General features: G+C 42.2%; 1 long non-coding RNA gene across 1 annotated transcript; it reads right to left on the reverse strand.

Annotated features, from left to right (window-relative positions):
• Positions 1-16308: 16308 nt before the first annotated feature.
• Positions 16309-89583, reverse strand: LOC123484418. Its single transcript, XR_006658520.1, has 3 exons — positions 89500-89583; positions 89093-89184; positions 16309-16365 (listed from the first exon to the last, which is right to left on the reverse strand). It is a non-coding gene; the product is annotated as an uncharacterized LOC123484418 (long non-coding RNA).
• Positions 89584-144179: the final 54596 nt, after the last annotated feature.

A 144179-nucleotide genomic window follows, 5' to 3' on the forward strand; every position in this document is an offset into this window, starting at 1 on the left:
TTTGTCCAGTGTGTGTGTGTTTCCAGTCTGTGTGTGTCCAGTGTGTTTGTGTGTGTGTGTTCATTGTGTGCGCTTGCATGTGTGTCCAGTGTGTATGTGTGTAAAGACACACACACAGACACACTGGACACACACACACACTCAGGACACACTGCACACACACACTGGACCCACACACACACACACACACACACACACACACACACACACACACACACACACACACACACACACACACACACACACACACACACACACACACACACACACACACACACACACACACCACACACACACACACACACACACACACACACACATACACACACACACACACACAGTCTTTATATAACTTAGTCCAAGTGGTGGTCAGAATGTTTGTCTTAACTAGCCTGATAACTCCAACATGTCTGATATGAACATTGACATAAACCCTCTACATACTTGAGTTTCTCCAGTCTGCAGTGTGGATCCTCCAGTCCAGCAGAGAGCAGTCTGACTCCTGAGTCTCCTGGGTGATTGTAGCTCAGGTCCAGCTCTCTCAGGTGTGAGGGGTTTGACTTCAGAGCTGAGACCAGAGAAGCACAGCCTTCCTCTGTGACTAGACAGCCTGACAGCCTGCAAAGAGTCAAATCATATTAAAACCACACTGCTATTCTTTAGTGGTGAAAATAGTGGCAGTATATTTTTTTCAACATTTGCATATATATCAGTGTCCTGAAACCTGCCATATCTTTTCATATATTAATGTAGCATTATTAGAAATGACAAATTATCAAAGTATTGCTTGTAGATAGAAAAATGCATATTACAAATATTTGAGTAGACTGACCAGAGCAGTTTAAAAAGCAGTATCAGTCAAAAGACAGACAGTGAGGTATCAGGTTTAGATTGTATTGAGTATACAGTCCACACCATATCTAGTTTGACAGTGAAGATAACATTGTAAATGTGGCTCTATACTCCAGCATTTTGGATTTGAGATCAAATGTTTCATATGAGGTGACAGTATATAATGTCACCTTTTATTTGAAGTTATTTTTATACAAGTCTCTTTCCCCTTTTAGAAATGAAAGCACTTTATGTATCTAGTCCCCCCATTTGAAGAAGTCATAAGTATTTTGACCAATTCTTATAGTCTATTAAAGTAGTCAAAAGTTTAGTATTTGGTCCCAAACTCGTTGGTTGCATTTGCAGTTTGTTTTGGTTGTGTTTTAGGTTATGTTTTGTCCAATAGTAACTGAATGGTGGATGATGACTGGAGTAATTTTCTGTCTAAGTGAGTAGATAACATGTTTCTAAACACTACTGAATGAATCCTAATGATGCCATGATTAAGAAAGATCATGAATGAATCATGAATAATAATGAATGAAAAAGTTACAGAGGCTACAACAAAACATGCTAACCTCTCACCATTACCAATAACAGAGGGGGTATGATCCTTGTTCCTCTGTAACTTTCTCATTCATCATCATTCACGATTCATTCATGATTATTCATAATCATAGTAGCATCCACATGAATGTAGAAGTGTTCAGAAACATCTTCTATTCTTACTGACAATACAAGTGAAGTGACTCCAAAATGACAGGACATTATTCACCATTCAGTTTCTATTGGGAAAAACATCATCCAAAAACACAACCAAGACAAACTGCAAATGCATTCAACAAGTGTGTAGAATCACAAGCTTGATGTAATCACTGCAGGTAAGGAATATGGGACCAAATACTAAACTTATGACTACTTTAATACAATATAAGTGAATATGTCCAAATTATTACGACTTTTTCAAATGGGAGAACTAGACACATAAAGTGCTTTCCTATCTAAACTGTAAAACAGCTATGTATGAAAATACCCTCTAATAAAAGTTGACATTCTGTACTGTCACCTAATATTAAACATTCTATCTCAAATCCAAAATGCTGGAGCATAGCACCAAATGTAAAACTGTAAACTTCACTGTCCAAACACATATGGTGTGGACTATGTGTGCCTGGTAAACACATGTGGATCTGGTGAACAGTTATCACTTGTTGACCAACTACAGGAATACTGACCTCAGCATCTCCAGTTTACAGTGGGGATTCCCCAGTCCAGCAGAGAGCAGCTTCACTCCTGAATCCTTCAGGTCATTGTTACTCAGATCCAGCTCTCTCAGGTGTGAGGGGTTTGACTTCAGAGCTGAGACCAGAGAAGCACAGCCTTCCTCTGTGACTAGACAGCCTGACAGCCTGCAAAGAGTCAAATCATATTAAAACCACACTGCTATTCTTTGGTGGTAAAATATATTTTTTAAACATTTTCAGATACATCAGAGTCCTGAAACCTGCCATATCTATTCATATATGTACAGTGGGGAAAAAAAGTATTTAGTCAGCCACCAATTGTGCAAGTTCTCCCACTTAAAAAGATGAGAGAGGCCTGTAATTTTCATCATAGGTACACGTCAACTATGACAGACAAAATGAGAAAAAAAAATCCTGAAAATCATATTGTAGGATTTTTTATGAATTTATTTGCAAATTATGGTGGAAAATAAGTATTTGGTCAATAACAAAAGTTTCTCAATACTTTGTTCTATACCCTTTGTTGGAAATGACACAGGTCAAACGTTTTCTGTAAGTCTTCACAAGGTTTTCACACACTGTTGCTGGTATTTTGGCCCATTCCTCCATGCAGATCTCCTCTAGAGCAGTGATGTTTTGGGGCTGTCGCTGGGCAACACAGACTTTCAACTCCCTCCAAAGATTTTCTATGGGGTTGAGATCTGGAGACTGGCTAGGCCACTCCAGGACCTTGAAATGCTTCTTACGAAGCCACTCCTTCGTTGCCCGGGCGGTGTGTTTGGGATCATTGTCATGCTGAAAGACCCAGCCACGTTTCATCTTCAATGCCCTTGCTGATGGAAGGAGGTTTTCACTCAAAATCTCACGATACATGGCCCCATTCATTCTTTCCTTTACACGGATCAGTCGTCCTGGTCCCTTTGCAGAAAAAACAGCCCCAAAGCATGATGTTTCCACCCCCATGCTTCACAGTAGGTATGGTGTTCTTTGGATGCAACTCAGAATTCTTTGTCCTCCAAACACGACGAGTTGAGTTTTTACCAAAACGTTCTATTTTGGTTTCATCTGACAATATGACATTCTCCCAATCCTCTTCTGGATCATCCAAATGCACTCTAGCAAACTTCAGACGGGCCTGGACATGTACTGGCTTAAGCAGGGGGACACGTCTGGCACTGCAGGATTTGAGTCCCTGGTGGCGTAGTGTGTTACTGATGGTAGGCTTTGTTACTTTGGTCCCAGCTCTCTGCAGGTCATTCACTAGGTCCCCCGTGTGGTTCTGGGATTTTTGCTCACCGTTCTTGTGATCATTTTGACCCCACGGGGTGAGATCTTGCGTGGAGCCCCAGATCGAGGGAGATTATCAGTGGTCTTGTATGTCTTCCATTTCCTAATAATTGCTCCCACAGTTGATTTCTTCAAACCAAGCTGCTTACCTATTGCAGATTCAGTCTTCCCAGCCTGGTGCAGGTCTACAATTTTGTTTCTGGTGTCCTTTGACAGCTCTTTGGTCTTGGCCATAGTGGAGTTTGGAGTGTGACTGTTTGAGGTTGTGGACAGGTGTCTTTTATACTGATAACAAGTTCAAACAGGTGCCATTAATACAGGTAACGAGTGGAGGACAGAGGAGCCTCTTAAAGAAGAAGTTACAGGTCTGTGAGAGCCAGAAATCTTGCTTGTTTGTAGGTGACCAAATACTTATTTTCCACCATAATTTGCAAATCAATTAATTAAAAATCCTACAATGTGATTTTCTGGATTTTTTTTTCTCAATTTGTCTGTCATAGTTGACGTGTACCTATGATGAAAATTACAGGCCTCTCTCATCTTTTTAAGTGGGAGAACTTGCACAATTGGTGGCTGACTAAATACTTTTTTTCCCCACTGTATATATACAGTACCAGTCAAAAGTTTGAACACACCTACTCATTCAAGTTTTTGTTTTGTTGTTTTAAAACTATTTTTTACATTGTAGAATAACAGTGAAGACATCAAAACTATGAAATAACACATATGGAATCATGTAGTAACCAAAAAAGTGTTAAACAAATCAAAATATATTTGAGATTTGAGATTCTTCAAATAGCCACCCTTTGCCTTGATAACAGCTTTGCACACTCTTGGCATTCTCTCAACCAGCTTCATGAGGTAGTCACCTGGAATGCATTTCAATTAACAGGTGTGCCTTCTTAAAAGTTAATTTGTTGAATTTATTTCCTTCTTAATGCGTTTGAGCCAATCAGTTGTGTTATGACAAGGTAGGGGGGTATACAGAAGATAGCCCTATTTGGTAAAAGACCAAGTCCATATTATGTCAAGAACAGCTCAAATAAGCAAAGAGAAACGACAGTCCATCATTACTTTAAGACATGATGGTCATTCAATAAGGAACATTTCAATAACTTTTCAAGTTTCTTCAAGTGCAGTCGCAAAAAATATCAAGCACTATGATGAAACTGGCTCTCATGAGGGCCGCCACAGGAATGGAAGGCCCAGAGTTACCTCTGCTGCAGAGGATAAGTTCATTAGAGTTACCAGCCTCAGAAATTGCAGCCCAAATAAATTCTTCACAGAGTTCAAGTAACAGACACATCTCTACATCAACTGTTCAGAGGGGACTGTGTGAATCAGGCCTTCATGGTCGAATTGCTGCAAAGAAACCACTACTAAAGGACACCAATAATAAGAAGAGACGTGCTTGGGCCAAGAAACATGAGCAATGGACATTAGACCTGTGGACATTTGTCCTTTGGCCTGGAGTCCAAATTTGAGATTGTTGGTTCCAACCGCCGTGTCTTTGTGAGAAGTGGTGTGGGTGAACGGATGATCTCCGCATGTGTAGTTCCCACCGTAAAGCACGGAGGAGGAGGTGTTATGGTGTGGGGGTGCTTTGCTGGTGACACTGTCTGTGATTTATTTAGAATTTAACCAGCATGGCTACCACAGCATTCTGCAGCGATACGCCATCCCATCTGGTTTGGGCTTAGTGGGACTACCATTTGTTTTTCAACAGGACAATGACCCAACACACTTCCAGACTGTGTAAGGAGAGGGATTGAGTGCTGCATCAGATGACCTGGCCTCCATAATCACCCGACCTCAACCCAATTGAGATGGTTTGGGATGAGTTGGACCGCAGAGTGAAGGAAAAGCAGCCAACAAGTGCTCAGCATATGTGGGAACTCCTTCAAGACTGTTGGAAAAGCATTCCAGGTGAAGCTGGTTGAGAGAATATCAAGAGTGTGCAAAGCTGTCATCAAGGTAAAGGGTGGCTATTTGAAGAATTTCAAATATATTTTCATTTGTTTAACACTTTTTTGGTTACTACATGATTTCATATGTGTTATTTCATAGTTTTAATGTCTTCACTATTATTTTACAATGTAAAAATTGTAAAAATAAAGAAAAACCCTTGAATGAGTAGATGTGTCCAAACTTTTGACAGATACTGTATATATAAATGAATTAATGTATCATTATTAACAGTAGATAACATGTTTCTAAACACTACTAAATTAATCCTTGTGTGTGTGTGTGTGTGTGTGTCTCCAGTGTGTGTGTGTCTGTCCAGAATGTGTGTGTGTGTCCAGTGTGTGTGTCCAGTGTGTGTGTGTGTCCAGTGTGTGTGTGTGTGTGTGTGTGTGTGTATGTATCCTGTGTGTGTGTGTTCATTGAGTGATACAGGAATACTGACCTCAGAGTCTCCAGTTTACAGTGGGGATTCCCCAGTCCAGCAGAGAGCAGCTTCACTCCTGAATCCTTCAGGTCATTGTAGCTCAGGTCCAGCTCTCTCAGGTGTGAGGGGTTTGACTTCAGAGCTGAGACCAGAGAAGCACAGCCTTCCTCTGTGACTAGACAGCCTGACAGCCTGACAAAGAGTCAAATCATATTAAAACCACACTGCTATTCGTTGGTGTTGAGTCATTTTCTTTCTAAGTGAGTAGATAACATGATTCTAAACACTACTAAAGTAATCCTGATGATGCCAAGATTGAGAAGGATCATGAATGAATCATGAATAATAATGAGTGAGAAAGTTACAGAGGCTACAACAACATATGCTAACCTCTCACCATTACCTTCAAATAAAATGTGACATTCTGTACTGTTGCCTGATATGAAACATTCTATCTCAAATCCAAAATGCTGGAGCATAGCGCCAAATGTAAAACTGTAAGCTTCACTGTCCAAACACATATGGTGTGGACTATGTGGATCTGGTGAACAGTTATCACTTGTTGACCAACTACAGAAATACTGACCTCAGAGTCTCCAGTTTACAGTGGGGATTCTCCAGGACAGCAGAGAGCAGCTTCAATCCTGAATCCTTCATGACATTGTTATTCAGATCCAGCTCTCTCAGGTGTGAGGGGTTTGACCTCAGAGCTGAGACCAGAGAAGCACAGCCTTCCTCTGTGAGTCCACAGAATGAGAGCCTGCAAAGACATCATCATGATTTCACAAACACACTGTTAATTTAACACCAGTAGTGTAGAAGGACAATGGCAGATGCATTTGGTTTATTCTCTTAAACAACATATATATTAATCTTCTGTCTCCTAGAATTGCATGGTCATATTGTTATACTAATGTGAACACCAATGCACTGATTCAGTAAGTTTTTCAATTTAATATTATACATTATATACATATTATAATACATATATTTCTCTAAACTGAATATTTCTTCCTGATGATTAGTACTTAAATGTCATTTTATGTACTCACAGAGAAGCTCTGGAGGCTTTGACCACTGGCAGCAGCCTCAGAAGACCTTCCTCTGATCTGGAGTATTTCTTCGGGTCAAACACATCCAGCTCCTTTTCTGAAGTCAGCAACACAAAGACCAGAGCTGACCACTGTGCAGGTGACAGTTTGACTTCTGAGAGACTTCCTGATCTCAGGTAGCTTTGGATCTCCTCCACTAGAGAATGGTCATTCAGTTCATTCAGACAGTGGAACAGATTGATGCACCTCTCTGGAGAGGGATTCTCCCTGATCTTCTCCTTGATGTACTTGACTGTTTCTTCATGGCTCTGTGAGCTGCTTCTTGTCTTTGTCAGTAGACCTCGTAAGTGCTTCTGATTGGACTCCAGTGAGAGGCCCAGTAGGAAGCGGAGGAACAGGTCCAGGTTTCCTGTCTCACTTTGTAAGGCTTTATCCACAGCACTCTTGTAGACAGTAACTTCAGTAACTTGCGGTTCGGCCATTAGATTCTCATTGTTGTTGATGAATGAGAGGAACACATATACAGCAGCCAGAAACTCCTGAATGCTCAGATGCACAAAGCAGTACACCTTGTCCTGGTACAGCCCACATTCCTCTTTAAAGAGCTGTGTGCACAATCCTGAGTACACTGAGGCTTCATTGACATCAATGCCAGCCTCTTTCAGGTCTTCTTCATAGAAAATCAGATTACCATTCATAAGCTGTTGAAAAGCCAGTTTTCCCAGTGACAGAATGATCTCTTCATTCCAGTGTGGACCTGTCTCTTCTTTCCCAAGATACTTTTCATTCTTCTGTTTGGTATGAAACACCACAAGGTGTGAGTACATCTCAGTCAGAGTCTTGGGCATCTCTTCTCTCTTGTCTGTACTCAACATGTGTTCAAGGACTGTTGCAGAAATCCAACAGAAGACTGGAATGTGGCACATGATGTGGAGGCTCCTTGATGTCTTTATGTGTGAGATGATTCTGCTGGCCAGGTCCTCATCACTGAATCTCTTCCTGAAGTACTCCTCCTTCTGTGGGTCATTGAACCCTCGTACCTCTGCCACCTGGTCAACACACACTGAAGGGATCTTATTGGCTGCTGCAGGTCGGGTAGTTATCCAGAGGAGAGCAGAGGGAAGCAGATTTCCCTTGATGAGATTTGTCAGCAGAACATCCACTGAGGTTGACTCTGTGACGTCACAACAGATCTTGTTCTTCTGGAAGTCTAGGGGCAGTCGGCACTCATCCAGACCATCAAAGATGAACAGAACTTTGTACTTGTTGTAGTTGGAGATTCTTGATTCTTTGGTTTCCATTGAGAAGTGATTGAGAAGTTCAATGAAAGTGTGTTTTTCCTTTTTCATCAAATTCAGCTCCCGAAAAAGGGAATGAAAATACAAATTGGACATCCTGATTTGCTTTTCCTTCAGCCCAGTCCAGAATGAACTTCTGCACAGAGACTGTTTTTCCAATGCCAGCGACTCCCTTTGTCAGCACAGTTCTGATACGTTTGTCTTGTCCAGTTAAGGGTTTGAAGATGTCGTTACATTTGATTGCAGTCTCTGGTCTTGCTTGTTTCCTGGTTGTTGTCTCAATCTGTCTCAGCTCATGTTCATTATTGACCTCTCCTGTTCCACCCTCTGTGATGTAGAGCTCTGTGTAGATCTTATTGAGAAGTGTTGGGTTTCCTTGTTTAGCGATCCCCTCAAATACACATTGAAACTTCTTCTTTAGATTAGATTTGAGTTCACGTTGGCAAATCACAGCAAGCTCATCTGAATGAAGAAATATATATTAAGGATATAAGGATATTAATATTACGTCTGTTTTAATGCCTACAGTATTCTAGGACTGTTATAAAATTTTAAATTATAATCATTTCTTCGTTTAACTGTCTGTATAAATAAAATAATTTTCTTCTCTCTCTCTCTCTCTCTCTCTCTCTCTCTCTCTCTCTCTCTCTCTCTCTCTCTCTCTCTCTCTCTCTCTCTCTACACAAAAACAACACAACACAACACATCCCTGCTGCTACTTGATGAGGTCACTAGGTGTTGTGTTAAGGCTGCTACAATATCATTGAGTTACACAGCTACTTTAGCTGTACTTTAGCTACAGCTTTTAAATGTTCTAAAACAGCATTCAACATGAGGCAGACAGCTCTTACTTTTATCCAGTGTGTCAGCAAGCTCCTTCTGGTTCATTTTCCTCAGGACGTGCAGTGTGATCTTCAGAGCCCCCTCTCTGGCACTGCTCTCCTGCTTCTCATCTGGTTGATGACTCTGTGAAGACTGACCACTGAGAATCTCTGACTCTGATATCTCCTGTTGGTTTCTGTGGACAAAAGATGAGATTACATCTCCTCATCCAGGGAGTACACACACACACACACACACACACACACACACACACACACACACACACACACACACAGGGAGGGAATGTTGTGTTTGTTTAATATTGTTTTAGGACTATGAAAATTGAAAAAAGTATTAGCCTATGGATTATGAAAACAACAAAAAGAAATGGGAAAATGGGAGAGGAGAAATGACTAGAGACAGTGTTGTTTAACTCACTGACCATGACCCATGAGTTCTTCTTACCTTTGTTCACTAGAAAAGTATCCCTCTCTAAAGGATATGGGATGATGCATAGACCGGTCACTCTTCATGGACACACAGCTGGGTACAGGGGAGGCTGGTCTCTCCTGCTTGATTGGACTTCAACACAACAGAGACAAACATTACATCTCTCATCTACTCTGAGCTCAGATGTGGAAACAGAGGAAGAGTTTCATTCCAAAATGCTATATATCCATTTTCAGAAATGTTTGTAAATGATCTTCTATTTGTTTAAAGAAATTATCAAATAAATGGTTGTGTTTTCTCACTATCTAATCATAGCAGGGGGTTGTTCAATGACAGACATGTGTTTGTTTAAAATCGATCACTTAATGGCTTCATTTCAGAGAGACAAATGTTTTTTTTTGCAAATTGCTATATATCTGCCTTACTCTCAGAGAAATAAGTAGTACTGCTAGATTTTACACAGTTAAATGTAATAAATAACTAAATTTTTAATAAAGAACTGTACAAATGATACACTTGTGACATCAATATTTAAATATTGTAAAATAATAATTCAATACAGTAATATGAGATCTGTATGTAAAACATTTACATTTGATATTTTAGTCATTTAGCAGATGTTTTTTATCCAGGGTCCGGTTTTCCAAAAGCATCTTAAGGCCAAGTTCATCATTAGAACCTTCGTAGGAGCATTGTTAAATCTCTGAGCTGTTTCCCAAAACCATCGTTATTAACGTTGCACTTGAAAACGCTCATATTCTAACACCTGCCTCAGACCACTTGTAGAACAGCCAAGTGCGTCGTTAGATGCTTTTTTGCCCTCTCGCGTCACTTTATACACAGAAGATCTCCGCTAAACATAGAATCACATGGTTTATCCGTCTCTCTGTGACCGCAGATAAATTCAGAACAAAGTTGACTACAAATACAAAGTTGCCAATGTCTTTGTAATTGATTCACACAAGGGAAGTACACAAATTATGCTTCAAATGAAAACCGAGATGACTGCATTACAATATAAACAGTAGGCTATAGGCCTATTTCAATCATATTGGAATATATTCAATGTTCAATATATTTAGTTTTATTTTGCTACTTGTAGACTACGGTCTGTAATTTGTCTCAATATATTTCATGATGTGTAGCCTAACATGTGCCCAATGATGTGCCGAATCTGTGATTTAGTGCATTTGTATTGTGTAAGCATTAGAATAAACTACCTCAATATTTGCAGCCGTAGGTAATAATATCTTTCTAGAAGCTGATCCGTGGTCAGTATTGTGAAATAATTATAATGTTAAGGAAAGATTTTAATGGACAAAACTGATCCGAGAGCTGCGCTCCCCTTCTTTCGATCCTATCAGTATCGATACATGCTCCCGAGTGGCGCAGTGGTCTAAGGCACTGCATCGCAGTGCTAGCTGTGCCACTAGAGATCCTGGTTCGAATCCAGGCTCTGTCGTAGCCGGCCGCGACTGGGAGACCCATGGGGCGGCGCACAATTGGCCCAGCGTTGTCCAGGGTAGGGGAGGGAATGGCCGGCAGGGATGTAGCTCAGTTGATAGAGCATGGCGTTTGCAACGCCAGGGTTGTGGGTTCGTTTCCCACGGGGGGCCAGTATAAAAATAAAAATAAAAATGTATGCACTCACTAACTGTAAGTCGCTCTGGATAAGAGCGTCTGCTAAATGACTAAAATGTAAATGTAATGCTCCACCGGACGTGATACCTTGTCGTGCTGCTGATCCAGTTTCTACTGGTCTGCCTGCGGATAAGGAACTCTGACCTGTTCACCGGACGTGCGACCTTGTCCCGAACCTGCTGTTTCGACCCTCTCTCTCTCTCCCTCTCCTTCTCTCTCTCTACAACACCTGCTGTCTTGACCTCTGAATGCTTGGCTATGAACAGCCAACTGACATTTACTCCTGAGGTGCTGACGTGTTGCACCCTCTATAACCACAGTGATTATTATTTGACTCTGCTGGTCATCTATGAACATTTTAAAATCTTGAAAAATGATCTGAACTGAATGGCCATATCCTCTAATAATCTCCCCCCAGCACAGCCAGAAGAGGACTGGCAACCCCTCAGAGCCTGGTTCCTCTCTAGGTTTCTTCCTAGGTTCCTGCCTTTCTAGGGAGTTTTTCCTAGCCACCGTGCTTCTACATCTGCATTGCTTGCTCTTTGGGGTTTTAGACTGGGTTTCTATATAAGCACTTTGTGACAACTGCTGATGTAAAAAAATATATAATTGTGGTACACATATGAAGCAGACCAGGCCAGGGTTTAGGGTTTGAGAAGTCAAAGAAGTAAAAATGACTTCCTTAGTTGTTAGTAAAACATTTTTTGCTCAGCATTGTTGGTTAAGGGCTCGTAAGTAAGCATTTCACAGTAAGGTACCTGTTGTATTAGGAGCATGTGACAAATCTAATTTGGATTGATTGATTTGTTCATTTTATAAATGTTCTGTCTTTAGTAGTTGAACACATTATTACTTCAACCTCGTGAAAGTGACAAACTGACACGTTTTCATGTTAGTCAAAAACAACTTTATATGGAAGGAGTGCCTTTGATTTGACGGCCTGCACATGCGCAGTTCGGCATGAGACGACCGTTCGGCATGAGACGACTGCTCGACCTGATGACATGTTTTTACGCATGACCTTCAAATTAAATTAAATGAAATTGTATGTCACATGCGCCGAATACAACAGTGGTACACTTTACCGTGAAATGCTTACTTACGAGCCCTTTCCCAACAATTTAGTTAAAAAGGAACAAAAATTAGCTAAATAAAAAAAGGAAATAGTAACATAATAAAATAATAATAATGAGGCTATAAGGAGTACTGAGTCAATGTGCAGGGTACCAGGTAGTTGAGGTAATAACTAGACTACATACAAGGAGTACCAGTACTGAGTCAATGTGCAGGGGTACCAGGTAGTTGAGGTAATAACTAGACTATATACAAGGAGTACCAGTACTGAGTCAATGTGCAGGGTACCAGGTAGTTGAGGTAATAACTAGACTATATACAAGGAGTACCAGTACTGAGTCAATGTGCAGGGTACCAGGTAGTTGAGGTAATAACTAGACTATATACAAGGAGTACCAGTACTGAGTCAATGTGCAGGGGTACCAGGTAGTTGAGGTAATATGTACATGTAGGTAGGGTTAAAAGTGACTAGGCAATCAGGATAGAGATTACATCTCCTCATCCAGGGAGTGCACACACACTCACACACACACACACACACACACACACACACACACACACACACACACACACACACACACACACACACACACACACACACACACACACACAGGGAGGGAATGTTGTGTTTGTTTAATATTGTTTCAGGACTATGAAAATGGAAAAAAGGATTAGCCTATGGATTATGAAAACAACAAAAATAAATGGTAAAATGACTAGAGACAGTGTTGTTTAACTCACTGACCATGACCCATGAGTTCTTCTTACCTTAGTTCACTAGAAAAGTCTACCTCTCTGAAGAATATAGGATGAACCATAGACCGGTCACTCTTCATGGACACACAGCTGGGTACAGGGGAGGCTGGTCTCTCCTGCTTGATTGGACTTCAACACAACAGAGACAAACATTACATCTCTCATCTACTATGAGCTCAGATGGGGAAACAAGAGTTTCATTCCAAAACGCTATATATCCATTTTCAGAAATGTTGGTCAATTAGCTTTTATTGCTTAAATAAATTATTAAACCACTACAAGGCTTTATAAAGGTGTCTAAAGTGTGTAATTTCCACTTTAAAATGTCAGACTTGATTTTCCCTGATGAAAAATGTATGAACCCCTACAGAAAATATCCCTTAATTATAATCCACCTAAAAATACACATTTGCTGTTGCTGCAGGATTATGTTCCTGCTGTGAGAAACTGGATAAAATTAAGATATGGCATCTGTAAATGCATTCATCTTAATGTAGCTAGGTGAGACAACCACGTATCACAGTCAAATATACAGGATACGAACATTACATTCCAGCTAAACAATGGTTTTAAATCACATCTCAAATCTACAATAGTTACATTGAAGGTACCTATTAGTAATCATTTCTGATGAAAAATCACAAATGTGATTTTCTTTTCTCCTATATAGCATTTTCTAATATAAATTCTTAAACAATACTTTCAGCTCACCTCTTAGTTTTGGTGTCATGTTCACCAAAGAGACTCATTTTAGAGGCAGGGCCCCCCTCCTCTCTCTCCCCAGAGAGACTCATTTTAGAGGCAGGGCTCTCCTCCTCTCTCGATCCAGAGAGACTCATTTTAGAGGCAGGGTCCCCCTCCTCTCTCTCCCCAGAGAGACTCATTTTAGAGGCAGGGATCCCCTCCTCTCTCTCTCCAGAGAGACTCATTTTAGAGGCAGGGCCCTCCTCCTCTCTCGATCCAGAGAGACCCATTTGAGCACTGACCCCTAAACATGAGATCAAGCATGTTGGTTGTGGTGAACACAGTGACAACTAATTATTGAATGTCAATTGTTCTCTTTTATTCATTATCTCTTAGAAATAAAACATTAACTAACAGACGCATCCAAACAGTCAGGTTATTTAATGCAATTACTTTTTCTAGCCCAATGCCTACTCAAAACCCACCAACAAGGCCTGAAAACTAGGCCAAAACGTAGCCCCTGATAGGCCTACATCTTATTTCAGACAGCCTCCAGTAGCCTGGGCAACATGTAGGCAAGATGTAAGCTGAATGATTTAGCAGCTTGCTTAGTTCAAATTGACAGATTAATTTATTTAACATGAATAGCAAGGCGATTTTGAGGTAGGAAGTGCTTCTGTTGCCCAGTAGTCTGCTGGAATAGGCTACTGAGAATGGGGTCGTAATTTCAATCAATGAATCAAATATTAATAATATGGATATGAACTGAATAGGCCCATGCTTGTCAACAACAGCCAGGTTATTTTTGATAACTTCCAATTGAATTAACTAAACACGGCCATTTATTAATTGCATAATAACAAGGCTACAACAATAAACTGAAGTTATAGGCTTAGATTATTATTCAGAAATACTTAGAAATACTCACTTTATTTTTTTGTTCTCTCCATATCGTGTTTTCTGCTATGTCGTCTTAAAATGGATCCTGTACAAAAGAACACATTTACTTTCTGTTTCAGCTCAACTGTCTCCCCACCCTGATAATAAAGTGTTTTATTGGTATCTTCCACTAGATGGCAGTAAACACCTGCTGTAACTAGACTACGACTATGTGTTCGGTTTCATACATGCAGTTTCCCAGAGGAGGAGTGCTGATCTAGGATCAGGTCCCCCCTGTCCATTTAATCTGTTTCATTATGATTTTTTTGTCTCATGTCTCTTTATATTAATATACCCTGGGTACTATGTAGCTGTGTTGAAATGACCTTGTTTTATAACCTTCTTTGTTGCTCAGTGGTACTTCAATTGGCCGGACCATGCCCAATTCTTTCACACAGTAATGCTCCAGCATCCACTCAGAGCTTATGCATCTAATGCATTCCTCAAATACTGCAGAGTTGTTAAGCAAGTCCCATCTTCATCCACGTTTATTTGCTTATTTGTAAGATGAAACCTGAGGGAAACCTGTCATAAATGCATCAAAAATGGTTCTGAGGTCCTCAACAATGCTATTCTGTACCGTAACTGGGATGCAGTGTTCTTTCCTGATTTTCAAAATAAAAAGACAGATATTGATTTTGAGACCTTCAATTAGCTGCTCAGTGTTGATCTCTGTGGCTTGAACATATTCAGCCTCTGGCAGACTCTCTACATCACTCATGTCATCTTCAATGGGATCAGTCCCAGTCTCAAATTCATCATGAGGGCAATTCTCATCTAAGTTGGCGCTTAAAAGCTCTGTGGTTTTGGTAGATGTGTGACCGATAGGCGCTGAAACATCTATTTGTTTTCCCACACCCATTATGTCCACAGGTAATTAGAAAATGTGGTTCATGCTGGTGATAGAGGCCGATGTGTGTGAGTCGTCTGGACACAGAGAAAGTTTGCTCGTTGCAAAGTGGACAATTTAATAGAGTTGGCATTCTTCAGAAAGATTGTGAACCTTGGAATGATGGGATGGAATCATGGAGATCATTGGTACTCAGCCACTTGCAGACATCATCAAGGGACCAGTCTTCCACAGCCACACTCAAATAAAAGTTGACACATAGCGCAAAAGTGAAATGTATTAGTGATGAGGCTAAAACAAAACCTATCCCACTCTTTCCAGACAACCACCTTTCCTCCTAATTTGTATTTATGGTTGTTCCATAAAGAAGCAGAGCTTGTCAGGAATGGTGAAGATGTCTGTCTCTTATAATATGGGATTCTGCAGTCCCACATTTAAGTGTTGACTCAGATAATATGATGCTCCAAATGGGGCATTAAGTTCTTCTTCCATGTCAACCCAAATTGGCCTATTAGAGTTCTCAATAAAGAGCCTATTTGGGCAGTTATAAAGGCTTCTTGCTATAATTACATGTTAGGGAGCTTTAATCCTCCCTTCTAAGTCTTTACCTGTAATCTAGCTTGGTTCATCCTGGCCCTTTTAATAGTCCAAATGAATCATTTTGTCTATGGTGTTAAAGGTGTAGGCAGGTATGGACAGTGGAAACATGCTGATGACGTAATTCCGTTTAGGAGCTTTAACCATCTTCATAACATGTGGCCTACCCCACAATGAGATCTGTAGCTTGTCCCAGTTCTTCAACTGGAGTTGAATTTTGTTCAAACACTGTATTGATTGATTGATTGATTCACTGTAAATACATTCATTCACTATTCAGTTAGTATTGGATTGACAAAGGAGTAACACAGAACACACTATAATCACACTTCAAATACATCCAAATACTTTATAGAGGCTAACCTGTTAGTAGATCCATAGTGAGTTTTAAACATTGTCTTGCTTTGGTCTGAAATACAGAGGACAGAACAATCCGCCCCAATACACCAACCTGAACGACATCAATTAGACACAAACACAACATAAACAACATGAGTATTCAATATCAAATGCATCTAACTAATCTGATCTGTTTTATGTATTCTTCTTTTTGTCAAGTCGAACATAATCTACATTGGGTCATCTGTGTGTGTGTGTGTCTGTCTTACCTGTTCGTGGTGGTTGATACATTTCTCTATCAGAGCTCACAGCTCCCAAACTCTCCACCACTTAACTGGACAGGGGCAGGATAAGCCAGGTACTAACGGGAGAAGGATGGAGGGAGATGGTGAGAAAGTATATCATGGGTTTAAATGACTACAATTTCTCAATATTGAGTCTAGCTAGCTAAAGTTAGCTAACGTTACAGTAACTTTAACTAGCTAGCTACTGTAGCTAACGTTAGCTAAAACGTACCAACATTTATACAACAATTACCAGCTAACATTACAGGCTATGTAGCTTGGCTAGCTGATGAAAAACCAAGAGTACATTACATCATGTATTGTTTTTTAGTTATTTGATAGTAGTTTGATGAATTGTTATCTTAGCTAGCGAATAGCTAAGGTATCACTCACCTTTCACGTCAATCCGTTGCAAGTCATCTCTTATTGGTCGCGTCTCTCCAACCATCCGCGCGCTTCCCGCTTCCAGTTGTCTTTTGACCAACGGTCTCAATTTGAATTCTGCGCTCGAGCGCCCTTTACTCATGAGGGCGCTGCTGGTTCCAAACCGAACCCCTCTTTTGAAAAGGCTTCTTCAAAGAACCCCTGAAGTCTACAACGGTTCAACAACGAGCTGATGGAAGAGTATAGGCTTGGAAATTAATCTTAAAGTATATTTTTTACCTTATATTATCCTAAAGGATCCTACAGGAAGCTTTTCTTTTAAGAGTGTAGTTCACTTTTACTCATTTATCTGCAAAACCATGCCTTCCGAGTTTTGAAAATGCAGACAAAATTGGCTTGAACTTGTCGTGTAATAACAATTTTGAAAAATACTAAATACTAAAAAGATATTCTCCCAAGGTCAATACTTCGAAAAATAAAACTCTTATTCTATAACATTTATTGTTTTAACATTCACACTGCTAGTTTTACACATTATATTTATATATATATATATATACATGTAACAGGTCAAAGAATTACAGATTTTTGCAACCGTATTTTATTTTGTGAGTTGATTTCACCAAAATATTGTATTGTTCAGCATTTCGTGTAGTCTACAGATATTGGGAGAGTTAGTTGTGTAAGTGCGCCCTCTAGAGTGTTGGTTTGGTTATATGCGGAGGGGTGTCATGCTTTTCTCAGTCTGCATTGTACTCGGCTGGGAGAGGTATGTGTTCACTTCGGCGTGATATAAACTTGATATACCTGTTAAAACTAAAACGTTTCAGTGCACATAGTAACTTGTATGTATATTATATGATGAGTGTACGTACATTTAATCAAGCTGTGTCGTGAATTTAGCTATTTTTGAGAGTTTGAGAAATTGCTAACTTAGCTAACCTCGTGTTTTGTTTAGCTGTAAGTTAGCAATCGTCTATCCTCTTGTGATGAAGCCCATGTTGTTCTTTTTATGTTAGGCGGATTCTGGTCGAGGGTAGAGTTTTGAACATTTTCTCTCCTTGATGTTGAACAGGTATGTATTCCCTATATCAGGTTAAAAATATGTGTTCATTTAAAATGTTTTCATGTATTGATTAGTGTTTAATGGCACTGAAAAGCTCAAATGTGAAGGATTACATGTTGCTTCGTGCATATTACTGTATGTATTACCTATTTGAAAGATGGTTTATGTCATGTTGCACAGTATTAATGTAAAGGCTAAAAGCTCAGAGTTTTGGCAGAGATAACATGCAAAATGACACATACATAAGATATACACCAGATGCAATGTTTATTTTCCAATTATGTTGTATTTTATTCCTTGTATTTTTGAATGTGATTATACTGAGTCTGCATTGTACTCGGCTGGGAGAGGCGGATTCTGGTCGAGGGTAGAGTTTTGAACATTTTCTCTCCTTGATGTTGAACAGATTGAGAGAGTTGTACACAATAAAGTGCCTTCAAGTACGCCAGTGTCTTGTCTTCAGTGCACCGGAACACAACGCAGTAGTCGGCAACAAGACAGACCGCGCCGGCTACATTGGTGCCGTGACCCGGATATCTTCGCTTCAGATCATCGCCAGGGTGATCGCCGGTGGTTGCTGTGACGAGTAGGAACCTCTTCGGAACGTTGACAAGTATAAGGCCAAACATTAATGTGTAAATTGTAGCTCTTAATTGCTTACCTCAGCTACTTATATCATTTTACATTTTTTTTCTCCATATTCACATGTTCTGTTGATTCACATATCATTACCATAGTCTATTACAACTTTCTATTTTAAAAAAAAATAAAAAAAAATGACTGATGGTAAGGATGCGCAGACACCATTTAGTGTTGGAGATGCTGCAGGGGTAAGCCTGGGGAGGGGCAGGTTTATGAGTATGGTGGAGAGCACGCCGGTTAGGGGTGCTGGTATACTAGGCAGACCTGTACTCTCGTCCACACGCTTACGCACTGATGAATATTCCCCCGCACCACACATGCGTAGCTTAGGAGATGCTCCAGACATTGCAAGCAGCGTTAGTTCAGTGGGCTGTCCTGCATTTTCATACACTCACACCCAAACAGATGAACATTCTCCACGTCAGCCAGTGTCTAGTTCACATGTGAGTTCTGCAGACCTAGGGAGTCTCATCACACAGTTAGCTCATGAAATAGGAGAGAACATTGCTAGCCAATTACAGAGATCTGTTGGTAGTGCAGATAACCAAACCACTCCTACGCCTAGCCTGAACTTAGGATATGGACAGTCTGATTTGAACATGACAGGAGTAAAGTTAGTCATGAAGACAGATGTCAAAGAGCCGCCGTACTTCAGGGGTGATGGAACAGACAAACACACAGTGCATGAGTGGGAAGAGATTATGAGCGTTTACCTGAATAAGAGGGGTGTACACCCGCAAGAGCACTCCCAGGAGATAATGTCAAGACTAATGGGAAAGGCTAGAGACATTGTTAAAGTTACCCTGCGCAGTATGCCATCGCTGCAGCCAGCTGAGAACTCCAAGCTCGTCTTTGATATTCTGAAACAACATTTCAGTGAGTTAACCTACTCCTCTATGCCTTTAGCTGATTTCTATAACACACTTCCTCTGGCCGGAGAAAGTCCCATGGACTATTGGATACGCTTGAACAAGGCTGTGGATGTCGCAGATGAGTGTCTGAGAAGGCAGGGGCGAAACATTGAGGACCCCTCTCACGAAGTCACAATGATGCTGGTGAAACACTGTCCCGACCCCGCTCTTGCAAGTGTTCTAAAGTGCAAAACAGCTGAAAAGTGGACAGCAAATGAGGTTCAGGAACACCTTGTTGAACATCAGAGAGAGGCTAGAATAATGTGTCAAGCCAAATCTTATCGGCCAAAGAACATTGGTGCACATGCTCAGGCATTAACTACAGAGACAGTCGCTGCTGAAAACCCAACAGACCTTACTGGTTACCCAAAGGCAATGGGGCTTCCATCCTCTCCTCAGACAGAGAGCATCTGCATGCAGTCTCTCATTGGCTTGCTGAACCGTGTGCTAGAGCAGACGGCACACACAACAGCAGTCGTGCCACCAAGCAGGGGGCCAGCAGCCATTGTTCAGAGTAGATGTAAAGTCTGTCAGTCTGCCGAACACTCAACTACTGCACACTGTAGACAGGCGAACCTCTGTATGGGCTGTTACAAGCCCGGCCACTGGAAGAGAGAATGCCAACAGCGCCGGCCAAGAATTAACGCTCAGCCACAGTTAGCGCACACACCACCTAACTCTGAGCAAGGTGGAGCCAGTTTAAACTAGATAGCTCACATACGGAAAGGGGATGTGTGAGCGTTGAAGATTCAACCCTTGAAGAAAGTGAAGAATTGAAGGAGATGTATGTCAATGTCTGTAAAGCAATGTCTGATAATTGCACGGTAATTGTTCAGAATATTCACAGAGTTGAGACGTTCAGTGAGTTATTTCACGCACCGGTGACAGTTAATGGCTGTGCTCAGTTGCAAGGGCTCCTCGATACAGGCTCAATGGCCTGCACGATAAGTGAAGAGGCAGAGCAGAGACTACTATCGGATAGCGTCTTGACCCCACATCAAGAACTCTCACAGCATATCATCCTTGTTGGCTGTGGAGGAGTACAAGTGCGCCCCAAGTGCATGTATGACATGGAACTAAGTCTGTATGGGGTAAAGTGCATGGTCCCAGTTCTGGTGATCACTGGTCAGAAAGACGACATAATAGTAGGCACCAACATGTTGAAACGTGTACTGCATCAGCTGAAAAACGAGAACAGTTATTGGACACTTATCTCGAGCAACACAAAAGGGTCTCCAGATGGCGAACAGTTTCTAGAAATGATGACCAATCTCACAAGATGGAGGGGTGAAGATGTCCCAGGAAAAGTAGGGACAGTGAAGCTAACTCAGGCGGTGACTCTCCTTCCCAAACAAGAGTACCTGCTGTGGGGAAGACTGCCAAGTAATATACCCAAGTCACCTGGGAGTACAGTTATGGTGGAGCCTACAACCTCCAGGTGCGTGCCTCGGGGCATTATGGTGGGGAGAGTGGTCACACCGCTATGGGGAGATGGCTGGACTCCCATGAAAATCACTAATATCTCAGACAAACCACTCACACTGAAAAGGAACAGCAAGCTTGCGGACGTCTCTACTTGTGTTGCAGCTGAAGATCTCACACTGTTCCAGGGTTCCTGTCAGAGTGATGCTGGCTCTGTTGGAGTGACTCATGTGAAACAGGACGACAACGGTGACCTGAAAGACAGACTGCAGAAGTCTGGTCTAGGAAATGTCGACATTGATCATTGTGAAGCGAGCCCCTCCACCAAGCTCCAACTTGTGACATTGCTGGAGAAATATCAGGATATATTTTCAAAGCATAATCTTGACTGTGGAGAAGCCAAGGGCTTTGCCCATAGGATCCGCCTCACTGACGACCGTCCCTTCCGTCTTCCATATCGCAGAGTGCCGCCAGCTCACTATCAAAAGCTGCGCCAAGTTCTCACCGAGATGGAGGAACAGGAAATCATACGGAAATCAATGAGTGAATATGCTTCTCCACTCGTGATGGTTTGGAAGAAAAATGGCGACCTCCGGATATGCACAGACTTTCGGTGGCTGAATGCAAGAACTATCAAGGATGCTCATCCTTTGCCCCATCAATCGGACTGCTTGGCTGCCCTTGGCGGTAATGCTGTCTTCAGCACCATGGACCTCACGTCTGGATTTTATAACTTGCCCATGCATGAGGAGGACAAAAGTATACCGCCTTCACAACACCATTAGGCCTGCACGAGTATAACAGAATGCCACAGGGGCTTTGCAACAGTCCAGCGTCCTTCATGAGGATGATGATGAGTATCTTTGGCGATCTTAACTTCAGCAGTCTCTTGTGCTACCTAGATGATCTCTTGATATTTGCCCCCAATGAACAGCAGGCCCTCAGCAGATTAGAGGTTGTTTTCCAGAGGCTACGGGAGCACAATCTAAAGATGAGTCCAAAAAAATGCCATTTGTTGCGGAGATCTGTGAAGTTTCTCGGACACATCGTTGACAGTGACGGTGTTGCTGTTGACCCAGAGAAGGTCGAGGTCATCACCAAAATGTCAAAGAGGGACTTGATGGAAGATGACGGCTGCACTCCTTCAGTTCGCAGAGTGAAGTCGTTCCTGGGGATGGTATTTTATTACCAACACTACATACCAAATTGCTCCTCCATCGCAAAACCCCTGTTTGCTCTCACAGCTGGCCAGAAACGGAGAGGAAAGGCCGGGAAGTACAGTCAGAATGCGGGAGTCTACAGGAAGCTCAAACCTGCGGATTGGACCCTTGACTGCGATTCCGCTTTCGCCGGCCTTAAGGAGAAGCTCCTGAATTGTGTGGTCCTTAGCCATCCAGACTTTTCTAAGCCCTTGGTTTTGTCCATTGATGCGTCTCTTGATGGCCTTGGGGCAGTTCTGTCCCAGATACCAGAAGGAGAAACGAAGGCACGCCCGATCGCCTTTGCCAGCAAGACCCTCACTGGCTCACAAAAGAGGTATCCTGCTCACCGACTGGAGTTCTTGGCGCTCAAATGGAGTGTTTGTGAAAAATTCAGCCACTGGTTGAAAGGCCACACTTTTACAGTGTGGACCGACAATAATCCTTTGACCTATATAATGACCAAACCAAAACTTGACGCTTGCGAACAGAGGTGGGTGGCAAAGCTTTCCCCCTACACCTTCAGTATCAAACACATTCCCGGGGTAAAGAACATTGTGGCAGATGCCCTGAGTAGAGATCCGTTTGCTAAATCAGTGAGCCAAAGGTTGATCAGTGAGCCCTATGGAAGTCTTTTGGCCGAGGCGGAGGGAACCAAAGAGGAGAAAGTCCAAGATCTCTTCCGGAGTAAGACCCAGTGTCTCCAGGCACTTGATGCAGGGTGCTGTGTAACTATGGACCCCACTCAAGACAGGCTGGCCGGCAGTCAAGAACCCTCTCATGTCAAATCTGCTTGTGAAGCTCATGTAGAGTGGGAAAGGGGAGCAGAGATAAGAGCAACACAGTTTCTCAATGTTCTTCCCCAGGCGGTGCCCTCAGAACAAGACACACTTCCAGCCCTCTCCCTCGGCGAGCTGAGGCACAGCCAGGAAATAGATCCAGTTATCAGGGAAGTCCTGCCACTCATTCAGAGGGGTGAGCCACCACCTAGGCGAGGGAGGAGGAGGTTAGCTCTTACGACCCAGACACTGTGCAAGCAGTGGCATCATCTAAAAGTCCAGGACGGAGTCCTATATAGGGTAACCAAAGACCCATTAAGCAGAGAGAAGAGGTATCAGTTTGTGCTGCCTGCTAGCTTGAAGGCCAAAGCTCTCGCTGGTGTGCATGATTTCGCTGGGCATCAAGGGCAGGCTAGAACAGCACACCTCGCCCGACAGCGTTTCTTCTGGCCGCAAATGGGAAGAGACATCAAGGAATATGTGAAATGCTGCCAACGCTGTATCCTTGCAAAGACCCCTGAACCAGCTGCCCGAGCTCCATTGGAGAGCATTCGCACTTCGGCACCCATGGAGCTGGTGTGCATTGATTTTTGGAGTGCTGAGGACTGTAAGCAAAGATCTGTCGATGTGTTAGTCATAACAGACCACTTTACAAAATTGGCTCAAGCCTTTCCCTGCGTAAACCAAACTGCAAAGCAAATAGCAAAGAAGTTATGGGATAACGTATTCTGCATCTACGGTTTCCCAGAGCGAATACATTCTGATCAAGGGGCCAATTTTGAAAGCAAACTCATATCTGAACTCCTCAGCCTCACAGGGATTATGAAAACACACACAACAGCATATCATCCCATGGGAAATGGGCAAACCGAAAGGTTCAATAGGACACTTGGCAGTATGTTGCGTGCCCTACCCCTGACAGCTAAGCAACACTGGGCCCAACAGATACAGACTTTGACTTTTGCGTATAATGCCACCACTCATGAAACAACTGGATATCCTCCATTCTATTTGATGTATGGTCGAGTCCCCAGACTCCCAGTAGACATGGTCTTCAAACAAGTATTGAGGGATCCAGTCGTGGTGAATTATAAGACCTATGCAGAGAAACTGATGGCGAACCTCCATGTGGCTGCCGACATAGCTCAGCAGCATGCAAGGAAAGGACAGCAACATCAAGCTGATGGCTACAACAAGAGAGTTCGTGGAACCCACTTGAACGTTGGCGACCGAGTTTTGTTAGCTAATAAAGCAGAGAGGGGGAAGAGGAAGTTAGCGGATAAGTGGGAAGCCACTATGTATACCATCATAGACCGGAACCCTCAGACTCACGTTTACAAAGTCAGAGACGAAAGTGGGAAAACAAAAGTTGTTCATCGGAATTTGATGTTGGACGTGAGCTTCTTGCCCGTGCCAGAACAAAGCGATGAAGAGACGAATGGAGCTGCCTCGGATGTGGCCAGTGAGTTTCAGCCTCCTTCTGTTGATGCTTTGAGTGGCCTAGCAGTAGATGCTTCTGAGGACCGTACATGTTCATGGTTGAACGCATCCTCTGACTCTGAGTCTATTGGAGAAGCTGATGAGTCTGAGATGGAGAATGAGATGCCCCACTCTCTGTCCAGGAAGTCTGTTCAACGGACACCCACGAGAGCCCAGTCTAAAGAGGTCAGAGGCCAAGGGGAAAATGAATACTCACCTGTGAGAGACTTGTCGGATTCCAGTGACCCCCCTGATTTGCACATGACTGACACTGACTCTGTTGCCCCAATTGATGTTCCTGACTTAGATGAGACAGGGTCTTCGGACGTCAATTCACCTGTTACACTGACTGATAGTCAGATACCCTCCCAAGTACAAGGGTTTGAAAGTCAGGTTGTCAGAACACGTACTGGCAGGGTTGTTAAGGCAGTCGATCGCTTGATAGAGAACATGGTGCAAAAACCACTCACCAAGGGTTTTGTTACAGGAGTCAGAAGGTCACTGTCTTTCCGTTCTTTATTTTAGATAAATCTTTGAGATTAAGATATTCTTTATTACCAGTAGTATGACCTGGGTCATGAGATGTTCATATTGGAGGGAAAGTGTTCCAAGATTTCATATGATGTATAAGGCATCATATTCACTAGAAGGGGCAGTAGCCTGATCAACTGCTGTTTTCTTTTAACTTACTTTGTAAGTAGCTTTATACGCTGTATATGGGAAATGGAGTCCCAGGGCTATCTTGGACCAAGTGGACAAGTGTTTTATTCTATATATGTTTTTGGTTATTTTCCACCCTCGAAGTGTGAAGGATTTTGGTGAAATTAAAGAGGGGTGAATGTAACAGGTCAAAGAATTACAGATTTTTGCAACCGTTCATTTTCTATTTTTTATTTTATTTTGTGAGTTGATTTCACCAAAATATTGTATTGTTCAGCATTTCGTGTAGTCTACAGATATTGGGAGAGTTAGTTGTGTAAGTGCGCCCTCTAGAGTTGGTTTGGTTATATGCGGAGGGGTGTCATGCTTTTCTCAGTCTGCATTGTACTCGGCTGGGAGAGGTATGTGTTCACTTCGGCGTGATATAAACTTGATATACCTGTTAAAACTAAAATGTTTCAGTGCACATAGTTACTTGTATGTATATTATATGATGAGTGTGCGTACATTTAATCAAGCTGTGTCGTGAATTTAGCTATTTTTGAGAGTTTGAGAAATTGCTAACTTAGCTAACCTCGTGTTTTGTTTAGCTGTAAGTTAGCAATCGTCTATCCTCTTGTGATGAAGCCACGTTGTTCTTTTTATGTTAGGCGGATTCTGGTCGAGGGTAGAGTTTTGAACATTTTCTCTCTTTGATGTTGAACAGGTATGTATTCCCTATATCAGGTTAAAAATATGTGTTCATTTAAAATGTTTTCATGTATTGATTAGTGTTTAATGGCACTGAAAAGCTCAAATGTGAAGGATTACATGTTGCTTCGTGCATATTACTGTATGTATTACCTATTTGAAAGATGGTTTATGTCATGTTGCACAGTATTAATGTAAAGGCTAAAAGCTCAGAGTTTTGGCAGAGATAACATGCAAAATGACACATACATAAGATATACACCAGATGCAATGTTTATTTTCCAATTATGTTGTATTTTATTCCTTGTATTTTTGAATGTGATTATACTGAGTCTGCATTGTACTCGGCTGGGAGAGGCGGATTCTGGTCGAGGGTAGAGTTTTGAACATTTTCTCTCTTTGATGTTGAACAGATTGAGAGAGTTGTACACAATAAAGTGCCTTCAAGTACGCCAGTGTCTTGTCTTCAGTGCACCGGAACACAACGCAGTAGTCAGCAAGGAACAGACCGCGCCGGCTACATATGCACTCACTAACTGTTAGTTGCTCTGGATAAGACCGTCTGCTAAATATATATATACTATTTATTTAGATGGGTGACATTATCTGCCAAAGTAACACCACTGTAGATAAAGAAGAGCTCTCCAGTAGGTGAACCAAAACTTTCAAAGGCCATTTTCTCAAAATTGAGGTTACAAGTTTATCATCTTTCAAAGCAGAATTACTTTCCCATTGTTCCTCAACTATAGTGTATGATATACCTTTTTCTAGCTGAGTCTCTACTTTTATCCAATGTAAAAAAAAAAACACAATTTCAAATTTTGCTACATAAGTTTGAATCGAGCCGGTCGTCACATTTGACTGTGTAAAACCTAGCAGTACTACTTATTTCTCTGAGAGTGAGTCAGATATATATTTTTACTGTGTAAAACCTAGCAGTACTACTTATTTCTCTGAGAGTGAGACAGAAATATATTATTACTGTGTAAAACCTAGCAGTACTACTTATTTCTCTGAGAGTGAGGCAGATATGTAGCATTTTGCAAAAAACATGATTATTTGTCTCTCTGAAATGAAACCATCAAGTGATAGATTTTAAACAAATACATGTCTGTCATTGAACAACCCCATGCCATGACTAGATGGTGAAAAAACACCAATCTCTTTCATAATTTCTTCCAACAATAATAGCTAATTTACGAACATTTCTGAAAATGGATATATAGCGTTTTGGAATGAAATTCTTATTTCCCCATCTGAGCTCAGAGTAGATGAGAGATGTAATGTTTGTCTCTGTTGTGTTGAAGCCCAATCAAGCAGTAGAGACCAGCCTCCCCTGTACCCAGCTGTGTGTCCATGAAGAGTGTCAAGTCTATGAATCCTCCTATATACTTCAGAGAGGGAGACTTTTCTAGTGAACAAAGGTAAGAAGAACTCATGGGTCATGGTCAGTGGGTTAAACAAACTGTCTCTAGTCATTTCTCCTCTCCCATTTTACCATTTATTTTTGTTGTTTTCATAATCCGTAGACTAATCCTTTTTTCCATTTTCATAGTCCTGAAACAATATTAAACAAACACAACATTCCCTGTTTGTGTGTGTGTGTGTGTGTGTGAGTGTGTGTGCACTCCCTGGATGAGGAGATGTAATCTCTATCCTGATTGACGTGTCACTTTTATCCCTATCTACATGTACATATTACCTCAACTACCAGGTACCCCTGGACATTGACTCAGTTCTGGTACTCCTTGTATATAGTCTAGTTATTACCTCAACTACCTGGTACCCCTGCACATTGACTCAGTCCTGGTACTCTTTGTATATAGTCTAGTTATTACCTCAACTACCTGGTACCCCTGCACGTTGACTCAGTACTGGTACTCCTTGTATATAGTCTAGTTATTACCTCAACTACCTGGTACCGCTGCACGTTGACTCAGTTCTGGTACTCCTTGTATATAGTCTAGTTATTACTTCAACTACCTGGTACCCCTGCACATTGACTCAGTACTGGTACTCCTTGTACATAGTCTAGTTATTACCTCAACTACCTGGTACCCTGGACATTGACTCAGTACTGATACTCCTTATAGCCTCATTAGTGTTATTTTATTGTGTTACTATTTCCTTTTTTTATTTAGCTAATTTTTGTTACTTTTTAACTAAATTGTTGGTAAAGGGCTCGTAAGTAAGCATTTCACTGTAAAGTGTACCACTGTTGTATTCAGCGCATGTGACAAATACAATTTCATTTGATTTCATTTGAAGGTCATGCGTAAAAACATGTCATCAGGTCGAGCAGTTGTCTCACGCCGAACTGCGCATGTGCAGGCCGTCAAATCAAAGACACTCCTTCCATATAAAGTTGTTTTTGACTAACATGAAAACGTGTCAGTTTGTCACTTTCACGAGGTTTAAGTAATAATGTGTTCAACTACTAAAGACAGAACATTTATAAAATGAACAAATCAATCAATACAAATTAGATTTGTCACATGCTCCTAATACAACAGGTGTAGACCTTACTGTGAAATGCTTACTTACGAGCCCTTAAACAACAATGCTGAGTAAAACATTTTTTTACCAACAACTAAGGAAGTCATTTTTACTTCTTTGACTTCTCATACCCTAAACCCTGGCCTGGTCTGCTTCATATGCGTACCACAATTATATACTTTTTTACATCAGCAGTTTTCACAAAGTGCTTATATAGAAACCCAGTCTAAAACCCCAAAGAGCAAGCAATGCAGATGTAGAAGCACGGTGGCTAGGAAAAACTCCCTAGAAAGGCTGAAACCTAGGAAGAAACCTAGAGAGGAACCAGGCTCTGAGGGGTGGCCAGTCCTCTTCTGGCTGTGCTGGGGGGAGATTATATAAGAGGATATGGCCATTAAGTTCAGATCGTTTTTCAAGATTTTCAAATGTTCATAGATGACTAGCAGGGTCAAATAATAATCACTGTGGTTAAAGAGGGTGCAACACGTCAGCACCTCAGGAGTAAATGTCATTTGGCTTTTCATAGCCGAGCATTCAGAGGTCAAGACAGCAGGTGTTGTAGAGAGAGAGAAGGAGAGGGGGAGAGAGAGAGAGAGAGAGAGGGTCGAAACAGCAGGTTCGGGACAAGGTCGCACGTCCGGTGAACAGGTCAGAGTTCCATATCCGTCCATAACGTCCGGTGGAGCATGTGTCGATACTGATAGGATCGAAAGAAGGGGAGTGCTGCTCTCTGATCAGTTTTCTCCATTAAAATCTGTCCTTATAATTATAATTATTTCACAATGCTGACCATGGATCAGCTTCTAGAAAGATATTACTACCTACGGCTGCAAATATTGAGGTAGTTTATTCTAGTGCTTACACAATAAAAATGCACTAAATCACAGATTTGGCACATCATTGGGCACATGTTAGGCTACACATCATGAAATATATTGAGACAAATTACAGACAGTAGCCTACAAGTAGCAAAATAGAACTCAATATATTGAACATGGAATATATTTCAATATGATTGAAATAGGCCTATAGCCTACTGTTTATATTTTAATGCAGTCATCTCGGTTTTCATTTGAAGCATAATTTGTGTACTTCCCTTGTTTGAATCAATTGCAAAGACATTGGCAACTTTGTATTTGTAGTCAACTTTGTTCTGAATTTATCTGCGGTCACAAAGAGACGGATAAACCATGTGATTCTATGTTTAGCGGAGATCTTCTGTGTATAAAGTGACGCGAGAGGGCAAAAAAGCATCTAACGACGCACTTGGCTGTTCTACAAGTGGTCTGAGGCAGGTGTTAGAATATGAGCGTTTTCAAGTGCAACGTTAATAACGATGGTTTTGGGAAACAGCTCAGAGATTTTACAATGCTCCTACCAAGGTTCTAATGATGAACTTGGCCTTAAGATGCTTTTGGAAAACCGGACCCTGGATAAAAAATATCTGCTAAATGACTAAAATATCAAATGTAAATGTTTTACATACAGATCTCATATTACTGTATTGAATTATTATTTTACAATATTTAAATATTGATGTCACATGTGTATCATTTGTACAGTTCTTTATTAAAAATGTAGTTATTTGTTACATTTAACTGTGTAAAATCTATTAGTACTACTTATTTCTCTGAGAGTGAGGCAGATATATAGCATTTAGCAAAAAAAACATTTGTCTCTCTGAAATGAAGCCATTAAGTGATTGATTTTAATCAAACACATGCCTGTCATTGAACAACACCATGCCATGATTAGGTAGTGAAAAAACATAACCATTTATTTGATCATTTCTTTAAACATTAGAAGCTAATTTACGAACATTTCTGAAAATTGATATATAGCGTTTTAGAATGAAACTCTTCTTATGTTTCCCCATCTGAGCTCAGAGTAGATGAGAGATGTAATGTTTGTCTCTGTTGTGTTGAAGCCCAATCAAGCAGGAGAGACCAGCCTCCCCTGTACCCAGCTGTGTGTCCATGAAGAGTGACTGGTCTATGGATCCTCCTATAACGTTTAGAGAGGGAGACTTTTCTAGTGAACAAAGGTAAGAAGAACTCATGGGTCATGGTCAGTGAGTTAAACAAAACTGTCTCTAGTCATTTCTCCTCTCCTATTTTCCCATTTATTTTTGTTTTCATAATCCATAGGCTAATCCTTTTTTCCATTTTCATAGTCCTAAAACAATATTAAACCAACACTACATTCCCTCTGTGTGTGTGTGTGTGTGTGTGTGTGTGTGTGTGTGTGTGTGTGTGTGTGTGTGTGTGTGTGTGTGTGTGTGTGTGTGTGTGTGTGTGTGTGTGTGTGTGTGTGTGTGTGTGCACTCCCTGGATGAGGAGATGTAATCTGATGTTTTGTCCCCAGAAACCAACAGGAGAGATCAGAGTCAGAGATTCTCAGTGGTCAGTCTTCCCAGAGTCATCAAACAGACCTGGCCTCCATATTCAGTGTATGTGGTCCTGTTATGTACATTTGTTTTTTTTTTACCTCAAGGAAAGTTGTTCTGTCAATCATTCATTCATGTGTTAATGAGAAAGCATTTATTCTCTTGCTTAACTTATTTACTTTATTTATTTCAGTTGCTTGAAGAGAATATTATGACATTTGTAAAGAATGAGCTGAAGATGTTCAAGAGCATTCTTAGTCCAGAACTCCCAGAAGGCTTTGAGAGTCAGAAGCAGGATAAGGAAGTGGTGGATGCTGAAGATGAGAAGCAGGAGAAGAGTGCCAGAGAGGGGGCTATGAAGATCACACTGCACGTCCTGAGGAAAATGAACCAGAAGGAGCTTGCTGACACACTGGAGAAAAGTAAGAGCTGTCTGCCTCATGTTGAATGCTGTTTTATAACAAACATTTAAAAGCTGTAGCTAAAGTACAGCTAAAGTAGCTGTGTAACTCAATGATATTGTAGCTGCCTTAACACAACACCTGGCTGGTGACCTCATCAAGTAGCAGCAGGGATGTGTTGTGGTGATTAATTTAGAGAGAGAGAGAGAGAGAGAGAGAGAGAGAGAGAGAGAGAGAGAGAGAGAGAGAGAGAGAGAGAGAATAATAATATAATCAGTCACACCAGTCTGTAATGCATTATGAAAACATTTATGCATTTATTTTATCCTCAGTGTTATTTCTAGATTCAGATGAGCTTGATGTGATTTGCCAACGTGAACTCAAATCTAATCTAAAGTAGAAGTTTCAATGTGTATTTGAGGGGATCGCTAAACAAGGAAACCCAACACTTCTCAATAAGATCTACACAGAGCTCTACATCACAGAGGGTGGAACAGGAGAGGTCAATAATGAACATGAGCTGAGACAGATTGAGACAACAACCAGGAAACAAGCAAGACCAGAGACTGCAATCAAATGTAACGACATCTTCAAACCCTTAACTGGACATGACAAACTTATCAGAACTGTGCTGACCAAGGGAGTCGCTGGCATTGGAAAAACAGTCTCTGTGCAGAAGTTCATTCTGGACTGGGCTGAAGGAAAAGCAAATCAGGATGTCCAATTTGTATTTTCATTCCCTTTTCGGGAGCTGAATTTGATGAACAGGGAAAAAAACACTTTGATTGAACTTCTCAATCACTTCTCAAAGGAAACCAAAGAATCAAGAATCTCCAACTACGACAAGTACAAAGTTCTGTTCATCTTTGATGGTCTGGATGAGTGCCGACTGCCCCTAGACTTCCAGAAGAACAAGATATGCTGTGACGTCACAAAGTCAACCTCAGTGGATGTTCTGCTGACAAATCTCATCAAGGGAAATCTGCTTCCCTCTGCTCTCCTCTGGATAACTACCCGACCTGCAGCAGCCAATAAGATCCCTTCAGGGTGTGTTGACCAGGTGACAGAGGTACGAGGGTTCAATGACCCACAGAAGGAGGAGTACTTCAGGAAGAGATTCAGTGATGAGGACATGGCCAGCAGAATCATCTCACACATAAAGACATCAAGGAGCCTCCACATCATGTGCCACATTCCAGTCTTCTGTTGGATTTCTGCAGTAGTCCTTGAACACATGCTGAAACATAAGAGAGAAGAGATGCCCAAGACTCTGACTGAGATGTACTCACACCTTGTGGAGTTTCATACCAAACAGAAGAATGAAAAGTATCTTGGGAAAGAAGAGACAGGTCCACACTGGAATAAAGAGAGCATTCTGTCACTGGGAAAACTGGCTTTTCAACAGCTTGTGAAGGGCAATCTGATTTTCTATGAAGAAGACCTGAAAGAGGCTGGCATTGATGTCAATGAAGCCTCAGTGTACTCAGGATTGTGCACACAGCTCTTTAAAGAGGAATGTGTGCTGTACCAGGAAAAGGTGTACTGCTTCGTGCATCTGAGCATTCAGGAGTTTCTGGCTGCTGTATATGTGTTCCTCTCATTCATCAACAACAATGAGAATCTAATGGACAAACTGCAAACAAAGTCCAGTAACTTTTCTTCGCTGTTCAGACACAAGCCTGAAGTTTCTTTCTACAAGAGTGCTGTGGATAAAGCCTTACTAAGTGAGACAGGAAACCTGGACCTGTTCCTCCGCTTCCTTCTGGGCCTCTCACTGGAGTCCAATCAGAAGCACTTACGAGGTCTACTGGCAAAGACAAGAAGCAGCTCACAGAGCCATGAAGAAACAGTCAAGTACATCAAGGAGAAGATCAGGGAGAATCCCTCTCCAGAGAGGTGCATCAATCTGTTCCACTGTCTGAATGAACTGAATGACCATTCTCTAGTGGAGGAGATCCAAAGCTTCCTGAGATCAGGAAGTCTCTCAGAAGAAGAACTGTCACCTGCACAGTGGTCAGCTCTGGTCTTTGTGTTGCTGACTTCAGAAAAGGAGCTGGATGTGTTTGACCTGAAGAAATACTCCAGATCAGAGGAAGGTCTTCTGAGGCTGCTGCCAGTGGTCAAAGCCTCCAGAGCTGCTCTGTGAGTACATAAAATGACATTTAAGTACTAATCATCAGGAAGAAATATTCAGTTTAGAGAAATATATGTATTATTGAAAAACATATTGAATCAAATCATTGATGTTCACATTAGTATAACAATATGACCATACAATTCTAGGAGACGGAAGATGAATCTATATGTTGTTTAAGAGAATAAACCAAATGCATCTGCCATTGTCCTTCTACACTACTGGTGTTAAATTAACAGTGTGTTTGTGAAATCATGATGATTTCTTTTACAGGCTGTCAGGCTGTCTAGTCACAGAGGAAGGCTGTGCTTCTCTGGTCTCAGCTCTGAAGTCAAACCCCTCACACCTGAGAGAGCTGGATCTGAGTAACAATGACCTGAAGGATTCAGGAGTGAAGCTGCTCTCTGCTGTCCTGGGGAATCCCCACTGTAAACTGGAGACTCTGAGGTCAGTATTCCTGTAGTTGGTCAACAAGTGAGAACTGCTCACCAGATCCACATGTGTTTGCCAGGCACACATAGTCCACACCATATGTGTTTGGACAGTGAAGCTTACAGTTTTAAATTTGGTGCTATGCTCCAGCATTTTGGATTTGAGATAGAATGTTTCGTATTAGGCAACAGTACAGAATGTCACCTTTTATTTGAGGTTAATGGTGAGAGGTTAGCATGTTTTGTTGTAGCCTCTGTAACTTTCTCACTCATTATTATTCATGATTTATTCATGATTATTCTTAATCATAGCATCATCAGGATTAATTTAGTAATGTTTAGAAACATGTTATCTACCCACTTAGACAAAAAATTACTCCAGTCATCATCCACCATTCAGTTACAAATGGACAAAACATAACCCAAAACACAACCAAAACAAACTGAAATGCAACCAACGAGTTTGGGACCAAATACTCAACTTTTGACTACTTTAATATACTATAAGTGAATTGGTCATACATGTTTCTCTCTACAAGCAATATTATGATCATTTCTAATAATGAAACATGAATTTTTGAATAAATATGGCAGGTTTCAGGACACTGATGTATCTAAACATTTTGAAAAAATGTACTGCCACTATTTTGACCACCAAAGAATAGCAGTGTGGTTTTAATATGATTTGACTCTTTGCAGGCTGTCAGGCTGTCTAGTCACAGAGGAAGGCTGTGCTTCTCTGGTCTCAGCTCTGAAGTCAAACCCCTCACACCTGAGAGAGCTGGATCTGAGTAACAATGACCTGAAGGATTCAGGAGTGAAGCTGCTCTCTGCTGGACTGGGGAATCCCCACTGTAAACTGGAGACTCTGAGGTCAGTATTCCTGTAGTTGGTCAACAAGTGATAACTGTTCACCAGATCCACATGTGTTTACCAGGGACACATAGTCCACACCATATGTGTTTGGACAGTGAAGTTTACAGTTTTACATTTGGTTCTATGCTCCAGCATTTTGGATTTGAGATAGAATGTTTCATATTAGGCAACAGTATATAATGTCACCTTTTATTTGAGGATATTCATACATATCTGTGTTACTGTTTAGAAATGAAAGCACTTTATGTATCTATTTCTCCCATTTGTATATGTCGTAATAATTTGGACATATCAATCAATCAATCAATCAATTTTATTTTATATAGCCCTTCGTACATCAGCTAATATCTCGAAGTGCTGTACAGAAACCCAGCCTAAAACCCCAAACAGCTAGTAATGCAGGTGTAGAAGCACGGTGGCTAGGAAAAACTCCCTAGAAAGGCCAAAACCTAGGAAGAAACCTAGAGAGGAACCAGGCTATGAGGGGTGGCCAGTCCTCTTCTGGCTGTGCCGGGTGGAGATTATAACAGAACCATGCCAAGATGTTCAAAAATGTTCATAAGTGACAAGCATGGTCAAATAATAATCAGGAATAAATCTCAGTTGGCTTTTCATAGCCGATCATTAAGAGTTGAAAACAGCAGGTCTGGGACAGGTAGGGGTTCCATAACCGCAGGCAGAACAGTTGAAACTGGAATAGCAGCAAGGCCAGGCGGACTGGGGACAGCAAGGAGTCACCACGGCCGGTAGTCCCGACGTATGGTCCTAGGGCTCAGGTCTCTCAGTTGGCTTTTCATAGCCGATCATTAAGAGTTGAAAACAGCAGGTCTGGGACAGGTAGGGGGTTTCGTAACCGCAGGCAGAACAGTTGAAACTGGAATAGCAGCAAGGCCAGGCGGACTGGGGACAGCAAGGTGTCAGCATGCCCGGTAGTCCTGACGTATGGTCCTAGGGCTCAGGTTCTCAGAGAGAAAGAGAGAACGAGAGAATTAGAGAGAGCATACTTAAATTCACACAGGACACTGGATAAGACAGGAGAAGTACTCCAGGTATAACCAACTAACCCCAGCCCCCGACACATAAACTACTGCAGCATAAATACTGGAGGCTGAGACAGGAGCGGTCCGGAGACACTGTGGCCCCATCCGAAGAAACCCCGGACAGGGCCAAACAGGAAGGATATAACCCCACCCACTCTGCCAAAGCACAGCCCCCGCACCACTAGAGGGATATCCTCAACCACCAACTTACAATCCTGAGACAAGGCCGAGTATAGCCCACAGAGGTCTCCCACCACAGCACAAACCAAGGGGGGCGCCAACCCAGACAGGAAGATCACGTCAGTAACTCAACCCACTCAAGTGACGCACCCCTCCTAGGGACGGCATGAAAGAGCACCAGCAAGCCAGTGACTCAGCCCCTGTAACAGGGTTAGAGGCAGAGAACCCCAGTGGAGAGAGGGGAACCGGCCTGGCAGAGACAGCAAGGGCTGTTCGTTGCTCCAGAGCCTTTCCGTTCACCTTCACACTCCTGGGCCAGACTACACTCAATCATATGACCTACTGAAGAGATAAGTCTTCAGTAAAGACTTAAAGGTTGAGACCGAGTCTGCGTCTCTCACATGGGTAGGCAGACTGTTCCATAAAAATGGAGATCTATAGGAGAAAGCCCTGCCTCCCGCTGTTTGCTTAGAAATTCTAGGGACAATTAGGAGGCCTGCGTCTTGTGACCGTAGCGTACGTATTGGTATGTACGGCAGGACCAACTCGGAAAGATAGGTAGGAGCAAGCCCATGTAACGCTTTATAGGTTAACAGTAAAACCTTGAAATCAGCCCTTGCCTTAACAGGAAGCCAGTGTAGGGAAGCTAGCACTGGAGTAATATGATCAAATTTATTGGTTCTAGTCAGGATTCTAGCAGCCGTATTTAGCACTAACTGAAGTTTATTTAGTGCTTTATCCGGGTAGCCGGAAAGTAGAGCATTGCAGTAGTCTAACCTAGAAGTAACAAATGCATGGATTAATTTTTCTGCATCATTTTTGGACAGAAAATTTCTGATTTTTGCAATGTTACGTAGATGGAAAAAAGCTGTCCTTGAAACAGTCTTGATATGTTAGTCAAAAGAGAGATCAGGGTCAAGAGTAACGCCGAGGTCCTTCACAGTTTTATTTGAGACGACTTTACAACCATCAAGATGAATTGTCAGATTTAACAGAAGATCTCTTTGTTTCTTGGGACCTAGAACAAGCATCTCTGTTTTGTCCGAGTTTAAAAGTAGAACATTTTCAGCCATCCACTTCCTTATGTCTGAAACACAGGCTTCTAGCGAGGGCAATTTTGGGGCTTCACCATGTTTCATTGAAATGTACAGCTGTGTGTCATCCGCATAGCAGTGAAAGTTAACATTATGTTTTCGAATAACATCCCCAAGAGGTAAAATATATAGTGAAAACAATAGTGGTCCTAAAACGGAACCTTGAGGAACACCGAAATGTACAGTTGATTTGTCGGAGGACAGACCATTCACAGAGACAAACTGATATCTTTCCGACAGGTAAGATCTAAACCAGGCCAGAACTTGTCCGTGTAGACCAATTTGGGTTTCCAGTCTCTCCAAAAGAATGTGGTGATCGATGGTGTCAAAGGCAGCACTAAGGTCTAGTAGCACGAGGACAGATGCAGAGCCTCGGTCTGACGCCATTAAAAGGTCATTTACCACCTTCACAAGTGCAGTCTCAGTGCTATGATGGGGTCTAAAACCAGACTGAAGCATTTCGTATACATTGTTTGTCTTCAGAAAGGCAGTGAGTTGCTGCGCAACAGCTTTTTCTAAAATTTTTGAGAGGAATGGAAGATTCGATATAGGCCGATAGTTTTTTATATTTTCCGGGTCAAGGTTTGGCTTTTTCAAGAGAGGCTTTATCACTGCCACTTTTAGTGAGTTTGGTACACATCCGGTGGATAGAGAGCTGTTTATTATGTTCAACATAGGAGGGCCAAGCACAGGAAGCAGCTCCTTCAGCAGTTTAGTAGGAATAGGATCCAGTATGCAGCTTGAAGGTTTAGAGGCCATGATTATTTTCATCATTGTGTCAAGAGATATAGTACTAAAACACTTAAGTGTCTCTCCCGATCCCAGGCCCTCGCAGAGTCTGTGCAGATCCAGGACAGCTAAGCCCTGGAGGAATACGCAGATTCAAAGAGGAGTCCGTAATTTGCTTTCTAATGGTCATGATCTTTTCCTCAAAGAAGTTCATGAATTTATTACTGCTGAAGTGAAAGCCATCCTCTCTTGGGGAATGCTGCTTTTTAGTTAGCTTTGCAACAGTATCAAAAAGAAATTTTGGATTGTTCTTATTTTCCTCGATTAAGTTGGAAAAGTAGGATGATCGAGCAGCAGTGAGGGCTCTTCGGTACTGCACGGTACTGTCTTTCCAAGCTAGTCGGAAGACTTCCAGTTTGGTGTGGCGCCATTTCCGTTCCAATTTCCTGGAAGCTTGCTTCAAAGCTCGGGTATTTTCTGTATACCAGGGAGCTAGTTTCTTATGACAAATGTTTTTTCGTTTTTAGGGGTGCAACTGCATCTAGGGTATTGCGCAAGGTTAAATTGAGTTCCTCAGTTAAGTGGTTAACTGATTTTTGTCCTCTGACGTCCTTGGGTAGGCAGAAGGAGTCTGGAAGGGCATCAAGGAATGTTTGTGTTGTCTGAGAATTTATAGCACGACTTTTGATGCTCCTTGGTTGGGGTCTGAGCAGATTATTTGTTGCGATTGCAAACGTAATAAAATGGTGGTCCGATAGTCCAGGATTTTGTGGAAAAACATTAAGATCTACAACATTTATTCCATGGGACAAAACTAGGTCCAGAGTATGACTGTGGCAGTGAGTAGGTCCAGAGACATGTTGGACAAAACCTACTGAGTCGATGATGGCTCCGAAAGACTTTTGGAGTGGGTCTGTGGACTTCTCCATGTGAATATTAAAATCACCAAAAATTAGAATATGATCTGCTATGACTACAAGGTCTGATAGGAATTCAGGAAACTCAGAGAGGAACGCTGTATATGGCCCAGGAGGCCTGTAAACAGTAGCTATAAAAAGTGATTGAGTAGGCTGCATAGATTTCATGACTAGAAGCTCAAAAGACGAAAACGCCATTTTTTTTTGTAAATTGAAATTTGCTATCGTAAATGTTAGCAACACCTCCGCCTTTGCGGGATGCACGGGGAATATGGTCACTAGTGTAACCAGGAGGTGAGGCCTCATTTAACACAGCAAATTCATCAGGCTTAAGCCATGTTTCAGTCAGGCCAATCACATCAAGATTATGATCAGTGATTAGTTCATTGACTATGACTGCCTTTGAAGTGAGGGATCTAACATTAAGTAACCCTATTTTGAGATGTGAGGTATCACGATCTCTTTCAATAATGGCAGGAATGGAGGAGGTCTTTATCCTAATAAGATTGCTAGGGCGAACACCGCCATGTTTAGTTTTGCCCAACCTAGGTCGAGGCACAGACACAGTCTCAATGGGTATGGCTGAGCTGACTACACTGATTGTGCTATTGGCAGACTCCACTAAGCTGGCAGGTTGGCTAACAGCCTGCTGCCTGGCCTGCACCCTATTTCACTGTGGAGCTAGAGGAGTTAGAGCCCTATCTATGTTGGTAGATAAGATGAGAGCACCCCTCCAGCTAGGATGGAGTCCGTCACTCCTCAGCAGGTCAGGCTTGGTCCTGTTTGTGGGTGAGTCCCAGAAAGAGGGCCAATTATCTACAAATTCTATCTTTTGGGAGGGGCAGAAAACAGTTTTCAACCAGCGATTGAGTGCTGAGACTCTGCTGTAGAGCTCGTCACTCCCCCTAACTGGGAGGGGGCCAGAGACAATTACTCGATGCCGACACATCTTTCTAGCTGATTTACACGCTGAAGCTATGTTGCACTTGGTGACCTCTGACTGTTTCATCCTAACATCGTTGGTGCCGACGTGGATAACAATATCTCTATACTCTCTACACTCGCCAGTTTTAGCTTTAGCCAGCACCATCTTTAGATTAGCCTTAACGTCGGTAGCCCTGCCCCCTGGTAAACAGTGTATGATCGCTGGGTGATTCGTTTTTAAGTCTAATACTGCGGGTAATGGAGTCGCCAATGACTAGGGTTTTCAATTTGTCAGAGCTAATGGTGGGAGCCTTCGGCGTCTCAGACCCCGTAACGGGAGGAGTAGAGACAAGAGAAGACTCAGACTCAGACTCCGACTCGCTACATAATGGGGAAAACCGGTTGAAAGTTTCTGTCGGCTGAATGAGCGACACCGGTTGAGCATTCCAACAGTATTTCCCTCCAGAAGCCATGAGAAAGTTGTCCGGCTGCGGGGACTGTGCGGGGGATTTATACTAACGTTACTATCTGTACTTACTGGTGGCACAGACGCTGTTTCTTCCTTTCCTACACTGAAATTACCCTTGCCTAACGATTGCGTCTGAAGCTGGGCTTGTAGCACAGCTATTCTCGACGTAAGGCGATCGTTCTCCTGTATATTATGAGTACAGCGACTGCAATTAGAAGACATCATGTTAATGTTACTACTTAGCTTCGGCTGTTGAAGATGTTGACGAACCATGTCCAGATAAAGCGTCCGGAGTGAAAAAGTTGAATGAGGGAAAAAAGTTGCGATGGAAAAAAGGAAAATAAAGTAAAGTTGGCAGCAAAAACGCACAGGAAAATGACTCTTCTGTCTCGGGATAAAACGTCCGGGGTGAAAAAGTTTAACGAAAAAAGATGAGTGAGGACAAAACTAAAAAGTTGGTAAATTTGTTGAACACAGAGATTGATTAAACGTTTATTAAAAGCGGAAGCGAGACATATTCACTTATATTGTATTAAAGTAGTCATAAGTTTAGTATTTGGTCCCATATTCCTTACCCACAGTGATTACATCAAGCTTGTGATTCTACAAACTTGTTGAATGCATTTGCAGTTTGTTTTGGTTCACACACACTGGACACACTCACACACTGGACACACACACACTGGACACACACTGGACACACACACACACACATTTGACACACACACACTGGACACTCACACAACCTGGACACACACACACACACACACTGGACGCACACACACACACACACTGGACACACACATACACACTGGACACACACACACACACGCTGGACACACAAACAACCTGGACACACACACACACTGGACACACACACGCTGGACACACACACTGTACACACACACACTGGACACACAAACACACACAGTAGGATTAATATAGTCAAAAGTTTAGTATTTTGTACCATATTCCTTGCCTTTAGTGATTACATCAGTCGTGTGATTCTAAAAACTTGTTGAATGCATTTGCAGTTTGTCTTGGTTGTGTTTTGGATGATGTTTTTCCCAATAGAAACTGAATGGTGAATAATGTCCTGTCATTTTGGAGTCACTTCACTTGTATTGTCAGTAAGAATAGAAGATGTTTCTGAACACTTCTACATTCATGTGGACGCTACCATGATTATGAATAATCATGAATGAATCGTGAATGATGATGAATGAGAAAGTTACAGAGGAACAAGGATCATACCCCCTCTGTCATTGGTAATGGTGAGAGGTTAGCATGTTTTGTTGAAGCCTCTGTAACTTTCTCACTCATTATTATTCATGATTCATTCATGATTTTTCTTAATCATGTCATCATCAGGATTCATGTAGTAGTGTTTAGAAACATGTTATCTACTCACTTAGACAGAAAATTACTCCAGTCATCATCCACCATTCAGTTACTATCGGGCAAAACATAACCCAAAACACAACCAAGACAAACTGCAAATGCAACCAATGAGTTTACAACCAAATACTCAACTTTTGACAACTTTAATACACTATAAGTGAAATGGCCAGAATACTTTTGACTTCTTCAAATAGGGGGACTAGATACATAAAGTGCTTTCATTTCTAAACGGTGAAACAGATATGTATTAAAATACCCTCAAATAAAAGGTGACATTATATACTGTCACCTCATATGAAACATTTGATCTCAAATCCAAAATGCTGGAGTATAGAGCCACGTTTAAAATGTTAGCTTCACTGTCAAAATAGATATGGTGTGGACTGTATACTCAATACAATCTAAATCTGATACCTCACTGTCTGTCTTTTGACTGATACTGCTTTTTAAACTGCTCTGGTCAGTCTACTCAAATATTTGTACTTTTATATTTTTCTCTCTACCAACAATACTTTGATAATTTGTCATTTCTAATATGATACATTAATTTATGAATAGATATGGCAGGTTTCATGACACTGATATATCTTAATATGTAGAAAAAATATACTGCCACTATTTTCACCACCAAAGAATAGCAGTGTGGTTTTAATATGATTTGACTCTTTGCAGGCTGTCAGGCTGTCTAGTCACAGAGGAAGGCTGTGCTTCTCTGGTCTCAGCTCTGAAGTCAAACCCCTCACACCTGAGAGAGCTGGATCTGAGTAACAATGACCTGAAGGATTCAGGAGTGAAGCTGCTCTCTGCTGTCCTGGGGAATCCCCACTGTAAACTGGAGACTCTGAGGTCAGTATTCCTGTAGTTGGTCAACAAGTGATAACTGTTCACCAGATCCACATGTGTTTACCAGGCACACATAGTCCACACCATATGTGTTTGGACAGTGAAGCTTACCGTTTTAAATTTGGTTTTTAGATACAATGTTTCATATTATGCAACAGTACAGAATGTCACCTTTTATTTAAATATTTTCATACATATACAGGTAGGGAAAAAAGTATTTGATCCCCTGCTGATTTTGTACATTTGCCCACTGACAAAGAAGTGATCAGTCTATAATTTTAATGGTAAGTTTATTTAAACAGTGAGAGACAGAATAACAACAAAAAAATCCAGAAAAACGCATGTCAAAAATGTTATAAATTGATTTGCATTTTAATGAGGGAAATAAGTATTTGACCCCCTCTCAATCAGAAAGATTTCTGGCTCCCAGGTGTATTTTATACAGGTAACGAGCTGAGATTAGGAGCACACTCTTAAAAGGGAGTGCTCCTAATCTCAGCTTGTTACCTGTATAAAAGACACCTGTCAACAGAAGCAATCAATCAATCAGATTCCAAACTCTCCACCATGGCCAAGACCAAAGAGCTCTCCAAGGATGTCAGGGACAAGATTGTAGACCTACACAAGGCTGGAATGGGCTACAAGACCATCACCAAGCAGCTTGGTGAGAAGGTGACAACAGTTGGTGTGATTATACGCAAATGGAAGAAACACTAAATAACTGTCAATCTCCCTCGGCCTGGGGCTCCATGCAAGTTCTCACCTCGTGGAGTTGCAATGATCATGAGAATGGTGAGGAATCAGCCCAGAACTACACGGGAGGATCTTGTCAATGATCTCAAGGCAGCTGGGACCATAGTCACCAAGAAAACAATTGGTAACACACTACGCCGTGAAGGACTGAAATCCTGCAGCGCCCGCAAAGTCCCCCTGCTCAAGAAAGCACATATACAGGCCTGTCTGAAGTTTGCCAATGAACATCTGAATGATTCAGAGGAGAACTGTGTGAAAGTGTTGTGGTCAGATTAGACCAAAATCGAGCTCTTTGGCATCAACTCAACTCGCCGTGTTTGGAGGAGGAGGAATGCTGCCTATGACCCCAAGAACACCATTCCCACTGTCAAACATGGAGGTGGAAACATTATGCTTTTGGGGTGTTTTTCTGCTAAGGGGACAGGACAACTTCACCGCATCAAAGGGACGATGGACGGGGCCATGTACCATCAAATCTTGAGTGAGAACCTCCTTCCCTCAGCCAGGGCATTGAAAATGGGTCGTGGATGGGTATTCCAGCATGACAATGACCCAAAAGACACGGCCAAGGAAACAAAGGAGTGGCTCAAGAAGAAGCACATTAAGGTCCTGGAGTGGCCTAGCCAGTCTCCAGACCTTAATCCTATAGAAAATCTGTGGAGGGAGCTGAAGGTTCGAGTTGCCAAACGTCATCCTCGAAACCTTAATGACTTGGAGAATATCTGCAAAGAGGAGTGGAACAAAATCCCTCATGAGATGTGTGCAAACCTGGTGGCCAACTACAAGAAACGTCTGACCTCTGTGATTGCCAACAAGGGTTTTGCCACCAAGTACTAAGTCATGTTTTGCAGAGGGGTCAAATACTTATTTCCCTCATTAAAATGCAAATCAATTTATAACATTTTTGACATGCGTTTTTAAGGATTTTTTTGTTGTTATTCTGTCTCTCACTGTTCAAATAAACCTACCATTAAAATTATAGACTGATCATGTCTTTGTCAGTGGGCAAACGTACAAAATCAGCAGGGGATCAAATATTTTTTCCCTCACTGTATATTTTACCGTTTAGAAATGAAAGTACTTTATTATGTAGTTCTCCCATTTGAAAAAGTCATAATTATTTAGACAAATTAATTTAGTCAAAAGTTTAGTGTTTGGTCCAATATTCTTTGCCTGCAGTGATTACATCAAGCTTGTGATTCTACAAACTTGTTGAATGCGTTTGCAGTTTGTCTTGGTTGTGTTTTGGATGATGTTTTCCCCAATAGAAACTGAATGGTGAATAATGTCCAGTCATTTTGGAGTCACTTCACTTGTATTGTCAGTAAGAATAGAATATGTTTCTGAACACTTCTACATTCATGTGGATGCTACTATGATTATGAATAATCATGAATGAATCGTGAATGATGATGAATGAGAAAGTTACAGAGGCACAAGGATCATACCCCATCTGTTATTGGTAATGGTGAGAGGTTAGCATGTTTTGTTGAAGCCTCTGTAACTTTCTCACTCATTATTTTTCATGATTCATTCATGATTTTTATAAATCATGTCATCATCAGGATCAATTTAGTAGTGTTTAGAAACATGTTATCTACTCACTTAGACAGAAAATTACTCCAGTCATCATCCACCATTCAGTTACTATCGGGCAAAACATAACCCAAAACACAACCAAAACAAACTGCAAATGCAACCAACGAGTTTGAGTCACAAGCTTGATGTAGTCATTGTGTTCAAGGAATATCGGACCAAATACTAAACTTTTGACTACTTTAAAACACTATGAATGACTTTATCAAAATACTTATGACTTCTTCAAAAGTGGGGGACTAGATACATAAAGTGCTTTCATTTCTAAACGGTGAAACAGATATGTATTCAAATACCCTCAAATAAAAGGTGACATTATATACTGTCACCTCATATGAAACATTTGATCTCAAATCCTAAATGTTGGAGTATAGAGCCACATTTAAAATGTTAGCTTCACTGTCAAAATAGATATGGTGTGGACTGTATACTCAATACAATCTAAATCTGATACCTCACTGTCTGTCTTTTGACTGATACTGCTTTTTAAACTGCTCTGGTTAGTCTACTCAAATATTTGTAATATAAATTTTTCTATCTACAAGCAATACTTCGATCATTTGTCATTGTTAATAATGATACATTCATTTATGAATATATATGTCAGGTTTCAGGACACTGATATATCTGAATATGTTGAAAAATATACTGCCACTATTTTCACTACTAAAAAATAGCAGTGTGGTTTTAATATGATTTGACTCTTTGTCAGGCTGTCAGGCTGTTGAGTCACAGAGGAAGGCTGTGCTTCTCTGGTCTCAGCTCTGAAGTCAAACCCCTCACACCTGAGAGAGCTGGATCTGAGTAACAATGACCTGAAGGATTCAGGAGTGAAGCTGCTCTCTGCTGGACTGGGGAATCCCCACTGTAAACTGGAGACTCTGAGGTCAGTATTCCTGTAGTTGGTCAACAAGTGATAACTGTTCACCAGATCCACATGTGTTTACCAGGCACACATAGTCCACACCATATGTGTTTGGACAGTGAAGCTTACAGTTTTAAATGTGGTGCTATGCTCCAGCATTTTGGATTTGAGATAGAATGTTTCATATTAAGTGACAGTATATAATGTCACCTTTTATTTGAGGATATTCATACATATCTGTGTTACTGTTTAGAAATGAAACACTTTATGTGTCTAGTTCTCCCATTTGAAAAAGTCGTAATAATTTGGACATATTCACTTATGTTGTATTAAAGTAGTCATAAGTTTAGTATTTGGTCCCATATTCCTTACCCACAGTGATTACATCAAGCTTGTGATTCTACAAACTTGTTGAATGCATTTGCAGTTTGTTTTGGTTCACACACACTGGACACACTCACACACTGGACACACAAACTGGACACACACACACTGGACACACACACACACACACACACTTGACACACACTAGACACACACGCACACACATTTGACACACACTAGACACACACGCACACACATTTGACACACACACACTGGACACTCACACAACCTGGACACACACACACACACACTGGACGCACACACACACACACACTGGACACACACATACACACTGGACACACACACACACACACGCTGGACACACAAACAACCTGGACACACACACACACTAGACACGCACACACGCTGGACGCACACACTGTACACACACACACACTGGACACACAAACACACACTAGGATTAATTTAGTCAAAAGTTTAGTATTTTGTACCATTTTCCTTACCTGCAGTGAATTACATCAAGGTTGTGATTCTACAAACTTGTTGAATGCATTTGCAGTTTGTCTTGGTTGTGTTTTAGATGATGTTTTTCCCAATAGAATCTGAATGGTGAATAATGTCCTGTCATTTTTGAGTCACTTCACTTGTATTGTCAGTAAGAATGGAAGATGTTTCTGAACACTTCTACATTCATGTGGATGCTACCATGATTATGAATAATCATGAATGAATGGTGAATGATGATGAATGAGAAAGTTACAGAGGAACAAGGATCATACCCCCTCTGTTATTGGTAATGGTGAGAGGTTAGCATGTTTTGTTGTAGCCTCTGTAACTTTCTCACTCATTATTATTCATGATTCATTCATGATTTTTCTTAATCATGGCATCATTAGGATTCATTTAGTAGTGTTTAGAAACCTGTTATCACTTTTGACTACTGTAATACACTATAAGTGAAATGGTCAGAATACGTTTGACTTCGTCAAATGGGGGGAATAGATCCATAAAGTGCTTTCATTTCTAAACAGTGAAACAGATTTGTATTAAAATATCCTCAAATAAAAAGTTACATTATATACTGTCACCTCATATGAAACATTTGATCTCAAATCCAAAATGCTGGAGTATAGAGCCACATTTACAGTTTTTGCCCATTGCTTACACACTAAAACCGAATGCTTAGACCAAAGCCTCAATACCTAAACTTCTTGTAGCATACCTTAAACACAGTGTAACCATAGCTTTAACACAATGTCAACTTTGGACTTTGTTTGCAATTCTGTAACACACTTATTGCGAAACACTACACACGTTTTCTTACATTAGACACTTTGTTCAAAAACGAAATCACCTGTTATCATTGGGAAAACACTCTGTTCAAAATGCAAAACTCATCTGGCAATTGTATGCACTTACATACACACCTGAAAACACTTGCACAGAAAACAGAACACCAATCAGTCTGAGCCTCAGGTAAGCAATTTTTAGAACTTTGCAAGCATGGAGGCAATAAGAGTCAGAGGAGGACAAAGAGAGAGAGGAGTCAGATGTGGAAGAGGACGTGGAAGAGGACGAGGACCAGTGCGGAGACGTATATCAGATGACATCAGGGCTACTCTGGTGGACCATGTGATAAATCATGGCCTGTCCATGAGGGAGGCTGGGCAAAGCGTCCACCCTAACCTCAGTCGCTATACAGTAGCATCGATAATAAGGACATTCCGACTGGAGAACAGGTATATCTTCAAGTTTCTACTCCAGACTGTACCTACTGTATGTGTCACATGATTCTGTATCATATTACAGTATTACTGTACTAACTATACTATACAAAAATGGGTAGTGCTGTGAAGTACTGTATATGTAAAGGAATACCATTGTGATGTTGCAGTACTGTGTACAGTTTGAAAGTACAGTATGTGAAAAATAACCTAACCAATGACATATTGTGGTGGCATTTTCTACATAATGGTTGGACGACCTCCTCAAGGTGGAAGGGAATGGCTCTTCACTCAACAACAAGAGCTTGCCATCATTGAAATGGTGCGAGAAAATAATGCAATCCGACTTCGTGAGTTGCAACAACGCATAATTGCAAATGGAAATGAATTCAACAATATCAACAGGGTCAGCATTTCTACACTAAGTCGCATCCTACAGAAACATAACTTCAGAATGAAGCAGCTGTACAGGGTGCCATTTGAGAGGAACAGTGTCAGGGTCAAGGATCTGCGCCATGATTATGTGCAGGTATGTGTCACTTTACTTTATATACTATATATTGTGATGTGGGAATGAGGGTTTATGCTGCCACCTGCCCTGCCTGTAGCTTGTAGTTTTTGTCTATACTCACCCAACCCAGCCCCTACTTGTGTGAAAATATAGACATTGTAGTTACTGTATGTGTTTTCAGTAACAATATTCAATATTTTCTGTTACAGACAGTTCTGGAGTTTGATGCAGCCGAACTGCCGCATGAGTTCATCTACGTGGATGAGGCAGGCTTCAATCTGGCCAAAACCAGGCGTCGGGCCGTAACGTAGTTGGACAAAGGGCTGTTGTAAATGTCCCTGGGCAGCGTGGGGGAAATATCACCTTGTGTGCTGCAAGTAGTGTCCAAGGAGTCCTGCATCATCATACCACTCTAGGTCCCTACAATACAGGACAGATCATTGCATTTCTAGATGCACTACATGCAGTTGTGCAGGACAGACCACAGCAGCCCAGGTTTGTTGTCATCTGGGATAATGTTAGTTTCCACCGGGCTGCTCTGGTCCGAGATTGGTTCAACAACCATAATCATTTCACAGTTTTATACCTGCCCCCCTTACAGCCCCATTCTAAATGCAATCGAGGAATTCTTTTCAGCGTGGCGGTGGAAAGTATATGATCGGCAACCACATGCCCGCATGACTCTTCTGCAAGCAATGGAAGAGGCATTTGGAGACATTGAGGTGGAATCAATCCAAGGGTGGATTCGGCACACAAGGCGATATTTTCCCCGATGCCTAGCCCGCGAGGACATCGCCTGTGATGTTGACGAGGTCTTGTGGCCAGATCCGAACAGAAGGCGTGATCCATAAGCCCCCCCGCCCCCCACCACACACACACACAAAACAAGTATATGTTTTTTTCCCCCAATAGCAATTTATCCAGTAATTGTTCTGTTTTTTTACTTTTGTTTTGTTGCTAAATTTGATGTTAAGAATTTCTGTAAGAATGTTACTTTTTTTGTAAAAACTTTTTTGTAAATACTGTTTGATTACTGCAGAAATTCTACTTTTGAGTTTTACAGAAGACAATGACAATAAAATGACAATAAAAATAGAAACTCAGAGACTGCAGTGTTTTATATAAAGCCCATCAGTGTGTTGCTGGTGATATGAAAGAGTAATTCAAATGTTGCTTGTGTGTATGGTTTTGTTGCAAGAATTTCATTTTTAGAAAGGAGTGTTACGTTTTGATTGCAGTGTTTCATTTTGGCATATATGTGAGTTGTTAATCTCCAAGTGCTATGTCTGATTGGCTTGTGTGTTGAGTTTTGACATAATGAGCCAAATTCTGCAAAAAGTGTGTAAGCAATAGGCATAAACTGTAACTGACAATGAGGGAAGCAGGACTTAGAGTGCAACCCAATTTGAGCCGATTTTCTGTGTCCACCATAGTAAGGACATTCAGAGAAGAGAACAGGTACAGTGTACTACTGTATTTTTGTAATTGCAAATTTACTGTACTACACTATATGTAGCTGTTTCAATAGACGTTTGTAAAGTGAATCACTGTATGTATTGTACTGCATGAATATGTTTTGTAACTGCACAACTACTTTTTGTAGAATTGCAAGGCTGCCACATGCAGGTGGAAGGACAGCTATATTCACTGGGGAGCAAGAGGCCGTTATAGTTGGCATGGTCCTTCAAGATAATGCAATACGACTCAGAGAAATCCAGGAACGAGTGATACAAGACAACACACACTTCCAGGGAATCGAACAGTGTGAGCATTTCCACTATTGACCGTGTCCTCCGTCGTAACAGGATGCGAATGAAACAAGTACACAGAGTACCTTTTGAGCGCAACTCACCAAGGGTGAAAGAACTGCGAGCTCAGTATGTGCAAGTAAGTGTACATTCAGAAACATTTACTGTAATCCAGATTGTCTACAGTACTAACACATACTATGTGAATGACATTACTCTTCAGTACATACAATGTATGTGAATCAGAAGTGCATACAGTAGGCCTAATTGTACTCTACAGTATAGCACTGTCTCTGTACCACTTACAAAATCCTACATACAGTATATTGTATTTCTACACAGACAATATTTGACTTGGAATCCTTGGACAGACCCCATGAGTTCATCTTTGTCGATGAATCAAGGCTTCAATCTAACAAAGAGGAGAAGGGAGAGGCCCGAAACATAAATTGGACAGCGGGCCGTTGTTGAAGTCCCTGGTCAACGAGGTGGCGATGTCACAATCTGTGTTGCTATCGGCAACCATGGTGTTCTACATCACCATGTTACACTCGGGCCATATAACACCCGGCACCTTCTAAGATTTATTGCCAATCTAAGAGATATTTTATTTGAGCAGCAGGTTCAAGAGCAGCAGGTTCAAGAGCTAAATGAGAATCCCATTCCCACCTATGTGATAGTGTGGGACAATGTCAGTTTCCACCCAGCTGCTCAGGTAAGGGAATGGTTTAACATCAACGGGCAGTTTATGAACTTGTACCTCCCTCCATACTCGCCTTTCCTGAATCCGATTGAGGAGTATTTCTCCTCTTGGAGATGGAAAGTGTATGATAGACAACCCTACACCAGAGTAAATCTGCTGCAAGCCATGGATTTAGCCTGTGGTGATACAGGTGAGGAATCATGTCAGGGCTGGATACGGCACACAAGAGGCTTCTTCCCCGTTGCCTCAGGAGGGACAATATTGCTTGTGATGTGGACGAAGTGTTCTGGCCTGACCCAGCCCAAAGACAAGGAGAATCACATTGATCACATGTTTACTCCTTAGATTTTTGTCCCTTTTAGTATTGTATACTGTAGTACAGTGCATTGTAGGCTGTATACTGTACAATGGACAAATTGTATGGCCCTGAACATTGGGCTTTCCATTTGTTAACAGAACTGACTGCTCAATAGATTTTGACTGGTTGCAGGTTCATATCAACACAGAACAAGAATTACAGTATCACAGAGACAAAGGACAAGTTTGTGAGATGCAGGGTACAGTACTGTAAAAATAGGGGTACAAGGAGGAGGAAGAACAAAAAACTAAATTGCAAAGAGCAAAGCAGAGTAGTCATTTCTGATCCATTTTGAGCTACTATGATAGAACATGTTTCCGTTCATCAAAAGACAATGATGGAAAAATATGACATTTGTTTTGAGATTAAAAATGTACTTCTCCCTGAGAACTGTATGTTTTGAACAATGTGTTTTCTATTTTTCGGTGTATTGTTTACTGACTGCTTGAGAGTGTTTATCATTTTGATTAATTTGTTTATGATTTGAGAGCAGTGTTTGATTTTGAACACAGGTAAAATGTCACGACCGTCTTCAAAAGGAGCAGACCAAAGCGCAGCGCGTTGAGTGAACATGACTTTATTAGAGTAAAGACACGAACGACAAAAACAATAAACAAAGACGGCTAGTGAAGTCCACAGTTACAAATACTGAATACGGAGCAAAAACCCACAAAACCAAGGTGAAACCACACAGTTTAAATATGGCTCCCAATCAGAGATAACGAGCCGACAGCTGTCACTCGTTACCTCCGATTGGGAGTCACATGAATACAAACAAGGAAGACAACCACCTAGACACCCCAACCAAACAGCACACAACAAAACGAACACACCCTATACCCAACCTAACCCACACAACACCCAACAATACAAACACACCCTGGTTCATAAACAACGTCCCGGAACCAGAGCGTGACAGTACCCCCCCCTAAAGGTGCGAACCCCGGGCGCACCAACATAAAGTCTAGGGGAGGGTCTGGGTGGGCGTCTGTCCACGGTGGCGGCTCTGGCCCCGGTCGTGATCCCCACCCCACCAAAGTCACAAACTGCTTAAGTAGCCTCCTCCCACTGACCACCCTCCAAACTAACCCACCTGGATAAAGGGGCAGCTCCGGACGAAGAGGCAGCACCGGACTAAGGGACAGCACCGGACTAAGGGACAGCACCGGACTAAGGGGCAGCACCGGACTAAGGGGCAGCACCGGACTAAGGGACAGCACCGGACTAAGGGGCAGCACCGGGCTAAGGGGCAGCACCGGACTAAGGGGCAGCACCGGGCTAAGGGACAGTACCGGACTAAGGGACAGCACCGGACTAAGGGACAGCACCGGACTAAGGGGCAGCACCGGACTAAGGGGCAGCACCGGACTAAGGGACAGCACCGGACTAAGGGACAGCACCGGACTAAGGGACAGCACCGGACTAAGGGGCAGCACCGGACTAAGGGGCAGCACCGGACTAAGGGACAGCACCGGACTAAGGGGCAGCACCGGGCTAAGGGGCAGCACCGGGCTAAGGGGCAGCACCGGGCTAAGGGGCAGCACCGGGCTAAGGGGCAGCACCGGACTAAGGGGCAGCACCGGGCTAAGGGACAGTACCTGACTAAGGGGCAGCACCGGACTGAGGGGCAGATCCTGGCTGGCTGGCTCTGGCGGATCTTGGCTGGACGGCTCTGGCGGATCCTGGCTGGACGGCTCTGGCGGATCCTGGCTGGCAGAAGGCTCTGGCTGATCCTGTCTGGCCGAAGGCTCTGGCTGATCCTGTCTGGCGGAAGGCTCTGGCTGATCCCGTCTGGCGGAAGGCTCTGGCTGATCCCGTCTGGCGGAAGGCTCTGGCTGATCCTGTCTGGCGGAAGGCTCTGGCTGATCCTGTCTGGCGGAAGGCTCTGGCTGATCCTGTCTGGCGGAAGGCTCTGGCTGATCCTGTCTGGCGGAAGGCTCTGGCTGATCCTGTCTGGCGGAAGGCTCTGGCTGATCCTGTCTGGCGGAAGGCTCTGGCTGATCCTGTCTGGCGGAAGGCTCTGGCTGATCCTGTCTGGCGGAAGGCTCTGGCTGATCCTGTCTGGCGGAAGGCTCTGGCTGATCCTGTCTGGCGGAAGGCTCTGGCTGATCCTGTCTGGCGGAAGGCTTTAGCGGCTCCGGTCTGGCGGACGGCTCAGAAGGCTCATGGCAGACGGGCGGCTTATGCAGCGCTTGGCAGACGGACAGTTCAGACGGCGTTGGGCAGACAGGCAGTTCAGGCGCCGTTGGGCAGACGGGCAGTTCAAGCTCCGTTGGGCCGACGGGCAGTTCAGGCGCCGTTGGGCAGACGGGCAGTTCAGGCGCCGTTGGGCAGACGGGCAGTTCAAGCGCCGTTGGGCAGACGGGCAGTTCAAGCGCCGTTGGGCAGACGGGCAGTTCAGGCGCCGTTGGGCAGACGGGCAGTTCAGGCGCCGTTGGGCAGACGGGCAGTTCAGGCGCCGCTGGGCAGACGGCAGACTCTGGCCGGCCGAGACGCACTATAGGCCTGGTGCGTGGTGCCGGAACTGGTGGTCCCGGGCTGAGGACACGCATCTCAGGGCTAGTGCGGGGAGCAGCAACAGGACGCACAGGACTCTGGGGACACACAGGAGGCTTGGTGCGTGGTGTAGGCACTGGTGGTACTGGGCTGGAGCGGGGAGGTGGCGCCGGAAATACCGGACCGTGCAGGCGTACTGGCTCCCTTGAGCACTGAGCCTGCCCAACCTTACCTGGTTGTATACTCCCCGTCGCCCGACCAGTACGGGAAGGAGGAATAACCCGTACCGGGCTATGTGGGCGAACCGGGGACACCATGCGTAAGGCTGGTGCCATGTAAGCCGGCCCGAGGAGACGCACTGGTGGCCTGATGCGTTGGGCCGGCTTCATGATATCCGGCTCAATGCTCAATCTAGCCCGGCCGATACGTGGAGCTGGAATGTACCGTACCGGGCTATGCCTGCGTACAGGAGACACCATGCGCTCTACTGCGTAACACGGTGTCTGCCCGTACTCTCGCTCTCCACGGTCAGTCCAGGGAGTAGGCGCAGGTCTTCTACCTGACTTCGCCATACTCCCTTTTAGCCCCCCCCCAAGAAATTTTTGGGTAGTACCCACGGGCTTCCAGCCTCGACTCCGTGCTGCCTCCTCATACCACCTCCTCTCGGCTTGAGCTGCCTCCAGCTCTTCACGAGGGCGGTGATATTCCTCCGGTTGTGCCCAAGGACCCTTTCCAGCCCGTATCTCCTCCCATGTCCATGAATCCTTTGGAGGCGTCCATAAATCCTGTGTAGGTAGGTCCTGTTGCCGCTTGTTACGCTGCTTGGTCCTCTTGTGGTGGGTTTTTCTGTCACGACCGTCTTCAAAAGGAGCAGACCAAAGCGCAGCGCGTTGAGTGAACATGACTTTATTAGAGTAAAGACACGAACGACAAAAACAATAAACAAAGACGGCTAGTGAAGTCCACAGTTACAAATACTGAATACGGAGCAAAAACCCACAAAACCAAGGTGAAACCACACAGTTTAAATATGGCTCCCAATCAGAGATAACGAGCCGACAGCTGTCACTCGTTACCTCCGATTGGGAGTCACATGAATACAAACAAGGAAGACAACCACCTAGACACCCCAACCAAACAGCACACAACAAAACGAACACACCCTATACCCAACCTAACCCACACAACACCCAACAATACAAACACACCCTGGTTCATAAACAACGTCCCGGAACCAGAGCGTGACATAAAAACTGTTTTGAGGGCGAATGTTTCATTTTGTGAGAGGAGTCAGAGGTTTTGTAAATAGTGCTTGAAGATGAGGTTTTGCGTTTAATGTTTTCAGGAAATGGAGCAAGGTTTCAGAAATTGTGTTTTAGCAATTGAGAACAACTGTAATGCCAAACACCACAGACTACAATTAAAATGTACTTTCCATAAATATGACAATTTACGTCACATTAAATGAATCTCTTTTTCATATATAACTTCTAAACTGACAAATAAACATCAAATATACCTTTTACAAATACATCAGCATGTTTAATACATTTGTTTCAAGCAATATAGCATATGCTTTGAATACTGGTCTGTTGGGCAAATATGCAGTTTTGACCAAATTCTCATATCACTTTGCTCAATGTGTCACATCCAAGGCTTTTGTATGTCTGTTGAAATGTGCAGAACAGTAATCAGCTATGCCTGCCCCATATGTACGGCCCTCTTTGAGTTGTTGCTGGTGCCGCTTTACTTTCTTGACTGTGTCATGTGACCTGCGCCTCCCCTTGTCACACTCCATTGAAGCAGCATCAGCTCTCACAACTCCTCTCTGATTGCTTCCAGTGTCACCAAAGTGCTGCCAATACACAATTAGTCCATCACATCTGATATAGCAGTGGCTCCCTCATTGAGCGTGGCTACTGCCATACTGGCAATGAGGCTTTTGCCCAAGAAGACAGTTTTGGGGCGTCGCGACCATATTAGAGTTCAGACATTCAATTGCATTCTGGGTTCCTCCGTGCTACATTCTTTTGAGGACGTTATCATTCGACATGTCGACATTACAGTCATAACTGCAGGACTAAATATCAGCATGTTACCCTATGTACATATTAGCATATCAGCATGTTACCCTATGTACATATTAGCATATCAGCATGTTACCCTATGTACATATTAGCATATCAGCATGTTACCCTATGTACATATTAGCATATCAGCATGTTACCCTATGTACATATTAGCATATCAGCATGTTACCCTATGTACAAATTAGCATATCAGCATGTTACCCTATGTACATATTGGCATATCAGCATGTTACCCTATGTACATATTAGCATATCAGCATGTTACCCTATGTACATATTAGCATATCAGCATGCATTTACTTTATGTAAAGCTAATTTCTCAGTAATCACAGTTGGCTACTAAATATTATTTATCCACAGCAAGTCACCTGACAATAATGGGCTACTCTCCCTTTTTGTTGACCTGTCACTCTCCTGTCATGTCTCTGATATGAGCTGAGACTCAAGGAAGGAATCCCTAGGACTTTGTTTCTTTTCTTTAGAGCTGCATAACCAAGTCCAAGTTTGTGTGCTAGAAGAACCATCCTCACATTTATATCAGAGTAGAGAGTGTTCCAGAGTAGAGAGTGTTCCAGGGTAAAGAGGGTTCCAGAGTAGAGAGTGTTCCAGAGTAGAGAGTGTTCCAGGGTAGAGAGTGTTCCAGAGTAGAGAGTGTTCCATGGTAGAGAGTGTTCCAGAGTAGAGAGTGTTCCAGAGTAGAGAGTGTTCCAGAGTAGAGAGTGTTCCAGAGAGAGAGAGTGTTCCAGAGTAGAGAGTGTTCCAGAGTAGAGAGTGTTCCAGAGTAGAGAGTGTTCCAGAGTAGAGAGTGTTTCAGGGTAGAGAGTGTTCCAGAGTAGAGAGTGTTCCAGAGTAGAGAGTGTTCTAGGGTAGAGAGTGTTCCAGGGTAGAGAGTGTTCCAGAGTAGAGAGTGTTCCAGAGTAGAGAGTGTTCCAGACTAGAGAGTGTTTCAGAGAAGAGAGTTTTCCAGAGTAGAGAGTGTTTCAGAGTAGAGAGTGTTCCAGAGTAGAGAGTGTTCCAGAGTAGAGAGTGTTCCAGAGTAGAGAGTGTTCCAGGGTAGAGAGGGTTCCAGAGTAGAGAGTGTTCCAGAGTAGAGAGTGTTCCAGGGTAGAAAGTGTTCCAGAGTAGAGAGTGTTCCAGGGTAGAGAGTGTTCCAGAGTAGAGAGTGTTCCAGAGAGAGAGAGTGTTCCAGAGTAGAGAGTGTTCCAGAGTAGAGAGTGTTCCAGAGTAGAGAGTGTTCCAGAGTAGAGAGTGTTCCAGAGTAGAGAGTGTTTCAGGGTAGAGAGTGTTCCAGAGTAGAGAGTGTTCCAGAGTGGAGAGTGTTCCAGGGTAGAGAGTGTTCCAGGGTAGAGAGTGTTCCAGAGTAGAGAGTGTTCCAGGGTAGAGAGTTTTCCAGAGTAGAGAGTGTTCCAGAGTGAGAGAGTGTTCCAGAGTAGAGAGTGTTCCAGAGTAGAGAGTGTTCCAGAGTAGAGAGTGTTCCAGAGTAGACAGTGTTCCAGAGTAGAGAGTGTTCCAGAGTAGAGAGTGTTCCAGAGTAGACAGTGTTCCAGAGTAGAGAGTGTTCCAGAGTAGAGAGTGTTCCAGAGTAGAGAGTGTTCCAGGGTAGAGAGTGTTCCAGAGTAGAGAGTGTTCCAGAGTAGAGAGTGTTCCAGAGTGGAGAGTGTTCCAGAGTAGAGAGTGTTCCAGAGTAGAGAGTGTTCCAGGGTAGAGAGTGTTCCAGTGGAGAGTGTTCCAGGGTAGAGAGTGTTCCAGAGTAGAGAGTGTTCCAGGGTAGAGAGTGTTCCAGAGTGGAGAGTGTTCCAGGGTAGAGATTGTTCCAGAGTGGAGAGTGTTCCAGAGTAGAGAGTGTTCCAGAGTAGAGAGTGTTCCAGAGTAGAGAGTGTTCCAGGGTAGAGAGTGTTCCAGAGTGGAGAGTGTTCCAGAGTAGAGAGTGTTCCAGAGTAGAGAGTGTTCCAGAGTAGAGAGTGTTCCAGGGTAGAGAGTGTTCCAGAGTAGAGAGTGTTCCAGAGTAGAGAGTGTTCCAGAGTAGAGAGTGTTCCAGAGTAGAGAGTGTTCCAGAGTAGAGAGTGTTCCAGGGTAGAGAGTGTTCCAGGGTAGAGAGTGTTCCAGAGTAGAGAGTGTTCCAGAGTAGAGAGTGTTCCATGGTAGAGAGTGTTCCAGAGTAGTGAGTGTTCCAGAGTAGAGAGTGTTCCAGAGTAGACAGTGTTCCAGAAGAGAGAGTGTTCCAGAGTAGAGAGTGTTCCAGAGTAGAGAGTATTTCAGAGTAGAGAGTGTTCCAGAGTAGAGAGTTTTCCAGAGTAGAGAGTGTTCCAGAGTAGAGAGTGTTCCAGACTAGAGTGTGTTCCAGAGTAGAGAGTGTTCCAGGGTAGAGAGTGTTCCAGAGTAGAGAGTGTTCCAGAGTAGAGAGTGTTCCAGAGTAGACAGTGTTCCAGAGTGAGGGAATGTTCCAGAGTAGAGAGTGTTCCATGGTAGAGAGTGTTCCAGAGTAGAGAGTGTTCCAGAGTAGAGAGTGTTCCAGAGTAGAGAGTGTTCCAGGGTAGAGAGATTTCCAGAGTAGAGAGTGTTCCAGGGTAAGAGAGTGTTCCAGAGTAGAGAGTGTTCCAGGGTAAGAGAGTGTTCCAGGGTAGAGAGTGTTCCAGAGTAGAGAGTATTCCAGAGTAGAGAGTGTTCCAGAGTAGAGAGTGTTCCAGATTAGAGAGTGTTCCTGAGTAGAGAGTGTTCCAGAGTATAGAGACCCACGGTAGCAACTGTAATTGAGTACTGACAGTGTCTGCTGTGGCAGGTGGGAAGGTGCAAGTTACCTGAAAAATATTTAATTTCTCAATGTTCTAATCTCTCAATGTTCATCTCAAAGTGCATCAAGAGGGTGTTCCAGATTATAGAGTGTTCCAGAGGAGAGAGTGTTCCAGAGTAGAGAGTGTTCCAGAGTAGAGAGTGTTCTAGGGTAGAGAGTGTTCCAGGGTAGAGAGTGTTCCAGAGTAGAGAGTGTTCCAGAGTAGAGAGTGTTCCAGAGTAGAGAGTGTTCCAGAGTAGACAATGTTCCAGAGTGAGGGAATGTTCCAGAGTAGAGAGTGTTCCATGGTAGAGAGTGTTCCAGAGTAGAGAGTGTTCCAGAGTAGAGAGTGTTCCAGAGTAGAGAGTGTTCCAGGGTAGAGAGATTTCCAGAGTGGAGAGTGTTCCAGGGTAAGAGAGTGTTCCAGAGTAGAGAGTGTTCCAGGGTAAGAGAGTGTTCCAGGGTAGAGAGTGTTCCAGAGTAGAGAGTATTCCAGAGTAGAGAGTGTTCCAGAGTAGAGAGTGTTCCAGAGTAGAGAGTGTTCCTGAGTAGAGAGTGTTCCAGAGTATAGAGACCCACGGTAGCAACTGTAATTGAGTACTGACAGTGTCTGCTGTGGCAGGTGGGAAGGTGCAAGTTACCTGAAAAATATTTAATTTCTCAATGTTCTAATCTCTCAATGTTCATCTCAAAGTGCATCAAGAGGGTGTTCCAGATTATAGAGTGTTCCAGAGGAGAGAGTGTTCCAGAGTAGAGAGTGTTCCAGAGTAGAGAGTGTTCAAGGGTAGAGTTTGTTCCAGAGTAGAGAGTGTTCCAGAGTAGAGAGTGTTCCAGAGTGGAGAGTGTTCCAGAGTAGAGAGTGTTCCAGATTAGAGAGTGTTCCAGAGTAGAGAGTGTTCCAGAGTAGATAGTGTTCCAGAGTAGAGAGTGTTCCAGAGTAGAGAGTGTTCAGAGTAGAGCGTGTTCCAGAGTAGAGAGTGTTCCAGGGTAGCGAGTGTTCCAGAGTAGAGAGTATTCCAGAGTAGAGAGTGTTCCAGAGTACAGGGTGTTCCAGATTTTAAAGTGTTCCAGATTATAGAGTGTTCCAGAGTAGAGAGTGTTCCAGAGTAGAGAGTGTTCCAGAGTAGAGAGTGTTCCAGGGTAGAGTTTGTTCCAGAGTAGAGAGTGTTCCAGAGTGGAGAGTGTTCCAGAGTAGAGAGTGTTCCAGAGTAGAGAGTGTTCCAGAGTAGAGAGTGTTCCAGGGTAGAGAGTTTTCCATGGTAGAGAGTGTTACAGAGTAGAGAGTGTTCCAGAGTAGAGAGTGTTCCAGAGTAGAGAGTGTTCCAGGGTAGAGAGTGTTCCAGAGTAGAGAGTGTCCCAGGGTAGAGAGTGTTTCAGAGTAGAGAGACCCACAGTAGCAACTGTAATTGAGTACTGACAGTGTCTGCTGTGGCAGGTGGGAAGGTGCAAGTTACCTGAAAAATATCTAATCTCTCAATGTTCTAATCTCTCAATGTTCATCTCAAAGTGCATCAAATTCCTGCATTTATCTGTTGAAATGCCCTGGATCCCCCATACTGGCTTTGTCTTAATTAATTAATTAATATGCCATTTAGCAGACGCTTTTATCCAAAGCGACTTACAGTCATGCGTGCATAAATTTTTGTGTATGGGTGGTCCCGGGGATCGAACCCACTACCTTGGCGTTACAAGCGCCGTGCTCTACCAGCTGAGCTACAGAGGACCACAAATCCTAGAAAATCCTAGAAAAGCTCCTGGACAGGCCTCACTCCAGTCACAGCTACAACCGCCACCACCGACTACCACTACTGTTACCTCTGGGAGAGAGGGACTTCTACCCCTGGAGAGAGAGGAGTTGTTACCCCTGGAGAGAGAGGAGTTGCTACCCCTGGAGAGAGAGGAACTTCTACCCCTGGAGAGAGAGGAACTTCTACCCCTAGAGAGAGAGGTGTACCTACCCCTGGAGAGAGAGGAACTTCTACCCCTGGAGAGAGAGGAACTTCTACCCCTGGAGAGAGGGGAGCTGCTACCCCTGGGGAGAGAGGAAATTCTACCCCTGGGGAGAGAGGAGTTGCTACCCCTGGAAAGAGAGGAGTTGCTACCCCTGGGAAAAGAGGAGCTGCTACCTTGGGGAGAGAGGAGTTGCTACCCCTGGGGAGAGAGGAGTTGCTACTCCTGGGAAGAGAGGAGTTGCTCACCCTGGGGAGAGAGGAGTTGCTACCCCTGGGGAGAGAGGAGTTGCTACCCCTGGGGAGAGAGAGGAGTTGCTACCCCTGGGGAGAGAGGAGTTGCTACTCCTGGGAAGAGAGGAGTTGCTACCCCATGGGGAGAGAGGAGCTGCTACCCCTGGGGAGAGAGGAGCTGCTACCCCTGGGGAGAGAGGAGTTGCTACCCCATGGGGAGAGAGGAGCTGCTACCTTGGGGAGAGAGGAGCTGCTACCCCTGGGGAGAGAGAAGCTGCTACCGCTGGGGAGAGAGGAGCTGCTACCGCTGGGGAGAGAGGAGCAGTTACCCCTGGGGAGAGAGGAGCTGCTACCCTTGGGGAGAGAGGAGCTGCTACCCCTGGGGAGAGAGGAGCTGCTACCCCTGGGGAAAGAGGAGCTGTTACCCCTGGGGAGAGAGGAGATGCTACCCCTGGGGAGAGAGGAGCTGTTACCCCTGGGGAGAGAGGAGCTGCTACCCCTGGGGAGAGAGGAGCTGCAACGAGGAGAGACTGCGACCCTGCTCGGGAAGCGCTGAACAATTGCTGATTGTTGGGGCACGTTTAACAGGAACTTCAGTGACGAAGACTGCTCAACTTGCTGATGTTTCACAATGTATCATGGCCGTCTCAGTCACCAGGTCCCAACCCAATTTAACACTGATGGTAGATTCTGGAGCGGCGCCTGAGACAGAGTTTTCCATCACCATCAACAAAACACCGTATTATGGAATTTATTGTGGAGGAATGATGTCACATCCCTCCAATAGAGTTCCAGACACTTGTAGAATGTATGCCAAGACACATCTACACCAAGGAGTATTGTTCTGGCAGCTCCTGGAGGCAAAACGCCCTGTTAAGACACTATGTTGGTGTTTCCTTTATTTTGGCAGCTCCTGGAGGCAAAACGCCCTGTTAAGACACTATGTTGGTGTTTCCTTTATTTTGGCAGCTCCTGGAGGCAAAACGCCCTGTTAAGACACTATGTTGGTGTTTCCTTTATTTTGGCAGCTCCTGGGGGCAAAACGCCCTGTTAAGACACTATGTTGGTGTTTCCTTTATTTTGGCAGTTACCTGGAGGTGTATGTCACTCATCACTGCAATCCATCTGTTCTTGTACTTTATGCTGGTCTACATTGACATAGATTTCACACAATCATGTCTCTAACATACATTCTAATGCCTCAAATTAAAGTTTATTTTATAAGTCAGTTAGTTCTAAAATATAATATTTCTTGGAACTTTTGAGCCAACGATATGTTTCTGTACATGTCTGTTTTATTTAGTCAATTAGTTATTTGTACCATTGGTTGGCTGTGTGTGTGTGTGTGTGTGTGTGTGTGTGTGTGTGTGTGTGTGTGTGTGTGTGTGTGTGTGTGTGTGTGTGTGTGTGTGTGTGTGTATGTGTGAGAGTGTGAGTGTGAGTGAGAGTGAGAGTGAGAGAGTGAGATTGAGAGTGAGTGAGAGTGAGAGTGAGAGTGAGAGTGAGAGTGAGAGAGTGAGAGTGAGAGTGAGAGTGAGAGTGAGAGTGAGAGTGAGAGTGAGAGTGAGAGTGAGTGAGAGTGTGAGTGAGAGTGAGAGTGAGAGGGAAGAACCTGATATGTAAATAGGTTCAGCAAACAAAAGTAACTTTCAGTGACCGAATGATCATTCTAGACTCTGCTTCTATTGAGAGACATATAAAAGGTAAGACGATGATTGTTATGTTTATTCATATAGTTGATGATATTGTTATGTGTATTAATATAGTTGATGATATTGTTATGTGTATTAATATAGTTGATGATATTGTTATGTGTATTAATATAGTTGATGATATTGTTATGTGTAATAATATAGTTGATGATATTGTTATGTGTATTAATATATTTTATGATATTGTTATGTGTATTAATATAGTTGATGATATTGTTATGTGTATTAATATAGTTGATGATATTGTTATGTGTATTAATATAGTTGATGATATTGTTATGTGTATTAATATAGTTGATGATATTGTTATGTGTATTAATATAGTTGATGATATGTTTTGTGGACAGTGTTATAATAGGCCTACTCTCCTTAACATGTGTTCAATATAAATTAGATGCGTGGGATGAATTCGTTCTGTTTCCATCTGTGTGCCCCAGGGTGATCGCTCCTACACTATCTAGAATCTAAAAGGGTTCTTTGGCTGTCCCCATAGGAGAACCCTTTGTAGAACCCTTTTTGGTCCTAGGTAGAACCCTTTTGGGTTCCATGAAGAATCCTTTCCACAGAGGGTTCTACATGGAAGCCAGAAGGGTTCTACCTGGAACCCAAAAGCGTTCTCCTATGGGGACAGCCAGAGGACCCTTTTGGAACTCTTTTTTCTAAGAGTGTACTGTATCATAGGTCTATAGACTTGTCTTCTCAAAACAGGCTTTAAACACAACAAGCAACAACATTTTCTCTTTCTAATCTACTGTTAACTATTTTCACTCAGGAAGGTATTTCGTGAGAAAGAGAGACAAATAAATACTGTGGAAAGACTAACAACAACTTACAGTTCCTCAAAACAGGTTGTGTGTGTTCATTAGTGCCCACCGTAGCAAAACGTTTGGCAACAGAAACCGTTTAGGTCACGTTGTACAGCGTTTGGAGTAAACTGTTTATGCAACATTTTAAAACTGTTGGCTGCGGTGTAAACTAATGAATACGACCCAGGTAGTATCCTACAACTCGGCTGTTGATGTCTGCCTCATGCTGTAACCTGAACTTAGCCTGAGGGGTGTACTATGATGCAAGCTAGATATACTGGTTAAAACCGATTTGTAGGTGATCAATCCTGCTACTGATAACCTATGTGAACTGATTTGAACAGGTTTAGGCTGGTCATCTAGGATATGTAGGCTATAGCTGAGGTATAGACCTCCATCTGTATCAGGACTAGGCTCCTGCTACTGTTACTGTTATAACGTTATGGGAACTGATCTGAACAGGTTTAGGCTGGTCATCTAGGCTATAGCTGAGGTCAGTGGGGATTTTAGCATGTCAATCTTGGTGGGGCAAAACATAAATAAAGGGGGATGCATGCCAGCAAAGCCACTCCACAACACAACACTAAACAATACATTCATTGTACTATAACGGTGACAAACGGTGACCACAAACTGTTAGGGCCTACATAAAGCAGAGTCCCAACAGCAGAGTCCCAACAGCAGAGTCCCAACAGCAGAGTCCCAACAGCAGAGTCCCAACAGCAGAGTCCCAACAGCTGCCCTATTATTTCTCTTCATTATTTCTCTTCATATTTAAAAAGATTAAAAAGGATTTGCCTGTAGATTGTCGACTTCATTCATGATGATGACTGCTAGCTAAGATTTTGAAAGTATGATGTTGACCTGATCAGTCCAATCAAAGCTACTGTAGATATAATGTGATTTGATGACATTTTATCTAAGGCCAATGACCTTCTTGGATGGGCACTTCTAATGTAACTCTGTGGCAGCACCCAGTTTGTAGCCCCTGAATGGTAGCTCAGCAGGTAGAGACGGGGATTTGGATCAGACATCAACATAGGCACAAGATTGAATCCCTGCTATAGTTGAACAATTATTTTCTGTGAATCTTCCCATTGTTGTTTAAATAATGTGTTTTATTTATTAACAATTGACATTCTAGAATGAGTTGTCACTGAGTTCACCACAACCAACATGCTGCATCTCTGTTTAGGGGTCAGTGGTCTAAAATGAGTCTCTCTGGGGAGAGAGAGGAGGGGGGGCCCTGCCTCTAAAATGAGTCTCTCTGGGGGAGAGAGAGGAGGGGGGCCCTGCCTCTAAAATGAGTCTCTCTGGGGGAGAGAGAGGAGGGGGCCCTGCCTCTAAAATGAGTCTCTCTGGGGAACATGACACCAAAGCTAAGAGGTGAGATGACAATTTTATGAAGAATGTATTAATTTTATTTACAAAATAAATAGCTATCTTAAGATGAATGCACTTACTGTAAATCACTCTGGATTAGAGTATCTGCTAAATCAGGAGTTCTCAATCCGGGGTCAGTGGAGGTACTGCAGGGGTTCTGCAGCACCCTGACTGGACTCGTTGCAATGGAAGACATTTGATAGAATTTTCACACAACACGACCACTTTGCCTACCCTTCATTATTACCTAATATAATGGAATGCATATTTATTTATTTTTATACAAACACACTCTTCACACCTGTTTAACGACTCTAAATAGCTTTGGCATAGTAGGCATCAAGTCCCTTGCCAATAATGTTGCCTACAACTTTGCATACAATGTTCATTTTCATCGAACACATATTTCGCCCTAGATGCCTTCAATTGCCCAATTTATAGCCATGGCCAATTTAGGATTCTTTTTTAACAACGTGATGTTGCACTCCAAAGGGATAACTTGAAATAACATGATGTAGGTAATTAAACAATCAAAAGAAAAACGTGTTTATTGTACACTTAGAAAATAAGGTTCCTTATAGAACCAAAAAGGCTTCTATCACTTCCTTAATATATGGAACCACTAAAAGTTAGATATATTTTTGGGTTCAGTGAAGAAGAACCTCTATAGTTCTGATCAACGAAAGGTGATTGTTTTGAGGATGTGAACCCAGCAGCCCTCCAGTGGTCAGATCAAGCACGCCCGTTTTTTCCAGCGCCCTGCCCGGGATTCGAACCAGCCACCTTTCTGCCATAGGTCCAATTCCTGCCACTGCTCCAACTCCTTAGGCGCTGGGCGAAAACCTGAGTTAATCTTCAGAAATAAGCATGAGTTAATATGCCAAAATGAAGACAACATGCTATGCAGACATACATGGTATCACTTAAACATAATTATTATACACAAATCATTGCCAAAAGCACAAGACATACTGTTGCATGTAGGTCTATATTATTTATGGATTGATCATATAGAAATATATGATCTACTCCAAAGCAATTACATGTGGCGCAGGAACCACTGACTCACTGCATTATTCTATAGTATTATCAAGACACCTGCTGTTAACTCTTAACTGGTTAGGACAGCTCATGAGGTGTATATATATATATCTGCCGACTAGGTGGGACTAGAGGCTTCATGCATAGCTTTAATTTATACCCATAAGAGTAGAAGTCTTTATTCTCAGCACTTAAACGACCAATTTTCTACTCTGAGACACTTTGTTGATATGGGCCCAGATCTCAAAATATTGTTATAAAAAAAACATAGAATGTTTGTTTTACATAATTAAAAAAATGCAAGCCACTGTAAAGACTGGGTTTAGTTTATTGTGTGGCACTGCTCATGTCCGCGTTCTGGAAATGCCCGCGTCCACGTACGGTTTGGCGCCAAGCATATTGTCCAGTTAGGAGCAGAGTGGTCTGAGGTGATCTTGGGGAACAACAACGGAGTTCGATACAGTGTTGAGACACCGACGTTTATTGTTCAATTAGCTTTTTTGCGTAATGGTCAGTGACAGTATGAGTGTAGCCAGATCCTTTTCACTCGCTATCCTTGTTTCATCTTGTGGTTCACCGGATTCGTCATCATCCTCGAGGGACAGACGAATGACCTGCTAGCTAGCCAAGCTAGTCGGTACAGCGAGCTAAGCTAGCTACTCTACCAGCAGCATCCTAGTTATCCTAGCTACCACTTCATCATCACCAGCTGCCTGCATTTCTTGTGGACCGATGGAGCTCCCGGGTTGTTTCTTCCACCTGTTAAATACCGTGGAGGGCTTCTCCCTCTCTCGTTGACGGATGCTGGCCTACGCTCCCTCTGTCCGGTTCTCCTCTCTTCACTAGATGGACGGTAACTTTAGTGTTTAATCCCTCTGTGTCCAAGGACTGAACTTTTCAATATTATTTTCGGGGCACCTCAAGTGACATTTTTTACAACGTTTATTTCTGATAAAATTAGTTCATTGCATCCGCCATGGAGCCCAGTTTCATAATATTACCTTCTGTCCCTGGTTATGAAGTAATCGCGAAAAAACGAGCCTTATGTTTGGTCATTTTTCACCCTGCCAGCTCCTATTAGTTCTATTGAGCTCCGTGACACCGACTCGCCTTCAGAACGTTCTATTCCTAGCCGATTGTTCTGCGTCACAATGCCAGCTTCACTATTGTTATCAATGAGACCTGCCTGCGTTAACCCTGTAGGTTTATCTCAGGTAACTTATTATTAACAAGGTTATGGCTACTTGGTGAGCGTTAACCCTGTAGGTTTACCTCAGGTAACTTATTATTAACAAGATTACTGCTACTTTGTGAGCGCGCACAGTATTCAACTGTGGACATGTTGTGGTCACCAATTGCGAGGTGAGACACAGTTAAGGAGGCGATGGCTGGAGGTGAGACACAGTTAAGGAGGCAATGGCTGGCGGATAGCCATCAAACATGAAATATTTTCTGGTCATGGTTAGCCATATTTGTTTGTTTTTTAAAGTGTACAATCTAAACAAACCGCATGTCCCTGTCCTCTTTTTCAAGATGAGGCTGATTTAAAACAGCCAGAAGACATTTTTAAATTAAGAAATAACAATTTTTTTGATGACTTGTGGTTACTAAATGGCTGCTGGGTAATTTGATATGCATCGAAATCTTCGTTCATAGGCATCAAATTGAGCGAATGCTGCGCAGGTTCACTGAGTTGCAAACCAAATGGGTATAATGGGGTGATTGTTGTCTAATCGGGTGGTCTAGCTAATGGATTTGTAGATCAGATGCAGTTGCTACCTCAGATTATGAGCCTAAGCCTAGCAAGTGTCATGAAGTGTCAGGTCTCCTGCAGTGGTCTAAGGCCACTAGAGATCCTGGTTCGAATCCAGACTGTCGTAGCCAGCCGCGACCGGGAGACACATGACAAAAAAAAAATGTAAATGTAATGAATGAGTTATGTAGTACCCACATACGGCCACAAGGAGGATCAAGAGTGCCATTAACCCATACTGTTTTTTGCCATATAAACCCTATACCTAACAATCAATCAAATGTATTTATAAAGCTCTTTTTACACCAGCAGATGTCACAAAGTGCTATACAGAAACTCTTACCCTACTTATAACCTATTTTAGCCATAACCCTAACCCCTAATTCTAGGGTAGGGGAGCCTAGAACTCTTTTAGAAACTATTTTAGTAATAATATGATCTTAGTAAATACAATTATAGTATTAAATAGCATTTTGATTATTTTGTTGTTATTTTATTATATATATTATTGCAAGGCAGAACACTTGATAAACATTAGTTTTATTTTTCAAATGTGGTTTCAACTGGGTGACCTAGTAACCTCTATGTGTAAGTCCAGAAATTCGCGTGGGACAGGTGGGTCAGGTTTGAGACTGATCTAAGGAATTAACAAGAAAAATACACTTTATTTCTCAGCTGCCTCACCAAGGCTATATGTCCCATGATTTTCTAAAATGTTCACTCATTACTATAGCTATCTATATATCTCGTATTAGGCCTGTGATGCTTTTGGAAGAGCAACAAAATATTGACTATAACAGGTGTTGCACCCCTGGTAAATAATCACTAGTCAGATGCACTAACCTCAACCATAGTATTCATGTATTATAAAACATGATCTTGATATCTGATATTGGGAGTAAACAACCTCGGAATAGAAAAGACAAGAATGCATCTTCCAGCCCGCCAATAAATTACATCAAATCAAAGTGTATTTGTCACATACACGTGTTTAGCAGATGTTATAGCGGGTGTAGCGAAATGCTTGTGCTTCTAGCTCCGACAGTGCAGTAATATCTAACAAGTAATATCTAACAATTTCACAACATATACCCAATACACACAAATATAGTAAGGAATGGAATTTAAGAATATATACATATATGGACAAGTAATAACAGAGCGGCATGGACTAAGATACAGTAGTATATTATTGAATGCAGTATATACATATGAGATGAGTAGTGCAAGATATGCAAACATTATTAAAGTGACTAGTGTTCCATTTCTTAAAGTGGCCAGTGATTTCAATAGGCAGCAGCAGCCTCTAATGTGCTAGTGATGGATATTTAACAGTCTGATGGCCTTGAGATAGAAGCCGTTTTTTCATTCGCTCGGTCTCAGCTTTGATGCACCTGTACTGACCTCACCTTCTGGATGATAGTGGGGTGAACAGGCAGTGGCTCGGGTGGTTGATGTCCTTGATGATATTTTTGGCCTTCCTGTGACATCGGGTGCTGTATGTGTCTTGGAGGACGGGTAGTTTCCCCCTGATAATGCAACCCTCACGGTTAGCAAATGTACCTCAACATGCCCCTCGCTTGGCTAGAAGGCAGAGTTATCGCTGCTGGTTGATGAATCTGACAATGAATGTACTAGGAAAATACGTTTTTCTCGACCAGAGGTGAGTAAATTAATGTTCAGGTTTATTTATAATCGTTATAGTAATGAAGTATAATTTCAAAACATGAGCATAAAAACAGCTAATTATAATAAACAGGAATCATCATTATATTATGTCACAGTAATCTGTTAAATGCTTTTTCAGTCGTTCCTCTTGCGTTAGCAGTGTGGAAAGGGACAGTAAAAAGCGTGTGCAGGAGTTTTCCTGTGAGGGGGAGTGGTGGTGTATCCAGGGAGAAAACTAAACTAACCTTCTGAAATGTCATTCATGGTCTTATGCTGCCATCTATTGTAATTATTTAGCAACTGCAGTAGTACTGAATAAAGTATATCCTTACTAAAGTAGTAATTACTCAGATTTCAAAATATGACATTTTCTAGTTCATTTTACCACTTACAACCATAAAATAACAATTTATAGCATAACAAACAATGAAACTGACATGAACCAAAAACACCATACATTTAGTTAACTATATATATATACTATTTAGATGGGTGACATTATCTGCCAAAGTAACACCACTGTAGATAAAGAAGAGCTCTCCAGTAGGTGAACCAAAACATTCAAAGGCCATTTTCTCAAAAGTGAGGTTACAAGTTTATCATCTTTCAAAGCAGAATAACTTTCCCATTGTTCCTCAACTGTAGTGTATGATATACATTTTTCTAGCTGAGTCTCTACTTTTATCCAATGTAAAAAAACACAATTTCAAATTTTGCTACATAAGATCGAATCGAGCCGGTCGGCCACATTTGACTGTATAAAACCTAGCAGTACTACTTATTTCTCTGAGAGTGAGGTAGATATATTATTACTGTGTAAAACCTAGCAGTACTACTTATTTCTCTGAGAGTGAGACAGATATATTATTACTGTGTAAAACCTAGCAGTACTACTTATTTCTCTGAGAGTGAGGCAGATATATTATTACTGTGTAAAACCTAGCAGTACTACTTATTTCTCTGAGAGTGAGGCAGATATATTATTACTGTGTAAAACCTAGCAGTACTACTTATTGCTCTGAGAGTGAGACAGATATATATTATTACTGTGTAAAACCTAGCAGTACTACTTATTTCTCTGAGAGTGAGGCAGATATATAGCATTTTACACAAAAACATGATTATTTGTCTCTCTGAAATGAAACCATCAAGTGATAGATTTTAAACAAATACATGTCTGTTATTGAACAATCCCATGCCATGATTAGATGGTGAAAAAATATACCAATCTCTTTCATAATTTCTTTAAACTATAAAAGCTAATTTACAAACATTTCTGAAAATGGATATATAGCGTTTTGAAATGAAACTCTTGTTTCCCCATCTGAGCTCAGAGTAGATGAGAGACGTAATGTTTGACTCTGTTGTGTTGAAGTCCAATCAAGCAGGAGAGACCAGCCTCCCCTGTACCCAGCTGTGTGTCCATGAAGAGTGACCGGTCTATGGAACAACCTATAAAGTTTAGAGAGGGAGACTTTTCTAGTGAACAAAGGTAAGAAGAACTCATGGGTCATGGTCAGTGAGTTAAACAACACTGTCTCTAGTCATTTCTCCTCTCCCATTTTACCATTTATTTCTGTTGTTTTCATAATCCATAGACTAAACCTTTTTTCCATTTTCATAGTCCTGAAACAATATTAAACAAACACAACATTCCCTCCCTGTGTGTGTGTGTGTGTGTGTGTGTGTGTGTGTGTATGTGTGTGTTAAACTAACACAACATTCCCTGTGTGTGTGTGTGTGTGTGTGTGTGTGTGTGTGTGTACTCCCTAGATGAGGAGATGTAATCGCATGTTTTGTCCACAGAAACCAACAGGAGAGATCAGAGTCAGAGATTCTCAGTGGTCAGTCTTCCCAGAGTCATCAAACAGACCTGGCCTCCATATTCAGTGTATGTGGTCCTGTTATGTACATTTGTTTTTGTTTACCTCAAGTAAAGTTGATCTGTCAATCATTCATTAATGTGTTAATGAGAAAGCATTTAGTCTCTTGCTTAACTGATTTACCTGATTTATTTCAGTTGCTTGAAGAGAATATTATGACATTTGTGAAGAACGAGCTGAAGATGTTCAAGAGGATTCTTAGTCCAGAACTCCCAGAAGGCTTTGAGAGTCAGAAGCAGGATAAGGAAGTGGTGGACGCTGAAGATGAGAAGCAGGAGAGCAGTGCCAGAGAGGGGGCTCTGAAGATCACACTGCACGTGCTGAGGAAAATGAACCAGAAGGAGCTTGCTGACACACTGGAGAAAAGTAAGAACTGTCTGCCTCATGTTGAATGCTGTTTTAGAACATTTAAAAGCTGTAGCTAAAGTACAGCTAAAGTAGCTGTGTAACTCAATTATATTGTAGCAGCCATAACACAACACCTAGTGACCTCATCAAGTAGCAGCAGGGATGTGTTGTGTTGAGAGAGCGAGAGAGAGAGAGAGAGAGAGAGAGAGAGAGAGAGAGAGAGAGAGAGAGAGAGAGAGAGAGAGAGAGAGAGAGAGAGAGAATACCAATAATAATATAATCCAGTCTGTAATGCATTATGAAAACATTTACACATTTATACAGTAAGTTAAGATAATATATTATTTTTATTAAAAACTTTATAACAGTCCTACAATACTGTAGGCATTAAAACATACGTAATATTAATATCCTCTGTGTTATTTCTTCATTCAGATGAGCTTGCTGTGATTTGCCAACGTGAACTCAAATCTAATCTAAAGAAGAAGTTTCAATGTGTATTTGAGGGGATCGCTAAACAAGGAAACCCAACACTTCTCAATAAGATCTACACAGAGCTCTACATCACAGAGGGTGGAACAGGAGAGGTCAATAATGAACATGAGCTGAGACAGATTGAGACAACAACCAGGAATCAAGCAAGAACAGAGACTGCAATCAAATGTAACGACATCTTCAAACCCTTAACTGGACAAGACAAACTTATCAGAACTGTGCTGACAAAGGGAGTCGCTGGCATTGGAAAAACAGTCTCTGTGCAGAAGTTCATTCTGGACTGGGCTGAAAGAAAAGCAAATCAGGATGTCCAATTTGTATTTTCATTCCCTTTTCGGGAGCTGAATTTGATGAACAGGGATAAACACACTTTGATTGAACTTCTCAATCACTTCTCAAAGGAAACCAAAGAATCAAGAATCTCCAACTACGACAAGTACAACGTTTTGTTCATCTTTGATGGTCTGGATGAGTGCCGACTGCCCCTAGACTTCCAGAAGAACAAGATCTGTTGTGACGTCACAGAGTCAACCTCAGTGGATGTTCTGCTGACAAATCTCATCAAGGGAAATCTGCTTCCCTCTGCTCTCCTCTGGATAACTACCCGACCTGCAGCAGCCAATAAGATCCCTTCAGGGTGTGTTGACCAGGTGACAGAGGTACGAGGGTTCAATGACCCACAGAAGGAGGAGTACTTCAGGAAGAGATTCAGTGATGAGGATCTGGCCAACATAATCATCTCACACATAAAAACATCAAGGAGCCTCCACATCATGTGCCACATTCCAGTCTTCTGTTGGATTTCTGCAACAGTCCTTGAACCCATGTTGAAACATAAGAGAGAAGAGATGCCCAAGACTCTGACTGAGATGTACTCACACCTTGTGGAGTTTCATACCAAACAGAAGAATTAAAAATATCTTGGGAAAGAAGAGACAGGTCCACACTGGAATAAAGAGAGCATTCTGTCACTGGGAAAACTGGCTTTTCAACAGCTTGTTGACGGCAATCTGATTTTCTATGAAAAAGACCTGAAAAAGGCTGGCATTGATGTCACTGAAGCCTCAGTGTACTCAGGATTGTGCACACAGCTCTTTAAAGAGGAATGTGTGCTGTACCAGGACAAGGTGTACTGTTTCGTGCATCTGAGCATTCAGGAGTTTCTGGCTGCTGTATATGTGTTCCTCTCATTCATCAACAACAATGAGAATCTAATGGATGAATCTCAATCAACGTCCAGGAACTTTTCTGTGAGGATCAGACACAAGCGTAAAGTTACTGTCTACAAGAGTGCTGTGGATAAAGCCTTACAAAGTGAGACAGGAAACCTGGACCTTTTCCTCCGCTTCCTTCTGGGCCTCTCACTGGAGTCCAATCAGAAGCACTTACGAGGTCTACTGACAAAGACAAGAAGCAGCTCACAGAGCCATGAAGAAACAGTCAAGTACATCAAGGAGAAGATCAGGGAGAATCCCTCTCCAGAGAGGTGCATCAATCTGTTCCACTGTCTGAATGAACTGAATGACCATTCTCTAGTGGAGGAGATCCAAAGCTACCTGAGATCAGGAAGTCTCTCAGAAGAAGAACTGTCACCTGCACAGTGGTCAGCTCTGGTCTTTGTGTTGCTTACTTCAGAAAAGGAGCTGGATGTGTTTGACCTGAAGAAATACTCCAGATCAGAGGAAGGTCTTCTGAGGCTGCTGCCAGTGGTCAAAGCCTCTAGAGCTGCTCTGTGAGTACATAAAATGACATATAAGAACCTATCATCAGGAAGAAATATTAGGTTTAGAGTAACATATGTATTATAATATGTCTATAATATTATATTGAAAAACATATTGAATAAATGCATTGATTTTCACATTAGTATAACAATATGACCATGCAATTCTAGGAGACGGAAGATGAATCTATATGTTGTTTGAGAGAATAAACCAAATGCATCTGCCATTGTCCTTCTACACTACTGGTGTTAAATTAACAGTGTGTTTGTGAAATCATGATGATCTCTTTGTCAGGCTGTCAGGCTGTGGACTCACAGAGGAAGGCTGTGCTTCTCTGGTCTCAGCTCTGATGTCAAACCCCTCACACCTGAGAGAGCTGGATCTGAGTAACAATGACCTGAAGGATTCAGGAGTGAAGCTGCTCTCTTTTGGACTGGGGAAACTCCACTGTAAACTGGAGACTCTGAGGTCAGTATTCCTGTAGTTGGTCAACAAGTGAGAACTGTTCACCAGATCCACAGGTGTTTACCAGGCACACATAGTCCACACCATATGTGTTTGGACAGTGAAGCTTACAGTTTTACATTTGCGCTATGCTCCAGCATTTTGGATTTGAGATAAAATGTTTCATATTAGGCAACAATACAGAATGTCACTGTTTATTTGATGTTAATGGTGAGAGGTTAGCATGTTTTGTTGTAGCCTCTGTAACATTCTCACTCATTATTATTCATGACTCATTCATGATATTGCTCAATCTTGGCATCATCAGGATTACTTTAGTAGTGTTTAGAAACATGTTATCTATTCACTTAGACAGAAAATGACTCAACACCAAAGAAAAGCAGTGTGGTTTTAATATGATTTGACTCTTTGCAGGCTGTCAGGCTGTCTAGTCACAGAGGAAGGCTGTGGTTCTCTGGTCTCAGCTCTGAAGTCAAACCCCTCACACCTGAGAGAGCTGGATCTGAGTAACAATGACCTGAAGGATTCAGGAGTGAAGCTGGTCTCCGCTGGACTGGGGAATCCCCACTGTAAACTGGAGACTCTGAGGTCTGTATTCCTGTATCACTCAATGAACACACACCCTGGACACACGCACACACACACACTGGACACACACACACACACACACACAAAGATTCATTTAGTAGTGTTTAGAAATATGTTATCTACTGTTAATAATGATACATTCATTCATTTATATACAGTACCAGTCAAAAGTTTGGACACACCTACTCATTCAAGGTTTTTTCTTTATTTTTACAATTTTTTACATTGTAAAATAATAGTGAAGACATCAAAACTATGAAATAACACATATGGAATCATGTAGTAACCAAAAAAGTGTTAAACAAATGAAAATATATTTGATATTTGAAATACTTCAAATAGCCACCATTTGTCTTGATGACAGCTTTGCACACTCTTGTCATTCTCTCAACCAGCTTCACCTGGAATGCTTTTACAACAGTCTTGAAGGAGTTCCAACATATGCTGAGCACTTGTTGGCTGCTTTTCCTTCACTCTGCCGTCTGACTCATCCCAAACCATATCAATTGGGTTGAGGTCGGGGGGTTGTGGAGGCCAGGTCATCTGATGCAGCACTCAATCACTCTCCTTCTTGGTCAAATAGAGGTGTGTTGAGTTAACATTGTCCTGTTAAAAAACAAATGATAGTCCCACTAAGCTTAAACCAGATGGGATGGCGTATTGCTGCAGAATGCTGTGGTAGCCATGCTGGTTAAGTGTGGTTAAATTCTAAATAAATCACAGACAGTGTCACCAGCAAAGCACCCCCACACCATAACACCTCCTCCTCCATGCTTTACGGTGGGAAATACACATGAGGAGATCATCCGTTCACCCACACCGCTTCTCACAAAGACACAGCGGTTGGAACCAACAATCTCAAATTTGGACTCTAGACCAAAGGACAAATGTTCACTGGTGTATTGTCCATTGCTCATGTTTCTTGGCTCAAGCAGGTCTCTTCTTCTTATTGGTGTCCTTTTGTAGTGATTTCTTTACAGCAATTCGACCATGAAGGCCTGATTCACACAGTCCCCTCTGAACAGTTGATGTTGAGATGTGTCTGTGACTTGAACTCTGTGAAGCATTTATTTGGGCTGCAATTTCTGAGGCTGGTAACTCTAATGAACTTATCCTCTGCAGCAGAAGAAACTTTCAAAGTTCTTGAAATGTTCCGTATTGACTGACCTTCATGTCTTAAAGTAATGATGGACTGTCGTTTCTCTTTGCTTATTTGATGTCAGGTGTCAGTGTGCAGCGGTAGGACGGAGTCAGGCGCAGGACACAGAACTGAGTAAATAACGAACTTTACTCTGAAAAACAACAAATCTAATTTCCACGCAGGGAAACATAACAGCTCACAGCAGTATACAAAACCAAACAAAGAACAATCACGCACAAAACCATGAGGGAAGCAGAGGGTTAAATAGGGAAATAATCATAATTCGATGGAAACCAGGTGTGTACAATCAAGACAAAACCAATAGAAAAATAAACGTAGATCGGTGGCAGCTAGAAAGCCGGTGACGACGACCGCCGATAGCCGCCCGCATATGCGGTAGGTAGCTTAGTGGTTAAGAGCGTTGCTCCAGTAACCGAAAGGTTGCTGGTTCTAATCCCCAAGCCAACTAGGTCAAAATCTGTTGATGTGCACTTGAGCAAGGCACTTAATCCTAATTGCTCCTGTAAGTCGCTCTGTATAAGAGCGTCTGCTAAATGACAAAAAAAAAAGAAAAAAAAAGAAGAGGCACCAACTTCGGCGGAAATCGTGACATTTCCTGTGGCGGTCCTCATGAGAGCCAGTTTCATCATAGCGCTTGATATTTTTTGCGACTGCACTTGAAGAAACTTTTAACAGTTCTTGAAATGTTCCGTATTGACTGACTGTCATGTCTTAAAGTAATGATGGACTGTTGTTTCTCTTTGCTTATTTGAGCTGTTCTTGCCATAATATGGACTTGGTCTTTTACCAAATAGGGCTATCTTCTGTATACCCCCCTACCTTGTCACAACACAACTGATTGGCTCAAACGCATTACGAAGGAAATAAATTCCACAAATTAACTTTTAAGAAGGCACACCTGTTAATTGAAATGCATTCCAGGTGACTACCTCATGAAGCTGGTTGAGAGAATGCCAAGAGTGTGCAAAGCTGTCATCAAGGCAAAGGGTGGCTATTTGAAGAATCTCAAATATAACATATATTTTAATTTGTTTAATACTTCTTTGGTTACTACATGATTCCATATGTGTTATTTCATAGTTTTGATGTCTTCACTATTATTCTACAATGAAAAAATATATTTTTTTATTTTTATTTTTTTTACAAATTTGAATGAGTAGGTGTGTTCAAACTTTTGACTGATAGTGTATATATACATATATGAATAGATATGGCAGGTTTCAGGACTCTGATGTATCTGAAAAAGTTTAAAAAATATATTTTCACCACCAAAGAATAGCAGTGTGGTTTTAATATGATTTTACTCTTGCAGGCTGTCAGGCTGTCTAGTCACAGAGGAAGGCTTTGACTACATACTGTTGACTATTTTTCATATTAGGCAACAGTATGTAATGTCACCTTTTATTTGAGGTTTTTCATACATATCTGTTTTAGTGTTTAGATACGAAAGCACTTTATATATCTAGTTCTCCCATTTGAAGAAGTTGTAATAATTTGGACACATTCACTTATATTGTATTAAAGTAGTCATAAGTTTAGTATTTGGTCCCATATTCCTTACCTGCAGTGATTACATCAAGCCTGTGATTCTACAAACTTGTTGAATGCATTTGCAGTTTGTCTTGGTTGTGTTTTGGATGATGTTTTTCCCAATAGAAACTGAATGGTGAATAATGTCCTGTCATTTTTGGAGTCACTTCACTTGTATTGTCAGTAAGAATAGAAGATGTTTCTGAACAATTCTACATTCATGTGGATGCTACCATGATTATGAATAATCATGAATGAATCGTGAATGATGATGAATGAGAAAGTTACAGAGGAACAAGGATCATACCCCCTCTGTTATTGGTAATGGTGAGAGGTTAGCATGTTTTGTTGTAGCCTCTGTAACTTTCTCACTCATTATTATTCATGATTCATTCATCATTTTTCTTAATTATTGCATCATCAAGATTCATTTAGTAGTGTTTAGAAACATGTTATCTATTCACTTAGACAGAAAATTACTCCAGTCATCATCCACCATTCAGTTACTATTGGGCAAAACATAACCCAAAACATAACCCAAAACAAACTGCAAATGCAACCAACGAGTTTGAGTCACAAGCTTGATGTAGTCATTGTGTTCAAGGAATATCAGACCAAATACTAAACTTTTGACTACTTTAATACACTATATGAATTGGTCAGAATACTTATGACTTCTTCAAATGGGGGGACTAGATACATAAAGTGCTTTCATTTCTAAACGGTGAAACAGATATGTATGAAAATACCCTCAAATAAAAGGTGACATTATATACTGTCACCTCATATGAAACATTTGATCTCAAATCCAAAATGTTGGAGTACAGAGCCACATTTAAAATGTTAGCTTCACTGTCAAAATAGATATGGTGTGGACTGTATACTCAATGCAATCTAAATCTGATACCTCACTGTCTGTCTTTTGACTGATACTGCTTTTTAAACTGGTCTGGTCAGTCTTCTCAAATATTTGTACTATACATGTTTCTATCTACAAGCAATACTTTGATAATGTGTCATTTGTAATAACGATAAATTAATTTATGAATAGATATGGCAGGTTTCAGGACACTGATGTATCTCAACATGTAGAAAAAATATACTGCCACTATTTTGACCACCAAAGAATAGCAGTGTGGTTTTAATATGATTTGACTCTTTGCAGGCTGTCAGGCTGTCTAGTCACAGAGGAAGGCTGTGCTTCTCTGGTCTCAGCTCTGTGGTCAAACCCCTCACACCTGAGAGAGCTGGACCTGAGTAACAATGACCTGAAGGATTCAGGAGTGAAGCTGCTCTCTGCTGGACTGGGGAATCCCCACTGTAAACTGGAGACTCTGAGGTCAGTATTCCTGTAGTTGGTCAACAAGTGATAACTGTTCACCAGATCCACATGTGTTTACCAGGCACACATAGTCCACACCATATGTGTTTGGACAGTGAAGCTTACAATTTTACATTTGGGTCTATACTCCAGCATTTTGGATTTCAGATAAAACGTTTCATATTAGGCAACATTACAGAATGTCACCTTTTATTTGAGGTTAATGGTGAGAGGTTAGCATGTTTTGTTGTAGCCTCTGTAACGTTCTCATTCATTATTATTCATGATTCATTCATGATGTTTCTTAATCATGTCATCATCAAGATTAATTTAGTAGTGTTTAGAAACATGTTATCTACTCACTTAGACAGAAAATTACTCCAGTCATCATCCACCATTCAGTTACTATCGGACAAAACATAACCCAAAACACAATCAAAACAAACTTCAAATGCAACCAACGAGTTTGGAACCAAATACTAAACTTTTGACTACTTTAATACACTATAAGTGAATTGGTCAGAATACTTATGACTTCTTCAAATAGGGGGACTAGATATATAAAGTGCTTTCATTTCTTAACGGTGAAACAGATATATATGAAAATACCCTCAAATAAAAGGTGACATTATATACTGTCACCTCATATGAAACATTTGATCTCAAATCCAAAATGCTGGAGTATAGAGCCACATTTAAAATGTTAGCTTCACTGTCAGAATATATATGGTGTGGACTGTATACTCAATACAATCTAAATCTGATACCTCACTGTCTGTCTTTTGACTGATACTGCTTTTTAAACTGCTCTGGTCAGTCTACTCAAATATTTGTACTATACATTTTTCTCTCTACAATCAATATATGATCATTTCTAATAATGAAACATTCATTAATGTATTAATAGATATGGCAGGTTTCAGGACACTGATATATCTGAATATGTTGAAAAACTATATTGCCACTATTTTCACCACCAAAGAATAGCAGTGTGGTTTTAATATGATTTGACTCTTTACAGGCTGTCAGGCTGTCTAGTCACAGAGGAAGGCTGTGCTTCTCTGGTCTCAGCTCTGTTGTCAAACCCCTCACACCTGAGAGAGCTGGATCTGAGTAACAATGACCTGAAGGATTCAGGAGTGAAGCTGCTCTCTGCTGGACTGGGGAATCCCCACTGTAAACTGGAGACTCTGAGGTCAGTATTCCTGTAGTTGGTCAACAAGTGATAACTGTTCACCAGATCCACATGTGTTTACCAGGCACACTTAGTCCACACCATATGTGTTTGGACAGTGAAGCTTACAGTTTTACATTTGGTGCTATGCTCCAGCAATTTGGATTTGAGATAGAATGTTTCATATTAGGTGACAGTACAGAATGTCACCTTTTATTTGAGGATATTTTCATACATATCTGTGTTACTGTTTAGAAATGAAAGCACTTTATGTGACATATTCACTTATATTGTATTAAAGTAGTCATAAGTTTAGTATTTGGTCCCATATTCCTTACCTGCAGTGATTACATCAAGCTTGTGATTCTACAAACTTGTTGAATGCATTTGCAGTTTGTCTTGGTTTTGTTTTGGATTATGTTTTTCCCAATAGAAATTGAATGGTGAATAATGTCCTGTCATTTTGGAGTCACTTCACTATGATTTGTCAGTAAGAATAAAATATGTGTCTGAACACTTCTACATTCATGTGGACGCTACCATGATTATGAATAATCATGAATGAATATACTCAAATATTCGTACTATACATTTTTCTTTCTACAATCAATATTATGATTTTTTCTAATAATTATATATATATATATATATATATATATATGTCAGGTTTCAGGACACTGGTATAAATGAAAATGTTGAAAATATATACTGCCACTATTTTCACCACCAAAGAATAGCAGTGTGGTTTTAATATGATTTGACTCTTTGCAGGCTGTCAGGCTGTCTAGTCACAGAGGAAGGCTGTGCTTCTCTGGTCTCAGCTCTGAAGTCAAACCCCTCACACCTGAGAGAGCTGGATCTGAGCTACAATCACCCAGGAGACTCAGGAGTCAGACTGCTCTCTGCTGGACTGGAGGATCCACACTGCAGACTGGAGAAACTCAAGTATGTAGAGGGTTTATGTCAATGTTCATATCACAAATGTTGGAGTTATCAGGCTATTTAAGACAAACATTGTGACCACCACTTGGACTAAGTTATATAAAGACTGTGTGTGTGTGTGTGTGTGTGTGTGTGTGTGTGTCTCTTGTGTGTGTGTGTGTGTGTGTGTGTGTGTGTGTGTGTGTGTGCAGTGTGTCCTGTGTGTGTGCAGTGTGTCCTGTGTGTGTGTGTGTGTGTGTGTGTGTGTGTGTCCGGTGTGTGTGTGTATGTTTGTCCTTGTGTGTGTGTGTGTGTGTGTGTGTGTGTGTGTGTGTGTGTGTGTGTGTGTGTGTGTGTGTGTCTGTGTGTGTCCAGTGTGTGTGTGTGTGTGTGTGTGTGTGTTTGTCCAGTGTGTGTGTATGTGCACGTGTATCAGTACACACACTGGACACACATACACACTGGACACACACACACACACTGGACACACACACACACACACACACACACACACACACACACACACACACTGTAAACACACACACTGGACACATACACACACTGGACAAACACACACACTGGACACACACACACACTCACACTGGACACACACACACTAGACACACACACACACACACACACTAGACATACACACACACACACTGGACACACACACACAATGGACACACACACACACTGGACAAACACACACACACACACACACTGGACACACACACACCCACACACACACTGGACACACACTGGACACACACACTGTAAAGTTAAGTACTGACTGTTTGTTTGTGTGTGTGTGTGTGTGTGTGTGTGTGTGTGTGTGTGTGTGTGTGTGTGTGTGTGTGTGAGTTCAGGTGTATCCCTCAATGACTGTCTGTTCTTCTGCTTACCGCTACAGTGTGGAACATGGTGGAGAGAACACAATGAAACCTGGACTTAGAAAATGTGAGTGTTGACTGCTGTGAAGAATATGACTAAGAATAAGTCTTAATTCAAGTGAAGTCAAAGTCAAAGACCACCATCATTACTTACTTGGTCATATTAAATATCAGCTGTAGTTCTACAGAAGCACAAATCAGGGACACCAAAGTTTACAAAGAGTTGCTTTGACAATGTGTGTGTCTGTGTTTTAAGGATGTGTGTGTGTGTCCAGTGTGTGTGTGTGTGTGTGTGTGTGTGTGTGTGTGTGTGTTCAGGATGTGTATGTGTGTCCAGTGTGTGTGTGTGTGTTTGTGTTTGTTCAGGATGTGTGTGTGTGTGTGTGTGTGTGTAATTAATGGGAATAAGTGTGTTTTGTATTACCATACAGTATAACATATGATCATTCAACAAGTCTCAAGTTACCTTAACTTCTCCTTTTGATACCTAGAAACATCTACATTAAATGAATTAGTGAAAAGTGAGTTAACATTCTAATGTGAATGATGAATGATTTCTAATATTGTGTCTGGTTTCATCCATCAGATGTCTGTGATCTCACACTGGACCTAAACACAGTAAACAGATTCCTCTCTCTGTCTGAGAAGAACAGAAAGGTGACATGGAGGAGAGAGGAGCAGCCGGATCCTGATCACCCAGAGAGATTTGAGTTCTGGCCACAGGTGCTGTGTAGAGAGGGTCTGACTGGGCGCTGTTACTGGGAGGTAGAGTGGAGTGGGGGAGGGGCTGTTATAGGAGTGACATATAAAGGAATCAGCAGGAGAGGAGGGACTAATGACTGTTGTCTTGGATACAATGACAAGTCCTGGAGTCTGTTCTGCTCTGACAACCGTTACTCTGCCAGGCACAATAATAAGTCCACTACCATAGACGTCCCCTCCTCCAGCTCCCACAGAGTAGGAGTGTATCTGGACTGGCCAGCCGGCACTCTGTCCTTCTACAGAGTCTCCTCTGACACACTGACCCACCTGAACACATTCCACTCCACATTCACTGAGCCCCTCTATCCAGGGTTTAGGGTTCATGGTGTTGACTCCTCAGTGTCCCTGTAAATAATAACCATGGTAACACTGACACACACACACACACACACACACACACACACACACACACACACACACACACACACACACTGGACACACACTGAACACACACTGAACACACACACACACTGAACACACACACTGGACACAAACACACTGGACACACACACACAGTGGACACACACAAACACACACACACACACACACACTGGACACACACAAACACACACACACACACACACACTGGACAAATACACACACTGGACAAACACACACACACACACACTGTACACACACACACTGGACACACACACACACACACACCGGACACACACACACACACTGGACAAACACACACTGGACACACACACACTGGACACACACACACACACTGTACACACACACACACACACACACACTAGACACACACACACTGGACACACACACAAACACACATACACACACACACACACACACTGGACACACACACAAAAACATACACTGGACAAACACACACACACTGGACACACACACACACGCAGGACAAACACACACACACACACACCGGACACACAAACACACAAACACACACAAACACACTGGACACACACAAACACACACACACACACACTAGACACACACACACTAGACACACACACACACTAAACACCCACACACACACTGGACACACACACAAACACACTGAACACACACACACACACACACACACACACACACACACTAGACACACACACTGCACACACACTGGACACACACACACTGAACACAAACACACACACACTGGACACACACACACACTGAACACACACACTGGACACAAACACACTGGACACACACAGTGGACACACACAAAGACACACACACACACACACACACACACTGGACAAACACACACACAGGCACACACACTGGACAAACACACATACTGGACACACACACACACACACACACACACACACACACACACACTAGACACACACACTGCACACACACACTGGACACACACACACTGAACACACACACACACACTGGACACACACACACACACTGAACACACACACTGGACACAAACACACTGGACACACACAGTGGACACACACAAAGCACACACACACACACACACACACACACACACACACACACACACACACACACACACTGGACAAACACACACACACACACACACACACACACTGAACACACACACACACACACACACTGAACACACATACACACACTAGACACACACACACACACACACACACTGGACACACACACACACACACACACACACTGGACACACACACACACACACACTGAACACACACACACACACACTGAACACACTTACACACACTAGACACACACACACACACTGAACACACACACACTGAACACACACACACACACTGGACACACACACACAGTGGACACACACTGGACACACACACACACACACACACACACACACTGGACACACACACACACACACACTGGACACACACACACACACTCTGGACACTCACACACTGGACACATTTCCATGTGTTGTATTTTGATGAAAGGAAATCCCATATAGCCTACTGGACAGGACTTTGCTATGGCATCTTCTGTTTGGGTGTCTCAGGTCAGGTCTGAGCCATGATCAGAATGTGTCTCTGTGTCTATTTCCAGCCCTGCCATTTCTACCTGTCCTGATCTAGTGTTTCACCCCTGACCTCCTCACACCGTCTCACTGTCCATGTCTGCTTTTAGCTCCCACCTCTACTTCACTGTGTTATAATGGACCTTATGCTTGTTATGTCACCTCTGTAACCAGTTATCAAACATACTGACCTTTCTGACCCTATCCCATGGCCCTACTTTCTACAACTGAACATTTAAATTCCTCTATTAGTTTTATTTAGTGTCCATTTACTTATGTATGTATTTGTTGTATATTGGGGTTGTGCTGCAGAGCATCATGGGGGTTTGTATGTGTTGCGATGATCACGTTCCAGATAAATGTTTGAACTGATTCCTGTCTCCTGTCTCATCATTATTTAATTGTTATACAGACGTGGTTATGAAACCAACGAGACATAACAAAAGATTGGTGATGAGTACGTCTGAATCTACAGGAACTATTCTGTCTGGAAGAAGTGGGTTTTTACAACTGTTTAAAACTGTTATTTTCTGTGGTACAGAATAGGCTAATGTTAGCACAGTGTATTGCTAGCAGAGGCAAGTGCATAGTCGAGCTAGCTAAGAAAGAGAGTTAACCAGTGGTGTAAAGTACTTAAGTAAAAATACTTTAAAGTACTACTTAAGTAGTTTTTTTGGGGGTATCTGTACTTGACTTTACTATTTATATTTTTGACTACTTTTACTTTTACTTCACTACATTCCTAAAGAAAATAATGTACTTTTACTCCATACATTCCCCCAAATTGTAAAGTGGTTATCCCACTGGCTATAGGGTGAACGCACCAATTTGTGAGTCGCTCTGGCTAAGAGCGTCTGCTAAATGACGTTAATGTGCCCTTGAGCAAGGCACTTAACCCTAATTGCTCCTGTAAGTCGCTCTGGATAAGAGCGTCTGCTAAATGACTAAAATGTAAATGTAAATGTAATGAATGCTTAGCAGGACAGAATATGGTCCAATTCACACACTTATCAAGAGAACATCCCTACTGCCTCTGATCTGGCAGACTCAGTAAACACAAATGCTTTGTTTGTAAATTGTCTGAGTGTTGGAGTTTGCCTCTGGCTGAACGTACATTTTAAAAACAAGAAAATCGTCTGGTTTGCTTTATGTAAGGAATTTGAAATGATTTATACTTGTACTTTTGCTTTTGATACTTTAGTACATTTTTAGCAATTACATTTACTTTTGATACTTAAGTATATTTAAAACCAAATACTTTTAGACTTTTACTCAAGTAGTATTTTACTGGGTGACTTTCACTTTTAGTTGAGTCATTTTCTGTTAAGGTATCTTTACTTTAATCAAATATGACAATTGGGTACTTTTTCCACCACTGGAGTTAACATCGTCATGGACGGCAGAAAAGGACTCGAGACGGACATTGGAGTGGGAAAACAACGTGATTAAAAAGGAGGAATATACAGTGATTAAAGGAAAGGACATTTATTCAACTGTGAAGACAAACCTTTTAATAAAATCTGCTAAATGAGCGAACTTAGGAGGAAACGTCAGTGAGTGAAGTGAATGAAGATCATGTGACTGAGGAAAATATTGCTGTGGTTGAGGACAATATTGAAGTGAGTGACAATCAGGAGCTTATTGAGAAATGAACAATTATTGGAATTGTTGGAAACATTGGACAATTTGATAAAAGTATTGAACAGTGGAGCTCATATACAGAACGGTTTGAATATTTTGTTCATGGATGAGGACAACATTGTTGGATGAGGACAACATTGCCTACATGTTTTAGTGTAATGGGGCCAAATACATTTAATTTACTAGGCAGCCTGCTACAGCCAGACAGAACAGGTAATAAGACGTATGGGGATATTGTGGAGATACTTAAAGGACATTTTTCACCAGAACTATAGATCCCAGCATGACAAACAATTGTTTGGGCCTTACTTTGAGCACTTTGCACTGTGCCTCCATTGAGTCTCCATGTGTCAAGCAGTACAGAGAAACGCCCTCTAGATGACAGCAGAGGCCTGCTCTTGGATCTACCCTGTCTAACCACCAGTTTAGTGACCTTGTTCCATCAATATGTCCATACTACTTCACAACCGATTTGAGGTCTTGACCAGCAATGTCCCATTGGGCTCAACCAAGCCGAGAGTGAGGTTCTAGAAAGAGGACTGACTTTCATACCAACTCCTAAACAGGTGGACTGAGGGGAGCTACGGATGGATCTACACTTCTATCATAGAAGATTGAAGTTATTAGATCATTTTGATTATGAAACAGATTTTCCTCGTATACTATTTCCAAACCCCTCACATTGGGAACCTCAGTTGGAGTCAGTGTCAGAAACTATACAGACTGTTATACGTAGGGATGTGGCTTCCTTTTCACAATTCAGAACCCGACCTGTATATCAGCTTAACCTTACACATTTTTCTAAAAATCAAGCTCTAGAAACATTGAACAGCAATCAGAATATAGTGATTAAACCAGCAGATAAGGGGGCTCAGATTGTTGTAATGGATAAAGTGAATATCTTCTTGAAGCCAATAGCCAATAGGATAATGGTAAACACTATGTTCCATTGTCCCACTCAACACAACCGGAAAACACAAAGATTAATCCAGGAGATAGTGAGTAAACTATATGAGGATAAGTACATTACAGATAAACAGATGGTCTATCTTTTTGGGGCAGATTCTCCAAGGCCTAGGCAGTTTTACTTACTGCCTAAAATACATATCTCCTGAGACGTTGGCGGTTCCCTACGGCTGACCAATAGTAAGTGATTGTGTCTCAGAATCTTCCTGTATTGCTGATTATATTGACTTTTATATCAACCCTCTATCCCAGAAACACCCCAGGTATGTTAAGGATAGTTATGAATGCAGGGTTTATTACTATTGTATTACTCTTTATATTAACTTAGCTACTGACTTGTTCTATTGTTGTTGTCAAGAGGTTAACCTGCTAGTCAGCATTTCATTGCACTGTTAACTCCATGTATATGACAAATAAACCACCTTGAACTTAGAAGGGAAGGGGGAGGACAGCCAGAAAGGGAGGGGAAAAGATGGCCAGCTAAATTACAGTATGTGTCCTCAAATGTTATGTCATCTGAACATCTCACATTAGCTGGTAGAACTGACAAATGAAATGAATCATAGAGGTCTTATAACTTATTCCATTCTACAGGTCCATTGTTTTGTCTCATGTCTCTTTATATTAATATACCCTGGGGACCATGTAGCTGTATTGAAATCACCTTGTTTTATAAACTTCTTTGTTGCTCAGTGGTACTTCAATTGGCCGGACCATGCCCAATTCTTTCACACGGTAATGCTCCAGCATCCACTCAGAGCTTATGCATCTAATGCATTCCTCAAATACTGCAGAGTTGTTAAGCAAGTCCCTGAGATCGTCATGTTCAACCACGTTTATTTGCTTATTTGTAAGATGAAACCTGAGGGGATCACTGTAGTGTGTCATAAATGCATCCAAAATGCATCTGAGGTCCTCAACAATGCTATTCTGTACCGTAGCTGGGATGCAGTGTTCTTTCCAGATTTTCAAAATAAAAAGACAGATCGTTTTTGAGACCTTCAATTAGCTGCTCAGTGTTGATCTCTGTGGCTTGAACATATTCAGCCTCTGGCAGACCTTCTACATCGCTCATGTCATCTTCAATGGGATCAGTCCCAGTCTCAAATTCATCATGAGGGCAATTCTCATCTAAGTTGGGGCTTAAAAGCTCTGTGGTTTTGGTAGATGTGAGACCGATATACGCTGAAACATCTATTTGTTTTCCCACACCCATTAAGTCCACAGGTAATTAGAAAATGTGGTTCATGCTGGTGATAGAGGCCAATGTGTGAGTAGTTTGGACACAGAGAAAGAATGCTCGTTGCAAAGTGGACAATTGAAGAGAGTTGGCATTCTTCAGAAAGATTGTGAACCTTGGAATGATGGGATGAAATCATGGAGATCATTGGTACTCAGCCACTTGCAGACATCATCAAGGGACCAGTCTTCCACAGCCACACTCAAATTCAAGTTGACACATAGCGCAAAAGTGAAATGTATTAGTGTTGAGGCTAAAACAAAACCTATTCCACTCTTTCCAGACAACCACCTTTCCTCCTAATTTGTATTTATGGTTGTTCCATAACGAAGCAGAGCTTGTCAGGAAAGGTGAGGATGTCTGTCTCTTATAATAAGGGATTCTGCAGTCCCACATTTAAGTGTTGACTCAGATAATATGATGCTCCAAATGGGGCATTAAGTTCTTCTTCCATGTCAACCCAAATTGGCCTATTAGAGTTCTCAATAAAGAGAGTCTATTTGGGCAGTTATAAAGGCTTCTTGCTATAATTACATGTTAGGGAGCTTTAATCCTCCCTTCTAAGTCTTTACCTGTAATCTAGCTTGGTTCATCCTGGCCCTTTTAATAGTCCAAATGAATCATTTTGTCTATGGTGTTAAAGGTGTAGGCAGGTATGGACAGTGGAAACATGCTGATGATGTAATTCAGTTTAGGAGCTTTAACCATCTTCATAACATGTGGCCTACCCCACAATGAGATTTATAGCTTGTCCCAGTTCTTCAACTGGAGTTGAATTTTGTTCAAACACTGTATTGATTGATTGATTGATTGACTGCAAATACATTCATTCACCATTCAGTTAGTGTTGGAAAAGATTAAGGAATGACATAAAACACACTATAATCAAACTGTATTGATTGATTGATTCACTGTAAATACATTCATTCACTATTCAGTTAGTATTGGATTGACAAAGGAGTAACACAGAACACACTATAATCACACTTCAAATACATCCAAATACTTTATAGAGGCTAACCTGTTAGTAGATCCATAGTGAGCTTTAAACATTGTCTTGCTTTGGTCTGAAATACAGAGGACAGAACAATCCGCCCCAATACACCAACCTGAAAGACATCAATTAGACACAAACACAACATAAACAACATGAGTATTCAATATCAAATGCATCTAACTAATCTGATCTGCTTTATGTATTCTTCTTTTTGTCAAATCGAACATAATCTACATTGGGTCATCTGTGTGTGTGTGTGTGTGTGTGTGTGTGTGTGTGTGTGTGTGTGTGTGTGTGTGTGTGTGTGTGTGTGTGTGTGTGTGTGTGTGTGTGTGTGTGTGTGTGTGTGTGTGTGTGTGTGTGTGTGTGTGTGTCTTACCTGTTCGTGGTGGTTGATACATTTCTCAATCAGAGCTCACAGCTCCCAAACTCTCCACCAGTTAACTGGACAGGGGCAGGATAAGCCAGGTACTAAAGGGAGGAGAATGGAAGGAGATGGTGAGAAAGTATATCATGGGTTTAAATGACTACAATTTCTCAATATTGAGTCTAGCTAGCTAAAGTTAGCTAACGTTACAGTAACTTTAACTAGCTATCTACTGTAGCTAACGTTAGCTAAAACGTACCAACATTTATACAACAATTACCAGCTAACATTACAGGCTATGTAGCTTGGCTAGCTGATGAAAAACCAAGAGTACATTACATGATGTATTGTTTTTAAGTTATTTGATAGTAGTTTGATGAATTATTATCTTAGCTAGCGAATAGCTAAGGTTCACTCACCTTTCACGTCAATCCGATGCAAGTCATCTCTTATTGGTCGCGTCTCTCCAACCATCCGCGCGCTTCCCGCTTCCAGTTGTCTTTTGACCAACGGTCTCAATTTGAATTCTGCGCTCGAGCGGCCTTTACTGACGAGGGCGCTGCTGGTTCCAAACCGAACCCCTCTTTTGAAAAGGCTTCTTCAAAGAACCCCTGAAGTCTACATCGGTTCAACAACGAGCTGATGGCAGAGTATAGGCTTGGAAATTCATCTTAAGGTTACATATATTTTAACCTTATATTATCCTAAAGGATCCTACAGGAAGCTTTTCTTTTAAGAGTGTAGTTCACTTTTACGCATTTATCTGCAAAACCATGCCTTCCGAGTTGTAAAGGGGTGGCCAGCCACATAATTAGTTTTAAAAGTCTACCATGACAACAACTATCCCATTGACTATATCCAGTAATAGTTTCTTATTGTTCTAGTTAAGATCTCACAACACAGTTACGCTGCTACAATTAAGGCATAAGACATAAGTATATATCATTTGAAAATGCAGACAAAATTGGCTTGAACTTGTCGTGTAATAACAATTTTGAAAAACACTAAAAAGGCTATGTATTCTCCCAAGGTCAATACTTCAAAAAATAATGAATCATAAAATGTTTGTCCTCTGTAGTTGCGTGTCTTTCTTTAAATGCTCGTTGTCCAATCAAATCACGCAATCTACAGATGGTGCATCAACCAAAGAAAACTTTATTGATTGGCACATTTTCTGTTTAGAGATACTGAGAAATAACAACCAGGAAAGATAAATCATAAAAATATATGTTTATTTACATATTACAATAATTGTATAGCCTAGGTTTCATTTACAAACAGACATATTCACTACATTTGTTAAATTATTCACTTAATTACTTATATTATTTTCAGTAAACTCTTATTCTACAACATTTATTGTTTTAACATTCACACTGCTAGTTTTACACATTATATTTGTATATATATATACACACTACCTTCATTTATATAAATATAATATATAATGATCAATATATAACCATAAATATATATATATATATATATATATATATATATATATATATATATATATATATATATATATATATATATATATATATATATATAGCATTTACTATATAGACACACACACACACACACACACACACACACACACACACACACACACACACACACACACACACACACACACACACACACACACACACACAGCTAAGGTGAAGAAGGTGAGCTTGGCTGTTACACCAGCTAAGGAGAAGAAGGTGAGATTGTCTGTTACACCAGCTAAGGTGAAGAAGGTGAGATTGGCTTGAACACCAGCTAAGGTGAAGAAGGTGAGATTGGCTGGTACACCAGCTAAGGAGAAGAAGGTGAGATTGTCTGTTACACCAGCTAAGGTGAAGAAGGTGAGATTGGCTTGAACACCAGCTAAGGTGAAGAAGGTGAGATTGGCTGTTACACCAGCTAAGGTGAAGAAGGTGACATTGGCTTGAACACCAGCTAAGGAGAAGAAGGTGAGATTGGCTGTTACACCAGCTAAGGAGAAGAAGGTGAGATTGGCTATTACACCAGCTAAGGAGAAGAAGGTGAGATTGGCTATTACACCAGCTAAGGTGAAGAAGGTGAGATTGTCTGGAAGACCAACAAAGTCCCCTGTCCCCGAGGTGAAGAGGACACATTTACATTTACATTTTAGTCATTTAGCAGACGCTCTTATCTAGAGCGACTTACAGGAGCAATTAGGGTTAAGTGCCTTGCTCAAGGGCACATTTACGTCATTTAGCAGACGCTCTTATCCAGAGCGACTTACAGCAGCAATTAGGGTTAAGTGCCTTGCTCAAGGGCACATTTACGTCATTTAGCAGACGCTCTTATCCAGAGCGACTACAAATTGGTGCATTCACCCTATAGCCAGTGGGATAACCACTTTACAATTTTTTTATTTTTTTTATTTTTTTTATTTTTTTTTATTCAGTTGATATGCCATACCATACATCTACAATGTAGGATCATAGGTTTGTGTGATTTCTATGTACTTTCAGAGAAAAGGAGTTAGTGCTGGAAAAAGATGGTCCCTTGTCCCAACTGGTGGAGACAGAGGTCTTTCAGACCTTTTCCTGGAGTGAGACTCTGGCGTGGGGCAGAGGAGAAGGCACCTTTGATGACCACCTGTTAGAGGGCAACCCTTCCCCAGGCCAGAAACCTCAAAGTAGACGTCATCAAAGGTAGAGAAATCACCACAATGTGAGGATTAACCCAATATCATGTTCACACTAGATGTCCAATATCAATCATTTCACAATTGACATGTTGTATATAGTTGTACCGTTTCTACAAGTCAATTAGTAAAGTAAGTACAACTCTGACATGTAAGCCTTGTCCGAGACAAAAGACAAAACTAAGAGAAGAAACCTTCTAATGTCTCCTCTTTTCAGAGACGACTTTCAACGTAAGAAGCAGGACCTCCTTGACAAGGGGACATGGATGGTGCTGTCAATGGCCTTGTTCACCAGCAGGCAAAATATAATGACGTTTGTACCAACATGCCTGGAGATGGAGCTGTGGAGGGGAGGATGCTGTGAGAAGATATTCTTCACTCTGAACTCCATGGCCACCTGCCTATGTTCTGATGCCACTAGAGGACATGTTAACAGGTTGAGGGTCGGCAATGATACCCAGATCATGAAGTGGAAGAAACAGGCTGAGGTAAGTGTGAGTCTTAAACATATGTAAACACAATTTGATTCATTGATTCATTGATTCAACACAACAATTTCATAATTCTATTATTTCATTGAATTTCTCATCTCAGTCAGGATGCTCTCGAATAGGCTTTGTCGTGCCCTCTCCACATCTTATACTTTTCTCATATTTTGTGTGTTCTTTCTTCCATATGGGAATGAATGCTGACAAATAAATGCTCATATTATTTTATTGATGAAGTATTCCACTAAATGAAAGAAGATAGAAATGAACTTTTGACCAATGCTAGCTGATAATATTTACTCTTCCATATGCGTTGTGTTCTTACATCTTCTTCAGTATGAGGTCTGGGATGTACACCATGTGATTTTCTTTGCCATATGCCTTTTTCAACAGCTTTTCTCTTTCTTTCTCCCTCTGTTTCTTTTCGTTATAGTTCCTTGCAACCTCGTCCAGGTGGGCTTTCACCCTCTCCTTATTCTTCCTCACTTCTTCCTTACTCTCTGCTTTTCTAGCTCTGAGCAGTTCTTTTACTTTGTTCTTCTCCAACAAGTCTCTTTCTTTCCTCTCCTTTTTCTCCTGCTTTGCCCTGACTCTCTGGGCGCGTTTAGTTTCCATCTGAAAAAGAAAGTCCATACATGTTGGTCAGTGATCTGAAATATTATTATTACTCCTTCTCTAGCATGCAGTCAACTTAATCTGTTGAATCTGATAGTATAACCATTAGGAGGTGACTTATGACCTCCCTGAACTGTGACTGGTTAAATGGAGTACTGTACCTGTGCCTGCTCTTGCTCTCTGAACCTCAGGACAGTCTGCATCTGGTACAGCTTTATGTACGCCTCCTTCATCCTCTCCACCACATCCCTCTTCTCTATTGCCCATCTCTCTTTGTCCCTTTGCATTTTCTCAATTTCACTACTCTTTCTCTCCCGCTCCTCTGTAATCTTCCAGTTCTCCTTCTCCATCTCTCTCTTTTCCATCTCCCATCCCTTCTTCTCTTGTCCATTCAGGCACAGAATCCTCATCTTTTCTCTTTCCAGAGCCTCTATCGCTCTCTCCTTCTCTCTCAGCTCAATTATCCACTCCTCTGCTGCCTGCGTGCTCCTCCTCTTAATCTCCTCCTTCTCCTTCATCCATCTTTCCCCCGTTGATCCAAGAGGCTTCGTAGGCCAGCCTTGGCCTTGGCCCATCTCCCCCTTTCCTCCTTCCAGGCTACTAGGGTCTGATTCCTCTCCTGGTCTGCTTTGGCCAAAGCTGTCTCCAAACCATTTCTTATGAGGTTCCATCCATTCCTCTCTCTCACCCTCTCCTTCCCCACCCTTTCATTCTCAGCTAACAGTCTCTTCTTGTTCTCCACTGTCACCTTCCATAACTTGGCCAAGGACATCTTCACCTTTGATATCTTGTCCACCATTGTTTGTTTGTCGGTCGCTGCGCTTTCTCTCTGTTTGTCCATCACCTCTCGCTGCCTTTCATTCTCAGCTGACAGCCTCGTGTTCTCCACGGTCAACTTCCCTATCTTGGCCAAGTGCAGTATGTTCTGCACCTTCAGCTTTGCCATCTTGAGCTCCATATTTTTTCTGTCTGACACTGCACTTTCTCTCTGTTTCTCAAACAACTCTCTCTCCAGCTTCCATTGGTAGCAGTTTACCTCAATAGAAGCCTCAGTCTCCCTTATCTGTCTCAGCAACTCTTCAATTAGCCTTTCTCTTTCTTGCTCTGGTTCCACCCTCACCTTGTTGACTTCCTCCAACACCTCTCTCTGCAGCTTCCACCGGTAGTGGTCTACCTTGTTACAAGTCTCAATCTCCTTTCTCATTCTCAGCAGCCCCTCCATTTCTCTTTGTCTTTCTATCTCTCGTTTCCCCCTCATCTTGTTGCCTTTCTCCATCTCCTCACTTTCAGTCATCTCTTTCTCCATCTCAATGACTTCTCTCTGCATCAATATGTATGGAGAAACATGTATTCCTTATTTTTTTTATTTTGTGTGAATCTTTTCCATGTAATTTTCTTAAAACTGTCTGGCCATGCCAGTTTTTCCAACTTCAGTTACCTTCAGGCTAACTGGTATAATTTATTAAATGGTAATAAGTAGGCCTACCTTCACTGATTTCCTTAGAAGTCAAACACTTTTACACATTATTATGTTCTAACTCACCTCTCCTCCGCGATGTCTGTCCACTTATGAAGATTTAAAAAGATATACACTTGAGTAGTTATGGTGTGGTGAATGGATATGCTGGTTGTTTTCTTTGGTTTGGAACTTGTTGTAGCCAAGTTCTAATTCCAAATTCTATGGTTGTAGCATAGCTTAATTGTTGAGTCATAATGAGATTGGAATGTTGGCTTGAATTATGTATTATGGACAAAAATCTCAGAATTCTGAAGATTTTAGAATTATATTTAAAAATTACAGTTTGTCATACATTCTATATACATCATTCTAGCCCTTGGATGCTCTCTCAGAGTTATAAGTCTTATATTCTCAGCCCAAAAGAAATTTGGTCTATTTCAAAAATACTCAAAATAAGGATTACTTTGTAAGTATTGGTTGTCATGGTGCCGTGAGGAAGCCTAGGCAGAGAGCTCTGTTAATATGTGACCGACCCCCCCCAACACACACACACACACTCACTTAAAGACCTTGAAGTTTGGTTTGGAAACAACATCACTATTTGTCCTGGCAATGAAGGTCTGTCTTCTGGAACACTCATGAAAAAAGAGAATGGTTTTCGTTTAAGTTGTCCACTTTAAAAACCCTTCAGCTTCTTCTCGCTGAGTTGCTTGAGGACACGGTAGCGCTGTGGCGAGGAGTTACAAGATAGGTCCTTAAAATAACATAACTAAGGCTACTTAACACTGTAGAAACTCTGGAATCACACTTTGTTGGCATAAAGACACCCACAATCTCTCCTTCTATCTCGGTACATTCTGTGTTGCACCAACGAGTGTTCAGTCCTTGCACACCATATAATGGAGGGTTCCAAAATACCCCTTCGCTGCATTGAACCTGCTAATTACCGAGACAGTTGAACGTTAAAATGATTGAGAATGACTTTCACCACTAAATAAACTTCCACAGTTTGACAAAGACACATCAGGGGAAAACAGCTACTCGTATTAAAAACCTTTCATTATGGCGATAGCTATTTGCTGCAGTGACTGAGAGCCAATTGAGGCCCAGTATTCTCAGTGCTTCTGGGGCCTATGCAGTGCAGGTGAATGGTGTGCGTGTGTGTATGTGTGAAATGTAGGATTGTCTGAGCACAAACAGAGCTACTTATTTTGGCAACGCATGAAGCAGAGTTAGCAAACAGCTTGAGTGATGAATGACAGGCTGCTAGGAGAGGCAGAGAACCCAAAGACCCTTCCTCACTCACACTCCCAGAAAAAGCTTTTGAGTTGCTGTGGATCCAGTGGTTTGTGTGTGTGTGTGTGTGTGTGTGTGTGTGTGTGTGTGTGTATCCTGTGTGTATGTGTGTGTGTGTCCAGTGTGTGTGTCCAGTGTGTGTGTGTGTGTGTGTGCAGTGTGTGTGTCCAGTGTGTGTGTTGTGTTTGTGTCCTGTGTGTGTGTGTCCAGTGTGTGTGTGTGTGTCCAGTGTGTGTGTGTGTGTCCAGTATGTGTGTGTGTGTGTGTGTGTCCAGTGTGTATGTGTGTGTGTGTCCAGTGTGTGTGTATATGTGTGTTTGTCCGGTGTTTGTGTGTGTGTGTGTGTGTGTGTGTGTGTGTGTGTGTGTCTAGTGTGTGTGTCAAGTGCGTGTGTGTCCAGGGTGAGTGTGTGTTCAGTTTGTGGAAACACAAACATACACACACACACACTGGACACACACACACACTGGACAAACACACACACTGGACACACACACGCACTGGACACACACACAAACACACTGGACACACACAGGACACACTCACACACTAGACACACAAACTGGACACACACACTGCACACACACACTGCACACACACACACACACACACACATACACACACACAAGAGACACACACACACACACACACACACACTGGACACACACTGGACACACACAGGACACACACACACACACAGGTCACACACACACTGGACACACACACACACAGAAACACACACACACACACACACAAGACACACACACACACAAGACACACACACACACACTGGACATACACACACACACTGGACACACACACAAACTGGACACACACACACAAACTAGACACACACAGTGGACACACAGGACACACACACACACAGGACACACACACAGGCACTGGACACACAGACACACACACACACACACACACACTGGACACACACACACATACTCGACACACACACACACACACTGGACACACACACACTGGACACACACACAGACACACACACACACACTGGACACTCGACAAACACACACACAAGTCACACACAGACTAGACACACACACACACACTCGACACACACACACACGCACTGGACACACACACACACACTGGACACACACACAGACGAGCATTCTTACCACCGCTTGGACAAAGTTATATGCTGACTGTGTGTGTGTGTGTGTGTGTGTGTCCAGTGTGTGTGTCCAGTGTGTGTGTGTTTGTGTGTGTGTGAGTTCAGGTGTTTCCCTCAATGACTGTCTGTTCTTCTGCTTACCGCTACAGTGTGGAACATGGTGGAGAGAACACAATGAAACCTGGACTTAGAAAATGTGAGTGTTGACTGCTGTGAAGAATATGACTAAGAATAAGTCTTAATTCAAGTGAAGTCAAAGTCAAAGACCACCATCATTACTTACTTGGTCATATTAAATATCAGCTGTAGTTCTACAGAAGCACAAATCAGGAAAATTTACAAAGAGTTGCTTTGACAATGTGTGTGTCTGTGTTTCTGTGTGGCATGTTCGTCTTAAGTTAGAAATGTGTGTGTGTGTGTGTTCAGAAAGTGTACGTGTGTCTATTGTGTGTGTGTGTGTGTGTGTGTGTGTTCAGGATGTGTGTGTTTGTGTCTGTGTGTGTTCAGTGTGTGTGTGTGTGTGTGTGTGTTCAGGATGTGTGTGTGTTCAATGTGTGTGTGTGTGTAATTAATGGGAATAAGTGTGTTTTATTTTACCATACAGTATAACATATGGTCAGAACTGATCTGAGGAGACACACACTGGACACACACACACACACACACACTGGACACATTTCCATGTGTTGGATTTTGATGAAAGGAAATCCCATATAGCCTACTGGACAGGACTTTGCTATGGCATCTTCTGTTTGGGTGTCTCAGGTCAGGTCTGAGCCATGATCAGAATGTGTCTCTGTGTCTATTTCCAGCCCTGCCATTTCTACCTGTCCTGATCTAGTGTTTTACCCCTGACCTCCTCACACCGTCTCACTGTCCATGTCTGCTTTTAGCTCCCACCTCTACTTCACTGTGTTATAATGGACCTTATGCTTGTTATGTTACCTCTGTAACCAGTTATCAAACATACTGACCTTTCTGACCCTATCCCATGGCCCTACTTTCTACAACTGAACATTTAAATTCCTCTATGAGTTTTGTTTCGTGTCCATTTACTTATCTATGTATTTGTTGTATATTGGGGTTGTGCTGCAGAGCATCATGGGGGTTTGTATGTGTTGAGATGATCACGTTCCAGATAAATGGTTGAACTGATTCCTGTCTCCCGTCTCATCATTATTGAATTGTTATACAGACGTGGTTATGAAACCCACCAGACATAACAAAAGATTGGTGATGAGTAAGTCTGAATCTACAGGAACTATTCTGTCTGGAAGAAGTGGGTTTTTACAACTGTTTAAAACTGTTATTTTCTGTGGTCCAGAATAGGCTAATGTTAGCACAGTGTATTGATAGCAGAGGCAAGTGCATAGTCTAGCTAGCTAAGAAAGAGTTAACATCGTCATGGACGGCAGAAAAGGACACGAGACGGATGTCGGAGCGGGAAAACAACGTGATTAAAAAGGGAGGAATATATAGTGATTAAAGGAAAGGACATTTATTCAGCTGTGAAGACAAACCTTTTAATTACATCTGCTGAATGAGCGAACTTAGGAGGAAACTTCAGTGAGTGAAGTGAATGAAGATCACGTGACTGAGGAAAATATTGCTTTGGTTGAGGACAATACTGAAGTGATGACAATCAGGAGCTTATTGAGAAACAAAAAATTATTGGAATTGTTGGAAACATTGGACAGTTTCATAAAAGTATTGAGCAGTGGAGCTCATATACAGAACGGTTTGAATATTTTGTTCTTGTAAATGACATGGATGAGGACAACATTGTGCCTCCATGTTTTAGTGTAATGGGTCCAAAGACATGTAATTTACTAGGCAGCCTGCTACAGCCAGTCAGAACAGGTAATAAGACGTATGGGGATATTGTGGAGATACTTAAAGGACATTTTTCACCAGAACCACTAGTTAATGCTGAAAGGTTCAGGTTCCACAGGAGACATCAGGAAGAGGGAGAATCAGTAACAATGTTTGCTGCTGCATTAAAGAAACTACCAGAACACTGTGAGTTTAATGCTGTTCTAAATGACATCATTAGAGACAGACTAGTATGTGGGCTACGGAGTGAAGCTACACAAAAGAGACTGTTGACTGAAAGTTATACTTATATTAACATACATTATAAACATTCATAATTCAATTATGACTTTCCTCATCCTGAAAATAAATACAGTTCATTATCTCAATGCATTCTCAATACTATCACTTTAGCAGTGTATATACCTACTATCATCTCCAGATCGTCAGTTTCCTCGTAGCCATCTGTAGCATCGGTTGACATGATACCTGATCAATCTCCCCTCTTTCCATACCTCCGTTGGTGTAGACTGTGTGATGATGCATGAACCTTCTTCCTTCACTAGTTCTATGTTGGAGTCCTTCTCCATTTATCACCGTCTCTCTGTGGAATGTTTCCTTCTATCAGCGTACCAATAGTCTCTGCTGCAAAAACACACAGACAAAACAAAACAATGCTCCGCCGAAGCGGTGCCACCTTCCTCCTCTGCGTTAGAAAAGTCCTACAATGGTCCATATAGATCTAGGAATCTCTCTCTCTTACTTGGCCCTCCATCAAGGTAGCCATCAACCCCTATTACTAACCTTCCCACTTGGGTGTTGTCCATCAATGACTTCCTTAATCCTTTACCACCACATAGTCTCCAAGTCGCAGAAAATGTCCAGATTCTCCTGGTAGGTCTGGCAGACAAGCCTTCACCTTTTCTAAAGAAAGTCTGCATAACATTGTTAGTTGAGACACAGCATGCTACTTCATCCTGTCTTCTTATCAGTCCTGATAAGCCTTTTATATTAGGAAGTACACATTCTCAGTTTGTTACCTGTATAAAAGACACCTGTCCACAGAAGCAATCAATCAATCAGATTCCAAACTCTCCACCATGGCCAAGACCAAAGAGCTCTCCAAGGATGTCAGGGACAAGATTGTAGACCTACACAAGGCTGGAATGGGCTACAAGACCATGGCCAAGCAGCTTGGTGAGAAGGTGACAACAGATGGTGCGATTATTCGCAAATGGAAGAAACACAAAAGAACTGTCAATCTCCCTTGGCCTGGGGCTCCAAGCAAGATCTCACCTCGTGGAGTTGCAATGATCTTGAGAACGGTGAGGAATCAGCCCAGAACTACACGGGAGGATCTTGTCAATGATCTCAAGGCAGCTGGGACCATTGTCACCAAGAAAACAATTGGTAACACACTACGCCGTGAAGGACTGAAATCCAGCAGCGCCCGCAAGGTCCCCCTGCTCAAGAAAGCACATATACCTGACACTCTCCTAATATACATAATATAACATACACATTATACCAATCTATTATCGCTCCCTGTTACATCATCACATCCCTAGACTATTCCTGCTTTAATAATTCAACCAAATTCACATCATATGAAAATATCATAACCCCATGATAGGAACCAATTAATTACTTTCCTATCAACATAGATATTTACCACTCTAAACATCCATATCAATATCACCCCATACTTCAAATGTATATAATGACTAATATGTTAATACATTAACCCAATTAATCAACATATTCATGATTTCATTCACAATCCTCACCTTAACTTCCATGTTTCAAACAGCATGAGTCAACAATGTCTATTCAATAAATCCTATAAATGTATCCTAAGACATGACCTTAATGTATCACTGTTTAAACCCCTAATATCTGTAGAAAACATTTCTATACTTATACATACTAATAATTCACTTAAATCACTCATTAATCTTATCAATTATAACCAACCAAATGACTGAACTCAACCAAATTTAAAATGACAATTCTTATTCACTTCATCCTTATCACTGAAAATGAAAACTCTCAACTTAATCACCCATTACAACTTTCAGAATGTATACTTATATTAACATACATTATAAACATTCATAATTCAATTATGACTTTCCTCATCCTGAAAATAAATACAGATCATTATCTCAATGCATTCTCAATACTATCACTTTAGCAGTGTATGATTTTCCAGAACTGTCAATCACAAAATCAGCAGGGGATCAAATAGTTTTTTCCCTCACTGTATGTGTGTATGTTTGTGTGTATATTTGTATATATATGTGTGTATATGTATGTGTATGTGTATTATCTCTACTAGAGATCCTGGTTCTAATCCAGGCTCTGTCGTAGCCAGCCGCGACCGGGAGACCCATGGGGCGGCTCACAATTGGCCCAGCGTCGTCCAGGGTAGGGGAGGGAATGGCCGGCAGGGATGTAGCTCAGTTGGTAGAGCATGGCGTTTGCAACGCCAGGGTTGTGGGTTCGATTCCCACGGGGGGCCAGTATGGAGAAAAAATAAAATAATGTATGCACTCACTCACTCTGGATAAGAGCGTCTGCTAAATGACGTGAATGTAAATATGTGTGTGTGTGTATATATATAAAAAACATGGGGGACTGGAAGTGATGCAGACAATTACATTGATAGAAGATACAATATATCTGCAATATTAAGCTGATCTACCCCCTTAATAAATAAAATAATAATATTAATTACCTGAAAATTGTATGTCATCCAGTCTTAAAATGTCTGCAAAAACCAAATATTGAAATACTGTTAAATATTTAAAAAATCATTGTTATCCATTGAGTGAATTGTTATCCATTGAGAGAGAGAGATAGAATAGTATACTAACGTGCTAGGTAATTTATTTCTACAACTGTGATGTAACTGAAAATCCACTAGGTGGAGCCAGTGGTCCACTCTTGATTAGACACTTTACATAAAATAGAAATTTGTTTGGTAAAAACAGTAGGATAAATACATTTGTAGGTAGATATATATATATATATATACTTATATTCTTATATATATATATTATACTAACATTCTAGATACACACACACACACACTTAATCAATTGACTAGTAATTTTTCTATAACTGTGATGTAACTGTACATCCACTAGGTGGAGACAGTGGTCCACTGCTGAGTAGAGACTTGGTTTGGCATGCATTTTCATGGGTTCTGAGACACCTTGAGACATGTCACATGAAATTGACATTTGTTTGGTATAAACAGTAGGATATATGCATATGTAGGTAGAGTCCATTCTCGTTAAAAAAAATATATCACACAACATCTCATTCATTATATACTATATGTATTTATACAATACATTATTATAAACATTCATTTATAATATACAACATAAATAATATGTATACATATATATATAAACGCCTTCATCATATTGAAAATTCAACTCACCTTCAAAATGCTCCATGAGGAATAAATGATTCAAGGAGTCTCTTTAAGATGTATGTCTTCAGGCCTTCTGGTCCTCTGGGTCTTTTTTCTTGGTTGACTGAGACATCCCACGGACGCTCTTTTATGGGGTCAAATGGATCTGTTTAGGTCAGCAGTAAAACGGGACATCTTTAAGAATACAATTACCTTTTTTTGTTTTTAATTGACTGAGACATCCACTGGACATTCCATCCTCGGACATTCCCGGACCCCCCGAGAGCTATTTTTAAAAGGTTAAACAGGTTTAAAAAAGTAGTTTCAAAGACACTTGGGGGACCCCATGTGTACATACAGTTCCCTTGTGTGTAAGGGACTCCCTAGATGAGCAAACTGTTGGCCATTAAAATATGGATAGCTGAGAACTCTTTCTAAAAGGGTAAACAGGTTTACAAAACAGTTGTTTTAAAGAAACACCACACACGCTCACACACGCACACACACACAAACAACCCAAAGAACCAGTGGCTCTTGTGTAGAGAGAGAGAGAGAGAGAGAGAGAGAGAGAGAGAGAGAGAGAGAGAGAGAGAGAGAGAGAGAGAGAGAGAGAGAGAGAGAGAGAGAGAGAGAGAGAGAGAGAGAGAGAGAGAGAGAGAGAGAGAGAGAGAGAGATGGAGAGAGAGAGAGAGAGAGAGAGAGAGAGAGCAAAGAGAGAGAGAGAGAGAGAGAGAGGGAGAGATAGATAGGGGAGGGACGGAGAGAGAGAGAGAGAGAGAGAGAGAGAGAGAGAGAGAGAGAGAGAGAGCTGTAATTCATTGAAGGTAAATACAATTTTCTTTCAAACATTTAATTTTCTTCTAAATTGTTACTTCAGAAATGTAAGCATACATATACAAATTATTTAAGTTCACTATACAATATTGAATATTAAACTATGACACTAATGTTTACTACTAAACCTATGTATCATAAACGTTATTATTACACAAAACTACACCTTACTAAACAATAAATGTATAATTATTATAATAATGTTTTTCTTAGAAAAAAAACAGAATCAGCATTTTTGATTCATGAAGGACACAACACACCTAAAATTGGTGTAGGAGACGTGTTTTCTGGAGTTTTCTGTGGTTCATCTCTCTTGAGGTTTCTTGTCGCTCGTAGTGTTCACAGGACAAGTCTAACACTTACTTATACTCAGGCAGACCTACCCAGAAATTACTTTTTCATTCTACAAGGGGTCACAAGCTCACTACACAGCAGCTCCATAAGTTCACTACAAAAATTCCCAACTGTTTCACATTTTTCAAACATTTCAAACTTTAAGTTCAACTAGGTCAGTACACGACACATCAATCACCAGGCCATTACGTTTTATTTCAAACATGTTGTAGAGGGTTCTTTGCACAGTGCTGATATTCTCTTATTCTTAAACAAACTTTAAACTTTCGAAAATGACACGGCTTCTGAGTATATGTAAAATATATTTAGTTATGCAATTGCAGGTAGAAGTTAATACAGAGTCAACAGTATTTGTATCGCTCTTCATTAGTTCTGCAAATTGTCCAAAACAATCTCTGCTTTTCATCCAAGCACGCCCCTCCCTGGCAGATCAGGAGCCACCATGTTTTCTTCTTGTGTCTGTGTGGAAGCAACGAGAAATTTAAACACTACAGGTCTACCTGATCCTCCAGTTGATCTCTATCCCATGTCCTTGACTACACGCCCAGACCAGCTGCAGGAAGCTAGAGGGAAACATCCTTACCAAAAGCACAGCATTGGTAGTTAAGAAATGGCTCTACTATTGTTAATCATATTCATTGTTAACTATTAATATTTAACAAATCAGGTAAACATGTGCTCTTTCTCTCACAGCATAGTAGATAATATATTCCCCATCAATGTGCTTTACTTGAAAGAAACAGCTGCACTATCAAGTTACATAAGCACACACCCTAAATAGTGAAGAGAACGTCCGGACAGGATGTCCTTAAAAGGTCATAAACACAGGACACAGGAAAACTCAGCAATCACTTTTTGACAGCAACCGTCTACTATATTCTCTCTCACAGGAGTCTGTGAAACAAGACAGTTGGAGATTGAAACATTGTATGTGTATTCCCTTCCCCCAACTGCTCTGTTCACTCAGACAAACAAACCAGACTGCAGTTTCCCACGCAATAATTGACTTCAAATCCTAAATTACTTGATATCTTTCAGAAATACATAATTTCCCCCCCTCCTCATAATTCCATAGGTCTATAGGAGTGTCCCATGTTTCCATTACAACCATTTCTAGTGCATAATGTATACGGTTTCAATATTGAACTATTAAATCAGTTAACCTCTTACTATCAGATTTGATAAATAACAGATTATAGCATGAAAAAGCTCAGTGTTGATTTTAAATATAAACATTAACAGTCCACAAAAAGGGTGTGTAAAACAGTATGTTGGCTTGGCTGATAAAAAGGGTAGATTGAATTTCTCTTGGCAGTTGTGGCTCCCAGGTCTACAGCCAATCAAGGACTAGCTACCCATCCCCCACTGCTGCTCTCACCCCCACCCCCCACCCCATCCCCTGACATGCTGGACTCTCAGGTTCTGTTCAATAAAGTGCAGCACAGCACAGTACAGTACAACTTTATTAGTCCATGTTACAGGGAACAAAGGGAATTTGTCTTTCTGAAGGGGTTGGTCACAGATCTGCCAGTTCAGATCAAATCCCACGTTTTGTTGTCTGGCTCAGGACTCAAACCAGTGACCTTTCAGTTACTGGACTAATTCTCTAACTTCCACCTCCTAACACTTCTAGCATGGGCTTCCTAGGCTAAGTTCCTTTTACACTATCCCATGTGTGGAGAAAACATGAGTCTGTCTCATGATCTGGTAATGAGGTAGTCCTGCCTTCAAAATCAGTGTCACCCTCAGGTCAAGTGGGCATTACCTCTTGGTCTAATGGTCAAGACACTGGTTTTTCCCATGGGACACCTGGGTACAGATCCCGCCCATGAAATGTGCGCACCTCTCCCAAGGCACCACTCCACTGCTTCCACCAATGTAGTGTTTTTTTGTAAACAGCAACGGTGTAATGCCCCTTTCATCTCATACCCGGGTCTCCCTGCCCGTAGGCAAACAAATATATTGTAGTGAATTCAGGGGGTAGCCCCAAACAGGTTTTGAACCTGGGTCCATCAAGTGTCAAGCCAACACCTTAAGCGTGTTAGGTTCTAAATGAACCTAGTAAAACTCAGGGACATTTAGTAAAGCTCAAACCAAGTTTATTCACCCATTGGATCATACAGCTGCATAAGACAAATAACATATTCACACAAGCACTGGTATTTAACCCTTTCTCCTATGCTGAGCCCCTCCTTCCACATCTGAACAGCCAATACACCTCTGTTGCTATCCAGAAGATGAGTGATATATGTTCTTCCTCACTTCATCTAACCTGACCTCTGCCCAAATTGCTCACTCCTCCCCAACTCACGGCTGTCATGTTGACTTGTACCAGACTGTGTCTCTTCTCCTCCAATAGGATCCCTGATGACTAACAATAACATATCCTGACAGAATGGAAACGTTATACATTCCCCTCTCTCCCTCAGTGACATGAATAAGTCTATTTCATGTTTAGAAGTCAGAACCCAACAAGCGCTACGCCAAGAGGTCCGAACCTCTCGATGATGTGGCTAGGTGTTGGATTAAGGTCGCTACATTACCCCCTTCCTTGGGGAAAGCATGCCCCCACACTTCTTTATAGCAAGTCTCTCACGTGTACACGCCTCTTTGATGGCCTCACAGGCACTATCCCACTTCTGACACCAATGTAACGAATTAAGGGATAGCTCCAACCGGGACTCAAACCCGGGTCCAGCGACTATCAAGCCAACACCTAATCCATTACACCAAGAGATCAGAAGGTGGTAATTGGTAGGTGTTGGGTTCAGCTTGCCACAGTATATACTTATATAGGGCAATGTGTGATCTGGGAGCGGCAGCACTACCACTAGTGCTCCAGACACAGCCTAACACAATCTTTACCTTCTGAACCTTAAAAACGGACCTAAAGTCAGATACATTTAGACAAACCACCATGTGAGCAGAAAGTGTAGGGTTAATGGAGTGAAGTGGGGGATGGGTAGGACCACCAGTATCAACTATATGTCTATGAATGCATTACTATTAATGCAGTACTAAAACGGATGGATGCTCTTCATCAGTCTTCCATCAGGTCAATCAGCTGTCCCAATGAGTTACTGACACCATCTGTATCTCTACTAGGAGTCTTCCATCAGGTCAATCAGCTGTCCCAATGAGTTACTGACACCATCTGTATCTCTACTAGGAGTCTTCCATCAGGTCAATCAGCTGTCCCAATGAGTTACTGACACCATCTGTATCTCTACTAGGAGTCTTCCATCAGGTCAATCAGCTGTCCTAATGAGTTACTGACACCATCTGTATCTCTACTAGGAGTCTTCCATCAGGTCAATCAGCTGTCATATGAGTTACTGACACCATCTGTATCTCTACTAGGAGTCTTCCATCAGGTCAATCAGCTGTCCTAATGAGTTACTGACACCATCTTTACCATTAGATGTTCAATTGCGCGACTAAGAACTATTCAGTAAAAACGAATGACAGATTTCTTGAATTATCTTACTTCTTCTTCTTCTTCGATGAGGTTTAACGGCGGTTGGCATCCAATATGTTGCATTACCGCCACCTACTACACTGGAGTACAACTCCCTTATATTTTGCCTGAAAAATAAAATTAAAATTAAATAAAGAAATACCCTACCATCTAACACTACATTCACAAATTCAAAAAAAAAAATAATACAAAAAAGTAATAAAATAGAATGAACACCACTATTTAAATCTATTTATTCCTACCTCATGGCCTCAACCTGAAAGGATGGGACATCACCACTTAACACACCCTGTAACTCTTACCTTTACATTACAGTGCATACATTATGTAAAACAAGTTCATACTGGCCCACCGTGGGAATCGAACCCACAACCCTGGTGTTGCAACCACCATGCTCTACCAACTGAGCTACATACCTGCTGGCCATTCCCTCCCCTACCCTGGACGACGCTGGGCCAATTGTGCGCCACCCCATGGGTCTCCCGGTCACAGCCGGCTATGACAGAGCCTGGATTCGAACCAGGATCTCTAGTGGCACAGCTAGCACTGTGCCTTAGACCACTGCGCCACTCTTCTGATGTCAAGTCTCGCACACCCAAATACCTCTCTGCAGCTGCCACCACAACCTACATTTTCTTAGACTTACGTTCCATCCCTGCAGTACAATTAATAACCATTGCTATAAATGCTAAAAATCCAATCTTACTGAAACATATATCACTTGACCCATCTTCCTCTACTTTCTTCACTGCCTCAGCATATGACAACTTCTTCACTACTCTTACCCTGGAAACCTCAAACTGCCTCTCTCGCACGGGACATTTCTGATCCCCAAGCCATGGGCACCCCTACAATTAGCACAAATCACTACTTTCCCCAATGCTACTCATTCCTTTGTCTCATGCCCTTCTGGACACTTCTCACACCTTGGAACCTCCCTCCTACACACTGCTGCCACATGCCCATAAGTTTGACACCTGTAACATCATAATATATTCGGCATATAAGCTCGTACAAGATAACTTATATATCCTAACATCACTTGGTCTGGCAAAGACTCAACTTCAAAACTCAAAAGAACAGACAATGACTCTTCTGTTTCCCCACTCTCGCCACCCTGTTTGCGTCGCACCAAACGATGAGCATCACAAACACCGGGAATCTTCCCCTTCAGTTGGTCAACTTTTACATTTACTGCTACCCCAGTAATCATTCCTTTCAATGGCGCCCTTTTCTTGAGAGCGAAACAATTCACATTTCTTGCCCCCATTTGTTTAACTCAGAGCGCCTTCTCCCTCTGACCAACAGAAACACAAACAATTATCACTAGACCACCTCTGGTTACCCTCACCGATTCCACTATGCCCAACTGTTTTTTCACCCACCCTGAAACCCCAAATGGATCAGCCAAAAGGCAAGGGTCCACGTTTTCCAAAAACTTCACTCCTACTGTCACAGACTCATCTTTATCCTGACCCTCGGTGCTAGCCTCGGGCTCCGAGTACTTCACCACACCTACCACCTCCGATACTTCACCCTCAATCACTTCCATTTCTCCTCCTGTCTTCAGCTCACTCTGCTTACATTTTCTACCATTCTTCTTTAACAAACCTTCTCCCATTTTTCCGCCATTTTTAACCGACTCAAGCTCACAATCTTCCTCCCTCTCTCTCTTAGACCTCCTCTGCCTCTCTTTTTCCCTCCATTCCTCCTCCGAATTCCAAGTATACGTCTCCTTGTGATAATACTGCACTTCTCCTGACATACATCTTGTTCTTGCTTTCTCAAGGGACGCCATTTACGAGGCTCTCCAACCGAATCTTTGTCTAAAGTTACTTCCACCGTAATCCTGGTTTGCACCAGGGGACTCTATCGTCACCTTAGCTAGAAATCTTCCCGTCTTAATCAACTGTGCTGTGGCTTGCAACCTTATCGAAGGTGGAAACTCGGCGCATGTGTCAATTGAATATCCAAATACCTAGGTCTCCAAATACTCAATGTCCAATAAAATCACACAATCTAGGAGGGTACAATAGGACAAGTGGTTTGTCCCTGACCAGTCCTCCTACTGCCAGACCACTGGATCCTGTGTCTCCATCAAAAACGTAATTTCTGTGCCACACTAAGAACCAAGACCAGAAGAAGGGCAAGAAGAGGACATTGGCTGTTACACCAGCTAAGGTGGAGAAGGTGAGATTGGCTGTTACACCAGCTAAGGAGGATAAGGTGAGATTGGCTGTTACACCAGCTAAGGAGGAGAAGGTGAGATTGGCTGTTACACCAGCTAAGGAGGAGAAGGTGAGATTGGCTGTTACACCAGCTAAGGAGGATAAGGTGAGATTGGCTGTTACACCAGCTAAGGAGGAGAAGGTGAGATTGGCTGTTACACCAGCTAAGGAGGAGAAGGTGAGATTGGCTGTTACACCAGCTAAGGAGGAGAAGGTGAGATTGGCTGGAACACCAGCTAAGGAGGAGAAGGTGAGATTGGCTGTTACACCAGCTAAGGAGGAGAAGGTGAGATTGGCTGAAACACCAGCTAAGGAGAAGAAGGTGAGATTGGCTGTTACACCAGCTAAGGAGGAGAAGGTGAGATTGGCTGGAACACCAGCTAAGGAGGAGAAGGTGAGATTGGCTGTTACACCAGCTAAGGAGGAGAAGGTGAGATTGGCTGGAACACCAGCTAAGGAGGAGAAGGTGAGATTGGCTGTTACACCAGCTAAGGAGGAGAAGGTGAGATTGGCTGTTACACCAGCTAAGGAGGAGAAGGTGAGATTGTCTGGAAGACCAACAAAGTCCCCTGTCCCCGAGGTGAAGAGGACACCTCCAGTCTATGGGTCTGGTCCCCTTGCCAGGGCCAGATATTACCTGGATTGCCATCAATACCTCCATGCTTTGTTTATGAGGTCACACGTGAAGAAGTACAAAGAGGACATCATCAAGAGGTAAGGTAGTAGAAGTATGTGATAAGAGTGATTGTTTTTTAGCCTTGAGATTATAATTCAGTTGATATGCCATACCATATATCTACAATGTAGGATCATAGGTTTGTGTGATTTCTATGTACTTTCAGAGAAAAGGAGTTAGTGCAGGAAAAAGATGGTCCCTTGTCCCAACCGGTGGAGACAGAGGTCTTTCAGACCTTTTCCTGGAGTGAGACTCTGGCGTGGGCAGAGGAGAAGGCACCTTTGATGACCACCTGTTAGAGGGCAACCCTTCCCCAGGCCAGAAACCTCAAAGTAGACCTCATCAAAGGAATCACCACAATGTGAGGATTAACCCAATATCATGTTCACACTAGATGTCCAATATCAATCATTTCACAATTGACACATTGTATATAGTTGTACCGTTTCTACAAGTAAATTAGTAAAGTAAGTACGCCTCTGACATGTAAGCCTTGTCCGAGACAAAAGACAAAACTAAGAGAAGAAACCTTTTAATGTCTCCTCTTTTCAGAGACGACTTTCAACGTAAGAAGCAGGACCTCCTTGACAGAGGGACATGGATGGTGCTGCCAATGGCCTTGTTCACCAGCAGGCAAAATAAAATGAAGTTTGTACCAACATGCCTGGAGATGGAGCTGTGGAGGGGAGGATGCTGTGAGAAGATGTTCTTCACTCTGAACTCCATGGCCATCTGCCTATGTTCTGATGCCACTAGAGGACATGTTAACAGGTTGAGGGTCGGCAATGATACCCAGATCATGAAGTGGAAGAAACAGGCTGAGGTAAGTGTGAGTCTTAAACATATGTAAACACAATCTGATTCAGCCTATTTCATAATTATATTATTTCAAGGTGATTACACAGGCTACCTTATTTATGAGTACAATGAGTGGTTATTACGTGTATGTCAGTAATCTCAATGTTAATTCCAGACTAAGATATTTAAGAGGAGACTGGCCTATTCACAGGAGGAAACTGTGATGTACGGAACATTCTCAATGACCTGGGACAATGTCCAAGCATGTCCAAAATGTGTGATCTAACATTATATTTATTATTGTGATGGTTCAGTAAAACAAGAATATATCTTCCAAATGGCATTTCCCATATACAGTGCATTTGGAAAGTATTCAGACCCTTTCCCTTTTTCCACATTTTGTTACGTTACAGCCTTATTCTAAAAAAATATAATAATCCTGATCAATCTACACACAATACCCCATAATGATGAAGCGAAAACAGGTTTTTAGAAATGTTTGCAAATGTATGAAAAAAAAAAATTAAATGCCTTATTTACAGATGTATTCAGACCCTTTGCTTTGAGACTGGAAATTGAGCTCATGTGCATCCTGTTTCCATTGATCATCCTAGATATGTCTTTACAACCTAAACTGAATGGATACGTAATACATAAAAATGTACGCAGAAATAAAATGCAAAAATGCAAATGAAATGTTCTCGTTATTTGAAATGGGTGAATTATTGTTATGGTCATCAAAGAGGCCAGAAGGATGGCTGAGCAGCTGATTAAAAACATGTATTATACCCCCTCTAACCCAGGGTCATGTATTATACCCCCTCTAACCCAGGGTCATGTATTATACCCCCTCTAACCCAGGGTCATGTATTATACCCCCTCTAACCCAGGGTCATGTATTATACCCCCTCTAACCCAGGGTCATGTATTATACCCCCTCTAACCCAGGGCCATGTATTATACCCCCTCTAACCCAGGGTCATGTATTATACCCCTCTAACCCAGGGTCATGTATTATATCCCCTCTAACCCAGGGCCATGTATTATATCCCCTCTAACCCAGGGTCATGTATTATACCCCCTCTAACCCAGGGTCATGTATTATACCCCCTCTAACCCAGGGTCATGTATTATACCCCCCTCTAACCCAGGGTCATGTATTATACCCCCTCTAACCCAGGGTCATGTATTATACCCCCTCTAACCCAGGGTCATGTATTATACCCCCTCTAACCCAGGGTCATGTATTATACCCCCTCTAACCCAGGGTCATGTATTATACCCCCTCTAACCCAGGGTCATGTATTATACCCCCCTCTAACCCAGGGTCATGTATTATACCCCCTCTAACCCAGGGTCATGTATTATACCCCTCTAACCCAGGGTCATGTATTATACCCCCTCTAACCCAGGGTCATGTATTATACCCCCTCTAACCCAGGGTCATGTATTATACCCCCTCTAACCCAGGGTCATGTATTATACCCCCTCTAACCCAGGGTCATGTATTATACCCCCTCTAACCCAGGGTCATGTATTATACCCCCTCTAACCCAGGGTCATGTATTATACCCCTCTAACCCAGGGTCATGTATTATACCCCCTCTAACCCAGGGTCATGTATTATACCCCCTCTAACCCAGGGTCATATATTATACCCCCTCTAACCCAGGGTCATGTATTATACCCCTCTAACCCAGGGTCATGTATTATACCCCCCTCTAACCCAGGGTCATGTATTATACCCCCTCTAACCCAGGGTCATGTATTATACCCCTCTAACCCAGGGCCATGTATTATACCCCTCTAATCCAGGGTCATGTATTATACCCCCTCTAACCCAGGGTCATGTATTATACCCCCCTCTAACCCAGGGTCATGTATTATACCCCCTCTAACCCAGGGTCATGTATTATACCCCTCTAACCCAGGGCCATGTATTATACCCCCTCTAACCCAGGGTCATGTATTATACCCCCTCTAACCCAGGGTCATGTATTATACCCCCCTCTAACCAAGGGTCATGTATTATACCCCCTCTAACCCAGGGTCATGTATTATACCCCCTCTAACCCAGGGCCATGTATTATACCCCCTCTAACCCAGGGTCATGTATTATACCCCTCTAACCCAGGGTCATGTATTATACCCCCTCTAACCCAGGGTCATGTATTATACCCCCTCTAACCCAGGGTCATGTATTATACCCCCTCTAACCCAGGGTCATGTATTATACCCCCTCTAACCCAGGGTCATGTATTATACCCCCTCTATGTACTCAAAGGTATGTAGACATGTAATAAACATTCAACAGCAAACACTATGTACATCTTTCCACTGGAACCTTGGATTGTCTGTTCTTCTCTACACACATGGGTATGTATAATGTAGACCTGGGTTCAAATAGGATTTGTTTTCTTACAAATGCCTTAGCTGGGCTTTTTTGAGCTTGCCTGGCACAATGAAACCAATGGAATAATCCCAAAAGTGCAAACACTCAAAATGTAATCAAATGCCCAAAGTGTTTGACAGAAAACAAATACTATTTGAACCCAGGTCTAGTATGTGGTCCTATTAGTTTCCTGTTTCAGATCTGTGTGGTTCAAACCAAATATTAGTTTCCTGATTCAGATCTGTTTAAACCAACTCTTAGTTTCCTGATTCAGATCTGATGAAACCAACTCTTAGTTTCCTGATTCAGATCTGTTCAAACCAACTCTTAGTGTCCTGATTCAGATCTGTTTAAACCAACTCTTAGTTTCCTGATTCAGATCTGTTTAAACCAACTCTTCTGACTCATTGTCATGCCCTGTATATCTAAAGGAGTTGGCTAAAGCACACACAGATCTGGGACCAGACTAATGTATCCGTGGGTTGCCAGTTAGACTGTTTGTCTGGTCTCTGGTCTGTGGTCAGCAGTGGTGGCTGGTGGCATGGAGGACAGGCTCTTAATAATGTCTGGAATAAAATGAATGGAATGGTATCAAACGCATCAAACACATACGTACAATTCCATTCACTTCATTCCAGTCCTTATTATGAGCCGTTCATCCTCCCCTCACCAGCCTCCTCTGGTGGTCAGTGGGCACAGCATGGTTGGGCTCAATTCCATTTAAATTTCAATCAATTCAGAAGGTAAACCTCATTAAGAAGCATTGAAGAGAATTGTAACGTTAGTGTACTTCCTGAATTGACTCCAACCCTGGGGCAAAGTGCTGTGTTCTGCTGGTGGTGGTGGTGTGAGGCCTTAACCTCAGCCTCCCTCCCTCTCTCATTCCCTCTTCCTCAGTACCATGTAGATGAGACCACTGACCAGACACAGAGGGAAGGATACCCAGGCCAGGACGTAGACAAAGCCCAACGCAGCATCCACCTCCCCATCCGAACACATCACAGTGTAGATTATTGAGCCACACATCACAAAGACCTGGAGAGAGGAGGATGAAGAGAGAGGAAGGGGGAGGAAAGGAGAGAGAGACAGAGAGACAGAGAGAGAGACAGAGAAGAGAGAGAGACAGAGAAGAGAGAGAGACAGAGAAGAGAGAGAGAAGAGAGAGAGAGAGAGAGAGAGAGAGAGAGAGAGAGAGAGAGAGAGAGAGAGAGAGAGAGAGAGAGAGAGAGAGAGAGAGAGACAGAGAGACAGAGACAGAGAGACAGAGACAGAGAGAGACAGAGAGAGCCTTGAGTGCCTGTTCAGTAAAACAGCCTTGAGTGCCTGTTCAGCCTTGAGTGCCTGTTCAGTATAATATATATTAAAATATATCCGGCTATAAACTGAAATAAATAAAGTAAATAAGTTAAGCAAGATAAGAAATGCTTTCTCATTAACACATTAATTAATGATTGACAGATCAACTTTACTTGAGGTAAACAAAAACAAATGTACATAACAGGACCACATACACTGAATATGGAGGCCAGGTCTGTTTGATGACTCTGGGAAGACTGACCCCTGAGAATCTCTGACTCTGATCTCTCCTGTTGGTTTCTGTGGACAAAACATCCAAGGATTGCACACACACACAAACACACACTAAAATGAGGGAATTTGGTGTTTTAGGACTATGAAAATGGAAAGAATTATTAGCCTATGGATTATGAAAACAACAAAAATAAATGGGAAAATGGGAGAGGAGAAATGACTAGAGACAGTGTTGTTTAACTCACTGACCGTGACTCATTAGTTCTTCTTACCTTTGTTCAGTAGAAACGTCTCCCTCTCTCTAGGTTGAACCATAGACCAGTCACTCTTTATGGACACACAGATGGGTACAGGGGAGGCTGGTCTCTCCTGCTTGATTGGACTTCAACACAACAGAGACAAACATTAAGTCTCTCATCTACTCTGAGCTCAGATGGGGAAACATAAGGAGAGTTTCATTCCAGAATGCTATATAACCATTTTCAGAAACCCTGGTAAATTACCTTTTTTTGTTTAAAGAAATTATTAAAGATATTTGTGGGGTTTTTCACCATCTAATCATGGCATGGGATTGTTTCATGACAGAAATTTATTTGTTTAAAATCTATCACTTGAAGGTTTCATTTCAGATAGACAAATAATCTATTTTTTTCTCCAAAATGCTATATATCTGCCTCACCCTCAGAGAAATAAGTAGTACTGCTAGGTTTTACACAGTAATAATATATCTGCCTCACTCTCAGAGAAATAAGTAGTACTGCTAGGTTTTACACTGTCAAATGTAACAAACTCATGTCACAACATAAAAAATCTGTAAAATGATACATTTGTGACATCATTATTTAAAAAATGTTTGAAAAATAATTATATACAGTCCAATTTTATGAGATTTTAATCTCCAGGCCATCAGACTAGCTGGCCTCCGCCCAGTACACTGCCCTGAACTTAGTCACTGTTTCTAGCTGGCCTCCGCCCAGTACACTGCCCTGAACTTAGTCACTGTTTCTAGCTGGCCTCCGCCCAGTACACTGCCCTGAACTTAGTCACTGTTTCTAGCTGGCCTCCGCCCAGTACACTGCCCTGAACTTAGTCACTGTTTCTAGCTGGCCTCCGCCCAGTACACTGCCCTGAACTTAGTCACTGTTTCTAGCTGGCTATCACCCAGTACTCTGCCCTGCACCTTAGTGACTGCTGCCCTATGTACCTAGTCATTGAACACTGTTCACTTTAATAGTGTTTACATACTGCTTACCCTCTTTATATGTATATACTGCATTCTAGTCAAGGCATTGTTTTTTCCTGATATTTCTTAATTTCTTCTTTTTATTTTGGGGATTTGTGGGTATTGTTTTTCAAATATGTGTATGTGACCAATACAATTTGATTGATTTTTGGTGTAAAACATTTACCTTTAACATTTTAGTAATTTAGCAGTTGCTCTTATCCAGGGCCTGGTTTCCCAAAAGCATTTTAGGGCTAAATTTATCGTTCACCTTCGTAGAGAGCATCTAAATGTGTCACTTTATACACTGAAGATCTCCGCTAAGCATAGAATTACATGATGTATCCGTATCTCTGTGACTTCCAATAACTTCAGAACAAAGTTGACTACAAATACCTAGTTGCCAATGTCTTCGCAATCGATACAAAGAAGTGATGTATACAATTATGCTTCAAATGAAAACTGAGATGACTGCATTAAAATATAAACATTAGGCTATAGGCCTATTTCAATCATATTGAAGTACATTTCATGTTCAATGAATTGAGTTCTATTTTGCTACTTGTAGGCTACTGTCTGTAATTTGTCTCAATATACCCTACATGGTCAAAGGTATGTGGACACCCCTTCAAATTAGTGGATTCGGCTATTTCAGCCACACCTGTTGCTAACAGGTGTATAAAATCGAACAGACAGCCATGCAATCTCCATTGAAAAACATTGGAAGTAGAATGGCCTTACTGAAGAGCAAAGTGACTTTAGAGCTGCCCCAGTCAACTGTGTGCTGTTATTGTGAAGTGAAAATGTCTAGGAGCAACAGCGGCTCAGTCGTAAAGTGATAGGCCACACAAGCTCACAGAACTGGACTGCCGAGGGCTGAAGAGTGTAAAACCGTCTGTCCTCGGTTGCAACTGTCATGGAAATTCAACACAAGGACACTCAAAGTCAATCGTAAATGAATAATTCTTTATTGTCAGCAAGCTGGAGAGATCACAGTCAAACTTAGATGCATAAAGTGCCGGTCTGAAGTGATGGTCCTTTCATAATGCCTTATACGGCTACACAAAAACCTACATAAACATGATTCATACGATTGGTTCCTGCATGTGACTGGCACCATCTCCTATCTTAACTTATAGAACATATTCTGGGCATTCTGCCAGATGGTCTTAAGGAAGGGGTCATGACGTCCCCCCCGTCCCCCGTCCCCCCACCCCCCCGTCCCCCCTTATATCTTTACCCAGCACAAGCAGGAACCAATGATTGTTTATGACAGAGTGGACAATATGAACATTTTCAAGGCTGTCCCTCCAGACTATACATTTTACCTCCACATTCCCCCCTCTTATCACTTCTATGATAATAATTGTTCAAATGTAATGCGTATGACTTAAATCAAAGGAGGCTCTATCAAAACACATTACATCATTTCATTCATGATAATACTATCATCATAATAAATCATAATAAAGGTTATCCTTCTATTAACAGGAACTAATCTAATTTAATTCATAATCATCATCATAAAGCTCAAATCTACAATAAGGTTATACTTTTATCAACGGGAGTGGATCTATCAAAAATACACACACATACACAAGGGATCTGTAGATTCAGAGGTGAATAAATCTCTCAAGGTTTAACCATTGTTTCCATAGTTACTTACCACAATCGGGTTGCATTAACATATGTTCTGCATTAACGTATCACGGCAACTGGTTTGATACGTTCACCTCTGAAGGTAAATAATGTCCTTACATTCAGTAATATTGCTCTGATTTGTCATCCTAAGGGTCCCAGAGATAAAATGTAGCATAGTTTTGTTTGATAAAATCAATTTCTATATTCAAATGTAGGAACTGGGTTCTACAGTTTGAACCCCTGCTGTCTCTGGCTCCACACCCTCTCCGCCCAGCCATCTAGATGTGTGAAAGTTAGTGTATAAGCTAATGATCCATAATTTATGACATTCCTGGGAGTGTGTAAACTTACATTTTGTATTACCATATCATTTTTGTATGTTCTCTATAGTTATGTACTTGAAAATGTATCAATTGACCAATTCGGCACATTTGGGCAGAGTTGATACAAAATAGTCCAGTATTGCAATGCTTCACTGGATCAATCTGATACTTTGCACAAACACTGCTGCCATCTAGTGGCCAAAATATAAACTGCGCCTAAACTGCAATATTATATTGTGGCCTTTCTCTTGCATTTCAAAGTTGATAGAACAAAACCAAAAAAAGAAAACACATGACAGCTGCTGAGATCTTATTAGCCCCGGAGACACTGATAGCCTTATAGCATGTTAATAACACAACATAGCAAACTAAGCAAAAAATGCATGCTGCAGCCCATTGGCCAATTTGGGATCCCCAACTTCCAAACAGGGATTCCAACCAAGTTGCAAGCATCCACTCTGGTTTTGGGGAATTATTCTTAGAAAATAGTGGCAATGTTTTCTGGAAGATCAGTCACATTAGAAGAGTGATCTGGGAGTACAAAAGTACAACATTCATCATCAATGACTGCACAAGTGCCCCCTTGACCTGCCAGAATATAGTCAAGAGCCTCTCTGTTTTGCAGAGCTAACTTAAGCAATTATTTTAGTTCCCCATTCAATTGTTCTAGGGCATTTCTAGTAGCATTGCCAAATGTCGCTATGTGTCTAGAGATGTCACGAATTTGGTCTAGGGCACATGCAACTCCATACCCAGAGAAAAACACCCCAAAGAACCTGGAGGCTGGTGCCTGAGTGTGAGTGACGTCAGCTAGAGACCTCTTATCTCTCCTCATTCCAGGAAGTTTGTAGTCTCTAAACAGAGCCTTCAGATCCTTTTCGTTATCTGGAACGGTTCTCATAGCTGTCACCAAAAACCCAATAGTACAAGTACCTCCCCAGTTCGAGGGAAGGCTATAGTAAGCCATCTTACCACATAGCCAATAGGTGCCATTCGGGGCTCCTTTCAGAGTTGTGCTATGTTTGTCAACCCACATTTTAAACGGTTCCTTATCGGCCTGACCATTCTCCTGTAGCACTGTTAAATTGCAAGCATTTGATCCATTAAGATTCATAGTACAATTACATTTCAATTCACCCAAATCGTGATCTCCATATCCTCTAATACACCAAGGGGCAGTCATCACCCCAGCCACTGAAATGGGCGGGAGTGAGACATTACCAGGCCTCAGGTAATAGGATACATTGGGTTGATTATATACCTTAACATTGCTGGTCATAGTATAAAAAGGAATTTTTCCTGCCAATGCTATAGTAAAGTTAATCCCTACTGGGACTCCTATAAGGGGCAAGCCTGCCCCTACCTTAACCGGACCCATCCCACACACCCAACAGTCCTTTTCTTTGGATGTCTGGTCGGCAACGATTTCTGCTCTAGAAAAGAACAAATTGTCCTTATGGTTGTGAGGGCCCAGCAGGGTTCTCCTTCTACAATGACCATCTACTTCTGGGCCACTACTCCAGGCCTGCGTTGGCCCCTTTGGCTCAGGACTCCTTCTGTCATTACCATCTACTTCTGGGCCACTACTCCGGGACTGCGTTGGTTCCTTTGGCTCAGGACTCCTTCTGTCATTACCATCTACTTCTGGGCCACTACTCCAGGCCTGCGTTGGCCCCTTTGGCTCAGGACACCTTCTGTCATTACCATCTACTTCTGAGCCACTACTCCGGGACTGCGTTGGCCCCTTTGGCTCGGGACTCTTCTCATCCTCTGTCAGATCTCCAACAAGAGGACAACCTACTGTTCTTATTAGCACTACTGTGCTAATACAGAGGGAGGGCCACACTGCACCACCGGAACTGGCCAGGCCCCATCTTCTTCTGGATCAGGAACTCGTCTGCAGTGCGACAGGTGGGTCCAGGTATCTCTCTCAGCAACCTTCACCGCAGTGGGGGGGTGGTCAGAAGAACTTGGTACGGGCCTCTCCACGGGGTCCTTCCAACTATTTCTCCTGAAGTCTTTCACCACCATGAAATCACCTGGATTCAAACAGTGTTCAGCTCCATCTGCTAGATTTAGCAAAGACGCCTTCAACCAGGGGAAAATAGTCTTAAGAACACTGTTAAGGGTGACACAACACTCAACCACGCCTTCCTTCATTTCTTGCAGGGACAACCTGTTCTGGGAAAAAGGTGTATTTGTCATCCGCATGGGACGGCCAGTCAGCACCTCATGTGGAGAGAGACCAGTGACTGTAGGGGATCAGCCTCTCATCGTAATCAGTGACAATGGAAGCACGTTCACCCATGTCAGGCTTGTTTCACCAATTCATTTGGTTAATTTAGTTTTCAAAGATTGGTTGGTCCTTTCGACTGCGCCCCCAGATTGGGGATGATAGGCACAATGTGTTCTCAAATCAATCTGCAAACCCTCTGACAGGGACTGAACAATCTCATTCACAAACTGGCCACCATTGTCAGAATACATTTTGGATGGCAGTCCCCACCTAGGTATGATCTCTCTCTCGCTGTGGCTCTCCTGCAAGGGAACGTTTCAATCCATTTAGAAAACATGTCAACAGTCACCAAACAATACTTATTCCCCTCACAAGGGGTGAACTCAATGAACTCCATCATTAACTGCTCAAAAGGTCCTTCAGGCCTTGGATGGGATGTGGGAGATACTGAAATGCCGCGTCCAACATTGTTAGTCATACAAATCAAGCGTGTCTTACTGAAATTTCCTGCAAACACAGTAAAACCTACTGTACCCCAATATGTATTTACAAGATCCACCATCCCTCCTTTTGACACATGGTCTTGACCATGTGAAAATTTTGTGAGGAACTGGAATGTACAATGGGGCATGGCAGGTCTGCTCCACACATCAAGCCATACACACGAGGTGTCCTTATGACAGCACCCCACCCACTTGAGTTTCTGAAAGCATCAGCCATGGCCTGTAAAGCAATGATATCATTAACAGAGAAAGGGTTGGTGGGAGCTGGAACTGCTGCCATCTGTAGGAAGGGGGAAACAGAAGAAGAAGCAGACAATTTAGCAGCACAGTCAGCCTTGGCATTCCCCAGAGAAATGTTATCCTTAGAGGGAGTATGGGCCTGACACTTCATCACCGAGATTGACGAGGGGAGTTGAACAGCCTCCAACAGAGAGGACACAAGTTTCATCAGTCCAGACCACAACTTCACTCGCCTCTATCTTTCTCCCATAAATACAATCCTGCAGTGGTTGAACAATCTCTGCATAGTCTTTCAACCACGGACGACAGTAACCAGCCACACCCAACAAAGACATCATGTGCTGCTTGGTAACAGGTTTAGGCAAAACTTTAATTGCATCTAATCTATCTTTGGAGAGGGCGCGGCCCTCAGAAATAATGTCATGACCCAAATATTTAACGGAGCTCTGGAATAACTGCATCTTACTGGAGGAAACTTTATGACTATTTTCTGCTAAGAAAATCAACAATGCCCGAGTGTCCTCGTGACATATCTCCTCTGATTTTGAGCAAACCAACAAATCATCAAAATATTGAACCAAAATGCTTCCACCAGGGGCAACAAAACCCTCTAGGTTCCTAGCCATTTCTTGGGCAGAGATGGCATGTGATTGAACATACCACTGGGGCATCACCGTCCAAGTCCATTTGTTTTACCAAGAAACGTAAACGAGAACCACTCATGTTAATCTTCAGCCACAGGGATACTGAAAAAAGCATTTGCCAAATCAATCACCATAAAACAACAACTACCTGGAGGCACCTGGTATAAAATGGTACCAGTGTTTGGCACCAGGGGTGATCTAGCCAGTAATGCATCGTTTACTAGTCTAAGGTCTTGCACAACATGATAATCACCAGATGGTTTCCTAACAGGTCAAATTGGTGTGTTTCATGCGTCCAATGTTGGTCTTTGATTTTACCCACAGTTCTTCAGCCAGCTGGCTGCCTACAATAATTACATACAATAATTGCCTACCATTCAGCTGTTTTCTAACCTCATTGTCTGAACCGTTAACGTTAGGTAGCAAGTGGCTACTGTGCTTGAAATTTAGCTAGCTTGTTGCTACCTGGATAGCTACTAGTAAACAACAGCCGGAACGACCAAGCGAACAGACGCGAACTGGCTGAGTCAATTCAGTGGCTAGCTTTGCACTTGGCTAGCTAACAGTAGCTGCTAGGGGTAAGTCATAACCTACATTTGTGTTTTGTTTTTTACATATTGATAGCCCGAGTCGTTCAAGGAATTCGGGACATGGGTGACTAGTTAACGTTAGTTTGGCTCTCTCTGTGTGTTCGTGCCGTGAAAGGAGGGGTTCTTCTTTGTCTGAAAGCAATGGCTAGCTAGTTTGATAACTATTCTAGCTAACTAGCTGGCTGAATAAGTTGACGACGGACTCGCTCAAGCTGTCGGGACTAACCCACAACGTTAGACACGGACACGAACGATCTGCTTGCGTGTTGATACACTGGTGGTTTGTTGTGGCCGAGTATTGGCGCTAAACTGTGTTGTTGGAGTCCGGCATGCTAGCTGGTTGTGGCGTCTTATGACTAGCTGCCCGGACGTTTTTCACGGAATAATACTGCACCTAGTTAGCTAGCTGAATAAACTAAGTTAGTATATTCCTAGAAAACATTGAACCGCTGTAGTTTACAACAATTATAGTTTCTGAGGTGGAAGTTGGGAGTTATATTTGGGAGTTGTGGTGAGGGAGACACCGCTCTCTCCTTTCCCAGATGTTTAGTTCATTTAATTCCGATCTCCTCTGCATTATTGTAGCCATCTGCTGCAGCCTGTCAACTATGCCTCTGCCTATCCCTGTTCTCTCCTCTCTACACAGGCTACACAAATGCCTCACACCGCGTGGCTGCTGCCTCTCTAACCTGGTGGTCCCTGCACGCACCACCCACGTGGAGTTCCAGGTCTCAGGCAGCCTCTGGAAATGCCGTTCTGCTGCCAACAAGGCTGAGTTCATCTCAGCCTATGCTACCCTCCAGTCCCTCGACTTCTTGGCGCTGACGGAAACATGGATTACCACTGAAAACACTGCTACTCCTACTGCTCTCTCCTCGTCTGACCATGTGTTCTCGCATACCCCGAGAGCATCTGGTCAGCGGGGTGGTGGCACAGGAATCCTCATCTCTCCCAAATGGACATTCTCTATTTTCCCCCTGACCCATCTGTCTATCTCCTCATTTGAATTCCATGCTGTCACAGTCACTAGCCCATTTAAGCTTAATATCCTTGTCATCTATCGCCCTCCAGGTTCCCTTGGAGAGTTCATCAATGAGCTTGACGCCTTGATACGTTCCTTTCCTGAGGATGGCTGACCCCTCACAGTTCTGGGGGATTTCAACCTCCCTACGTCTACATTTGACTCATTTCTCTCTGCCTCCTTCTTTCCACTCCTCTCCTCTTTTGACCTCACCCTCTCACCGCCCCCCTACTCACAAGGCAGGCAATACGCTTGACCTCATCTTTACTAGATGCTGTTGTTCTACTAATCTCACTGCAACTCCCCTCCATGTCTCCGACCACTACTTTGTATCCTTTTCTCTCTCCCTCTCCTCCAACACTACTCACTCTGCCCCTACACAGATGGTAATGCGCTGTCGCAACCTTCGCTCTCTCTCTCCCGCTACTCTATCCTCTTCCATCCTATCATCTCTTCCCTCTGCTCAATCCTTCTCCCTCCAATCTCCTGATTCTGCCTCCTCAACCCTCCTCTCCTCCCTTTCTGCATCCTTTGACTCTCTATGTCCCGTATCCTCCCGGCCGGCTCGGTCCTCCCCTCCAGCTCCGTGGCTTGATGACTCATTGCGAGCTCACAGAACAGAGCTCCGGGCAGCTGAGCGGAAATGGAGGAAAACTGGACTCCCTGCGGACCTGGCATCTTTTCACTCCCTCCTCTCTACATTTTCTTCATCTGTTTCTGCTGCGAAGGCCACTTTCTACCACTCTAAATTCCAAGCATCTGCCTCTAACCCTAGGAAGCTCTTTGCCACATTCTCCTCCCTGCTGAATCCCCCCTCCTCCCTCTCTGTGGATGACTTCGTCCAACCATTTTGAAAAGAAGGTTGACGACATCCGATCCTCGTTTGTTAAGTCAAATGACACTGCTGGTCCTGCTCACACTGCCCTACCCTATGCTTTGACTTCTTTCTCCCCTCTCTCTCCAGAAAAAATCTTGCGACTTGTGACGGCAGGCCGCCCAACAACCTGCCCGCTTGACCCTATCTCCTCCTCTCTTCTCCAGACCATCTCCGGTGACCTTCTCCCTTACCTCACCTCGCTGATCAACTCATCCTTGACCGCTGGCTATGTCCCTTCCATCTTCAAGTGAGCGAGAGTTGCACCCCTTCTCAAAAAAACAACTCTCGATCCCTCTGATGTCAACAACTACAGACCAGTATCCCTTCTTTCTTTTCTCTCCAAAACTATTGAGCGTGCCGTATTTAGCCAACTCTCTTGCTATCTCTCTCAGAATGACCTTCTTGATCCAAACCAGTCAGGTTTCAAGACTGGTCATTCAACTGAGACTGCTCTTCTCTGTGTCACGGAGGCTCTCTGCACTGCTAAAGCTAACTCTCTCTCCTCTGCTCTTGTCATTCTAGACCTGTCTGCTGCCTTTGATACTGTGAACCATCAGATCCTCCTCTCCACCCTCTCCGAGCTGGGCATCTCCGGCGCGGCTCACTCTTGGATTGCATCCTACCTGACCGGTCGCTCCTACCAAGTGGCGTGGCGAGAAGCTGTCTCCGCACCACGTGCTCTCACCACTGGTGTCCCCCAGGGCTCAGTTCTAGGCCCTTTCCTATTCTCGCTATACACCAAGTCACTTGGCTCTGTCATATCCTCACATGGCCTCTCCTATCATTGCTACGCAGACGACACACAACTAATCTTCTCCTTTCCCCCTTCTGATAACCAGGTGGCGAATCGCATCTCTGCATGTCTGGCAGACACATCAGTATGGATGACGGATCACCACCTCAAGCTGAACCTTGGCAAGACGGAGCTGCTCTTCCTCCCGGGGAAGGACTGCCCATTCCATGATCTCGCCATCACGGTTGACAACTCCGTTGTGTCCTCCTCCCAGAGTGCGAAGAGCCTTGGCGTGACCCTGGACAACACCCTGTCGTTCTCCGCTAACATCAAGGCGGTGACCCGATCCTGTAGGTTCATGCTCTACAACATTCGGAGAGTACGACCCTGCCTTACACAGCAAGCGGCACAGGTCCTAATCCAGGCACTTGTCATCTCCCGTCTGGATTACTGCAACTCGCTGTTGGCTGGGCTCCCCTGCCTGTGCCATTAAACCCCTACAACTCATCCAGAATGCCGCAGCCCATCTGGTGTTCAACCTTCCCAAGTTCTCTCACGTCACCCCGCTCCTCCGCACACTCCACTGGCTTCCAGTTGAAGCTCGCATCTGCTACAAGACCATGGTGCTTGCCTACGGAGCTGTGAGGGGAACGGCACCTCCGTACCTTCAGGCTCTGATCAACACCCAAACGAGGGCATTGCGTTCATCCACCTCTGGCCTGCTGGCCCCCCTACCTCTGCGGAAGCACAGTTCCCGCTCAGCCCAGTCAAAACTGTTCGCTGCTCTGGCACCCCAATGGTGGAACAAGCTCCCTCATGACGCCAGGACAGCGGAGTCACTCACCACCTTCCGGAGACACTTGAAACCCCACCTCTTTAAGGAATACCTGGGACAGGATAAAGTCATCCTTCTACCCCCCCTTACCCCACCCCAAAGAAAAAAAAAATATATATATATACAGTGAGGGAAAAAAGTATTTGATCCCCTGCTGATTTTATACGTTTGCCCACTGACAAAGACATGATCAGTCTAGAATTTTAATTGTAGGTTTATTTGAACAGTGAGAGACCAATGAGAGACCAAAAATCCAGAAAAACGCATGTCAAAAATGTTATAAATTGATTTGCATTTTAATGAGGGAAATAAGTATTTGACCCCCTCTCAATCAGAAAGATTTCTGGCTCCCAGGTGTCTTTTATACAGGTAATGAGCTGAGATTAGGAGCACACTCTTAAAGGGAGTGCTCCTAATCTCAGCTTGTTACCTGTATAAAAGACACCTGTCCACAGAAGCAATCAATCAATCAGATTCCAAACTCTCCACTATGGCCAAGACCAAAGAGCTCTCCAAGATGTCAAGGACAAGATTGCAGACCTACACAAGGCTGGAATGGGCTACAATACCATCGCCAAGCAGCTTGGTGAGAAGGTGACAACAGTTAGTGCGATTATTTGCAAATGGAAGAAACACAAAAGAACTGTCAATCTCCCTCGGCCTGGGGCTCCATGCAAGATCTTACCTTGTGGAGTTGCAATGATCATGAGAACGGTGAGGAATCAGCCCAGAACTACACGGGAGGATCTTGTCAATGCAGCTGGGACCAAAGTCACCAAGAAAACAATTGGTAACACACTACGCCGTGAAGGACTGAAATCCTGCAGCGCCCGCAAGGTCCCCCTGCTCAAGAAAGCACATATACAGGCCCGTCTGAAGTTTGCCAATGAACATCTGAATGATTCAGAGGAGAACTGGGTGAAAGTGTTGTGGTCAGTTGAGACCAAAATAGAGCTCTTTGGCATCAACTCAACTCGCCGTGTTTGGAGGAGGAGGAATGCTGCCTATGACCCCTAGAACACCATCCCCACCGTCAAACATGGAGGTGGAAACATTATGCTTTGGGGGAGTTTTTCTGCTAAGGGGACAGGACAACTTCACCGCATCAAAGGTACGATGGACGGGGCCATGTACCATCAAATCTTGGGTGAGAACCTCCTTCCCTCAGCCAGCGCATTGAAAATGGGTTGTGGATGGGTATTCCAGCATGACAATGACCCAAAACACACGGCCAAGGCAACAAAGGAGTGGCTCAAGAAGAAGAACATTAAGGTCCTGGAGTGGCCTAGCCAGTCTCCAGACCTTAATCCCATAGAAAATCTGTGGAGGGAGCTGAAGGTTTGAGTTGCCAAACGTCAGCCTCGAAACCTTAATGACTTGGAGAAGATCTGCAAAGAGGAGTTGGACAAAATCCCTCCTGAGATGTGTGCAAACCTGGTGGCCAACTACAAGAAACGTCTGACCTCTGTGATTGCCAACAAGGGTTTTGCCACCAAGTACTAAGTCATGTTTTGCAGAGGGGTCAAATACTTATTTCCCTCATTAAAATGCAAATCCATTAATAACATTTCTGACATGCGTTTTTCTGGATTTTTTTGTTGTTATTCTGTCTCTCACTGTTCAAATAAACCTACTATTAAAATTATAGACTGATCATGTCTTTGTCAGTGGGCAAACATACAAAATCAGCAGGGGATCAAATACATTTTTCCCTCACTGTATATATATATTGTAAAGTGGTTATCCCACTGGCTCTAAGGTGAATGCACAAATTTGTAAGTCGCTCTGGATAAGAGCGTCTGCTAAATGATGTACTGTACTGATGTACTGACGTTTAATGGCACTTTCCGGCAATCTGATTGGTTACTGGAATTTAATGGCACTTTCCGGCAACCTGATTGGTTACTGACGTTTAATGGAACTTTCCGGCAACCTGATTGGTTAAAAGGCCTCATGTGCCGCACAGCGCTTGCTCGTTTGAAAATATCTCCCGCGAGGAATCCACGTAAAGAGAGACAAAATGAGAATATGCAGATATAGACCCAGACATAGCAGAGTTGCTGAAGGAGGATGAGGATGCCATCATACACATTCATGGATGCTTTGATGGCTCTTGGCACAAGAGAGGATTCACTTCCAACTACGGGATAGGTGTGTACATTGGTGCTGGTACCAGCCAGCCCTAGAAAATGGTGAAGATCCACCCAGTCACAAAAAACATGGAGGCCATACATTCTTTAATTGAGAGGATGCACAGAAAATGGTACCTGTATATCATAGGATGTCAAATGATAACATCCTCAAAAGAATGTAGCACGGAGGAACCCAGAATGCAAATGGATGTCTGAACTCTAATATGGTCACGACGCCCCAAAACTGTCTTCGTGGGCAAAAGCCTCATTGTCAGTATGGCAGTAGCCACGTTCAATGAGGGAGCCACTGCTATATCAGATGGGATGGACTAATTGTCTATTGGCAGCACTTTGGTGACACTGGAAGCAATCAGAGAGGGGTTGTGAGAGCTGATGCTGCTTCAATGGAGTGTGACAAGGGGAGGCGCAGGTCACATGACACAGTCAAGAAAGTAAAGCAGCACCAGCAACAACTCAAAGAGGGCCGTACAAATGGGGCAGGCATAGCTGATTACTGTTCTGCACATTTCAACAGCCATACAAAAGCCTTGGATGTGACAAATTGAGCAAAGTGATATGAGAATTTGCCCAAAACTGCATATTTGCCTTACAGACCAGTATTCAAAGCATATGCTCTATTGACTTGAAACAAATGTATTAAACGTGCTGATGTATTTGTAAAAGGTATATTTGATGTTTATTTGTCAGTTTAGAAGTGATATATGAAAAATAGATTAATTTAATGTGACGTAAATGGTCATATTTATGGAAAGTACTTTTTAATTGTAGTCTGTGGTGTTTGGCATTACAGTTGTTCTCAATTGCTAAAACACAATTTCTGAAACCTTGCTCCATTTCCTGAAAACATTAAACACATCATCTTCAAGCACTATTTACAAAACGTCTGACTCCTCTCGCAAAATGAAACATTCACCCTCAAAACAGTTTTTACCTGTGTTCAAAATCAAACACTGCTCTCAAATCATAAACAAAGTGATCAAAATGATAAACACTCTCAAGCAGTCAGTAAACAATACACCGAAAAATAGAAAACACATTGTTCAAAACATACAGTTCTCAGGGAGAAGTACATTTTAAATCTCAAAACAAATGTCATGTTTTTCCATCATTGTCTCTTCCTCTTCGTCCTCCTTTTCCTCTTTCTTGCCCTCCTCCTCCTCTTCCTCCTCATCGCCCACCTCGCATACGCACTCGTCCTCGTCCTCTCACATTGTTTCTTCTATCCATTCTCAGACTTTCTCCTTCCCACCTTCAACAACCTGTTTGCTCTCTGAACTGCCTTATATTGGTTGTGTCGCATCATTTGAAACAGGTTAAATCCATTTTGAGTGGTTGTGTTCAGTCAATGACATGTGATCTCTATTTGGTGGTCCTCTGTAGCTCAACTGGTAGAGCACGGCGCTTGTAACGCAAAGGTAGTGGGTTCGATCCCCGGGACCACCCATACACAAAAATGTATGCACGCATGACTGTAAGTCGCTTTGGATAAAAGCGTCTGCTAAATGGCATATTATTATATTATTATTTGTATTTGATTGTTGCCACTTGTGTTTACCAGTATGGATGACATGTGCATTAGAGTGCAGAATGTGTTTTGAGAATGAGAATGTGTTTAGAGTTTTGCTGAAAAGTCTAAGTGAGATCTGCATATTGTGTTTTACCATGTGAAATGGTTTAAGGTATTGACAACAGACTGCATAATTAGCTAAATGAGTCCAGGCAACTGAGAACTTTGTTCAGCCAATGGGTTTTAGTGTTTTAGCAATTGAGAAAAACTGTTACATACAGTATAAATATCCATAATTCTATTATGACCTTCCTCATCCTGAGAATAACTACAGATCATCATCTCAATGCATTGTTAGTACTATTAATTTAACAGTGTATATACCTCCTACCCAAATTAGCAAATGTAGATAAATCCAAATCTATTATCGACACAGCTAACCAACCCCTTCCTTCCCCGGCACTTAAATCTTCTGGCGTCTCTTCATGATGTTCTTCAGACAGCTTCATAGTTCAAAGTGAATTGCCCATGACAATGTCCCAACTTCAATGTCTCATCCGAGTCACCACCATCTCTACAACCTCATTGTGTCTTGTCCATTTGCCAACCAGTATACCAACAACATGAGAAATGTTGTATTTGAACAGATCTTTCTCCATTCTCACTCAATGGTGGACTCCTGTCCCACTCCGTCGAGATAAAAAACATAAGAGAAAATCCGTTGCCAGCTTGGATTGTCTGTTGTAGACCGGTCGCAGGTAGAAGTGGAGGAACGTCTTCAACGTCTCTGATGTTCATCTTCAGCCGGTTCACAGGTTGTTTCTTCTTTAGGTTCACACCATTCTAGACCAAATGATCCCTGCTATGCATCAAGACACCATCTGTATTTACCTCAAGAGAAGACAGAACATAACAGTTTAATTGAGTTCATTTCTAATCCAAGAAATCCATATAAGCATTGACTATATGACAAATTATTATGTTTGACCAATTATTCTTAATACCAATTTCTAATATACTCCCCAATTTCTGTTAGGTAAACCCTCCACAGATATAGAAATGAATGGTGTGACAGTCAGGTGATTCTTTAAATTCTGGAAGATCTTGAAGTTCTTGGAGGTGTGTCCCTCCGCCGAGGGAATCAGCCAGAACACGTAGCTCATCAGTAGCATTCCCCTTGCCATCGTCTCCCATCACCTGATCCTTGTCAGCTCCAGCATCCTCAGCTCCCTCATCTCTAGGTGGTCGGTTTCCTCCTAGTACTCTGTTGCAGTGGTTTAGATGATACCAGGTCCATCTCCCCTCTATCCGTACATCCGTTGGTGTAGACTGGGTGACGATGTATGGTCCTTTTAGCTCTGACCCTTCTTCCGTCACTAGGGTCTAGGATCACGCAGAGTCCTTCTCCATTTATCAACATCGCTCTGTGGAGTGAGTCCTTCTGGCAGCGTACCAATAGGGAAGTTGAGAATCCCTGCTGCAAAGACACACAGACACAGACAGACACAAAAGAAAACAATGCTCCGCAGTGGCGATGCCATCTTCCTCCTCTGGGTTGGAACACTCCTACAGTGGGATAGATGCAGGTATCTCTCTCTGCTACTTTCCCCTCCATAGAGGTAACCAGCAACACCTAGTACTGACCTCCCCACCTAGGTTTTGTCCATCTCTGACTTCTTTAATCCTTTACCGCCAGTCTCCAGGGTGCATACAATGCCCAGATTCTCCTGTTAGGTTTGGCAGAGAAGCCTTCACCCGTGGGAAGTCTTAGGCACATTGTTAGGTGACACAACATATGCTACCATACCCTGTCTTCTTATCAGTCAGGAGAAGCCTTGATATTAGGAAGTGCACATTTTTTGCATCTTGTTATAGGTCACTAGTTTCATAAACATCCTGCCTTATACCACAAATACACGTTCACCTAAAAAATGTAATCTAACCCATAACTACTAATTACTACTGCTCATATTCTTAATTCAATTTGCATATTTACCACAAAAAAAATTCAAAAAATAAAATGTTTTTACCAAAAAGCCTTATGCGAGCAGTACTTCCCCCCTTTGGACACATGACTCACATCGTGATTAATGCGTTCAAAAAACCAAAACAACAACATTGCCTGTTAAACCAAAATAATAAATGACATTAAAATGACAACATTTGATAATACCTTAACTTAATTGTATCCCATTAAGTAATTCAAGTAATATCAACATTGACTAGCGCCATGTGTTCCTCATTCAGGACTAGCTCTCTCACTCTGACCTTATTAAGGTCTGAATCATAGATATGACTATTGCCAAATTATACAATTCTTCATAATTATCAGTATTATAAATTACCCTCAACTCTGTATAATAAATTACCTACCTCTTCAAGGTAAAATGAAGCTCTGGTTTACTCTTAATGGAGACTGTTTTTCCAGATATCGGTCTACTAAGTTGGCTATCCATTACTTTTATTAGTTCATCCAATATTAGTAATCAAATACGAATCAAATCCCCAACTTGATCTTTATTAAGATTTTGTTTGCCTATTTTGTCATTGGTGCCATGATTCAACATGATCGCTCTGAGCATTTGTTGTTGAATCACAGCACCATGTTATTGTCTTATTTGCTATTTCTCCTTACATCTGTTTACGTACTTGAATACCACTCATCTGTTTCCCTCAACAAAATATTGCATTTTAAACGTTCGTTACAGCTCAGCTTTACCACAGATAAGCAGAATTTAACCTATTAACTAAATGAAAGTCTGCTTACCTGTTAGTTCGGCTGTAAACTGCATCCTGTTTGCTTAGACGGCAATCTGTTATGACGAAGTTTCTCTGGTATCTCGTACTTCAGGATGTAAGAGAGTAGTCGACCACTTAGATGGAGAGTTGATTCATTGCTATTTAATGGTTACAGTACAGGATTCAATGACAAGCGGTACGGGCTTAGCCTCTTGTCATCTGAATGACTTCCATAGAAAACCTCTCAGTTTATATAACGCTCTCCGAGCTACTTCCATCCAACAGTTGCCAACCATTATTGAGTGTCACTCATCTCCTACAATAGGATCCCCGTACATAGTATTGTGTGGCACCCTAGCCAGGCCATTCCATCATGTACTCTTTCTAAGATTAGCAACAGTGGCCCCCTAATCTATCTTGGCACGCCGACCTTCTGGCCCCCCCATCCGTGACCGACACAACACATGGCGTATCCTTCTACTCTCTCTCACCTACAGCTGATGACTTTAAAGACATTAATAAATGCTGTATCAAAAGACGTTATATCAAACACCTTCCTAATATTGTGTTACCTCCCCACTTTTGCCCTCAGAACAGCCTCAATTCGTGTTGAAAGCGTTCCACAGGTATGCTGGCCCATGTTGACGTCGATTCTTCCCACAGTTGTGTCAAGTTGGCTGGATGTCCTTTGTGTGGTGTACCATGAGCGTGAAAAACCCAGCAGCGTTGCAGTTCTTGACACAAACCGGTGCGCCTGGCACCTATTACCATACCCCGTTCAAAGGCACTTCAATATTTTGTCTTTCCCATTCACCCTCTGAATGGCATACACACACAATCCATGTCTCAATTGTCTCCAGGCTTAAACATCCTTCTTTAACCCGTCCCGTCCCCTTCATCTACAAGTGACATCAATAAGGGATCATAGCGTTCACCTGGATTCACCTGCTCAGTCTGTCATGGAAAGAGCAGGTGTCCTTAATGTTTTGTCCACTTAGTGTAAATTGCACAATAATGATCCATTGATGGATTTTTCTTATGTAGTCTATTGTTTTTTCTATATTGAACCTGCCTGCCACCCACCCGCCTGGGGACTGTGGGTTATGAGCCAACCCCCGCATCACTAGCTTGCATGTTCTGCAGCCTTGTAGAGATAGGGAGGGGATGACTGGGAGGCAGGTTGGCATTTATTGTCATGAATCTTGCCCTGGAGGCAGTTCTGCAAAGTGGTCACCAGCTGGCACAGGCATAAAGTAATAATATCTGATTTTAATGCTAACCTTAACCTCACTGCTAATCCTTACCTTAAATTAAGACCATAAAACAAAATTATTTTCCACAAATATTTACGATATAGCCAATTTTGACTTTGCAGCTGGCATATCTAGAGGAAATCGCGCAGTTCTGCCTCCAGGGCAAGATTCATGACAAAAGTCAACCTACGACTGGGAGAGGACAATGTGAAATCGATAACGAAATTGTTTTGACAATTAACATGCTTTTTATTATGAAAAGTACAATATATCCATGCACAATAGTACAATTATGGAGCATATGTCCATATAGTTTCAATGTTTAAACAGAGGATACATCTACAACTTATCCAGAACGCTGCAGCCCGTCTGGTGTTCATCCTTCCCAAGTTCTCTCATGTCACCCCGCTCCTCCGAACACTCCACTGGCTTCCAGTTGAGGCTCGCATCTACTACAAGACCATGGTGATTGCCTACGGAGCTGTGAGGGGAACGCCACCTCCTTACCTTCAGGCTCTGATCAGACCCTACACCCAAACGAGGGCACTACGTTCATCCACCTCTGGCCTGCTAGCCCCCCTACCTCTACGGAAGCACAGTTCCCGCTCAGCCCAGTCAAAGCTATTCGCTGCTCTGGCACCCCAATGGTGGAACAAGCTCCCCCACGATGCCAGGACAGCGGAGTCACTGACCACCTTCCGGAGACACTTGAAACCCCACCTCTTTAAGGAATACCTGGAATAGTATAAAAGTAATCCTTCTACCCCCCCTGTGGTTGTCCCACTGGCTATCATATGTTGAATGCCCCAGTTTGTAAGTGTCTCTGGATAAGAGCGTCTGCTAAATGATGTCAATGTAAATGTAACATCTAAAACAGTATCAACAAAGTGCAGTCTGTTCTGAGTATGTTACCTTAACGTCAACTCATAACGTCCCACTATAACTTCATGGGAGGCTAGTGGAAAGACTGCATGTTGTTTTGGGTGGATTCATCAACATTTGCAGAATATTCCTGTAATGTCAGATGGCATCTTGTCAGACGGCAACAGCCTAGTCGGCTGCAGACACTCATAAGGAGTTCAAGTCGTTTATTTGCCATTTGCAGGTATTAAAAGTAATACATACATTGTAATTCCTTGTTGGAGCTCATATAGGACAGTACATACCAGTGGAGGCTGCTGAGGGGAGGACGGCTCATAATAATCGCTGGAACGGAGCCAATTAAATGGCATCAAACACATGGAAACCATGGAAACCATGTATTTGATGTATTTGATACCATTCCACTCCAGCCATTACAAGCCTGTCCTCCGCAACTAAGGTCTCACCAACCTCCTGTGGTACGTACACACAAACAGTAAAATATATCATAAGAACATCAATAAAACATGCAAAGTGGGAAAAGATCATAAAAGGAAAAAATGTTCAGTCATGTTCTAAAAGTCTGATGGAAACAGTTTAGATTGCTTGATTTAACAGGCAGATAGAACTGGGATAGAAGCTGTTCTGGAACCTGGGATCCAGAAACTGCCTAGCAACCACTGGTCCTCACTAGACTGGTGCCCTGTATGTCTATTTGTTCATTGGAGTTTATCAGGTTTTGAAGTGATGTCTGTGTTTGTTGGACACTTAGTGCTGGAATGAGGAGTCTGTTTGTTCCCAATTCTATCAGAAATGATGGTCCTCATTTGAAGGTCCTGAGTCAAGGTCCTCACTATTATAGGAAGATGTGTGAGTGTGTGTCCAGTGTGTGTGTGTGTGTCCAGTGTGTGTGTGTGTGTGTGTGTGTGTCCAATATGTGTGTGTGTGTCTCCTGTGTATGTGTGTGTCCAGTGTGTGTGTCCAGTGTGTGTGTGTCTCCTGTGTGTGTCCATTGTGTGTGTGTGTGTGGGTGTGTGTCCAGCATGTATACAGTGCCCTCCACTATTATTGGCACCCCTGTTTAAGATGTGGTCGAGGACTTCCAAAAATTCTCCTTTTTTTTTAAACAACATAGAACCCAAATGCAAAAAAATAGAAAAATCCAACATTTTATTTAAGTACATTACTTTGGTGGTAAAAAAAAAATTACACATTTAGAAAAAAAAAACTTGAAATCATGTGTCCCACAATTATTGCCACCCCTAACAATTCCGCTTTAAAATTTTAATTGATTTTTTTAAAATATATTTTTCTGTAGTTGCTAAAGTTGGTCAGGGTATCTAGGAACGTTTAATTAGTAATTCATGACTTCCTGTTTCCCTGGGGTATAAATATGACGTGACACAGAGGCCTAATTCTCTTACCCATTTGTCAACATGGCAAAGACAAGAGAACACACCATTCAAGTAAGGCAGATTTGTGTCGACCTTCATAAGTCAGGCAATGGCTACAAGAAAATAGCCACTCGCCTTAACTTGCCCGTATCTACAGTCAGAGGAATCATTAAGAAGTTTAAAACAACTGGAACAGTGACAAACAAGGCTGGAAGAGGTCCCAAGTTTATCTTGCCACAACTTACAGTGAGGAGGATGGTAAGAGAAGTAAAAAAAAGTCCTAAGCTCACTGTCACAGAATTGCATCAAAGAGTGGCATCTTGGGGTCACAAAGTCTCCAAAACAACCATCAGGCGCTCTCTACATGCCAACAAGCTGTTTGGGAGGCATGCAAGGAAAAAAGCCTTTTCTCACTAACACTCACAAACGTAAACGTCTGGAGTTTGCTAAGCGGCACTGGGACTTCAACTGGGATCGTGTGCTTTGGTCAGATGAGACTAAGATTGAGCTTTTTGGCAACAAACACTCTAAGTGGGTCTGGCGTAAAACAAAAGATGAGTATGCCGAAAAGCACCTCATGCCCACCTTGAAGTATGGTGGAGGATCTGTGATGCTGTGGGCCTGTTTCTCTTCCAAAGGCCCTGGGAACCTTGTTAGGGTGCATGGCATTATGAACGCTTTGAACTACCAGGACATTTTAAATAAAAACCTGATGGCCTCTGCCAGAAAGCTGAAGATGGGTCGTCATTGGGTCTTTCAGCAGGATAATGATCCAAAACATGTGGCAAAATCTACACAAAAATGGTTCAGCAGTCACAAACTCAAGTTCCTCCCATGGCTATCTCAGTCCCCAGACCTCAACCCAATCGAAAACCCGTGGGGCGAGCTAAAGAGGAGAGTGCATAAGAGAGGACCCAGGACACTGGATGATCTAGAAAGATTGTGCAAAGAAGAATGGTCAAAGATCCCTCTCTCTGTGTTCTCCAATCTTGTGAAATGTTATAGGAGGAGATTAAGTGCTGTCTTGTTAGCAAAAGTGGGTTGTACAAAGTATTAACATCAGGGGTGCCAATAATTGTGGGACACATGATTTCAAGTTTTTTTTTTTTCTAAATGTGTGATTTTTTTTTTACACCAAAGTAATGTACTTAAATAAAATATTGGATTTTTCTCTTTTTTTGCATTTGGGTTCTATGTTGTTTAAAAAAAAAGAGAATTTTTGGAAGTCCTCGACCACATCTTAAACAGGGGTGCCAATAATAGTGGAGGGCACTGTATATACTGTAGCTATAGCCAACCATTGAACGTTATCCTGCTCCCAAATATATATATACTGTAGCTATAGCCAACCACTGAACGTTATCCTGCTCCCAAATATATATACTGTAGCTATAGCCAACCACTGAACGTTATCCTGCTCCCATATATATATACTGTAGCTATAGCCAACCACTGAATGTTACCCTGCCCCCAAATATATATACTGTAGCTATAGCCAACCACTGAACGTTATCCTGCTCCCAAATATATATATATATATATATATATATACTGTAGCTATAGCCAACCACTGAATGTTACCCTGCTCCCAAATATATATACTCTAGCTATAGCCAACCACTGAACGTTATCCTGCTCCCAAGTATATATACTGTAGCTATAGCCAACCACTGAACGTTATCATGCTCCCAAATACATATACTGTAGCTATAGCCAACCACTGAATGTTATCCTGTTCCCAAATATATATATACTGTAGCTATAGCCAACCACTGAACGTTATCCTGCTCCCAAATATATATACTGTAGCTATAGCCAACCACTGAATGTTATCCTGCTCCCAAATATATATACTGTAGCTATAGCCAACCACTGAACGTTATCCTGCTCCCAAATATATATACTGTAGCTATAGCCAACCACTGAACGTTATCCTGCTCCCAAATATATATATATACTGTAGCTATAGCCAATCACTGAACGTTATCCTGCTCCCAAATATATATATATATACTGTAGCTATAGCCAACCACTGAACGTTATCCTGCTCCCAAATATATATACTGTAGCTATAGCCAACCACTGGACGTTATCCTGCTCCCAAATATATATATACTGTAGCTATAGCCAACCACTGGATGTTATCCTGCTCCCAAATATATATATATATACTGTAGCTATAGCCAACCACTGAACGTTATCCTGCTCCCAAATATATATACTGTAGCTATAGCCAACCACTGGACGTTATCCTGCTCCCAAATATATATATACTGTAGCTATAGCCAACCACTGGATGTTATCCTGCTCCCAAATATATATATATATACTGTAGCTATAGCCAACCACTGAACGTTATCCTGCTCCCAAATATATATACTGTAGCTATAGCCAACCACTGGACGTTATCCTGCTCCCAAATATATATATACTGTAGCTATAGCCAACCACTGAATGTTATCCTGCTCCCAAATATATATACTGTAGCTATAGCCAACCACTGAACGTTATCCTGCTCCCAAATATATATACTGTAGCTATAGCCAACCACTGAACGTTATCCTGCTCCCAAATATATATATATATATATATATATACTCTGTAGCTATAGCCAACCACTGAACGTCATCCTGCTCCCAAATATATATATATATATATATATATATATATATATATATATATATATATATATATATATATATATTCTGTAGCTATAGCCAACCACTGAATGTTATCCTGCTCCCAAATATATATACTGTAGCTTTAACCAACCACTGAATGTTATCCTGCTCCCAAATATATATACTGTAGCTATAGCCAACCATCGCCGTTGATATGGTCAGTAGTGACTTTGCCACATGATAGGTAAACAAACAAACAGGCAAGTAGCCTACAAGCGGAGTATGAAAAATGTCTGCACTCACTAAAAACAAGCGGATTCAGCAACACGGACACCGATGGAAATTCTTGCGATTTGACAGTTCCCAAAGGACATGAACTGGTTGAATCAACATTGTTTCTACTTTATAGGACAAGGCTTAATCAGTTTTATGGGAAACCAGCCAATAGTGTACAGCCATAATATAAATGTTTAATGTCTGTTTCCACTAGATTGCGTTACTGACTGACCAGACTGTCTGACCTGCACTGCCTCCTCCTGACTGATATCTAACCAGCCCAGAGGCTTGAAGAGACATTAGACTGTCTGACTGATATCTAACCAGCCCAGAGGCTTGAAGAGACATTAGACTGTCTGACTGATATCTAACCAGCCCAGAGGCTTGAAGAGACATTAGACTGTCTGACTGATATCTAACCAGCCCAGAGGCTTGAAGAGACATTAGACTGTCTGACTGATATCTAATCAGCCCAGAGGCTTGAAGAGACATTAGACTGTCTGACTGATGTCTAACCAGCTCAGAGGCTTGAAGAGACATTAGACTGTCTGACTGATATCTAACCAGCCCAGAGGCTTGAAGAGACATTAGACTGTCTGACTGATATCTAACCAGCCCAGAGGCTTGAAGAGACATTAGACTGTCTGACTGATATCTAACCAGCCCAGAGGCTTGAAGAGACATTAGACTGTCTGACTGATATCTAACCAGCCCAGAGGCTTGAAGAGACATTAGACTGTCTGACTGATATCTAACCAGCCCAGAGGCTTGAAGAGACATTAGACAGTCTGACCTGCACTGCCTCCTCCTGACTGATATCTAACCAGCCCAGAGGCTTGAAGAGACATTAGACTGTTTGAGCTACACTGCCTCCTCCTGTGAGAGCCACGTCAGGCGACACTACACCGTCCCAACAATGCACACACACATCCTGGTCGAGGTCACTGGAGACGGGGGGACACAAAGGCCACCATGGCAACGCTGGAAAGACAAAGATAACTCAAGGTAATTTTCTGTTATTTAACGTAACTGAATGCCACTGACAATATCCCAATTTGATAAATACTCCTATTTGATAAACCATTTCTTTGCATTTCAGTTAGAGAAACTAAACTGTGAACTGTGTGTGTCATGCTTAGGAAAGTGACACTGAGGAGGAGGAGGAGGAGGAGGAGGAAAGGGGGAGCTTCTGTAAAAAGATGAAGATGCAAGTTATTAAAGTGGAAGAAGATTCTGCTGAGGAGAATTCTGACAAACTATTGAGGAGGATATATGAGCTAGAGCAACAGAACAGAAACATCGATATAGACTTGAAGCAGGAGAACTCTGAATTAAAGAAAACTTCTAAGGACTTGAAGCAGAAGAACTCTGAGCTAGAGAACACTTCTGAAGACTTAAAGCAGAAGAACTCTGAACTAGAGAAAACTTATGAAGACTTGAAGCAGAATAACTCTGAACTAGAGAAAGACTTGGAGCAGAAGAATCAACAGGAAAAGTCATGTTCTATAAATTAAGCTCAGACTACACTAAAAGAAGGCGCTACCTAGAACCATAACGCTTCTTCAATTATCTTCGTAGGAGAACCCTCTGAAAATAAACCTTTTTTGTAATCACTGTTTATATCCATTTCTACTCAGAACAGACTAATAATACCCACCCAGTCCTGTAGATGAATACCTCTCTGAGTGGTTCTACAGTGTCTCAGTCCTGTAGATGAATACCTCTCTGAGTGGTTCTACAGTGTCCCAGTCCTGTAGATGAATACCTCTCTGATTGGTTCTAGTGTCCCAGTCCTGTAGATGAATACCTCTCTGAGTGGTTTTACAGTGTCTCAGTCCTGTAGATGAATACCTCTCTGAGTGGTTTTACAGTGTCTCAGTCCTGTAGATGAATACCTCTCTGAGTGGTTTTACAGTGTCCCAGTCCTGTAGATGAATACCTCTCTGAGTGGTTCCCCAGTGTCTCCGTCCTGTAGATGAATACCTCTCTGAGTGGTTCTACAGTGTCCCAGTCCTGTAGATGAATACCTCTCTGAGTGGTTTTACAGTGTCCCAGTCCTGTAGATGAATATCTCTCTGAGTGGTTCTATAGTGTCCCAGTCCTGTAGATGAATACCTCTCTGAGTGGTTCTCCAGTGTCCCAGTCCTGTAGATGAATACCTCTCTGAGTGGTTCTCCAGTGTCCCAGTCCTGTAGATGAATACCTCTCTGAGTGGTTCTACAGTGTCTCAGTCCTGTAGATGAATACCTCTCTGAGTGGTTTTACAGTGTCTCAGTCCTGTAGATGAATACCTCTCTGAGTGGTTTTACAGTGTCCCAGTCCTGTAGATGAATACCTCTCTGAGTGGTTTTACAGTGTCCCAGTCCTGTAGATGAATACCTCTCTGAGTGGTTTTACAGTGTCTCAGTCCTGTAGATGAATACCTCTCTGAGTGGTTTTACAGTGTCTCAGTCCTGTAGATGAATACCTCTCTGAGTGGTTCTACAATGTTTCTCCACTGTGTTTAATCTGCATGATATATCAGCTCTTACTGGTCAGAATTGAAGGAATGATGGATGGCGCTAAACACAGAGAAATTCTTGAGGGAAACCTGTTTCAGTCTTCCAGAGATTTGAGACTGGGACGGAGGTTCACCTTCCAGCAGGTCAATGACCCTAAGCATACTGCTAAAGCAACACTTGAGTGGTTTAAGGGGAAACATTTAAATATCTTGTAGTAATAGTTATGCACGCTCACGTTTTCAGTTTCTTCGTCTTGTTTCTTGTTTGTTTCACAATAAAAAATATTTTTCATCTTCAAAGTGGTAGGCATGTTGTGTAAATCAATTGATACAAACCCCCCAAAAAATCAATTTTAATTCCAGGTTATTAGGCAACAAAATAGGAAAAATGCCAAGGGGAGTGAATACTTTTCGCAAACCACTTATATATATATATATATATATATATATATATATATATATATATATATATATATATATATACATTTATAATTAAAATTAATATGTTTTGTTTAACTGATTGAACAAACGTTTTTTTAAAACTTTTATTTGTGGTGTGGTTTTCATATCAGCCCTTTTGAGCTTCCCATCCTCACCTGAACACCGTTTTTACCTGTTTATTTATCTGCAGTGTTTTGTCTTTCACTTCTTTTCTTTGGTGTGAATAAAACCTAAAACCTAATTGAGAAATGGTTTCACTTGCAATTACTTGTTATGTTTAAACCGTGATTTAAACTGAGACTCAGTGATATGACATGTAAGGCTGTGTGTCTGCTTGATTTCATATATGTACCTGATTTCCATTCAGATTGCTTTGTCCAGCCAAGTGGCACTTTGTGGGATACATTGAATGTAATGGAGTTGAAGTTGTGTTCCCAGCTGTCCACAGGATGACGCCAGAGCAGCATAACTGGACGGGTGAGACATGAGTAATATACCAGGGAAATACACTATATATACAAAAGTATGTGGACAACCCTTCAAATTAGTGGATTCGGCTATTTCAGCCAAACCCGTTGCTGACATGTGTATGAAATCGAGCACACAGCCATGCAATCTCCATAGACAAACTTTGGCAGTAGAATGGCCTTACTGAAGTGCTCATTGACTTTCAACATGGCACCGTCATAGAATGCCACCTTTCCAACAAGTCACATTTCTGCCCTGCTAGAGCTGCCCCGGTCAACTGTAAGTGCTTTTATTGTGAAGTGGAAATGTCTAGGAGCAACAACGGCTCAGCCGTGAAGTTGTAGGCCACACAAGCTCACAGAACGGGACCGCTTAGTGTCTATGGAGATTGCATGGCTGTGTGCTCGATTTTATACACCTGTCAGCAACCGGTGTGGCTGAAATATCCAAATCCACTAATTTGAAAGGGTGTCCACATACTGCTGTATATATAGTGTATAGTTACACAGTGCTTTCGGGAAGTATTCAGACCCCTTGACTTTTCCACATTTTGTTACGTTAAAGCCTTATTCTAAAATTGATTAAACTGTTTTTTTCCCTCATCAATCTACACTCAACATCCCATAATGCCAAAGTTATGGGTTTTTAGAACGCCTGTGTTGTCTTGGTTGTGTGCTTAGGCTCATTGTCCTGTTGGAAGGTGAACCTTCACCCCAGTCTGAGGTCCAGAGCGCTCTGGAGCAGGTTTTCATCAAGGATCTTTCTGTACTTTGCTCTGTTCATCTTTCCCTCGATCCTGACTAGTCTCCCAGTCCCTGCCACTAAAAAACATCCCCACAGCATGCTGCCACCACCATGTTTCACCGTAGGGATGGTGTCAGGTTTCCTCCAGACGTGACGCTTGGCATTCAGGCCAAAGAGATCAGTCTTGGTTTCATCAGACCAGATAATCTTGTTTCTCATGATCTGAGAGTCCTTTAGGTGCCTTTGGGCAAACTCCAAGCAGGCTGTCATGTGCCTTTTACTGAGGAGTGGCTTCCGTCTGGCCACTCTACCATAAAGACCTGATTGGTGGAGTGCTGCAGAGATGTCCTTCTGGAAGGTTCTCCCATATCCACAGAGGAACTCTGGAGCTCTGTCAGAGTGACCATCGGGTTCTTCGCGGGTTCTTCGTCACCTCCCTGACCAAGGCCCTTCTCCCCCGATTGCTCAGTTTGGCCGGGCGGCCAGCTCTAGGAAGAATCTTGGTGGTTCCAAACTTCTTCCATTTAAGCATGATGGAGGCCACTGTGTTCTTGGGGACCTTCAATGCTGCAGACATTTTTTGGTACCCTTCCCCAGATCTGTGCCTCGACACAATCCTGTCTCGGAGCTCTACGAACAATTCCTTCGACCTCATGGCTTGGTTTTTGCTCTGACATGCACTGTCAACTGTGGGACCTTATGTAGACAGGTGTGTGCCTTTCCAAATCATGTCCAATCAATTGAATTTGAAGTTGAATACAAGTCATTTCCTTTAATCACTGTATATACCTCCTTTTTAATCACGTTGTCCGTCTCGAGTCATTTTCTGCCGTCCATGACGATGTTAACTCCAGTGGTGGAAAAAGTACCCAATTGTCATACTTGAGTAAAAGTAAAGATACCTTACCAGAAAATGACTAAATTAAAAGTGAAAGTCACCCAGTAAAATACTACTTGAGTAAAAGTCTAAAAGTGTTTGGGTTTAAATATACTTAAGTATCAAAAGTAAATGTAATTGCTAAAATATACTAAAGTATCAAAAGTAAAAGTACAAGTATAAATCATTTCAAATTCCTTACATAAAGCAAACCAGACAATTTTCTTGTTTTTAAAATGTACGTTCAGCCAGAGGCACACTCCAACACTCAGACAATTTACAAACAAAGCATTTGTGTTTAGTGAGTCCCCCAGATCAGAGGCAGTAGGGCTGTTCTCTTGATAAGGGTGTGAATTGGACCATTTCCTGTCATGCTAAGCATTCAAAATGTAACGAGTACTTTTGGGTGTCAGGGAAAATGTATGGAGTAAAAAGTACATTATTTTCTTTAGGAATGTAGTGAAGTAAAAGTAAAAGTAGTAAAAAATATGAATAGTAAAGTCAAGTACATATTCCCCAAAAAACTACTTAAGTAGTACTTTAAAGTATTTTTACTTAAGTACTTTACATCACTGGTTAACTCTCTTTCTTAGCTAGCTGGACTATGCACTTGCCTCTGCTATCAATACACTGTGCTAACATTAGCCTAGACTGTACCACAGAAAATAACAGTTTTAAACAGTTGTAAAAACCCACTTCTTCCAGACAGAATAGTTCCTGTAGATTCAAACTTACTCATCACCAATCTGTTGTTATGTCTCGTGGGTTTTATAACCACGTCTGTATAATAATTCAATAATGATGAGACAGGAGACAGGAATCAGTTCAACCATTTATCTGGAACGTGATCATCTCAACACATACAAACCCCCATGAAGCTCTGCAGCACAACCCCAATATACAACAAATACATACATAAGTAAATGGACACTAAACAAAACTCATAGAGGAATTTAAATGTTCAGTTGTAGAAAGTAGGGCCATGGGATAGGGTCAGAAAGGTCAGTATGTTTGATAACTGGTTCCAGAGGTGACATAACAAGCATAAGGTCCATTATAACACAGTGAAGTAGAGGTGGGAGCTAAAAGCAGACATGGACAGTGAGACGGTGTGAGGAGGTCAGGGGTGAAACACTAGATCAGGACAGGTAGAAATGGCAGGGCTGGAAATAGACACAGAGACACATTCTGATCATGGCTCAGACCT

The sequence above is a fragment of the Coregonus clupeaformis genome, unplaced genomic scaffold (genome assembly GCF_020615455.1).
Source record: "Coregonus clupeaformis isolate EN_2021a unplaced genomic scaffold, ASM2061545v1 scaf0308, whole genome shotgun sequence".
NCBI classification, from domain to species: domain Eukaryota; kingdom Metazoa; phylum Chordata; class Actinopteri; order Salmoniformes; family Salmonidae; genus Coregonus; species Coregonus clupeaformis.